Source organism: Streptopelia decaocto, assembly GCF_964273445.1.
Source record: "Streptopelia decaocto genome assembly, chromosome: 20".
NCBI classification, from domain to species: Eukaryota; Metazoa; Chordata; class Aves; order Columbiformes; family Columbidae; genus Streptopelia; species Streptopelia decaocto.
Window position 1 is genome coordinate 6,165,085 of NC_138675.1, and position 112,548 is coordinate 6,277,632.

Consider the following 112,548-nt stretch of genomic DNA (forward strand, 5'->3'; position numbering starts at 1 on the left):
TCTTCTCTAGATTCCCCTGTTCTAAAAGGATGTAAAATATCTTTGGAAGTGTGTGTTCTTTTCTACAGCCCTTTTTTTTCCCCAGTAAGATAAAAAGAGCTCTGGCATTTTATATTCTAAATTCTGACTGACCAGAGCAAAGTGTTTTCCCAGTGATGTGGTTGTGCACCTAAGCTTTTTTTTGTGCATTTGATTTAACCTTAGGATGTAATATTTCATAAAACATTTATTGTCTTCTCCATTTTTATAGAGCACAATTCCCCTATGATACTTTGTTTTCACAGGCTGCTCTGAATATGATTCAGTCTTCTCTCTCGGTTTGAATTTTAGTTGTGGGTAAAGGAAAGAACCTCTGCTATTTGCAGCAAAATTAGTAAATGTCTCCCTAAGCAAAAATAGTTCCAACAGGTAAAGAAGATTAAAATTGGAGCCAGAAGACAGCTAAGAGCAAGAATCTGGGAAGTAGTTTTGCGAGAGCTATTTTATTTCATAAGCGAGCAGGTTTTGCACATCCACAGTACTGGCAACAGCAGAGATTCTTTTCCCTCAAAAGCTGCATCTGATAAAGGTGAAATGCAATTAGAAATCAAAGAAACCAAACCTTCTAAGCTGTTTAGGGGCAGCAAGGCAGACAAAGGCAACTGCAAGGCAAAATAAGAAATGTTTTTTCTCTGACTTACTGTATCTGGACCCTACTGATGCTTCACTCTGGATGCTGCAGGTTTACCACTTAATACTCTCTAACGATTAGAATGCATCTGTTATAAAAGCCATTATAGATGTACCACTTTACTTATATTGTTAACGAGCTTGGCTATAAAGGGATTTGCAACCTGAATTTCATGACAGAGGCAAGGTATAATTTGCTCCGGGCTATAAAGCCTATGAATTATTGAGGCAATTTACTTCCAAGTCTGCATTTTCTTTCTGAGCACAAGTGCTCATGATGAGTGTGTGTGTGTGAGAGGAGAGAGACAGGACTGCAGGCTGCTGACAGTGATGTAAGCACCAGCTTCTCAGCAGCACAGCTCCCCATCATAGGCTCTTCCACACAGCCAGCAACTAACAGAAAATAACTGGCAAAACAATCATTTTGGAAAAAAGAGGGAAGAAAAATTGCATGCTGAACAGTGCCAAATGAGCACCGAATTCAAATCACAATTAAAAATGCACTGTGGGTAATTAGAGAGAAGGGCTTTTCCCTTAGAGATGTCACAAAGCTTGTGTGGCTTTAATCAGACTTGAGTGGATCCAGCGATGGTGAAAAACACCAGTCTGACAAAACAGAATTCTTAGACCCTCTATCCAGCTGATTCTACAACCTGCTGTGGGACCAAGCCTCCTAATTGGTGTTCTTTTTAAACCTGGTTTCTTATGAAAGTGAGGCTTTGTAGTTACAGTCAAACCTGTGTCCTGTCTCTCTCCTTCCACTCTCCACACCCAGCTAACAATTTCTGAATCTGCACCAGATTATGCCCTTCTTCTTACCAAGTCAGGGAAAAAACTAAGCGCTTTATTCACTATGCTTTCTACGTACACAAATGGAAATTCAGTTCCAGCTCAGAAGTTCCCTCGCCTCTTTGCAACACAGGCTTGTCTCTTACAAAGCTGTTCCCAGTGGTGATTTAATGCAATACGCTGCAAAGTGAAGGGCTGCCCTCTTGTGTCAGTCACCATTTCATTTGCCTTGGTTTATATTCCTGTTTCTATTAGTGAGTGAGTGCTCAGCCATTTCCCTCCAACAGATATTTCTTGTTTGGAAAGGCATAGGGTTTGTTTCTGAGGACTATTCTAAGGGAAAAGGTCAATAAATAAAAAAATATCTGCTATATTTGTGACTTGGAGACACCCAGGACTGGGCGTATCTTGCTTTTCCAGCTAGCAACATCCAAATAGCCACCCTGGGTTATGCCTAGTCTCCATCTTGACACAGAAAAAGAAAACAGAGGAGAGAATAAAACAGGAGAAATATAATTAAGGAGGACAGAGAAGAGATAGAAGAGAAGCAGAGTTATTAAACCAATCTTTCCGTGCAACCCTCACAGTAAGCTATATGCAAGTTAAATATAGAACCAACACCTCTCTAGGGAGCCGGACTCATGAACAGCTCACACACTATGAATGTGTAGCAGAAATTCTAGTCTCAGTCCTGTTGGCTGGCAGAGAGATCTTCGTTTTTAAATCATTAGCGCTCATTTCTAGGGTAGCTCTTGCAGTAATGGTTCTTGGAGAATAGTCTTTTAAAAGCTGTGCAAGATTTTGTGCCCACCACTACTGCTTATTAATGACAGACAGCTCAATATTTCCAGAAGTTAACCCTTTTTCACAGTTACCAAAGCAGCTTCAGCAAAAATGAACACCATCGGTCATATTCTTGTTAGCAGAAGGTCCATCAACATTCACTCTGACCTAACACGCCCCACTTCACGTTACATTTGTTAGCAGCACCTAGTGCTCATGCTTTCATTCCTGCTTTTACCCCGTAGATAATCCCATAGTGATGAGCAATCTGATTGCCCATGTTCTTAAAGGGACAAATTAGCACCTTGAAGTGGATCCAGAGAAAATACCTACTCAGCAGTGGACAAAATTAACACTATTCGGAATATGGAAGGGGCAAGAAAGGGAAAGAACTGTCATTTAAAAAAAGGCCTCTCAGAGCCCATATTTTTGTTTGGGCTGAGAACGCTGTAATTGACTCCCAGTTTTAAAATGATGCATAGCAGTTACCCTTGCTATCAGTGCTTCATGAAGAATCACCCCTAAAGAGATGAACAAGCATTCATGTCCCACTTTTACAGACATTTTTAAACTGCTGCCCTTTTACTTCATTTCGTATCCTTGAAGAAGCTTTACCGGGAGATTACAGCAGTCACAGAAAACATTTTTTCTAACTGACAGATCATTACAAGGGCATGAAAGGAAACATCTTTCCATCATAATCTGCCTATAAAAACCAAACTCTTCATGTCTTCTTTAACTCTCACAGTCCTCCCCTTCCTTTATTCCTCATCTGAAATGACTCAGAGCTGCGGCTGTCCTTGTGTTTCATGTTCGGAATTTTCTGAATTTTCCTGTGTCGCTGGGTCTCCGTTGATTCTATCAGGTGAATACTGGCTGGGATTCAGCTCACCTGGTGGCACCTGTCCAGGGATGTCATTGAGTTTCTGGTTTATCCGTGCTACTTCAATGTGTTGTTTATCCATTTGGACAGCTTCATCATAAGAAGGTGGCAACTCCATTGCATAGAGACTGTAAGCTGGAGGGGACACGATAATCTTATCCATATCCACAAATATCGAATGAAGAGGAGCACTTAGAGGATACTGCAATGAGCTGTATGCTGGGAAGAAAAGGAATTTTAAAAAAAATTAAACACTTGCATGGAACACTGATATATAAAGGGCTAATCCTGCCTTTCTCCAAGAAATTATGGACTCATTTTTGTGGTCTCAGAACATCTGCACTATGTATTAAAAACTGTCAGTATAGAATTACCTGTGATGGAATCTATACATTCTCCAAGAGAGAGCAGTCAGAAGAGAAAATGTCTCTGCATATCATCATCCAGTAATTATTACAAAATAGCTGACCTAGTACATGTATGGTGTAACAGAGGTAGTTTCAGTTGGGTTCATACATGAACAACTGTCAACAACTCATGTTAGAGAGAACTTTGGATGGAATAGCTGGACAGCGAGGTGGGCAGGAAAGTTTAGAAAATAAGGTAATGGCAATAAGAACAGATGTGGGAGATGACATAAGAGGTTAACCCACTGCAGACTTCATTTTAACCTCTCTGGTGTTAAATCCTGCTTACCTTCTGCACTCCCTGTGTTGCCCTGATGACCTCCCTTTATCTCTCTTGCCCTCGCTATGGGGCTGGAAGTTGTTCTGGGAGGACATCAGAAAGTCCCTGTCATTGCAAGAGCTTAACACAGAATACCAGGCACACGTTCAGTAACATATCCCCGTTGAATAGCTGACTCCCAGATACTCACAGGTGACTGTGCTGTGGGCAGTGCTTTCACTGTCGGTCGCTGTCAGATCGTGGGGGTGCCTAGAGAAGCTCTCAACTGGAGGCCTCTTCCTCCGGCAGCAGCATCTGATGCAGCTTGCTGTGATCCCACAGAGCAGGAGCAGGAACACCGTCAGCAAGATTAACCTTAGAGGAGGGAGAATGCCATCAATTCATTGCTTATGTTTTACTTCTTCCGGAACTGAACATAATTTCCCTCTAAATGGGTGAAGACAGGCCAAACTTCCTAGGTTTAGTTGTGAATTGGTGCTGGATTCTAAATTAGAAAGTTGGATTGTAAACACTTAATCACAAGTTGAAGTACTACTGGCCATCAGTACAATCCCTTCTGGCTCTTAGCTCCCATAAAGTTAATTGTCTTTGGCTGTATTTTCAGCTTTTACGCAATAAAATGGCTTCACATTCAACAGCAAGAGTGGGTATGGACTTGAAGAGAAACACCAACTTTCACAAGTCTAGGACTTATATTCATAAATGAGAACAGAAGCCTTCTTAAAATATTTTATGTAACTATGTATTTTTAAACTGTTCTGTGTATCAGCACGTTCTAAGAAAGCAAAGAATATCAACCAAAATGAGTCCAGACTGAATGACAGCTAAAAGTAACCAACTCATTCTGCGTACTACCATCAACATCTATATATTGACAGAATGCAAACTATAAAAATAACGTTAGGATGCCTATAATGCATGTGTTGGGCAAAAATACAAATCCGCTTGTGACAAAGAGCTTACCCTTTTACTTATCACTATTCTCCCCCTTTCAGTCATTTGAACAGCCAGTAAACAGGTTCATAATCTGTAGCTCAGAGTGAAAATGCAGCGCTGTAAGCTGACAATCTCTTGTCCCGTGAAAGGGAGAGAGCGGAGGACCGTGCATTAGGCACCGCAGAGCGGAACTCCAGCAAGTCCGTGCTGTGCAGCTGCCGCCGCGTCCAGCTAGCTTGTCTATTTAGGATGAACGAACAAGCCCTACAGTCACACTGCCGTGTACTTGGAAAGGAAAGATGACATATCCCTGGGCGAATGCTGCGCCTGGCTCGACACCTTATCCCCCTGCGGTCTCACGGGGAATATGTCCCACTAGTAGCACTCGTAAAACTGAGGAGAAACCCTTTCCTCCATCCTGAGAAGAGTGTTTCCATTACCTTACTGCAATTACTGTTCATAATAACATTCAAATTATTCTGGGTTAGTAAGATTAATAATAAACTTACCAGATATACCACAGACTTGTCCAATTAGACATGTTCTGAGGGCATCTGTGAAGGAAGATGATTCACCGATTTAAATATCTACAGTCAAACAGCGAGTGTATGACACGGAATAAATCCACACGATTTCTGAGGTGAAAAAGGGAAAGCAATCAGCAAGATTACAGAGCAAAACCCCTTTAGATTTAGTTTCGGAGGACTGTTCTCATAGTTGTAAAATTACTCCAGCTGAGAACACGCAAATAATGCCACTGAAAAGTTGGCTTCTGAGTCGGTAAATGTTTTTACAAAGTGGTAGTTTACTGTTGCTTAGGAGAGAGAACTACACATGGTGGATTCTCAGAAAATGTGTCAGAGTTATTTAAAGTTAACTGAGATAAAGTACCTAATGCCACAGGCCTGTCTGAAATGCCAGCCTAACACAACTGCCTGCTTCCCCCAGTTATTTTTAAATTACTTTTTCATAGCTCCAATGCAACCAGAAATGTTTTTTCAGATCTCCTTACGGTACAAAAAAAGGAGGGCAGCTTCTATTACATTGCAGGAGTGCAGCTGTTGCAGCAGTATCGTACGTAGTGCGTTGCATGCAGTGGATTTCACGTAATAGAACAACACTTTTGGCCACAGAAGAGAATCTGCAAACTGAATTTTCAGAAGATGACACTCCAGAGTCTTTTTGAAATAGTCTACAGAGCACAGCCAGCCAAGTCAAATTTGTGAGTTGGTAATGATCTTAGAGATAAAAAAGTAGCAGTCATGGATGGCTGTCAGAAGTCATCATTCTGATTTGATAATGTCACTCAATCACGATGGGAACAGCTTTGGTAACAGACATTTGAAAATTTGTGATACTTACTGATCAGAGTTTTTGCAGTTACTCTGAGAAGCACAGAGCGATCCCAAGGAAAGGGAAAAAAAGAAGAATCAGCTAAGCAGGCGGCCGAAAGAGAAGCACCAGGTCGATGTGACACATCTGCTCAGCGCTGCGAGGTCCTGGCGGCCGCAGGTGCGCTCACAGCGGGTCCCGGACGCCGCGGAGCCGCGGGGCGAGCGCGACAACTGGAGCTTCTTCAAGGACGAGCGGCCGGAGCGCCCCAGGCTCTGAAAGGGGACACCGAGCGGCCGGGGAGGCCCCGAGCTGTGTCCCCGTGCACAGGCTGCTCAATAAATAACCCGCACTCATCACGCGGGGCCGTGACCAAGCGAGCGGTACCGGAGGGAGCGGCGCACCCGGCGGGGGCGAGCGCCGGGCAGGGCCACGCCGCACACCGGCCGTCCCGCACACCCGCCGCCCACACGGCCACTCGGGCAGCAAAGCCGCCATGGGAGCGGCGCACGGCCGGACCCGCCGAGGGACGGGCTGACTCGCCTGTCCCAGCGGCCGCTCCGGGGGGAGGGAGCCGGGGCGAGGCGGGGCAGAGCCGCTGCGTTTACCCGCCTTGGCCCCGCATGGGAGCCCCTCGGGCCAGCCGCTCTCCCATCCGGCCGTGAAGTTCAGAGGATGATACAAACGGAACCAGAATGGAGAGAATCCAGCTGTCGGAGAGGTGCCTGAAGCGGTTTGGGACTGCCAGCCAATGCTGTTCTTAAGCTAAGCTAGCGGGTATGCTAGCAGTGGAACACAGAGCCTGTGCCCATGCACTGTCAGAGATTGTGAAGGAGAAATAAAAAAGAAATGAGAAACTCGGTATGAAAAATATTAGAAAGAAGCAAAAGTTTGGAAAAGCAGATAACTTCCCTTTGTAAAAACAGTCTTGTTAAAACATATGGAACACAAATGGCTGCCCTCCGAAGATTGATTTGCTCCAGAATAATTTAATGATGTCCAACATTTCAAATGCAGAAATCCAGTTATAATACCTGTGTGTTGTTTTGTGGTTATCTTGCACATAATTATCCTGACACCCCACTGTTGATACTCTTCAGTAGAAATTTCATGGAGAAAGTTTCCATTGCTGTGATTATAGTGATCGTTATAGCAATTTGGCCCACCTCTAAGGCGCAGCTTTCTTGCAATTCTCTTTGGGCTGGAGTTTAGCTATTTTAAATGGATTGTATGTAGCCTATAGTGTTAAAAAGCTCCCCAACCTCTTTCAGAGTTAGGACTTGCTAGAAGTTACAGATTACAACTGGAGAAGAAACAGGAAAGTTGACTAAAAAAAAAATAGCTTTTTGACATATCTGTCAAGGTCCCTTATAACCTCAGAGTTGTGTACGTGGCTGCATGTACATGGCTCCTTCAATAATGAGAATGGGACAAAATACAAGGATTTACTTTAAGGCAACAGAAGAACATATTTGGACTTGGGTTGCCAGAGGTTTCTTCTGTAAGAAGTATGGAGAAGCTCCAATACACCGGGGGTGGTTATGCCATTGGGAGCAACAATGGACACAACAGCTTGGAAGTACCAGGTTTGACAGACCATTCTCCAGATGACATTCGCAACACTTGCTCCATGAAGCTCAAAAATGGTGTTTCAAGGGTCAGTAATGGCACGTGGCACAGTGACTAAAGTACTATCCCACAGGACTGCTCAGGGTCGCAAGACCATTGCTCATTGAGGAAAAGCTGCAATTGTAAATGTGAAGCAATCCCTGAAGTCACTGGATAAGCAGAACATGTATTAATAAGTACGAGTGCCACATACATCTTATTATCTCATTTCCTTTCTGTTTCAGAAGTGACCTCAGCATAGCTTTTAAGGATTATAAAGATCATACATGGATATGAATTGCTTTCCTATTAAAGTAGAACTGCATTAGAGCTAAGTGTATGGTTGCGTTTAGATCCAAATTTGAAAGTTTTTAGTTCCTAATAGTTAAAAACCAAAGGATCCTCGCATAATGGATGCCCGCAAATTAACTGCCTGAAATAAACCTTCCACTCCACCATGCGGTGCCCTTCCTTGCATTCTGAAAACTTCTTTATCATTAGATAACTGTTAACTGGTTTTAATGATATTTAATCTCCCTTTTAGGGCTACAAGGACTATAAGAGAATCAGCACACAAATGTAATTGTCAACTTCAACCCAGCTGCCGCAGCTGTGCCGGCAGGAATACTCAGCGCCTCTCATGAGCACAGAGCTGTCCCTGGCTGGCACTGCCACCCCTCCAGCCCTGCCTCCCCCCGCCGCGGCTGGCTCCTGCTTCAGCAGCCGGACTGCTTTAGACTCAAGAGTTAAGTAACTTCACAGCCACTCGATCCATTATTAAATGAGAACAGATCTGAATAGATCAAACACGCTGTCCTTGGAAAAACAAGGAGCCCCACTTCATCAGCTATACAAGCTTCCTCTGTAAAAGGAAAGTTAAAATACTGTTTCTTGTGACAGTTGCTGTACTGCTTTTCCCTGCAGTCCAACTAGCTTGACTGCTTCCTGATAGAAGTTATACCTGCAGGAAACTCCAGCTTCCCCTGTAACATGCAGAAATCTACTCTTTGTCAGGATTGAGAGGAAAGCAAATGTAGAAACACAAAGTTCCTGGACAGCCATGATCTAGGGCACGTGTGTAATCATACCCAGTGACTCAGTGAACAGCATGGTCACTATTTTCTCCTTGATCATGTGTCATCAGGAAGATTTCAGAGTGCATTGTAAAAATGACAGCCCAAATGATTTGAAGGAGATTTGAATAAGCAGCTTTATTCAGTCTTAAGAGGGAAAACCCAAGGATTTTCCAAATCTATTAAAATCCATCTGAAACTGGAAACAGATACATTGTTTGAAACTAACCTACATAGGTGTGAAAAAGCCACTCGTCCTCCTGAGGGAATATGCACCTTTGGAAGACAGTGAGATTGACAGCAGATCTATCTACTTGGGCCCTCATTAATTCTTTCTTCTACCACAAGATTGTCACAGGGTCCGCTTGAAAATAAAACTAGTGGAACCAGAGTTTACATAGGATTTTGTGGGGAAAGAACAGAAATATTACACGTCACCTTCATTCCCGCTTCCGTCACGTATTTGCAACGATCTCAAAATCTTCCCATGTTTCAACTGAGATCAAATGATTTCACAGTGATATCAGCCTCCATCTTCCTTTCCATTTAGCTTGGGTCCCTCACTCAGTGGGAGTATATGCAGACACAACTCTTGCCATGAAGAGGACTTGGTAGGATTCATTAATGTCACCTTTTAGGGTCAGGAGAGCTGTCACAAGCAGAGGGTCATCATCCTACAAAAAAATCCACACATAAAAGCAACCTATGTTTTTTGTACATAGAACAGAATAGTTGGCGAAGTTCTAAACTATGTATTTTACATCTCCTTGTAAGCTCTAGCTGTGGATTACCTCTCTTCCCACTGTGTTGGCTTTTATATTAATATTTTCACGCACTGCTCATACTGCAGTAAGTAAAGTAGCAATGACTAAGCATTCTATCTCCAGAGTGCTACAGATATCGTCACCACATTACAACCATGACAACTGGGCACAGCAACAGAGTACGCTGCAGGAAGGGTTGGGAAAGAAACGGATCCCGTTAGCCATCAGCTGCGTTAAATCTTGTGTAACAACCAGCAGTTACCAAGAGGCACGATGTCAACTTGGTACATCATGCCAGGAACTCTACTGCCTTCTTTCTGCATGTGATGGCAGCGATCTTGTAATCTTGGAACAAGCCACTCATTCTGCCATCCCACACAGAGCTCACAACAAAAAGCAGGGGAGTAAGTTCTTTTATTCTCCATGAATGCCCAGGAAGATGAATCAGGAAGGGCAATCACAGCCCTGTAGAGATGCCTGGACCTCACACCTAGACTCTGTAATACACCTGCTTCTGTGTCAGCAGGACTGCAGGTTTTCTTGCACAGGGGGCATTAAAAAGCTCACTTTGGTGTGAGCAAAGCTGTGTTTTTTACTGAACACCAGCAGCGTTTCGGCCTTTTTGTGCTCTATAGTGCAGCGACCTGTAAGCAGTTATTCCAAGTTCCGTAAGATGCAAGTGACTAACACTTGTTTTCATCACACAGATGAATGAAGTTTGTGGTGAGGTAGCAAGCCTCCAAACCACACACATTGTTCCTGGCTTTTTTTCTCATATCCGTGTTTATACCAGCCTATACCCCTTTGGTAACTACGTGTGTTCTGTCATGCTAATATGTCAAAGCAGCCTTGTACTGCTGACATCTTCAATTGCTCCTACAAGCCAGTGCCAACAGCTGCCACACACACTGCCAGTCTGAGCAGCAAGACGGTCCGCAACTGTGACTTACACAAAAATCAGCAGGTGGCACCCAAGAAACACCGATGCGCTTTACTTGCCCACACTCAACGGTTCCTTTCACAGAGTCGATGGTGAATCCCTTCTGCCGCAGGAGTGGCAGGTTGTCAAAACTGAACTCCACGTTCTGCGAGAGACACACAACACAACACACCCTCGTTACAGCCGCTGCTGCTCCCAACAGTGACGGCGTGAACGGCTGCGTGGCTCACATGCTGTATGTGGGCCTGTCGCTTGCCAAATTGCTTCTGCCCTTTGAAACTGCAAGTATCCATCTTGCTCATTGCGTCAAGTTCTCACAAAAATACTAAAATAACAGGACCAGACCTGTAATTCAGTTCTGTGCTCAAACTTGTGTATTTCAGAATTAGTGAAGCAAACTGCTAGATTAATTTTGCTGCTGACTTAATATGATAATGATAAATCCTCATATTAACCCCTGAAAAAATAGTACTTTCAAACAGTGATGCTTTTATCATGTGAAGTTTATCAGAAACCCTGAAAGCTGTATTTTTTAGTTTAGAGACTGACTTTTTGACAGAAAGAACTAGTAAGCAGTGGTACTCTGTCAGTACGCCTTGCGGTGTCTGACATAAAGCTGCACTTCTTATTTTCTTCACCTTCTTTGAAGCAAACTGAGCTGTCTGGATGGCTCCAACTTTGAGTTCTGTCGTTGCTGGCTCTGCAGAACCCTCTCCATCCATGTACTCCAGAACAAGGAGAATGGACTTCACTGGTCCTTGTAGCTCTAAACAAATATGAATCAAGTAAACTTGGAGACAGTCAAAACTGAGTGATGATCAGTTTGGAACAGGCACAGATTACACCAGGATAGTTCAAAACAAAGTGATGTTGCGGCAGATTCATGAGTTAGCTTAAAGAAGGAGATCCTTCTCACAGAGTTAGTGAAGAGTCCAGCAAAAGGACGTTTTGCATCATTTACAACTGCAAACTGTAATTGTTTATCAAGTTTCATGCTCATTTTCTAAGCCCATGGCACATACATTGTGTGTACCATATTCCTCCTTGTGTATGTGCTTGTATTTATTTATAGCTCAGGCACTAGAAGATGCTTATGTACCTTCTCTGGACAGGATCTGTGTTCAGAGACATTAAGGAAGGATAAATCAAACCCCTGAAAGTGCGTCTGTTTCATAACAGTGCAATCAGGAGAGTCCAGGATATGCTATTATATAGGAAATAATTTTATAAACATTTAATGCAAGTCAGAGAAGTGGCAGAAAGCAAATACATCTGAATACTTCATAGTAATATTAAATTACAATAACTTTTTGCAAGATAAGTTGCAAAGATGAAGATCATCATTTAGCTATAACTGCATTAAAATTAAGATAAAGTCTTAAGAGAAAGTTTCCTGCTTTTTTTCTGTGTGTGCATTACAAATACAGGCTGTACCATGATACTTATTTGTTCTGATTCTGGGAAAGTTACTTTTTCCTAAAGGATGAGGAACATGCCCATGTCTTATCACTTGCTGGTTTGCAGTGAACTGTAAGTGGTAGCACTTTACCTTCTTTTAGTGTGTCCTGCGACGACGTGGGTGATATTACAGCCAGGGACTCGACAGGCACATCGAGAGGAACTCCCCCTTCCACGAACATTGGCCGCTCTCTCGCTGCACCCTTCAGGCGAAGCACACGGGCTGTTTGCTGTGCGGGACAAGAACGTTTCAAAGGCAGGTTACAGCTTAAGAACTGAGTACTGACACAACAGCATCAGTGACATAGAAATTATTACATCATCTGCCTATATAAATGCCAAGAGGCCCTGTCCTCTAATTGCCAGAATCCTGCATCTTCCCCTTGTCCTGGTTTAAACCACCTTTCACTCTTGGACAATGTGCCTTAGGAGGGGATTAGACAAACCGTTTATACTGAAGCCACTACAAAAGGCAAAACTTATCTGCCAACAAACTTGGCTAAAGTTTGTGATCTAGGACCAGTCTCCATCTTCAGCTTACTCTGATTTGCATTCTTAACCACAATTCCCAAGGCAGGAGATACAAAACCTGCAAGGAGACAAAGAGCACCTCTGCTCACTCCCGGTTTCTGGGGGTGTCTGCAGTGCCCGCTGACGGTCATTAGCTGGCACTCTTCATTAACTTTTGGTCAGGCTCTTTTGGAACACGCACAAGGCCATCTGCTGTGCTGCCAGCCCGTGTCCTGACTTGGACTCCCTCTGAGCTCAACGGCTGCTCTACAGATGGAAACCTCCTTCCTCACGCTGTTCTGAATTAATAAGTGAATATTTAAAACCTGAAAAGCCAGTGGGCCCCAAACCTGCCATCTCCTACCTACATCAGTCTCAAAGATAGTATTTCTGCCTACAAACACTGTGCACTAGATATAATTATTTGAAACTCCGACTAAACCCCACGCTGTTAAAAATCACTGTAGGTCATATTTAGACTTTGATTTCATAATCCAGGTATCTTGATTGTCTCACCTTGCCAAAGAGCACAAACCGGAGACGGTCAGAATAGTACAGACTTTCATGATCAGGACTGAAAGTAACAGTGAAATCCTGACTCTTCCCAGCAACAATTTCTCCTTCTGTTGGAAAGACGCTGAACACACTTAAGCCGTTATAGTTCTGCGTTCCTGGTAAAAATGAGGATACAAATAAGACAGGAGGACAGGTCCTGTTTACTTCTTCATATATTTTAAACCCATTTAATTTTTATTGGAACAGCAAATAAATAAGACCTGATACATATTTTTTCAGCAAAACAGGGTGTTAGATGGATTTATCTGGTATTTCTATCTATTTAACACATTCATCTCTAGAGGAACTGAAGCAGCATCACCAAACCCTTCCTACATTCTAAAGTGTTTTTACAGAGATGGACATCCCTAAGTATCATTTTTAATATGCGATTACTGTGTGGTTTATTTAGATTCAAACACTAGTATCTCCTCACTTGTGGATATATGCTAAGGCCGCATAAATTTACAGCTACTCTTACTGAAAGAACTAGTACAGCTCCTACCGGGGAAACAAAATGACGTCTTTAATTTCAGTGATGTGATGCCCCAGGTTTTGACAGTTGCGTAGATCTTACAAAATAAAGTAATGCTGTTTTACACTTCATGAGTCTTTAACAAAAGACAAAGATAAAAGAAAATAAACCCCACAACAAATTTACCAACAAACTCTGTTCTTTGCGAAGAAGACATAATAAAGGATGGAATCCTCTGCTGATCTTTGTCCCTTGTTGGTGAAAGCGAATCTAGTTGTATGGAGTACCGCAGGGTCAGCGTGGAAGTGTTCTGTATCTGATGGCATTAATTTACACAACAGCATTTTCATTAAGAAAATTGATTCTCAATATTTTGTGAACTGGCTGAATTTATTTCGCTGCATTACTGCACTGCTGTGCACCCAGATGCCACCGAAAGCAACACGTTATTGCCACCCATAACGTGTGATGTCAAACCCACCCTCCAACACCAGGGACCAGGATCCTTTTGAGTCTTGCAGCAAGGACTATGCTTTGGTTATTAACAAAATCATGGCCTGTTTCTGAGTCTGTGGGAATTCGCAGTATATGAACCAGTGACGCTACCTTGAACGTGGAGGTCACCTTCTCTCTGGCCATGACATATCCCATATCGAGGACATCTCCCACAGAGCAAACAGTTGATGGCATCACCCCGTGGCCAGTGATGCGCAGGGTGAGGTTGGTTTTTGCCGTCCGGATGTCCAGCATTTCACAAGACTGCCAAGAGGCTGCTGCGTTAGCCAGTCTGCCGAAGAAAACATCCCCCGCCCCTCCCACAAACGGGCCGTGACTACCCAACCTCTGGATTTAGTGCACAAAGATCCGAGCGCTGGGAAGGGCTATGCACAGGAAACCAAGTTTTTAATGTTATACAGCCTCATCCTGGTCAGTAATATGTGTAACTACACAGCCCGTTACATCTCGATTCTGTGATTCTGTGATCTCACCCTCCCTCCTCTTTCCCTCATTACTGTTGTATCTCTTACTCACCCATTTATCATCATTTGGACAAAAAGAGATGATGAGGGTTTTATTTTCACCTGGCTCAAGCATTCTGACTGGTCTGACCAACAGGAAGGGACCCCTGGGATTTAGAACTGAGAATCCCAGCTGAAATAGCAACTCAAGGAAAAAAGTTTATAAACAAAGATGGGGGGGGGAAGAATAGATTCTAAGCGTTCAGACCAAAGACACATAAACCAACAATCTATAAGATTTTTCAGAGATTAATAACTGAGAGAGGGGCTAATCCAATTAATTTTTTTCCACAGAATTCAAATAGCTGCAAGATCCTTTTTCCAGTTAATAAGATCTCTATGTAACTCCACTTTCACATTTGCCTGGAATGCGTCATTAATGCCCTAAGATCCAGGACGTGCCTTCTCTATTATCCTACACAGCTCAACGCAGCCAAGCCAGTGTAGTCGCCTCTTCTTACAAGGTGCTCAGAAATCCAGAGCAGCACTGTGCAGAAATGGAGCTGTTGGCTGTTTCACACGTATGTCATACTGTACAGAAACTGCCTTTGTCATCGGTACCTTATGCTCTTTAGAAGGCGGTTAAGTGCTTCTCAAGTTTGGCTCTATGCAGATTTTTTTCCAGTTAAAAGGGTAGAACAGAGTTAGTTCTGCAGTAGTTCACCTTGGCTCGTGCGATATATTTTTCACATCACCTCCTGCCTTGCTCTGAAAGATGTGAAAGCCTGAAATCTGCTGCCTCCTCCTTGCTTTAGTGTCCAACAGTTCCTACAGGTTAAGGCTCAAATTAAACAGAAACTGAACAGCCGATTAACTTACATATTCCAAACAAGGATACTTGCAGCTTCTCTGGGGAGATATTTTGTATTGTAACTCGCTTCCTCATGCTGTGGCCTGACAGGAATGCAAACACTTCAATAAGTCACGGTGCTCACTCATGCACTGCCTTTCCTGATTTACTCATCCCCTACCTGGGCCAAACATTCATTCAATTTCTGTGGCTGGTACATTAGTCAAAGCTCACCAAACCACTTTCAGATTTGGCCAGTCACCTGCAGAGCTCCCGATTCCGTGGTTTGGGATCAAGTCTGCATTTTACAGCTCCCTAATTTTCCACCTAAGTACCTATTACAGGGCTAATTTCTACATTGACTTTTGAAAATCAGCCAAACAATGTACAGGAAAATGGAAAACTATGCTCAAAGAAACTGACGTCAGACAGAAAAAATTCAAAACTTGATTTCAAATTTCATACCTACTGTAACATCACCAAAATTGACTGTGTTTTTTCCATTATCTGAAGTGACCACAACACATGGTGCTACAGCCGGACAGTGTAACTCCAAATACAAGGTGTTGTAAGGGCTAGAGAGACAGTAAACAGATATTTGCTCTTGGATCACACAGGAGTAAAAACCACTGTCAGAAATCTGTTCATATCACAGGCTATCAGTAAACTGGTATTACAAAACAGTACATCATTTTTGGTGGCTGACTCCTGTGCATGCCTAAGCGGAAACACGAACCACCTCAGGCTTAAGTTTTTCATACAATTATTTAAGCTGCTTTGATATTCATGTGTTTTATTCTTAACCAACTAGTGGGTTGTAAGTATGAGTTTCTACCACTGGCCTATGAAGTAATTAAAATCAGAAAACAAATTTCCTCCCCAAATGAATAAATGAACAGGCCCACCATTCCCCTCTCAGGAATTGCACACGACTAACTGCAAATACCTGCAGCTGAGCTTTTCAGAGCCTTTCTTTTCATCAGCGTGTCCACTTGCCACAAAGCATGGGATGATGAATTTGTCAAACCTCCCACTGAAATTCCTCATCAGGAAAGCCTGGGCTGCCATATAAGCATCAGAACTAGAAAATCCACAAATAAGAACCATCTTGGTGAGAGAACAAGAAAAATAAAAATATCAAATAGATATCTACTGCGCTATTTGTGTTGGCTGCTTCTTAGTCATACATTAAAAACTGAACATAACAGTGAAACCAAGCAACTGCCTTGATGTGCGGTAATGGACCCACCCTACTAAGTGCTTTGCTGTTCTTGCCAAAAGAGAAGAAAAATTCTTAAGCCAGATAATAGGTGTCACACTGAAGACTGCAAAATCCTCACTATGATTTCCCTATGTTGAATACATTAATTTAATAAAAAATATTTTAGTAAAAAATACCTAACATCCAGTACAGCCAAGTGTCTGGTGTTTAAGCACATATTTGCTTTCAAACACTTCTAAATTCCTCAGATTAGGCAGAAGTGAGGTTCTAAAAAGTTGAACTATATGCTAAAGGAGGGACCTCACCTGCCAGATTTTGCATCTAACTATCCAAATCTCTAGACAGCACAGGCTATAAATGTTATTTCTCCCAGAGGTATTTACATATTGTGAAATGACTATCTATGCATTTCACATTTCCAGGACTGAAGATGACCACGATTAATATGACGGATATGGGCCAGCAGAGGGTTTCCATCTGGGTTCAAGGTGCGCAGCTCTGTCAACCCCATTTAGAAAAGGTATATTAGTAGCAGCTTCTTTTGGTAACTGAGCTCAGCTTTCTAGTTGCTCTTTAAAATAATGCCCTTGTTGGCTCAGCCGAATTTACCCACACAGCCACGTCTCACGCTTTCTGATGTATTCTTTGAAGTCCTCAATCCCTCTGATGCATAAAGGGATTCTTTGCCTTACATGAGAGGGTACAGCTGCGTGGCTCAAAAGCAGGACTAATTTTGGAAACAGCCTTTGCGACATATTTTGCTATTTCTTCTCTACAGTTTGCTTTCTTGGCTACATACAGGTTTTAGTAGATTTATTAAACTGCTTATAAAGAATGTTGTCTATGTCGCTCAACGTGCTTTTGCTGACTTACTCAGGCTTTAGCTCTTGGGATTTGGGTTGTTCAGAACTGTCTCCATCCCTTACAAGCTGTTTGGAAGACTGCAGTCTGCTAACGGAATTGTTCGATTTCTTTCTCTCTCTTTTTTCATCTTTCTTGCTTTTCTGCAAATACACAGAGATATTACGCACCAAGGATGATCACCAGTAATCCAATCAAGACACCAGTTTACAAATACACAGTCCCTGGCCCAAGGATACAGAAGCAAGGAGGTGCATTTGCAAGGAGATCCTCTAGGAGTGCATTTGAAATTGGTAGCAAGAAATTCAATTATTGCTCAGTGAACAGACTCCACATTAAGTGCAACAGTACAGTCATACTCTTGTCCTTTACAGGCAGGTCTTGCATGGACTGTGAGTTTGGGCTCCATTATTACACACATAATTTTATGATAAAAATACCATCCAGAGCAACAAATATCTGGAAGTACCAGTCCAACAGCATGTGCTAGTTCTTAGCATTCCTTACTTGTATTTCTGCCTCTGTCGCAGCTGCTCTGCAAAGCCTCCGAATTGCCTCTTCTCTGATTAGCTGATCTGACAATGTTGGTCTGAAGGACACTTGAATCAAGCTTTTCTGGGAGCGGGAGAGCATACACAAGAAGGAGAAGCAAAATTCAGCTCTCATACATGTGTTATACCTACAAAGCTCAATAGGAGCATATACATGACAGCAAAAAATCAATAAACAATTTCTTTTCTCCAAGTGAATAAGATGTTCCCGAGGAGAAGGTCACCTGCTGCTTTCTTGGAAGTCCACTATGTTACAGTGGACTGGTTTTACGTGGCAAATATTTTTTATATTTAGACATTCTTCAAATAAATCACAATGACAACTCTGGGGAAAGAACATTCAGGGTGAAAACTCCCATAAAGCATAAGCCAGATTTGATGGTTAACTTCCCACATCCGATTTAAAACATTATTTCAAACAACACAAAACATTCTAGCTATTCTAACAATAATTTACGTTTTGAGCTTCATCTACAAGTGACGGCATTTGTAGGGATGTAGATGATCGAAAGATCTGGCAGAACACTTGACATTGACAGTGAATTGTTGTAGCGACCATGAGATGGTGGAGTTCAGGATCTCATGTGGCAGGAGCAGGATAGCAAGCGGAATTGCAACGAAGATGCTGCAGGGAGTGGAGCATCTCCCGTGTGAGGAAAGGCTGAGGGAGCTGGGGCTCTGGAGCTGGACAAGAGGAGACTGAGGGGGGACTCATGAATGTTTGCAGATATCTAAAGGGTGAGCGTCAGGAGGATGGAGCCAGGCTCTTCTCAGTGACAACCAATGATAGGACAAGGGGCAATGGGTTCAAACTGGAACACAAGAGGTTCCACTTAAATTTAAGAAGAAACTTCTTCTCAGTGAGGGTGGCAGAGCCTGGCCCAGGCTGCCCAGGGGGTTGTGGAGTCTCCTTCTGTGCAGACATTCCAACCCGCCTGGACACCTTCCTGTGTAACCTCAGCTGGGTGTTCCTGCTCCATGGGGGGATTGCACTGGATGAGCTTTCCAGGGCCCTTCCAACCCCTGACATTCTGGGATTCTGCGATTCTGTGAATTTACCTCCCCAGGCAACACGGTTCCAACAGAAGGCGCAATTGTCACTGGACAGTCTTCTGGCACGTGGAATTCAAATGAAGCGGGTCCAACGGGGGCAGCGTCCCCACTGCCAATCCTGGGGACCGCACGAGTGAAGGGGTTGACGCTCACGTGGGAATTCAGCACATAGAGCGTTGCTGTAGACACAGCGTTTAAAGCTGTTGCAGCAAACTGAACCAAGGAATGAGACAATTCAAGAGGTGGGTGGACTCCAACTGCTTTGCACGACAGCTTGAATTGTCTAAAAATAAACACATGATAAATTGTCTCAGCATAAAATAGTCTCTTAATCAGCCTGGAAAATAGGGAACTAATCCTGTAGTCCCTATTTAAGCAAAATTTCAAGCTTGCAATGGGAATTTTGCCTAAAGATGAACAATAATACTATCTATTTTTAATGCACAATTGGCTAAAGTCCCTACTTGAATTCTTCCTCTGTGAACTTCTGGAAATACATCCAGTCAAATCAAAGTTTATGCCATCATTATTTTAGTAGCATTAGCTTAACGTATGAAGCATTTTTAAAAAGCCTTCAGTAATTCTGCTGAAAAAGCAAGCGGAACATCGCAGGTTAAGACAACCTGGGGCAAACTTGCAGCTTGGATATGTGACAAGGACACAGTTCAGGTGGGACAGGAAAAGTCATCTCAGCACAGACAGACGTGGAAGCGAAGTGTGATACTAACAGGCATTGAGCAACACCTGTCAGCTGGAGGATCCCTACCTGCCCCATGTTTTTGTCCCAGCTTTACTACAGCAGGCAGGGATTTAATTTCTGAATGAGCTCAGTGTTTTAACATACCTGTTAATCTCGGACTTGCAGGTCAGGTCGAAGCTGTACTCTTTTGCCTTGTTAGCTTTGAAGATTATGTCCAGCGTCAGGCTCTCAAGGGGAAGCAGAATTCCAAATCCATCATTGGGCTGAATTTCAACAAACTTCAAAATGGCAGGAGAATAAATAATTGTTATTAAATTAAGAAGTTCTTAGTCATCAAATTATTAAATAAATTAAAATAAGACTTTGCTGGTAAGATAAGAAAATTTGTTACTAAATGTACAAATGTCAGGAAACCAGAAATGTAGTGAGCAGCTTCCATGTGACTCAGTGACTGGTGTCTGACTGACACGCATTTTTCTCATCTCAGAGTAACTTGAAGGGCTTGAAATCCATTAACTCAGACTTCAGCAGAATCTCTTCCCCATTGAAACATGTTTCCATAATGAAGTATATTTTGATAGAAGGAGAGGTGTGTGTGGGGATAAGCACATACCTCTGGAAGTCCCACAAATCCAAACTCCTGTGGCAAGATGGATTTGTTTGTGAGCATCACATTTGCCTGCACAGCTTCATAGATCGTGCAGTATCCAAAATTGATTTGTGCTGGACTGATTTCCAAATCAGAAGTAGTAACAATTGCATGGACAGTAAGATTAACTTTTTTAGCCTGAAACAAATGCAAGAGTACAGGATAAAAACCTGTAAACATGCTGACAAGAAGAAACTATCTGTATTATCACTTTAAGCACCTTTTACCATTATCATAGGCCTTCAACTAGTAAAGAACTATCTAAGATTAGGTATCAAGAAGTGAATGTTCGCTAAGTTAATTTACAGCTCTTGTGAGTCTGACAACCAGCATAAGAAAGTCACCCACCTTATCCACAAGCAGTATTGTCACTGGAGCTTCCAGAACTCGTGTCTCTCCATTGAAGTAGCTCCCGGCATCTTCAGGAAGAGAGTGCCTAAAATATAAAAAATACAGAAGTGTCTGCATCCATTTATTCATTTTTAAAATGCCATCTAGTCATTTAAATTCCGACACATTTAAAGCTTACTTTAGAATATACGCATGCAGAATAGATGCATCTTTGCTGCAACCACGGCACATAACCAACCCAACGCAGGCAATAACCGACCCAACGCAGGCAATCGTTTCCTTTTGACACTGATGTCAGTTAATTACCAGCCAGTCTGAGGCAGAGCCAATTGTATCACAAAGCACCAAGTGAAACAAACTTGGAGACCAACAGTGTCTGATTATTTACCAGATTAGTAACCTATAAGAAATATGTGGGTTTTCTGTACCTGAAACATCTTGCTATCACAAGCTGAATTTCAGAGCTTCAAGCCAAGGCAATACAAAAGCTCCGGCCCTTTTAGCTCTGCTTGTATATTTATCGGGTCTCACAGCATCAGGTCTCCACAGTGATAATGTTCCTACTACTACTGGAATTATGTGCAATTTTTTGTTAAAGAATAGTTAATGAATAAATAGCACCCGCTTGGTCACCGTTGTGATCTGAAATCCTGGTGTGGTTATTTTGCAAGCCTGAACTGTGACTTCCAGAGGTGATCTTCAAAGGTACTGCTGACTTGTTTAAAGATAGGAACCAGAGTTAAATACAAGGCAGGAATTGAGTATCAGTTTTCACTTTGTCACAGGACATTAGAACAGCAGAAGAAACCAATGGACTACAAAACAATCCAGAGGGGAAAAATTGTAACCGTACATACACAGTGAGGGACTCTAAATTAGCTGTTATGCCTGGGGGAAAAGATACTGAAATCCTTCAACTAGTGCTCTGAAAACAGCGTCTTCATGCTTAAAAGCAATTAAAGAGAAGCATAAAAGACAAATCAGATTTAGACTGCCAGCATCTGCAGGACTAGTTCCAAATGCAGAAAAATTAAAAGACGTGGTATTTGGGAATTCTGACAGTCAGCAGATTAGAGAACTTGCCCTCAAATAAACAGAAAATGTCTGCTTCAAACACCCAGAAAGTTGTGAGGATTGTAACATCTGACCAAGGCTTTCAGCGCGCACAGGATCCTCAGGAGAGCTTCCCAAGCCTTCAGGCATCTCTCTGTTTGCTTTGTATTGCTGAACACATTGGTTTTTACTTTCATGTTTCTTGTAATATAGCTGTTAATATAGCTTGCACTACTAAGTCAATGAGGAGGCATTTACAGCAATGTGTCACCAGCTCAGTGCTTCACATCAGCTGGCAGCAAGCTCATCTTTCTCTGTCCCCCACATGTCAGGCCTTTTAAAACTGATCCATATACTGAAATGGCCAGATACTTATTTTGTGTGTCAGAAATGCCATAATCTCATCAAATCTCCTTTCTGAAGCTTCCCCATTTTTCAAAGGAAGATTAAGGTCCTAAATCCAAGCTATGCTTCTATCCACTCAGTAACAGTGCTTTACAGCGGCTGAAGTTTAGGAACTGAAAGACATCATAATAATGGTCACTGTTGTTGTAATCTGATAGGATTTGAGATGTTGGGAGAACTGTAAATACTTCCAGTTCTTTGAACATCAACCTGGTGAAAATTTCAAAATCAGTGATTAGACTCTCAGTCTGGAATCCAGAAGTGCCGAGCTCGTCAGTGAAAACCCAAATGTACTTGCATCAAGAGGACTAGATACCCTGTATGGAAAAAGCAGCAGGTTTACAGCAGCAATCAGTGCAAAAGCTGCTGGAGTATGTGGCTGCACACCAGAATTAAGATGTATGTAATTTTATTTATATTTGAAAAGAAACATCCTGCTAAATTCTTTAGGATGGCAATGAAAAGGTAAATAAAACTAACACTGGTCAAAAAGAGCTCTTGAATTTCAATTTTTAAAAACTGGAATTCTTTGTTTCCAACAACTGAGTTACGTTTGTATAGGTAGATGTGTCACGAAATGAAGAAGACAAACTTGCTGGGGTAAGGCTTTTAGCATCTTAGAAGATATTATATAAAATGCCACATGAAATTTCAGATCAATACATTCATATTTTGGAGAAAAATGTACATGGGAAGGAAAGAGATGAACAGGAAGCCCAGCCGTTCTTACTTTAATTAGCAAGCACAGGAGCTCCCGTCCAGAAATTATTTAAGCAGTGATCCGTGAAGCAGCCACCTGGCCTAGATACCCTCTGGTGTATGAGAACGGCTCCCCCGCAGCAGCGGGAGCAGCCTACCGGGACGCAGCCGCTCGCACTGTCACTGCTGCTGCCACCACGGGGGGACATTTCCTCCCAGGTACCTGATCCAAGTTCATTTCCTCCTGGAGCATCTGGCAACTTGTAAGGGGCAGAGAAGGGGGAGACTAGAGCTGCAGTGATACCAGCAGCATGAGGTCCAGCCTGCTGCAGGGCGAAGGATGAAAAAACTGGGACCTGCTCAGGTTTTCCACCGACAGCCTCCTGCAGATATCATCACAAACACCGAAAAGGTTCATGTTGGTAGGTTACCTGGGCAGAAACTTCAATTGCACGCTGAAGGATGACTGAGCTTGAACATAACCTGTTTTCGGAAGCAGCTCCATGTGCTTACTCAATTCTTTGCATACTTCAAATTTCAAACGCAACATGACTTTTGCTCTGCAAACAGACCGGAGATACTTGAGTGAATTTGAGGCTACCCCGTCATCTCAGCTACATTTGCTCTTGGAGTTTGGCCCCCACAGCCCCCACCTCTGCTCCTCTACTTTAGGATTATAACAATTTCAAGCTTCCTTTGAAAATGATGGACATGTAAAACTGCTACAGCAAAATCACACAGTTGTATTCTCTTTGAAGTATAGAAAACAAGATTTTGGAAGTACTGCAAGTAAACCCAGCTGTATTTCAAGCAATATAGACAGCTGATCAGAACATAATTATCAAAGCACAGCATGGTGGTAAGTCAGGTCAGGGGAAAGTCAAAGCCAAATTATTGTGAAATATCAGCTAATTATTTGTTCCTAACATACATTCCCACTATCTGAATCAATAGGAATGACTCACATAATGTTTGAGACACCTAATTAGTCCTGGCTGCAGCACAGAACCCACTCAAGATGGAAAAGGAGTAGCAGTCTTGTAATGCTGGGTCTGGGTTATGTAATAATTGGAGGTGGGATGCAAATAGGAACCTGTTATTCTGTCTGAGAAACAAAACTGAAGACCCCTCAGTGGGGCCAAGGAGACCCAGATGCTGCTTGACAAGCACTTAATGCCCCACTCAGAAGAATCAAAAGAACGAACCTGAAAGAGCATAATGCACCTAAAACATCAACACGTACCCAGTCTGTGAATCCCATTCATCCTCATTATCATCATAATTCTCAAAACCTTCAATATAAAACTAAGCCTGTATAGGCAGGAAAAAATCCTCAAACGGGGCAAGGAGGATGCTGTCTACACCAGAAACACACAGAGTGCTGCTGCTTTTGCATTTTCTCCCCAAAACTACGGTGACTTCTTTGAAACAATTGTGAATTCACAGATCTCTTGTAACTTCTTCAAGAATAGAGGTTCCACAGGGTGAGAAGTCACAGTGCGGCTGAGCTGGCTCCACCAGTTCCTCTGCTAGAACTGCCGATCAGTTTGCCCTGTGGACGGCATATGGGAAGCAAGGGAACATCTCCATGTTTATTGTATTCTGGCCGTGTTACAACACAGCGATAGCCACAGACCATACCCTGCTTTGGAATTTCATGCCTAAGTGCAAAATCGCCAAGCAATTTACAAATATTTCAGCTTGTCATTTTCCCTCTCTTGGACTGGTTTCCAAGCTGTCAGTCCAGATGGTCTGCTCTAAATCAACAGCCATGGCATGTGCTGCTGGGAGCCGGCAATGATTTCTGACTGTTGACAATCTCAGAGAGCTATGTACTACTTCATTAAATCACTGCAGATTATAACCTGCCAAAGAAATTACTTTTCAAAGTGATTTATATTGGACAGGATTCTGAGAAGACACTTTCACCCTTTATGCTGCTTATTTATGCCTCCTGGTAACTGTGTTCTATGTGACCAGAAGACAACAAAACCAAACCAGTATTAACTAACATTTTGCAATTCTAGAGAGCTTGCTGGGCACTTAATGCCAGAGTTATCTAACTAACTGGAAGATTTGATCTTATGCTATAGCCTACCTTTCCCTGGTTTGTCACTATCGCAATTAAAATTCAGCTACTTGCTAGTCTAACCTAAGAAATTGTTCTTGTCTCAGAGTAACTTATAGCTATTTTCAGCAGCTTAAATTCATTCTGTTTGAGAAGTGGTTTGACACGCACTGTGTAACAATGGGGAATCCTCTTTCTGATACACGCTACAGAAAAATTTCAGTAGCTACTAGAGGAAGAAACTTCTCAGGCACCGCAGCCGAATGATGAAATCCGACTAGTTTTGCAGGATAAAAGGTTGTGACGTCGTATTCCTGCACATGCAAGAGTTTGAATTTCAGCAGAAATGACTGTAAGATAAACACCATTTTTCCTAACTATGTAGAACTGGGTGATGAATCAAAGACTCGATTTGCCAGGTTACTAAGGACAGTATACTAGATATTAAGTGCTCTTAGTTTAGTGAAACATGGCAAAGGATCAGCAGGATTTTTCCCTCAGTTAAGAAGTTTTGCCCTCAGCAATTTGACAGCTTCTATCTTTGGGATCCCCTTGAAATCTTAAGTTTGCATTAGGAGAGTTATTCTGTTTCTATACTTATAAGTTTTATCCCTGGGTTATCTAGACCAAGTGAAATCACTTACATAACAACTTGTGCTTGTCATATCGGTAAGCTGAATTTCTGAGATAACAGCTTTACTCATTTCTTTCCAACTGTGAAGAATCTCTGCAGTCTGTAATTCTGGTAAGAGGTTTAGGATGGATGCCTGCTACAGAACCAATCTCTCCCCCACCCTCCCACAAACCCACCCCAATCCTATTTAAATAGAAACTAAGAAATGCAAATCGTTAAAATAAGCATTCAGTAGTGACTGCATTAGGTGGAGGGATGACACCCAGCACCTGAAGACAATTACAAGTTCATGTAACCACTCTCTAATTGCATGAAATCTCAGGGAGACAATGAGCTGAAATATTATCTTTATGTTACAGTGCAAACAGAACCGGTCTTCAGACATTACTGACTTGACTACAGAAACACCCAGACGTCGTTTCTCCTGTAAACTGCTGTTTGGTGACTATCTGTGTACTTACAAGGCATCTGTCCCAGGGCAGTGCTTAAGGCTTTATGGGTTAGGAAAAGTTGTACCCTTCCCATTTTATGACAAATTCAGAAGAACTGACATGACTCATCCAACACCATATCCCAAGTCTGGACAGACTGGTGAGTGACATTCTCTATAAAGAACAGTTGGCGTGAGGCTGGTATCCACATCATGGACTTCAATCAAAGATACAATAGCTGAGAATCTTGCGGGAGCGGAAAGGCGAGAATTAACCCAGACACTTCAGAGTTACGGCTGCTCTGGGGAAGCTGGGATAGCAGGACACCCGAGTCCAGCTGCCACAGCGGTGTGGAACTCGGAGGGCTTGTAACCAGGATGTTCTCCTGAGGTGCCAAGGAAGAAACCAACCTGTTCTCCAGCTTCCTGTGACGAGGTGGGTCTGGCACAACAGAACCTCCGGACACCACCCAGTGACTTAAGATCTCATTCTGCGCTGCAGAAGAAAGGGGAGCTCACCTGCTGTGAACGACAATGCAGTCCTGATAAAGTCGGTCATACATACAGATCTTCAAATCAATGTTGGGATCGGGCACCCAAACCGGCACATCAACAGAAACTCCGATGGCGCTGAAGCACAGCTGTTAATACATGCATCAAGACTAATTATTTTTGTTAGTCTCAAATTCTTACTGATCCACACAGCAAGAATATCTGCTATCAGCCACAGCTGTGTAAAGTATTTTAATGTTCATATTGTGACAGGTTCTTTAATTAGGCAAAGCTATAAAAATCATTTGTAAAATTAAACCCAGATGTTATAGGAACGATGTCGAGAATCGAGAAGAACACTTTCATGTTTGTTTCCAGGACATGAGATTTTTTCCAGCACAACATCTGATAAAATGGAACTATCAGAATTGTTTGCATAGAAATTTAAGAGAAACAACAGGTTTAATAACCCCGCTGCATCAGAAAGAAGGGCCATGATTTACAGTTACCTCCCATCAAACCACAGAATACATAATTACATAGTACTTTATCATTATTTCTTATAATGCTCATAAACAGATCTTCCTCTGTCACCTTCTCCTGTCTCTCATAGAGGATTCTGAGCGATTTTAACTCTTGGGAAAAGCAGAAGCAGGAGGATTTTAAACTCTTTCTCGACAGTGTTTTGAAGCAAGCCTTACACCAAAGCACTCACTGGTTCGCAGTCCGAGTTGTCAAACACGACCACAAACTCTGCTCGCGCCGCCCCAGGGATGGCTGGGACAAACACGACCTCCAGCTGGACTGAGCTGAGGGGTCCAATTTCACCTTCAGTAACCTAAACAAGAAAGTCACATGTTCTTAATGAAAATCTGACTGTATTCCTGCCTTTTGTGTGCATAGGTAGAAACTATTAACGCTGGTAGGAACTAGGATCTGGACTCTCATACCCAGATCTAATATGGCTCAGGTTTGAGATGTCCCAGACATTTTTCCTGTCCCACCTTTGTGTTGTCACTAAACTCTGTATAACCACAGAACATCACAGCAGAAAAAAAAAAAAAGAGTTTGATCAAAAAACAAAAGGGAAAATGCGTTGTGTGATTTAATTTTAAGCATTAACTGTGATACAGTGAAATCAAGTGGGCTTGAAATTGGTCACATACTTCAGCACTTCCATCCAAAGCCATTTGTTTAATGTAGGCTTAGCTAGTGAAAATCTTTTCTGTATCCCAGGATATTCGTTACCTTTCCAAGCATAATTTCAACTGATGTTTCTTCAGGAGAAAGTTCCACTAAATTTTGGGCATTCTCTGTGTCTAGAGCCGACATGGATTTTAGTACATTTTGATCAAGTTGTTCTGGGGAGAAAAAGAAAACTTCTATTTTCCTGCAATTGGAATGATCAATATCCAGAAGTATTAAAGAATACAGATAAGAAATACAGTCTTTCTTCTACAAGGCTGTATTTTATTAAGCACATAGTAAATATTAGAAATGAGATGGAAAACGTCTGAGGAGGTTCATCTCTGCTTCCTTGTTCCTACATTTACAGACTATAAAAATAAACCTGTCATGTGGATTTCTATTCTGAGAAGTGGGTATTCAGTTGCTGAGGCAAGAACGATACCAATTTTGCAGTTTCTGTAAGCTAGTTGGTTTCTATATTCTTCTGAGACTGAATTGTTGATCGCTAATGAGAAGTGAGATTCTCTGCTGCTTTTGATGTAATGGTGTCAGTACAATATTTTTAGGCACTTTTTGCGAGGCAGCACACAAAGAAATATAACATTACTACTAGAATGATGAACTACTTCATTTACTGAGTAACTCCACAGACTGAATTCTATGGGTCTTTAGAGGGAACTCTACAAACAGATAATGCGTAACCTGGGATGCTGCGCTGGCAGTTTCCCAAACTGTCGCCCCACCTGTGTCCGTCCCGCTGGGGCCCGTTTCGGGTCCCCCCGGCTCCCCCCGGCCGGCACAGCCGGTCGCTGCTTCACTGCGCTCAGGACAAATCTGCTCCTCCTCCTCCAGCCCAGGTGCCACCGGCCTGGTACTGACTTTCTTTTCGGGGACACAGGCACTGAAACTTTGAGTAACCTAGTAGAACACACAGAAAAAGCATTTTCTCCTGTGGCTGCTCATCCAGCTTGCAGCAGCTCTGATTTTATCACGCAGCTGCAAATCAGACCTTTGTGAAATGCGTTGCACTTTGAACGCTGCACATTCCACTAGACCTTCATCAATGAGCAGATTAATTTTTGTTGTCTGCCCAAAACACGTCAATAATATAACGGGAGCAATACATTATAGTGTTAGTTATTTTACAATTAACAGAACACACACTCTTTTCTAGTGGAAACACAGGAAATTCTCTGTCAAAGCTGAGTCTGCTAAAACCAGACTTCTGTTTGTTACACTCCTACAAGAGATAGAATACAGCAGGAAAACGATGGATACAGACCATGTTATTGCACAGATTCTTTGTTTGAACTGTGCTTTTAATGTAAGGACAATACGAGAGCTGAAAGCCGAGGCAAACAGCCCCGCAGATTCTCTGTACACACCATTTAATGCAGCGTTTCCAAAGAGAGGTCAACCCTTTTCTTAGAACTTAAAACTGGGTTAGATTATCAAGTAGAGAATTTTGAAAACCATCTGAGCCAATTGCACTTCAGCAATCAAAGAAATTAAAGACTGCACCGCCAGGACAAAAACAAAGTATCTTCTGTGCTGTGTTTACAAGAACACATAGGCACTTCAAAACAAAGACGTGCAGCCTCCAAGTGATGTTCTCTCTGGTCAAGGACTTGTGAAGTCTGTCTATTTACGGGTACTACCTAGGCAAGACTTGAGGAAAAAGGAACTTTGATGATGATATTTATCACCGCAGAGATTTCAAAGCATGAGTTCCTACACAGTGGGTGGGGGGGTGGTTTCCCCTCCCCGCTCAAAATAATTGTTTTTAAATTTGTCTTCTGATATTTGGGGGTCTAACAGATTACATAGAGATATGTCAATCCAAACAAACTACTAAAGATTGGACCAGATGATGTTCCCGAGTCCCTGCCAGCCTGAGCTGTGGCTCCGTGTGGCTCCACTGCACCTGGCCCAGCAGAACGGTTCCGGTAATTTAGGGAAACGCGTTTGAACCCACCAGTGTCTCAGGGGAAGACTTTGCTGTTGCTCTGCCTGTGCCACTGTCACCTGCTGATGGCTGAACTCTGAATCTTGTTCCCAAAGCTCCGCTGTTTGTCAGGGTGATGGTCCGTGAAATTGTCTCTCCCACCACATGGTTGCCAAAGTCAATGAGCTCTTTATCTAGTGCCAGCTGTGAGAAGATAAACCATTAATTACTACTGTCCTAGATAGCCAGTAATGTCAATTCAATGAGCATCCACCTTTTCAAGAATAAGACTTTAAATTCTTATTATCTTTTCAAAGACTGTATCAAATAACACATGAACCATGGGCATCCTTCTGCCTTTTTGTAGAAGCCAACTCATTACAGAATCACAGAACGTCAGGGGTTGGAAGGGACCTCAAAAGCTGGAAAAGAGACTCTCCATTTCAAAAGAAAAAAGGAAAGAAACGTAAATACTTCTTATTAGATATTTTCAATAATGTTTATGGTCTCATATTTTCTATTACTGTTGTTATGCTGACTGTGAACATACTTAAGCGTCACTTACAATGCATCTCTTGGCTGTACATTTCAATGGAACCGAAAAGGAACCTGTCTGTGCCATGAACATGACTTCTCCTTCCAGAGTTTCATTTATCTAAAAAGCAACAACAAAAAAGCCCCAACCAAGTAATTTACAAAGATTTAGCCTATGTAGTACTCATACTTTGAGTAACATAGTAAAATGTATCTCTACAGAGTCTACGTTTCTGCTTTATAAGTCTTTGGTAACTGCCTGGCTAATTTTAACTAAGTGCTATTATCAATGGTTTTGGTTAGAGCAAGTTTCAAAACATACTCCAAGAATCAAGAATACTCAGTGACAGGCACTTTTCTAGCACTGCCCTTAGAATATGCTTTATCACAATCTAACAGAGCTCGAAGATGCAAACAGTTGTCCCACAGTACCTCTTCTACAAATGTAGTTTGTTTCCTTGTTAACAGTTAGGAAATTCAGTTACTGATGTTTTTAACTGAACTGGTGGATTATCCAAGGATTCCCATCGCTGTGTAACCGAGCGCTCAGCACCACTTACCATGGGCTTAAACGTCACCAGCACCTCGCAGGACATTCCAGCACACACTTTGCCAGGGGGGTCAAAGCTATGGAGACAGTTAACATAGAACTCCAGATTAAAGTTCTGTGTGAAACATCCAGCTCCTGGGCTGGTAGCAATGGCAGATTTTTGTTTTTTCCCCACTTGGATTAATTACTTAGAAAAGTCAGGATGAGTGACAGATTAATGAAAAGCTACAGATCCCTGCTGCAATTGTAAAACTACAAAGGCTGATTCTTTATTGAGGTTTTACTCAGATAGTCTGAAAGTGCTTTTAAAAGGCAAGAATTATTGCCTTTGTGCTGCAAACAGAGGGGGTGGCTTTCTGGCAAGAAGCTTCCTGCTTGTTCAGAGCTGGCACAGACACCACAGGTCAGGGACTGGTCCCTTGCGGCCACTTCTTCAGAAACCAGGGACGTGTGGCTCAGGAAGCCTCTTCGCAGCTCTGAGACACAGTCCCTTTCCTCATCACACAGGGATGGAATATGGTAATTTAGTTGTATTTAGTGAAATCTATTTAATTTGCTACAGGATTTGGTTACACCTCCTGATGTGGTACCAAGGTCAAACAAGCAATGTGTCTACAGGTGATTTTACTCACCAAATACTGATGAAGTCCTTGAGCCATTCACTGATTCCCACTAGTCTGCAGGAATTAACACTGTAGGATGCATTTATCAAAACTATCTTCTTTTTGTAGATTTGACCGACGTCAAAATCCTTGGCACAAACATATCAGGTGGGGTGAATGACAGGAAATAGCATTTACACGTGTAATGACAAAACCAACTACTTTCCCCATGGCTGTGCCCACAGTTCCTACTGGCATCACAGCCTGTGTGCAAAGTGTTGAATAAACCCATAAAGCAGCACTTTGCTCCAAACAAACAGCCTATAGAGCAGCAGCTCAGGAGTGGTTTATTTAACCTGACTGTAACTTTCCCCAGAGACTGGCAGAGAAAAGGCGAGTCCTGGTTCAGCTTTGACTAAAGACAACAAGAATTCTTTTGTTCTCCCCAGCGCAACAGAATTTTGATCAAGGCATTGCTATATACATGTAGCAAACACATACATCGCCTTTATGGATCCTATGCAAAATGGCCACTAACCTTGAAATGAATGCAGCTTGGCTTACTATAGAAAGTACGTTCCTTATATTCATGACCAGACACTATTTGCTTGTGGAAAATTTCTTTTTTCTCTATTCTTGTAGACAACTTCTTTAGATCCGTTTCTTCTTTGGATATCTAATAAAGAACATGAGTAAAACACACCATGATTGTAAGTAAGTGTGAACAGAGAACTCGTAGCTCGAAGTAGAAAGCTCTGCGAATGGAATCCTTTAGTATCTGGCCAGCCTTTGGCTGTTCTCTCCAGATCAAACTCGCCCTCCCAGCTTCTATGTGAAGAATTTAATTTATCCTCAGCTGTACTTGTATGGATCCTGCCAGAACTTGGTGAAGGCTCAATTCACAATGAGTCAATTACAAAAGCATTTCATCCAAATTTATTTTTCTTTTCTATTTCCAATAAGAGATATCCCAACATTCACCTTGCGCAAGTCATGCTCCTGACTCCAAAGTCCTGGGAACTCTGGTTCTGCAAGGGTCTTGTCCTTCTCCTCCTTGTCTTCACCTCTTTCCCAGAGCACATCACGGGGTGTTGGTTTAGAAACCTCTGCTACAGAAGGACTTCTCTCACCGGCTGAGGAACAAGCTGATGGAGAGCGCCACGACTTCTGGGAAAGAACGTAAGTTTTAAAGATATAGGTAAAAATCACTAGGAGACAGTTACTTCAACAGTTAACTGCTTCAGAGGAGATCTTTTAATACAAAAATGACAGCTCTATAAAGCCAAAGACAACTTAGGGAGATACCTTCTTAAGACACCAAACACAGACAAAATCTTATATTAAAAGCATCTATATGGCATTAACTGTGCACTATAGGAGGCTAGAAACTACTCCTCAGGCACAGGAACACTGACTGCAGTTTTTGAACGTTTTGTGTGTCCTTTCTAATCCAGTGGAAACACTTCTCTTGTGCTGACAAACTGATCTGAATCCTCACTCAGGGATGAAGGTAATTGAAGAGGAAGGGAGGGTACTTTGTGTGGGGTTTAGATGCCTGTTGTGATTTGTGTGTTTGAAAATTCACCTCCTCTGACAAATTCCCTTAAAGAAAACCATCCCACACCCGACGGGACGATGTCTTTGTTCACACAAGCATCAACAATCAAGAAAAGAGAGACTCTCAGTCATTAAGAGATCTAATGGAGAACTCACAGGTGTTCTGTACCGTCTGGTGATCGTGGCAGCCTGGGTGGTTCCCAGCAGCAGAACTGCTGCCCTGCAGCTTGGACACCCCACAACCCCACAGACTCCGGATTCTGAGGCCTCTTTACCTGCGGGGTTGCTGCAGCTGAATGGCTGCAGGTCTGCTCAATATATTGCCATGCTCTCCTTCTCCACACTCCAGGATCCTCAAGCTTACGAGCACTCTTAATTGCCTTAGTACGGGACTGACTTTTTTTCTGCTTGTGAATAGAAGCTTTTTCTTGCAAAATTCGAGATACAATCTCCATTTTTCTGGATTTTTGCCGTTCTCTACAAGCTCTGTAATCCAATAGCATAAGAAATATGAAACCAATGGTTGTTTACTAACGATGTTAACTGCAGTCCAGGTTTTTTTGAGCCTTTAAGCTAAATAGCAAGTCTTCAAATAACATTTAAACTAGAAGTTCAAGTCGCTTCAAACCGACTGCAAATACCATACAGAGTAACGAATGAGTTCACTCCCTTGGGAGAGCACCACAGATGTTACGTTTCCCGAATCTGATTAGGACTCTAACATATTCCTGCACGAGCACCAGCGAGCAGCTGAGAGTTTGACATAGACATGAATACTTACTGTTGCTGCTTTTCATGCTCTAGCAATTGTTTATGGAGAAGGATTTCCTTGGCAACATTGCCGCCTCCTGCCAGGACAGCTTCCCCCATCCTCACCTCCTGCTCCCTGGCCGCCAGGGCCTTCGCTCTCTTCCACGCCTGGAGGGTTCGGAGTTTCTCCTATGAAGCCATACAAACCATGGTTATGTATTTGATTCCCCTATTAAAGAATATAAAGCAAAGAATTTGGTCCTCTTATCCAAGTATAAATTGGCAGTAGGTTTCTCTGAAGTAGAACCAACCGGGTTTAATACCCGCAGCAGTCCCCGTGCGCTGAGACGCAGAAAGCTCTGGCTGGGGGGGGTGACACTTTACCCTCTTAGCCTGCCCGTGAAATGCTGCTCAACAACACAATGGGAAAAGACACAGTTCTAATCAAACCAATACTAAAATAAGATAATTCCTTCAGATTCTACAGAACATAAGTAGAAGAGCAAAGTAACATAGCTCAGAAATTCTTCATTTGCAGTATTTAAATCCTTAGGTAACTGGTTTTCTTCCATATGAAGTATTTCTGCACTAAGATCCAAATAACTGGAAATACTTCTGAGCAACTTCTGGGATAACTTGTTTGTAGTATGTGTTATTTTTCAAGAGAGTCACCAACCGTTACCCTACTAGAACAACTAGATTGCTGACCCAACAAACTCCATAAGCAGACGTGTCAAAATTTGCCCATAGGAATCTACCACCATTACTCCTAGATAAACTCTCCCCAGCTTCAAAAGAGATTTGGTCAGTGATCTGACAGCATCACACAACAACTCTGCAATGAAAACTGATTTACTTTCCTTAAAACCCAGCAGCCTAAGCAGCCCGCTTGTGGCTGCCCACAGGAGCCCAGCACAGTACCCTGCTGGAAGCGATGCTGGTTTTCAGGGACAGCACAGCTTGTATCCTCCTCTCCATATGCTCCCGAGCTCTCTCTTCTTCTTTTGCATTTTCTTCATGAATTCTGTAAGCAAAGTAAAATGTTTCAGGCTCATATCCTGGAAAGCTTTTAGTATTAGAGTGTTTAACCTCACAAGTAGTAATTGTCAATGTCACCATTCTTCCTGTGAGCCTCTGTGTTTACTATGATGCTGGGTGTGGGGAAAGCGGAACAGTTGGAAGGCTCTTCTATATACGGCACCGCTCAAGTTAAAGTGCCAACAGGCTTTCAACTAGTTTGCTCAACAATTTTTTAATTTTGAATATGAAGAATGTGTTCCACATGATGGCATATGTCTACTTGCTAAAATAAAGCAAGAATTCAGGTGCTGCTCATATAATCAATATCTAAACAATTACGCAGTGATGTTTATATGAGCCAACCAACCACTTGTACCCACGCTACAGATAAGCCCTAGAATCTCTAAAAGCTAGAAACATGTGGGCATGAATTAAGGCCAGGAGTATTCCAGCTAATATAATGATCAACTCTAAAAAAATCAGTAAGAGCCCCTCAGCTACAGGGAACCTGAGAACCGCACTCAGGCAGTGAATGGATTTTCTTCAGTCCAAGTCCTTTTGCGCCATGTGAAAAGCGAATAGTTCACAGCACTGGTGCTGTGGCAGAAGATTTCCAGGTGTAACAGAAGATACACCTGGCACAAAAATGACTGGTTTTCAAAGATTAGAGTATTTTACACCAGAGAACATACAACAAGAGAAAAGGAGTGAGCAGTAACCTTGCCATGCTTTTTCTCAGGAAACACACTGCTTTTTCGTGGTTCCTTTTGGCATCTTCCAGCATTTTTTTCTGTCTTTCTTCATGTTCTTTCTGGGCTTCCTCTTCTTTTCTACAAAACACAGGCAAACCAACAATAGCAGCGGAACTAAGGAAACCTTGATTCCAACACAGCGACATCGAAGGGTACAGCCGAGAAGTTGATTAATATGTGCGGAATGGAGGATATTAGTCTTTCCCCCTCACACGTGCAGTTAGTCCATCTAAGAAACTTCATTTCCTTAGACAAAAAGCACTCACATTTTTTGTCTTTAGCAAGTTGATTTTCATATATTAGAAATCTTTACCCATATAACTGCAAGACCGTGGGCGATTCTTATTTTAATTCTATTTCCTCACAAAATATTCCTGAAGCAATGCCCAGCTAAGAAACACAATAGCACCGTATTTAAAATATCTAATCTTCTCAACACCTGAAATAGTGAGTTGGCTAAAAATACCACGCAGAAAGGCAGCAGTCTGAATTATAGGCGCTTACTTCTCTCTAGACCGCTGATTTTCTTCTGCTTGCAGTGCTACTATTTTTTCCTTCTGAATCCGCGCTTTGGCTTGTTCTTGGTATTGCGTCTCTAGCTCCTCCTCATCTGTTTCAAGTTGTTCACGGAGGGTTTCGTATTTTCCCTGCTCAGTTTCTATCTTCCACATCTCAAGCCTTTAAAAGAAAGTGTGAGCTGTTTTCACTGAAATATTGACATCCTTCCACTTACTTCAGGCTCTTGAGTAGGTACAGCTCTATGGTGGAAATGAAAATCTCTTGCTAATAACACAATAAACAAGTCAAACATTTTAAAGCTCTTATACAACACTGCAGCAGAACGTTCTGGTTAATCACATCTATAGCTCGTGTTCCTCCTTTGATGTGGTGGTATTCATAGTTGTACCTCCGATGCCAAAATACCAAGACACTTGCCTGTTGCCAGCAACCAGTTTCCAGAACAATGACTGTTTGGGATCCTCTGCCTTGCACTCAGCTTCGCGTGACCTCAAATCAGGTACTTCAGTGTCTACAAGCAACTTCTGTAGTGATGAACTTTTGAATCGGAGACACGGCACTTGAGGATGATAATAAAGATTGGCTCCCATCACACCAGTTCCCTCACTTACATGTCTTGTTTTAGTGCCAGAGCAATTTCCAGCTCAGAATCCTTCTCCTTCTCCAGCTCGGCACACACTCGCCTGCGCGCTGCCTGAAGGCGGGACGAGGCTGCGCTGGTAACGCCGAAAACAAACCATTAGAAAGAGATTGGAACTAACAAAGGTTAAAAAAAATGCGTCCTCCTTCCACCTTCTCAAGTCTTACTCCACTATTCTCTCACTAAATATAATAGATGGTGAGAATTGCTGGTTTTCTCCATATCTAGACCTCACAATTCCACCCGTCATAAGCAGAAGAACTTGCACAAAGCTTTTCTGTCTTTGCTGGGTGTCGTTACTGCCTCTGAGACCCTGAACCCCGGACTGGCACCCGTCACAGGAGCCTCATTAGCACCAGCTCGTCGTTTTTGTTGAAGCAGTGATTCCATTTTGGCAGTTCACCCACCTTTACCATTCTACCATCCACCGATATACTAACTTGAAGATTAATAAGGTTATAAAATGCAGCTGCGAAATTTGTTCACAATCCACTGGTTCCTGGTACACAAGCCGCCCACTTCTTTCTATTTAAACCAAATGTGAAGAGCACAGTAAATTGCCTCCCACTTTATAGCAAAAGCGTTTCAAAACAGCTCCTGTGTGCAGGGCTACTCCTGAAAGGCATTCGTGCATTTCACAACATAAAACAAAAAGAAATGGCGCATACATATATATATAAATCATTATTGCAATAGTTACCAGAAACAAAACCCACAGCACATTGGTGTAGCTTCATCACACTGAAGAGAAGTGATTGAGACTCAAACATAATTGACACTAACAGGCTAGGCTGATTTAATAACATGTTGTTATATTTTAAAATATAGGCCTCTTTCCTGTCCATTCCAAAGTTTCCACCTCTTTCTGCACTGATTTATCTAACAGAACATTACCTCTAGACCAGAAAGCACGGAAAGCAATGATTCCCAAGCCAATGCACCGTTATTCTGTATTTCAAAAGGAGGAATTATTGCTGCAAATACATGAACTGGAGAGTGATGACAAGGTCAGTGTTGACCAGCACAGCAGTGCCCGCGCTGCTCTGCTAACAGGGAACAGCCTTCCAGGCTAATGCAGCGGCATCTGAACTCAAGAACGGGCCTGGGTTTCATCACTGATCTATTAACACATTGAATATATGTGTTTAAAAATCTATCAACTCCTCAACAACACGGAGACACAAAACCAGGAAAGGTTTTTTCACTAATTGCACAGATAAACAGAGTGGATGCCAGTAACCTTTGGTGTGCAGAGCACTCTGTACCTACACATTGCCAGCCGCCTCCTCTTTCTCTATTTCAGTGTCCACGCACTGCAGCTGCTTTGCCAGCATCTCAATCTGCAGCCGACAGGTACTCAGCTTGTCTCTGTGAGAAATGAACAAGTTATTTCTATTTTGAAAGGTTTGTGCTCTTTCCCATGAAACTCTCCCTTTCTGGGGCAGAATTCACAGCTAGGATTCCTTCAACCCTCCCAACTACCCACCACCATCCCACTTTTTCTTGTAAGATATTATTCTAGTGTTCTTCAGAAGCCCTCGCTAATGCCAAGCATTTTCTCCAAAAATTCAGAAAAATTACTTCATCCAAAGTCCAGATACTATAAAAAATGCCAACAGCGTAAGGAGCATCCTTTTCCATTAGCCTTCTTCAGATTCATTTGATGCTAAGGAATGTCTTTGTGACCCTTTGTGACCTCTATAAACTCCAATATTTATAACAGATATCCCAGTATTATGTTCCCTTAAACACAAACCTGGTTTTTTGGACCACAAGTTGCTTTTCTTTGGCTATGTCGTTGAGTTCTTTTAGGTTCTTCTGCAAGACTGATGAGTAAATTCTGTCATTATGCTTCATAGTCTGCATATTATTAATGTTGTCCAAACAGTGTTCCAATCTTTCCCTTCAAATTGAAACATACAATTTATAATGAGTTTGAAACTTTAAAGGGAACATTGTAATCTAGTTTAGAACGTACTAAATACAGCTGACCAGTTTGTGGGGTGAGCTAATCTCTTCTAGTTTGGGTCTGCTCAACTGTATAGCAAGAAGAGGACTGAGGGTTTGGTTGTTTGGGGTTTTTCTAATCATTTTGGTGTATTTTGAGTTTCTCTGTTGATGATGGTAACACTGCCAGCGTTTACAGGCAGTAGGCATATGTGCTGTGCAACTTCCCGCATGCATATATTAATAAACATTATTTGAGCTTTTCATCATGTTAGAACTGGCAATGAAACAAGTTATTTACATGCTGAAATAAGATTTGTCTTGAATTCCTCCAGAAGCATCCTTGTTTCCCTTCCTGCCACCACCAGCCAACTCTTCTTCAAGCTTGTATTCTAGGTCTGAAAACAACAGTTTCATGGAGACTTTGAACTTCACAATGCAAAGCTCTCGTATTCTTGCTGTCAAGTCAAACCATGGAGAATCAGCGATGACATTCTACAGCATTACCACAGCATATATAGCTCTTTTAAACTACACTGTTCCTATCAACTACAGCAGAAGACACATCAGCGTTAGTTTTTTCTGAGTTATCAAAGCAATTCATCATTTTCACCTTCCCAGTGTTCTTCCACATCAGAGAACCAGCCAGCCTGGTCTTCTTTTTCTTCCTCTTCCAGAAATGGCACAAGAAATTTTTGCTCTTCTTCCTCGCTGTAACTGATCCCATTATCCTCCATAGTGACAGCTCTCTCAGAACCACCCAGCTAAGAAAGAGAACATCACGCGCTTTATCTGTATCATCCCCAAGAACTTGCAGCAGTGGTGACTATATCTTGTCATTAATTAATAGCATTCTGTAAATAGTTAATGCATGTACAATAATTCCATACACCTGAGCATTTCATCAAGATCTCATCCATACAGAGACCTGTACATGCGATTACTTTCAATGAAGCTTTGGGTGCATGTCTTTAAATCCTTTTGCAGAACTCGAAACCATGAGCTGTAAGAGAGGATCTCTCTTCTCTAGTCAAGGTACAAAGAAACCGCACCATGGAATCTGATGTATGGAATAAACTGATATGAAGCACCTTCAACCAAGACAATTCTTGCTCTGGGCTGCGGTTGATTCAAGGATGCTGGTGGCACCGAGAAATACCACAGACACAAATCGAGCTGCCGGTGCACCAGTAGAGCCCAAATACACCCTGCTAAGCAGCTGCATTGTCTGGTAGTGCAACTCAACGCCAACACAACAGAGTTTTGGGTAAATTAGGCCAAACTCTACAATACAGCAGAAAGCCCAAAGGCTTTCTACAAGGAAATCACAAGCCAGGCAGCAAAGGCCACATGGCTTCCCCACGTTCCAGAGCGCCCCGGGGCACCGAACCTCGCGTCCTCAGAACGCCAGCTCGAGTTTGGACTCACTCCGTGTCCAGGAGTACCGGGGGCAAGGGCACCCGAGTCCCGCGGAGGAGCAGCGGACAGAGCCGGTTCCGACACCCGGGTCGGGCAGGGCCGGCCCCGGCGCCGACACCGCGGCTGCGCCCGGCGGCCGTTTGAGCCGCTGCCACGGCAACGGAGCGAACCAAAGCGCGGGAGGGGACGCCGGGGGAGGCGTGTCCCCCCGCCGCGGGTGGTACGTGCCGGGAGGGCAGGGCCCGCATGGCAATTACCGGCGAGATTGGGTTAACGAGGTTAATTAGGCAGGCGGGAGTACCCGCCGCACCTGCTCAGCCTGTCCTGGGCGTGTAGCTCAGGTGATTTCAGGCACCTGGAATCGGAGACATTTTCAGTGACACTTCAGCTGACTATTTGTTCTACACACGTTGATGAATTTTAAGCAAGTTGGTGGCATCATGATGTAAAAACCTTTTCAGCGAGTTCACGTGGCTTTTGGTAATGCAGAAGTTGTGTAGATGTGAGGTTGGAGCACACACATTTCCGAGTTCCAACCCAGAATGAAACTGCCTTAATATCTTTTCAGAAATCAGCCTGCACCGTTCTGACAATCAGATTTCACTGTTAGTTACTAATTGAATGTTATTACAGCAAAAATCATGTGTGCTATTCAGCATGTCCCATTCGGAATGCTCCCTCCAGCTTCAGCAGCAACTGAGGTTCCTTGGAACACTGAAATAATGGTTACAAGTGTGCACAAAATCTCTAAATGAAAAGGTATTCAGTAATTTACATAGTAAAGCTAAATGTCTGTACTCATAAAATGTGTCTCAGCTGGAATTCTCTGTTCTTCAAAGGAACCTTCTGAACCTGCCTGTTTGCCACCATGGGTTCGCTTACCACATTTTAGCTCCTAATTGATAATTAACTAGGTTTTCTTTCTATTCTATTCCATCTATCAATATTATCTTGACATAGTTAAGGAACAGTGCAGTTAGATTCACAGAAATGCAGATTTTTGTCCCCTTATTCCTGGCACTGGGCCTAAGTTACACGCGAGAGAAATTCAGCTATTCTAAGTGATTCAGTTATTAAACTATTGGGACATCATTCTCTGAGCTCAGCTTTAGACCAAAATAAACACTGATCTGTGCACAGAGACAAAAGGCATCCTCAGTTTTAGTTGACTGAAAATGTTCCTCAATTTTAAGCAATATTTCTGTAATTTTTTCTAGTTGCTATGAGAAGTCGGGTCTGGCTTTTGATGCCATGCATGGAAGTACATGCTGCTGATTCTTGGATTTTTTGCCTCTCTGTACAGTACCTATTACAGTGACCAACCCATTGTCCTACACTTATGCTATAGGTCCTCCTTCTTCAGAAATACATGGACAGTCTTAGCTCTATAGATGGTGGAATCTTGATTTTATGGCATCTATTCATATTACATAAAACAAATCACATACAGACATTTGCAGGATTAAAGCTACAAGATGTAGGCTAAAAATATGCAGTGATTAACTGTATGGCTCTCTCTGCAGATCTGGAATAGATGGAACTGCCGTTAACTCCAAACCCGCCGGTTCTCACGCTCCTCTAGTCGGGATGAAAAGGATCCAAGGACACTTTTTTCCCTCAAGAAAAAACTTGTAAGAACACCTGGTAATGTCACTGATTTTTGGTTTCTTGTGATATTTTTATTCAGGGTATTTATTTAGTTCCACTTTACCACTGTTTGGATGATTTTCATAAAAACAACCAAAACTGGTAACTGTAGTTTATGAGTTTAACCTCTACATTATCTAAAAACCAGCACTGACTGGAAGTCAGTGATTCTGTTCCAGCTTTACGCTCCAGGAGATTTACAAAAAGGCTCCGGTTGATGCTGTTCCTCCAAGTTTTGTAGGCACTGACCACCTGTGATATGTCTCTGAGAACCTGGATAACAGAGCAAGCATGTAGAAGTTAAAATCCTGCTGTTTTCTTACAGTAAAGTTAAATTTAGAGGCATTTCAGTGAAGTTACTGCAGTAGCACCTCATGAGTGGTTTGAAACTGAGTAGATCCAGACAGTTCCACTTGCTATATGGTTACAGACGGCGCTTCTACAGGCACTTGGTATTTCTTTTCCGAACGTTTCCAAGGTGACAGGAGCTCATATATGGAGCTTTCTGGCTGTTAGGCAGGAAGACGTGCCAATAATGGAATCTTAATTTTTGCAGTGTGGTTCACGTCAGATTACATAAACCAACCTCTGTTCTGTGATCCGGATCAAGGTTTGTGAACAACAGCAAAACGTTGATCGACGTCTTACCAATGAGTCCTCCTGCCGTTGTGGTGGAGGAACCCGGAGCAGCCCGAGGGGTGGCACAGCTGGGCTCAGACCATCATCTCCAGCCCTGGAACTGGCCCAGCCTGGGGCCAAACTGGGCAATTTCAGCCCAAATCTCTTGCACAGAGAAAAGAAAAAGAGGGCAAAGTGTCTGGCCACGCTGGTCTTCGTGGTGATCAGAAACATCTCTGCAGAATGAGGGAGGAACACTTAGAAACAGCTAAAAACTAGATTGCTCATCCAGTACTTCAGGTGCAAGGAAAAGGAATGTTGCGGTTATCCTGATATTCACTAAACGGACACGTTTGCTTCGGGGCCGCAGGACATTCGTACAGCACAAGTACAGCACAACCTCTGAAATGAGCTGTTTATTCCCATCATGTGATTGCCACTGATATTCCCAAATCTCATTTATAAAAATAGGCATCCGTGTGTAATTTATACATCTAGAGACATTTGGCGACGTTGCCACAACAGCCTTTCATGAGCTGTTTGTGTGGAATTGTGGGAGAGCGAAACTAATTATCCATGTGGTACATTTTTTGCCTCGAAAAATTCTATGTGACAATATGACATCTCAGCATCGCTGGTCGTGAAACCACCTGCCCTGGCCCAAAACGGATCTATTGAGAGCATCAGGTAACGCAGTGAGAGGAGAGGCCGTCATTTAGGAGAGTGACAAACAGGCTTAAGAAAAATCTGGTATCACGGGCCATCTTTTTAAGAATATTTGACAGCTCCCAGCTAGTAGCTAAAGGAAAGCTTTAGTTATTTTCAAGAGGATTAAATGAGAAAGATTTGATGAGCTTATTTATTCTGTTTTGTTTGGTTGTTTTAATAGCAATTTTAATTGTTTTTTTAATCTAGCTCTTGAGCAGTTTTAATCTGTCATTGACTGTAAAGAGTTTGGGGTATTCTGCTAGAATTGTAGGAAATTAAATATGTTGTTGATTGTTATTATTTTATCCCCCCTCTTCCCTTCAGCTGGTAGGAATTGTGAACCTTGAGTGGGGGTGTACATTTCTGTGTGCATATATATGTAACAGCCTATTCTGCTTAAATATGTGTTTGTATGTGGAATCAACTAAAAGCAAGGTTGAATGACCTGGCGTTTGTCCTTCTGTACAATACAGGGTATATAATTAAGGCCCATATACATCAAATGTGATTTATTTATCTGAGACAAGTTACACATTTGTTTTAGCATTTTGTGGGCATGGATCATAGAACATCTCTTTTCTGAAGCACAGGGGGAGAAGGAGAAGTGAGAGAACCAGCTTAATGAACATAGAGGAAAGTGCAGGGGATTCTCTTCCCCTTTTTCTGTTTTCCGGTATCAGAACCACAGAGCAGCAAAGAACTTTTCAATAGGATCAGAGTGAGTAAGTGCTGAAAGTGCAGCTTTTGTGGAAACACGATTCTTGCAGGAATGATCCTTGCAGAGCATTGCCATTGTATTATTGTTTTAACGGTCAAATTTCATTCTGTCCTGTATGTCGTCCTGTAAATTCCATTAAAAATATTTTGTTTTCTCTCCCTCCCCAAAAATAGATTTCATGCAGCATCCGACCACTTGAGTTTAAATGTAGGTCTTTTCCCCCTTGGGATGCATTGACTGCAGGCACGACCCTTGAAATCTGGAGTAGAAGGAAAAGATCAGAAAGAAAATAACCCCCCGTCATTCTTACATGTTTACGCCATGACCTTGCATGTGTGTGTATGTATCATGTATATCTGTGCACAATCTGTAGATAAACTCTACATTTATCCTCCTGGACCCCACAAGGCTGTTATTCCCTCGCCCACCATCCCTTATTTGCCATTTGAAATATTAGTATTCAATAATAGTACAAAATTAAGCATACAAAAAGATAAATCAGACACTTTACCCCAGGTAAGGTATCTACACATCCATGTTTGCCTTATGATACAATTTCTTTGAAAAGTCTTCTTCACAATGTTTCTTTTGTGGGTTGGTTTTAAAAATTATCTTTCTGGATTGAACGGCACCGAGAAGCAGAGGAGGTGGAGTTGAAGAGTAAAGGAGAAACCCGAGTTTGAGCTGCAAGTAGAGACGAAAGCGAACTCCGCGGAGCCTCGGGCCGCGCTGCCCGAGCGAGCGGAGCCTGCGGGGCACCGGGGCTGGGAACGCGGCGGGAGCGCTGCTGAGCGCGGCCGCTGGCACCGCGGGACGAGCATCCAGAGGCGCTTCCAGCTCCCCGAAGGAACCTGGAGCGTTTCGCTTCACAGAAACCCCTTCGGAATCTGAGAGCGACGAGGCAGAAGTTTGTCAAACGGTGGCTCTGCCCCCTGTGGTTCGCTCCGCCAGCCTGGGACAGCTTTTCAGAGGCGCAGAGGCGGCAGTTTCCCCTCCCCAGAACCCCCGTTGCTGCTCCCTCCTCCCCCGCAGGCTGAGCAGCCGGGCTGCAGCTGCGCTCCCCGGGCTGTGCAGCGGGATTCGGGGCGGGCCGGGGGGCGGTGGCAGCGGGAGGTGACAACGTGCTCCCCGCACACAAGGGCTCTCGGTTCCTGCCGTTCCCGTGCCCTTTTCTTTGCCGGCTCAACCTGCTCTTCATGTCACTCTGCGCTCGCTCCGGACCGCCGCGCTCCATGGCCAAACCGCCTCTGCCCTTCGCTCGGGCTGCATCTCTCTCCTCCTCCCTCTCCTCCTCCTCCCTGTGATTATCTGCACAGGACATGACTAGTATCTCCGGAACACTTTTAGTTTGCTCCCCCCCGCGCTCGGTGGGATTAATCTCTCGTTTCGGAGGTTATTTTCGGCACGGAGCGATGCCCGAGCCGGGCAGCGGGGCCGGGGGCGAGTGAGGCGGCGGAGCGGGCAGAGCAGGAGCCGCTCCCGCCGAGGAGCAGCCCCTGCCCGCTCCCGCACGGCGCCGGGAGAGCCCGTGGGGGCTGCTGCTGCCGAGCAACCAGCCCTGGCTTCAAACTAAGCCTCAACTTCACACAGCAAGGGAGGATGGCAACACTACTGGAGCTCTGGAGCTGCCAAGAGAGCCGGGAGACCTGGGTTGTGTTTGCCACTTGCTACTAAATGGGATTAAAATGGAATTTCTTACCTGGGTTTTTCCTGCCTTGGTTCTGCTGTGCACCCAACAGCACAGGTGTATCAGGTAAGAAACACCTTATCGTTCTTTCTTGACATCCCTCCTTCCCGTGTGCCTGGAGCCCGTATTTCCCGCTCCCACCCTGGGATGTTCTCCATTTACGGCTGTGACTGCTCGAGTGAGTGTTCAATAGATAAATGGGGCTTGACTGAAGAGTTTCCTCAATGTGCCCCATTTTCCTCTCTTCCTTCTTTTTTTCTAGCTGAGGATGCACTTTTGCCAACCGAGCAGCAGTCTCTTGGGTTAATCAAGGTGTGTGTTTTTACCAGGGTGCCTGTGGAAGCTTTTCCCGAGGGCATTTGCTCCAAATCGGGGACAATCACTTTGTGTAACGCAGTGCGCATCACAGGCCCCCTAAGAGCTCTCTAGAGGGCCTGCTTAACGTGAAACTCTTCCATAAACCCAGCCCAAGCAGTGGGGCACTAAGTGAACAGCTTTGCTTAGGGCCTCCACAGGCACAATTAAAAGCCCCAAATACAGACATTCCTTTCTAATGGGTTCATTAAGTCTCCTGAACTTGAGATAAGAGGAAAAGACTGGCAGAGGTCTTAGAAAAAAACATTTGAAGAACACCAACCATTTCTTAAAATAATAAATGGTAAAGATCTGTGTTTGCAGTTCTCAGTCACATCTATTCTGAAGGTGTTAGCTAGGCAACCAGCTATATTCTCTGTATATTCTCTCCAGATCTGGAGGCTGGATGTGGAGAAAGCTTGCCATGATTACGCAATGAAAATAGAAGGGGGAGTAAAAAAGAACTTGCTGCCTGTAAAAACATGCCTGCATCGCCCAGAGCACAAACGGCTGTGGGATCGAAGGGGTCTTCCTTCCTCTACTGCAGAGACATCATTAATAGCTTCAGAGGGGCGTAAGCAGCAAAGTGGTAATGGTAGTAAGACATAACATTGCTGTTATAGTATTTGGAATCAATTAGTGAGATCTGATCTTTTCTGTGGGAAGGAAAAGGATCTTGCATTAGAGCAAGTGTCAACTGCTGTCATTCAGGGCTGACACGATGATTTATCCCATGACCTTGAATCTGTTGTGCAGGGTCAGATCCTGACACCCTCTGCTCTGAATCAATCTGGTACTACAGAGAAGGCAGAGAAAATGCTGCTCGTGACCTAAGGGCATCAGGGTCTTGCCCATAGTTTCAATGATCCTGTTTCCCTAGCTGAGCTTGGGCGAGCATTAAGTATTGTGGTTGAAAAGTGGTGTTTGAGTATAAAAGAAGGGAAAAAAGGATTTTAAGGAAGAGTCAGCCTGATTCCCCTTGTAAGGGCCCAGGAAGCACATTAACTCCCTTCCTTGGAGTTCTGTAATACAGTATTAGATATCATTCTTTGCTATGGGGTGCTTTTATGAAGAGCACTATCTTATTAATACTGTGGTTTTATAATAATGGGCCAGACTTCCACTAGCTACGTTTTGTTGCTCTGATTTTCTTTTCCAAATGTGATGTGATCCCGGTTAGGATGACAGAGGTCGATCAACAGCACTCCGTGCTCATGAGTTCTGTGGGGCGTCCGTTGACAGGTGTGAGCAAACACGTAGTTACTAACGGAAGAACATTCCAGTGAGTAGAATTGTCTGGTCCGCTTGAGGCCGTGATCAGTGGCAAGAAATTGGGCATTTCTGTGACTGGTGGCTCTTTGGGGCAAAGACTGCAGCTTCCACTATTTTATCAGAGTTTGATACGCTCTGGATGCTGCAATAATAAATGTGTCCTAGTGAATGAGATTGTCTGCTGAAATACACTTTGGGAAATATTTCTTCGTTTGCAAAGAGAAAGAGTATTATTGATAGGAGTTTGGGGATGTGTGTCTGTACTTTGTAACTCTTTACTGAAAGAGATTTTAATCATCTAACTAAAAACAGATGTATCTTTTGTATTTAAGATTCTACTATGTTAAATGATGCTTATATGTTTGCATAGAATTGTCCTTCTGTTGTGTCTCTCTCTCAGCCCTTTACTTCTATTCATGGAAACAGAGCAGCTTTAACACGTGAATATATGCGAAGAGTGGTCTGTTTTCTGTAGCTTAAAACTCACAGAGAGGAAATAAGGGCTTTTATATTCAAAAGGTTACCATGACTTAAGCCTAATGCTTTTTCAATTACATTTAAAAATACGAAACATATTCACAGTGAGCTTCACTTAGAGTCAGGAATGGCAGATGGGAAGGACACACACAGTGCTCTGGATAATCCTGGAGTTTGACAGAGGCCAGACTGTTCCCTGACCTTGCAGGAGATCCTTTGTCTTTTTCTCAAGAAAAGGTTTTCTTTAGTGGCAATGACATCTGGCACATCTGCCCCCAGAAGATTATCTCGAAGGAGATGAAATGTACTCCAGCCCAGGCCTCAGTATCAGGCAAACTGGTATTTCCATCCACCACGTTAGCAGATTTTCATCTGCCATCAGGTGAGCAGATTTAAAGAAGAAACAGGAGATGCAAAAAAGTGCTTTTCCACATCTTACTGCTATACATATTTATCAAAAGGTCAGCACACCCTCCCTACAAATGTGACCCAAAATCAAGATCCCATGTCAAATACATTTAGAAGTGAACCAGTAGTATAAACACCAACAAAGTAAACCCAGCCATAAATTATCTCAGCTGTAATACTTCGGTAGCTCCCACTGGTATCAAGTGCATACAGCTCTGCTAACTTCAACACATTTGTTACACTGATGATCTGACCCTAGGGCTTTATTAATAATAGAAACAAGATTCATTTTAATTGTGTCATGGATATTTAAGTAAAACTCCCTCTAGATGGTAATCTGCTTAAAACACATGGCAAGCTACAGCCCACAGTTTTTAACCCAGCTCTCATCATTTTAACTTCCTTTTAGCAATATGGCTCTCCTTAATGCCCTTAAAATAGAGCCCTGACAGAGGAAAACTGCTGCCTGCTGGAAACGCTGCTTCAGAAAGATGAGGCTCCTGGCAGTTCTTACAGTGACATGAGTTCTCTTATGGCAACTCGCTTGTCTGGGGACGAGTTCTTGATACACACAAGGAGCAACATCCATTGTGAAAGGGGAGAAGCAGAATTTGTTTAAATATTTTTCTTGGGTTGAGGACTCATAAATATCCATGGAATTCTTCCATTTTCTGTTATTTTTCTGTTTGTAAGCATGGCCAGGTTTTAAAAGATACTTATTCTCTTTACCTAGAGCTATGAATGACATCGGAGATTACATAGGTTCCAACATCGAAATATCCTGGTTACCCAACCTGGATGATTTAATGAAAGGGTATGCACGTAATTTCAGGCCTGGGATTGGAGGTGAGACTTTGGGAGCAATGTCTCCTTGTTTCTTACAATCCTTCTGCCCTCTGATGTTTATGTGAACTTCATCCTCTACAGCATTAAAATGTTGTGGTTGTCTATTGCTTGCATACTGGAAATAATAACAATCAACAATTCACTTGATCTCGAAAAAAGAAAATGTGATCTGTAAAAGATTTAAATCTCTTTCCCCGAGGTAGATTTTACTTGGAAAGTGAACTTCATCACAGAAAATACTTTTATGAATTCACTCTGCATGAAAGAATGAACAGTCTTGAGTCATCTGTATTTTTAGAGGTACTATCATGATGTACATCACGCCATTCAACCATTTTTTCTCAGGTCCTCCTGTGAACGTTGCTCTTGCCATTGAAGTAGCCAGCATCGACCACATCTCCGAGGTGAACATGGTACGTTAGCGCTCAAACGACCAGGTTGTGACCGTGTGTCCTGCAGTGACCGGGGGTGTGCAACACCCGCCAGAGGGGCAGCTGAGCCCCAGCGTGTTTGGAGCGGAGAAATGCCAGGAGAAGATACTGCAAAGAACAAATAATGTGTCTTAAGACACAGGCAGAGTCTCTCCTGGCAGACACAGGCAGTTACAAGAATCCAGCCATGTATGTCACTGCGATTTCTTTCTGCAGTTTGCAAGGTTGGGTCAGTGCGGCATTTACTAACAGAAAGTCTAATTTTAAGCACTAACTCCAACTTCTGTTCAAATTCCTCTCCACCACAGACACTTCCAAAGGGAAGCTGAGGGCACCACTTGTTGTGAGATGCTCCTTTTTTGTGTGTGAAGACCCCTCAGTAAAGCAGTGGAGTACAGCAACTTACGAGTCACATAAACGAGCGTAGCCACAAATAAACTGCATCTCTGAAACACAAAAGATTTACTTTTAAAACCAAAATTTTGACTTTTTGCCCATGCTTTCCCTTCCTTACAGGTGCATAACTTCACCTGGTTCTTTAGTCTTGGTTTAAAAACCCTTCAAAACCAGCATTTGTGCTTGTGGAGATAAACTGATTTTCTTCATTAAGACATACGCAACTCTCGCAACGTGTTGTATTTAACACCGACACCGAATCACTTCTTGATATCTTGGGTTTATCTGTGGTAGAAGTACATGGCAGAAGTAAAAATGCTTGGGCAGCTCTCTCTGGTTGACTGAGTATAAAAAGAACACATTTCTAGGCTAATGCAGTGATTTTTTTACCAAGACTCAAGGCAGTATCATTGTATTTGGTTAGCACCACTTTCTAATTGGGATTCCTCTTCTCACAGGAATATACCATGACGGTATTTTTGCACCAGAGCTGGCGAGACGACCGTCTGTCCTACAACCACACCAACGAGACTCTGGGCTTGGACAGCCGCTTTGTGGACAAGCTCTGGTTGCCAGATACTTTCATAGTAAACGCCAAGTCCGCCTGGTTCCACGACGTGACCGTGGAGAACAAACTCATCAGGCTCCAGCCAGATGGAGTCATTTTATACAGCATCAGGTGGGGGAGAAAGATGACAAGGGTAACCCACCATGGATTAACTTTTTGAACAGACTGTAATCGCTCAGTTTTCCTAGGATGATTTCCTAAAATTAATTTAAAATGGAAGAAAGTACTGGTGACTGCTACCAGAGATCCCTTTGCTTTACAAGGATGACACTGCCAGGGAGGTATCTTGGGCACATCTTCCACTGCCTAATCACTGATCACATTCAGAATGTCCTTAATAGGAGATAAGCACCTCATAACTACCTGGTCACAAGCAAGGAGGTGCTGAATACAGAGCAAAGATCCTGTTCTCCGCTCTCACCATTTTCCAAGGGAAGTTTGAGCCTGATTTCAGAGAACGTAGCATTCCCTCACTTTGGAAGATTGCTCTGCCTAGAACTCAGTAACTATATTTGAAGTTAATTGCGTAATGTTCTAAAAAATAATGAATGCGCACCTTTGACATTGTAAGTCCAAAGTCACCTTGAAGGTATTGGTAGTGATCTTGGGGAGAGTGGGGGTAGATTTGACTCAGAAATTCCTTTTTCTTAGCAGAACTATTATAGCTGAAGTGTCCTCTGACATTAGACACATCATTTCACCTTTCTTAAATGTTTCCCTACCTTTGGGTTCCCCACAGACTTAGGAAAACCAATAGCCATAAGGATTTTGTAAACAGTTCCCTGTATCAGCACTAAGGTTTCCAAGTTTTCCATTTAGTCTTTGAATTGCTCGGAAAGGCTCTGAATGCACCTAACGGGTGTTCCTGTTGCTCGGAACAGGATCACCTCAACAGTGGCCTGTGACATGGACCTCTCCAAGTACCCCATGGATGAGCAGGAGTGCATGTTGGATTTGGAGAGCTGTAAGGGCTGAGTATAGTCTTTTATTTCATTTGCATTTTGTTTAAAGCCTGCATTGCTGGTACTGAGTTTGCTGGAATGATTCTGCCTTAGTCAATCATCTAAGGGCTGCCTTAGGATTAGAAATAAATGGTACAAACATGAATCCCTTTATTCTCTGTGCTGGGCATTAGACAATGGACTTTTCAGTACCAGTTCAGCTCTGATCCAATTGAAAACTGTAAGATTTGACCTAGTGAAGGTGAACAACCCATAGTCCTGCTGACAAATGTCTGGGACTTTGTGCTTCATGTAAAACCCCGTGCAGTTGTGTCAGTCACTGGCATTACTGAGGTTTCCATCAAATCCAGTGAGAACAAGCCGAGAGGCCCACAGGCAAAATTTGATGTGCTATTTTTTCTTTATGAGAAAAGAGGAAAAATAAAGAATTCCCTCCTTTTAATGAATGCAACTGTGACTAACCCTTACATTGCTGTTTGACCTGCCTGGGCATTCCTGTGTACGTTACACAGAAATCAGAATACTGCATGGGGTGGCTTAAATTCCTTTGTACTCACAAAGGAGGGCGAAGAGTGAATTTATATTTTGTCCAAGCTGTGTTTTAGCCATGATCAGCATATAATTCCCATAAGCATCACTGCCTGACTGGTACAGAGAACTTACAAAGTCAGTTTGTGAGCCTGGAGATAGACTTGCAGTACAGAACTACACTCTGATCTGTCTGCAGTAGGAAAGACGTAGATAAATTAGATTTAGTAGTGATTTTCTGTGACTCTGAGATCCAAGCACAGGGCCGGGGAAAGTAGGCTCCTCCGAGTGCTACAGTAACAGTTTCTTTAAGTGAGTATGCAAATGAGCTTTTTGAGAGATAAATTGAATACTTCTCATGGCACTGATGCGCATTGTTCCGTACCACATATTGCAAGTCAGTGTGAATCAACTTGGACGATTGTCCCTGCAGGAAGCCCGTCCCGGTGTGACGCTGGCAGCACTGGTGCTGCCAGGCCAGTGAGTTATCCAGACTGAATCTCAGCATGTTGGCAATGGGATGGGGGAAAATCAGCGTAGCAGAGGAATTAGAAGACTTCCATGATGAGTCCTAGAAGTTCTTAATTTCTTCTTCAAACGTCATGTTTATTCGGCTTTCTTTTGGCAGATGGCTACTCTTCAGAGGACATTGTCTACCACTGGTCAGAAAACCAGGAGGAGATCCACGGGCTGGATAAGCTGCAGCTTGCTCAGTTCACAATTACCAATTATCAGTTCACAACAGAAATGATGAACTTCAAATCTGGTAACAGGATCTGTCTTCAGTTCAGGGGCAGTATCTGACTTTTTCCTGCATAGGGAAACTTCCTATAATAGAAAATCCTTCTTCTTAAGTAACTAATTTAAGAATCGGTCAGGTTTCTGGTAAGGGTTTTCTCTAGCTTACACTTGCAAAAAATGCCAACCTTCGCTGAGCCTTCAGGTAGCCACTGCAGCACATTGTGCCCTTTAGCTCTGTGTGTTTGACAAAATACTGCATGGAGTAGCCAGACAGCGCTTGATGAAAAGCACTTGAGGTGGAGCTCACATTTTCTTGACCTAATTTGCAACTTCACATAAAGAAAAATTTCCATTAACCCTGATGTTATGAGGCTTATGACGTACAGTCAGATCATTCTAATTCTATCCAGCAGCAGTCAGTGGTGTGTATGTGTATCCCTGGATTTATTGCAATGTTTGTAAAAGATTGGAGTCATTTCTTTCCTGCTGATTTTTCATCCCCTTTCAGATTCTCATTTATGCTGCACATCTCCTCTAAGCTCTTTTTTGAGTTTGAAATTAACTTGGCCTTTTAAAAAATCTAAATTTAGTATCTGGAGGACTTTCTACAGCAGATGATAAGACAGTACACATTTTGAAGCAATACTGTTATTTGAGAAGACTCATGATTTTATTTTCAGATCTGGCATTGATATGACCTGAGGCAAATCATTTGACCTATTCTTAGCTAACAGTGCTGATGAGAACTGCAGAGCCTGGTGCCGGCTTTATGAAGACTGATTGAGCAACAGCCAAAAAAGATTTTTGTGATTCTTGTCCAAAAGATGTAAATCTGTGTCATCATAAGAAATGTTCTTTTGAATATCAGTTTAACTGTAATTCACAGAGTCAGGATCTTTGTCTGCCCTTCCCTCCAGCAGGTCAGTTCCCCAGGCTCAGCCTTCACTTCCACCTTCGGCGAAATCGGGGAGTTTACATCATTCAGTCTTACGTTCCCTCTATCTTACTGGTGGCCATGTCGTGGGTGTCGTTCTGGATCAGCCAGTCGGCTGTGCCCGCCAGAGTGTCACTAGGTAAGGACACGCTGAACTTGAACTATGGTCTCTAATAATCGTTATCCATGAAGATGCATTTATGAATACTATGTTTATAGAAGGTCCTTTAAAAGATTTCCTTCATGTTTTGATTTGTGTCATGCTATCAGAGCAGCTGCCTCAGTAAGGAACAGAAACCAACCAGCTAAGGATGGTTAAAAGCAATCGGGAATGTGAAGCTGATATATGAAAGAATTAATTTGAAGGAACTGGGACAGTGACAAAAAAATGTTTCTAGAGATTGTGGATCTGCTTGCCTGAGTGAGGGTTGCAAGTCCAGATGCAAATGTTTTTGAGAGTTAAATCCAATTTTCTGGTTTTGTTTGTCCTGGCCTAGAACAAAACCAAGGATAACGTGTTTGAAGCTGCCAGAGCTGTACAAATGTGCAGTTTTTTACAAGCTCCCATTTTGCAAATCAGAAGCTGCACTTGTTAAGGGGCTTCTACTGTGAAAATCTTCCTCAGCTTCAAATTAGTAAATACACTTATTATTGTGTACACTGTGAAATCTAAAGTACATTTTCTCACGCTACACTGCAGGTATAACCACGGTTCTTACTATGACAACACTGATGGTCAGTGCACGATCTTCACTTCCACGAGCATCCGCCATCAAAGCACTTGACGTTTACTTCTGGATTTGCTACGTGTTTGTCTTCGCGGCGCTGGTAGAATACGCATTTGCACATTTCAATGCTGACTACATGAAAAAGCAAAAGAACAAGATAAAGGCGCGAAGGCAGAGTGCAGAGGTCAGTAAGAGGAATACTGAGAATAACTTTGCAAAAGCAGTCACCCTGCATTATGAGCTTTCTCTACTATAGAAGCGAATTCTTCTATCCAGATTTGTACATCTTATACCTTGAGAATATATTTAGGCCCTTTGATATTTGTTCAGTCCTCAGTGTAAGTTACATGGAGTTGCTCCTCTAGGGACACGTCCATGTCATGGCTGGCTGGATGAAGTACGCTGACTTTGCCCTATAAATCGCTATTATAGGTTCTCTTCTTTCTTTTGCAGATAAACGTGAAGAATGCTATTGTTCTGTTTTCCCTTTCCATAGCCGGTGTGAACCAGGAACTGGCCATTTCTAATCGGCAGCACCGAATTCCCAGAAGCCTTCCTGGATCATACGGCACCATAGAAATAGAAACTGGAGAGACAAAACATCAGCAAGTAATGAAACTGGATAAAAAGAGTGGTCTGAAGTCGCTCTTTAAGCCCATCGATGCTGATACCATTGACATATATGCCCGAGCCGTGTTCCCAGCAGCCTTTGCAGCAGTCAATGTTATATACTGGGTTGCATACACAATGTGAAAAAAAATACCATGTGAAGAAGAGCTATGAATTGAACAATACCTACAGACTAAAACGCTCTTGCTGAAACTGTATCGATCCATCTCTTCTCAAAATATTTTCCAATGAGCTCGAGACATTTATGAAGTCAAGAAAGTCCTACAATAGATTCCTACTAAAAGCAGCAATTCACGACTGATCTGATTTGGTGCAGTAGCAGCTGTACTCTGCCAAACAATCCCAGCTCCTTATTTCCTGTATTACCATGAGACAATTTTTCATGTGTACATACTTGCAGCAGAAGTTTAAGTCTGAAATGACCATGGTTTTCCTTCACTTTAAGAGTTGATCTGTAATGAAGGTTTGGCTTTTCACACTCAGATAATTTCCTTTTTCATAACGGAAGAGCTAAGTCCTCACTTCTACACACGGGTCATTTTCTGCTTCTGGCCTTCTGTGGGATGGTCTAAGTTAACGCTGGTGGTAAAGCTGGATTTTTTTAATCATAAACATTTCAGGAATGAAGTAAAAGGGAATAGAGGGGAGCGGAGGCTTTTTTTAAAATTATAATTTGTCTTGGATAAAGTATTGAAAATATTTCAATGCTCTTAGTCACAGCATGAAATAAAATACACTAAATAAAATTCTACTGAATTGTTAATAATGCCTGTATTACACTTCAGATCTATGCTAATGAAAGTCTAAGCACAGAAACACAGTAATGTTTATTACTTTAATAGGCATCAAACCAAGCAGAAGTGATCTAGAAACACAGGGAAAGCACAGCCTTTCTGTCTTGTATTGGGAAAAATTGTAAAGGTGCTCTATGACGAAGGAACTCACCATAAGTCAGGCCCAGGTTCACCTCAGTCTTTAGTTTCTGTTATAATGGAAAAACTACCTGCCCACAGTGTGCTGGAGAGAGCAAACTGAGATCAAGCTGTAACCGTTCCACAAGTTCTCACCAGTCCAGCCCTGGACTGAGACACCTGGATTCTGCCCCAGGATCTTGCCACTGCCTGCTTGGGGAGTGTTAGTTGAGTCATTTCTCTGCATCATCTGCAAAACTGACATAATGATACTGATTTCTTTCCTATATCTTTGAGTTTTACAGAAGAAAAACCCTTCAGGAGAGACAGAAAGTCTTATCCTTCAACTAGGTAAGTGCGTCCAACTAGTATTTGTGAAAGCTGACTTTAGATGGGATGTCCTGGGGTCAAGGAGAGGGAAAAATACAAAACCAAACCAACCAAACAGTATGAGACAGGTCAGAAGGCACTTTTCTGTGTGGTACCTGAAAGCATTTGTATTCCTTTCAGCCATTTAGAGTACTGCTCTATGGACTGGCATATCTGTGAGAAAAAGAGTGGGATATGTGTTAATATAATCATTCTAAATGTGAAGTGTTAATAAAACCTAGATATACAGAAACTGGAGCTTCTATAACCATCAAAATAGACATTCAAACCATTGAACTGGAAGATAAAACACATTAGAAGGAAAATCAAAATAACCTCAGGGATTTCATCCCATAATGAAATCCTGCCTATTCGGCGCCCAAGGGCTTGTAAAACTCCGCTCTGGCCTCGCCAACAGAAGGGAAAGTGCCGCTGTGTGTCCCTGAGCGCTGGCTGGGGGGCACTTATGCAAACTGCTGTGCTTAGGTTAAAAAATAGCGGTTTCTGCCTCAAGAGGTGGTAAAGAATCAGAAAGCACAAGATGAAGAAGAGCAAGATACTGCGTGATTTGTTTGAAAGCGATGCGGGCAGTGACAGCACCACAAAGAGCTTAATACACAGAAATGACTGTCCTGTTTCTGGGTAGAAATGAAAGCAATTCTCCAAGTTAAAGCTCTCACATCAGTTCTTCACTGGTTTGCTAATCCAATAGATAACGTAGCGAAACCAATTTAACTCGATGAGGCTTCTACTGTTGGTACAACAAAACACTTAGAACGATTGCTCTGATTTTAAATACTCAGAGTCATTAACCTAAGAAAGCACTTCACGTTGGCAGGAAAACAGCACCCCTGCATATTTGTCTGTCAAGCCGAATAGATAATGAAAATCCTATTGAAAGTTACTGAGAGTATTTTCATTTAAAAATATCTGAAGCAACTCCCTCTTTCCCTCTTTATCATAGCAGCTTAAAACACTTGCAGCGTTTGAAAGCCTGTTTGACATTATTACAATACCACATGCAATACATACTACAAACATATATAGCTAATACTTCTTAATGAAAACTGAATAAAAAATTGGCAATGAACATGTCTGTTTGGATAGACTTGGTAGCTAAAATGAGAAAGGCACTGTCTTTTTCTGCCTTTATAGCTTGTGTTTAAAATGGAATGAATTTGAGGATCTAAGCCTATGGTTACATAATGCATTAGGGAGGGACGTGTTCTCTCCTATAGCAGCTTTATGTCACAGCTATTCCTTTTACTAAGTCCTGCACAGTAAAAACTAATCTGAAAAGACAGTCAAACCGAGGCTGTCAGAAAATGTAGCACCAGGAGAACTAATCAGATATTATTGGGAGTTCACTGTTCCGCAAAAAGATTGGTCCAAAAAAAGGAATCCAAATATCCCCCATTTCTGAGGTATCTGAAACCTCTGGATTCACTCTAAATCACTGTAGGTTTTGGACCAACCAATACACAGGCCTAATTCCACTGAACGGAACATCCCTCTAGCCCAGTGCCCAATCTCCACCTTTTGCTATGAATTCTGTCACAGAGTTGCTGACCGGGTGCGTTTTCACTCAAAACCATTGTTCTTTGTGCTCTCAAGCAGGGCAAAGACAGGCAAGATTACAAACCCCCGAAAAGTGCTGTCATTTCAGCTCACGCGGGAAAGAGCACCCAAGCTAAAGGCAGAACTATCTTACGTAGATAAAGCCTCCGACATTTCCATGAGGGGGTTTACCAACGATATTTTAACTTACCTTTCTAGAACCATTTAAATGCTTAATTGGAACACTTTAGGATAGTAAGGAGAAAGGTGCTCAGAAAGGTAAAGAATATTTGAAAGAGGTAGCAAATATTTTTTGGACCTCCAAACAAAGTTGTTCAGCAATAATTAGTCCTGCAACATAGTCACTGGGTAACTAAGTTCCTACAAACACAGGTTTGTGTCAGTTGCTTATGGGTAAGTAATCTGAACAGGAAGAGCACTGGGAATTACCTTTGCTAGCACAAATACCACAAACCTCTCCGTTTTCATGCAATGCATTACCAGATGGGGTAGGGAGGACGTTCTTCTTGCCATAGTAGTAAATAATTGGCCAGCTTCGAGGAGCAGACACGTGGAACAGGCGTAGCTGGAAGCAGCAAAACAGTATATAGGCCATTGAGCTATTCCAGTATTACAATTACTACAGTCTTAAGATTAAATAAAGATTGAGTGATGAAATACAGAGTAATCTGTAAAACATCTGGTGTAATAATCCATCCAGACTGTTCTTCCTCTATTACTACATTACTTTCAGAGTTAGACAAACACAAAAGATCTATTTCTGTACATCTTAAACTTGCCACGTTTTTGTAGATCTATTTCAGCTTATCCTACCCTCCCCTTTCCAGGCTGTGTGTGCAACTTTTCCATATACAAGATCATATGTGTCTATATATAAAAGACAGGAAGATTCTAGAGATGTTTATCAACTACGGTGCACATAGTATTTTAAAATTGAACCTGTACTTTATGAAGAAGAAACCTTTAATATGTCAGCCATGGTTCTTTCCAGATTGCCTGCAGCGGTGTTTCTGTGCGTGCTCACTGAAGGAACACTGGGAACTCGGGATGCCTGTCTCCCATCAGCTGAGCGCTGCTGGACCCATAACGAGAACCTGGGACAGCGCCGTTGAGTCCGGGCCAGGGACAGCAATAAGAAGAAGCCTCTTGAGGAATGAAGGTGCAAACATGATCCTCAGGGTTAAGTCTTTTTTTGTTTGTCTAAAACTTGCACCATTTCCTTCTATCCTCTGAAACAGCAACTGTGTGTCTTCAGCAGAAGCACCGATTTTCTTTCGTCCCTATTTTCTTTCACTGTTATCTTTCAGCGGAAGGATCATTGATTGCTGAAGGATTAGGACCAGGTTATGCAGCAAGAAGAAAAGAGCCCCCATAATTTACAGCGTATTGTGTGATGGTGGATGGCACTTTAAATTTTAAATATTAACAAATACAGAAGCATAGAGGTTTGGTTTCATTTGCTTTTAAACACACATAGCTTGGACTACCCATGGAATTCTTTATTCTCCTGCCTAATGCAGTGTCAACAAAAGCAAGTGAGCTTCTGGGTGCTTCTGTCTTATATAAGAAAGACAAGCAAGGGAGGTGTTGACTTAAAATAGTCTTGAGACATTATTCATTTTTTCTATTTTAACATGGGCTAGAAAAAAAACCCTAATATTCAATCTAGCGAGAAAATTTGCAAAGAATTACCATGGTGATTTCTGATGCTATGTAGGGTATATGCTTTACTCCAGTTTATGTTAAAATGTATTGATGCTTTGCCTTATAATTTTATGCGACTTAACTTGTTTTAACCAAAAGTACTATATATTTTTTTACTAACCCATCTGCATGAACTTCATATGCTGAAATACAAACCCTGGCTTACCGCATTCTACTAAGCAAAACCATTCTTTTGAATGACTATACATTGGCTAAGCTTTCTCTTATGGAACCAAAACCCCCAGGACCATCTTTAAATCTCCCTCCTATTGTTTGTAGCCTGGATTCACAAATTCACTCTTTTTTGGGTCTGTACTTCTCTTTACAACATCAACTTGCACAAGTGGAAGCACATAGGATGAATAAGCATTAGGATACTCCTTTTCTTTGCTTTATTTCCATAGCAGCTGTCGCTGGCACAGTAACAATAGGTTAACATAAAGCACAAGCACTCAAACAGATCTGTACATCAAAACGTGGAAAAAGAACTGCTGAGATTGTTTGTAAGGGAGGTCAGAGTTACTTGGAAAAGTTAAAATGCTTTTCTACTAGACAAACCTCGATCAGCAGATCAGAAACACGCAAATGCACAGTGGGAACAATAGGCACAAGAGTTAAAATATGGTAAAACGCAATCCACGCCATCCGTTTCAGATGCAGTAGGTACGTTCCAAAAACATGCGTTACTTACAGATTTTGAGCAGGATGAGCGAAGATGACAAGATAAAATTTGTTTCTGTCTCTTGGTTGTGTTTCAGAGAAAATGGTTCCCTTCAACCTAAAAACCAACAGAAAAACAGGTACATTGTTAGTTTTTTCTCCTGGTTTTGTAGATACTTGTGCCAAAATACTAGTTACAAGTGCTACATCTGCGAGCTCAAATTATTTTTACAGTATTCGCCAAACTAGCTGAGTTTTCAATCATGAAATATTCTCATTTCCTCCTGGCTGTAGTGTATAAATGATAAATGATATATGATAAATGATATGTGACAATTAGTTGTTTGAGTGGTGCACGTAGAGAAAATGGGCTGAGAGATTTCGGAATATTATTCCTTTCACTGAGAAGTTTAAGAGACACCACTCCCTTCATGTGAACCTGGAATCACTTCCTTTGGTTCCATGCTGTGGATTTGGTGAGGTATTTAGGTGCGTCATTTTTTTAAGCACGCAGGACCATTTGTTCTCTGAATGGCGGCCTGAGGCCGCAGGAACGTGTATCCCTGCACCAGGTTTCCTACATAACCACAGCAGTACTTTGGATGGCTGTTATCATTAACACCAAATCATTTATTCCCTTTAAACTCATTTTTAACGAGCAGTTCTCAACAGCCGGTACCATTGAAATAAAGAACACTCGCAAGCCTTGTACCTACAACTGTGTTTCCCAGACTAGGAGTATCTTGCCATCTGCTGGAAATGTGCAGATATACATGTTTAAATAAATACAGGCTTCAAAGTCACTGCCACAGGCAACAGTACAAGGAAACAATGAGGGAGACATTGCTGGGAAACCAACGCTCTGGGTGTTCATAACAATAATTCAATAGCGAGGTAATATCAGACTGATAGCAATCTGTGGCACAACTGGACGCTGAGACCGAATGCAGCGTTACACGTGTGGAGCCGCATAAACCAGGAGTAACTCCATTGTAGATGAGGCGACGGGTTAATAACACAAACACTGAGTCTATGGTCCTGGCAGATTTCACTAAAAACTCTCTGCAAATTAAGTATGTCCACCTCAAGATACCTTGCACTCGAGTGGTTATGTTGGCAGCTATTGGTCCTGGTTGCTAATAAGTCACACTGACTTAAATAAAATAATAAAAAAGAAAGTCAAATCTGCGTGGCTGTTTCCACAGGAGGGAACTCTTCCTTCTTTCTTATCAAACTTAACAAAACTTCCAATCACAGGTCGGAAGAACTGCGCCACCTTCTATCGCTCTATTCGACAACTCAAGGAGGTGAAGTCATCTAATTGACGTGACAGGGAGATCAAAGTCTAGTTTGCCCTGAAATCATTATGTTTGTAGACATATCTTACGTAATGTTTTCCACTTTAAGCAGAGGAAATGTGAAACACACAAAGATTTAAGGGCGCATTTTGAAACTATATTGATAGTTCCCACTAAGATAAAATTAACAGTGGGTACAAGTGCTAAACGGTGTGTAAAAACAATTAGATGTAGGTGCACACAAGATAACAGCAGGAGACCGAGGACTGATATTTTCTTCCATTTTCAAACCACATTATGACTCCTCAATGTCAGGTACTAAAAAAAATAATCTAATAGATGCGGCACCTTGGTTTGGTTTAGTTTTTGATTTTGGTGGGTTATGGTTGCCCAGTGGCAGATATTAGCAGATCAACAAAAGCCCCGAGGGAAACATTTTGCTTGAATTGCTGATTTGCTTGGAAATTTGTTTAGGACACAGGGGACAAGAGCAGCTTGGGCATCCCCGGCAGCATCTCCACCAGAGGACTCCAGAGCTCACCGTCCCACTCGCACCGGGAACAGGCAGAGCCCGGCCGCTCCTCCAGCCACGGCTCGGTCACCATTTGAGTTCAAAAAATCAGAGTATCGTTAGGAAACACTTTGTAAAGCTAAGAGCATTAACCGTTCCGCAGGCTATCTCTCGGGAAATTGTGGTTAATCCAACAACATTGCTACAACACATCCCATTGCTTCTCTCTCCCCGCCTGTCTGGTCACTCCGAAGTCTATTATTGCTAATCTTTGTTACTTTATTTCCTCTTTATTATCTTGGACGCGCTTTTCCTGCTTTAACGGTTTCGAGTGAAACGTTTTAAGGTCGGACGCTGTTACCTCACGGGAGGTTGCACAGTGGGTCTCCCAGGAGGCGATCCCGACAGCGCAGGGAGCGGCGGCCGGGCCGTGCGCTACGGGGTGTGTGTGCTGGCAGGGGGGCTGCTCACCTGCTGTGAGAGAATTTGGGATGGGGAGAAGGGGGAAGCGAGCGAGAGCTGCCCCCGGGGCAGACCCCCGCCCCGCCGGCGGCCCCGCCCCGCCGGCGGCCCCGCCCCGCCGGCGGCCCCGCCCCGCCGGCGGCCCCGCCCCGCCGGCGGCCCCGCCCCGCCGGCGGCCCCGCCCCGCCGGCGGCCCCGCCCCGCCGGCGGCCCCGCCCCGCCGGCGGCCCCGCCCCGCCGGCGGCCCCGCCCCGCCGGCGGCCCCGCCCCGCCGGCGGCCCCGCCCCGGGACCCCATCCCCGCCACCCCGGGAAGCCACAGGCCCGCGGCCCCGGGACGAGTCACTACCTCTCCAGAGGGCTCCCGGGAGGGCAGAGGCGCCGGGAACGGCCGCAGCCGCCTCTCCTCTCAGGCCTGGGGCCTCCTTCCGTCCCAGCAACGCCGCGTCCCGGAGCGCGGAGGCGCTGCACGGGCACGACGGGGCATCGAAACTCCCCGGCTGGGCCAGGGCGGGTCGCGACACCGGAGCGGGGCCGGGGGCAGCGCTGGGGCGAGGAAGAAGAGGAGGAGGAGGAAGAGGAGAACGGGGGCGCCCGCCGGCCGCTGCCCCCGCACCGCTCACCTCGGCCGGCACCCTCGCGGAACCGGCGCGCTTGGCGCTTGCTTCTCCGATTGGCTACAGGTGTTTTCCAACCGCTTTTGATTGGCTGAGACGCTCCTACACCCCAGGTAACGGATCCCGGCATATGATTGGTCGTGGGTGGGAGGGCTCCTTTGGGGGATTGGCTCCAGGTGAGTCGCAGCTTGCTATTGGCTGACAGGTAGTGTAGGAGGTGTTCCATTGGCTGCGGACGCTAACCTTCTTAGTCCGCCATGTTCGGCGCGGTGGCGCCGTTGCCGCTAGAGCTGCGGCGAGGGGGGCGCTGAGGGGACCCGGCTGAGGGGAAGCGAAGCGGCGGCTCGTCCTGCCGCGTCCTGCCCGCGCTCCGCCGTCCTGCTCCGGGAACGCGCCGGCAGGGGGGCGGCGGGGAGTCCGGGTCCGCCCCGAAGTTCCTCGCGGGACTTTGAGCAACTTGAGGCCGCCGCGCTGAGAGCGTCCCCTCAGGTGCGGGGCGCCCCCCGCGCTCGGCGGGAAGCGGGGCTGGGCCGGAGCGGGTGGGACGAGGCGACGGGACCGAAGGCGCCCGCGTCCCGGGCCGCAGCGCCGCCCCGCCGCTCCCAGCCCGTGCCGGAGCGGGGCTGGCGGGCGGGGCTGGGCGGGCTGGCCCTGGCCCCTCCGGCCCCGCGTCCCTGGACGGGGAGTAGGGAGCTGCCTGGTAAAATATATATGGATAAGGGAATGTGGTGTTAATTTTGAATAAACGGGGTGTTTGTCAGTCTCCAGTCGCAAAGGCAACTTGAATTGCCCCTTGGAGTTAATCTTCAGCTTTTCCTGGGTAAATTTGTAACCAACGTTAATTGATAGCACTCTCCTGCCTATATAGAAACTGTTTTGAACGAAAATACTCTTTAGAAGAAAAGAACCAGAAGCTGAGTTGATGAATAAGTGACGATCTATTTGGAGTATTTTTGGCTGAGAGGGAACTGTTGGATGTTTTATTAAAAGCGTCCTTAAATGTTTGGGTTGTTTCTGTAAGGCAAAGGTGTACAGGGGATCTTTAACTGTCTCAGTTTCTGTGCAGGTCAATGGTCTTGTGTGTTCTCCTTTTCACTTCTTGCTGTTCCGTGTAAAGCTGTTTGTGTTTGTCAAATTTGGCACAACTTGTTTGCTCAGCAGAGTGTGTGTATATTCATCTGTACTCTGGTTTTCTTTCTGTACAGCTGGATTTAAAATCATCTGGAGGAGAGGCATTTCACGTGTGAAGCTGCTCGCTTCGGAATTAAATTGAGTTATCTGTCTTGAGTGAACTGATTTCTATGTGTTTATAATTATAAACTACTAAATACAGACCATGCCTAGCAGAATGGGCTCAAAAATTGACTTGAACAAAGACTTCATCAGAGTAAAAACACACTATAGCGGGTAAGTCAGCATGTTCCTCCCCTCTGCATTGTGTCCTGTCTAGTTTGGAGTAAATCAAACACACAATCTTTGTTTTCCTGGTGTGAATAAATATTAAAAGTAAACTCTTGTATAGCTTACCCTTTAATTTTTGATATCCGATTCCCCTGCTTCCCCTCCCGGTTGTTGGATTAATGCAGCTTGATGGGCAATGAGATTTTAACGCAGCTGCTCCTCTTACCTTCGTGATGCTCATTTTTGCAGATCTGATTTAAGATAAGTCGTGGTCCTTTATGACTTCAATCAGTTGTCAGTTTTTAGTGGTGAAAATGACAAAACCTATGTCTTAACAAAATATAGAGACTTGCTATACTTGAAGTAAAATTTACAAGAAATCCACATATGAATAATAGATACATGTAAACTGCTTTGTATGAATAATAGATGCATGTAAACTGCGTTATGAACTCTGTGTGAAAGATTTGTGCTGTATATTTGCCGTTACTAATAGTTTCTGCTTCATAGTTTTATCCTACACCTCTGAATCATGTCATACATAGGCTTAGGTTGAAAAGAACTTCTGAACGTGAAGTACTTGTGTGATGTGTGTCTGAGGTGCTTCTCTGGAGCAGCAACAGGAGAGCTGCCTTCGTTCTGTAAACATAAAGAGTTTAGTGTAAATACTTTGTAATAGTGTTGGTATGAAGTAAAAGGAGCGTGTCTGTAAAACCTGACTGCATGGAAATGGAGGAGGTGCTAATGTTTGTGGCACTGTCAGAATCAACATGTAGTTAGTACAATGTTTTACAATAAACTGCTGCTGGAGGTTCTCTTGGGACACTGTAATCTCATGGTGATGTTTGCTTGGTTAATTCTATTCTCACTTGAGGTGGGCCAAGGAAACTGTCACTTTGCAAAAGAAGTTCCAAACTCAATTTTGTTTCTGTTCTACTGTGAATTCTGTAAGAGCTGCCTATTTTGGGCAATATAGACTGTATAACTGATTATCTCAGTATATCCATTTAAATACTATACTTGTCTTTTGAACAAATTTGACAAACTGCAGGAAACCATTGATGCTGGGCATCTTTGGAATTAAAGACAAGCTCACTCAGGTTGCTACTTAAAAATTAAAATAAAACCATGGTACAATATATCATTTTGAAGTCCCAGTTAAAAATCTAAGCATGAGGAAGTTCTAAAACATGCGACTGTTGAGTCTGTGTCTGTGCAGTCCCAGTATCTCAGGTATTCCTGTTTCTGGGTGTGACGGAGTTCCTGACATAGCATAGTATAAATAACTGCCTAAGTAGATTGCGAAAGAAAGTTGAACTTGTGTCATTCTCACTTCATTATTACAGTTACTTGAAATCACTGCTTTTAAAATCACTTCATTTGACAGACCAAGGGGTAATGGCTTTAAACTGAAAGCGGGTAGATTTAGATTAAATATGAGGAAGAAATTCTTCGCGGTGAGGCCCTGGCACAGGTGCCCGGAGGAGCTGGGGGTGAGAGGTGTCCCTGCCACGGCGGGGGGTGCAGCCAGATGGACCCTGAGGTCCTTTCCAACCCAAACTGTTCTGTGATAAACAGATCAGTGATACAATATCATTTGCGTTGTGTTACCTTGGTTCTAAGTGGTGGCACACTTCATCCGTCAGCGTGGATGATTCTCTTGGTGTAAATGCTCATACATAACTTACTGGTCATTAGTTCTTTGTATTACTTTTTAGTGTCCAGTTTGGGATACTTGACCAAAAAAAGTGTCCCGTGGTATTCTTTAGTGTTAAACAATGAGTGATTGTCATTTATCTGTCCGTAGATGGAACTGTTGGAATATGCAGGGTAATGTGATTGTTTTCTGACACAAGCTGCTTATTTCATCTCGTGCAGGGACATCCTGATAACAAACTTGGATGCATCGATGAGCTACGATGAACTTTGTGATGAAGTGCATGAGATGTGTAATTTGCAACAGGAGCAGCCGATTACTCTCAAGTGGATTGATGATGAAGGTATTGTGCCGAAATGCTGCTTGGGGATTCCCGTGTCACATACGCTGGGCAGGTGTGCTGGGGGGTGGGTGATCCACAGAGCTGCAGGAACTGGCAGCGACACTCACTCGCTTTGTGTACTGTGATGTACTGTCATGTACTGCACTTTGCGTGTGCCTGCTTAAGTGGATTTATGGATTAATTATCTAGTTTTAGCTAAAATAACCCTCACAAGGTAGTGCTAATAACATGAGCACAAGCAGAGAAGAAAACAGTGGAGAGTAAAAAACAATGACTGTCTAATCAGGTCTGACAAGAAGTCTGTGAAAAAGATTCAGAATTATCAAGAACAGTACTTGAAATGTGTGTTTACATCCACTATTTTTAACAACGAGTTTGAATAAGTGTATGTTGTATCTTTTTTCTCCACTGATGTTTCAAGCCCAGCTTAACATCAAATGATTGAAAGAGAAGCAATACTGTAGGCTGGTGTATTTCTTACTAACTAATTGAAATTCTCCACTCTTCAGTCATAAATTTCCCTCTCGCTTTTTTTGTTAGGTGACCCATGTACCATCTCATCTCAGATGGAACTGGAGGAAGCTTTCCGCCTGTATTGTCAAAACAGAGACGAGGGACTGATTATTCATGGTAAGTATTAAACAATTTGAGAACCTGTATGCATTTGGTAATCCAAACAGCTTCTTAAATAATTGGAACAACTCCTTTGGCTGTCAGATAACATTGTTGTGTAGCTGAAACCCTACAGTAGGCTCTGAGAGGGCTTCAGGTTCTAAACTGCACACATTTGTTAATGCTATAGCCAAGTATCTTGCCAGTATGGACCCAAATTTTGATTGTTTTCTCATGCGGAATTACTTAAAGGCTTCCAGAAACTGTGTAAATACACTGAAGCATCAAGGCAAAAGTACTACTGAGAGTATTTTCACTTAAAAATCTAATGTTTTTGTTTTAGTTTTCCCAAGTATTCCAGAGAAGCCCGGCATGCCTTGTCCAGGAGAAGACAGTGAGTACTAAAATGTTACCAAATCTCAGTTCATGTCTTTGTAAATGTTAAGGAAAGGAATGCGAATCATCGGGTGTCGGGTTTGCATCGGCAGGCACAAGTTGAACCTCTGTATCTACAGAAAATGTTGTTAGCAACGCTAAAAGTTAGGGTTTTCCGTGTATCTCGTTGCTTTTTTCTAATCTTATTTGGTAATGATGCTTTAGGATGTTTGGGTAGTTCAGTGTCTTGCGTGCCTTTGTCTTTTGTGAGAATTACAGTAGAAGTGATGGCTTTGGGGATTAAACAGCCTTAGAACGCTTGGCATGTTCTACCAATGGTGAATTTGTGTTAATACATCATTGTAAGTGAAACCGCTGTCTTTCAATGAAGACAGAAGGGTTGATTTTATTTAAATCTTCAAGTTTGGGGTGCTTCCCCCCTTAATTCTGCAGCTATGAATGGAACAACCAAGTCTGGCATCACAATTTGGGGCTATTTCACAGCACGCGGAGTTTTGCTTTCTATTCTGCTTCCCATGGTAGGGAATGGACTCACAGCAGCTGAGCCACTTTGCTTTCCCAGCACAAGGACCGAAAGCACCAGCAAACTCCAGCTCTGCTTCGTGAGGAAATACCCCTGTTGTACTGACCCAGACTGGTGCTGGTCCCAAACAGAGTTATTTGCCCTCCTTTGTGCAAACAGAAAGCAAACCAATGTGAAATACTGTTGAGAAAAGCTGACTGGAGGAGAGAGAAAGCGGTTGCTTAAAGGGGTATTTGTGTGAATAATGTGGCATACCTAATAAAGTCACTGCAATTTAATGATCTCATTAAAAGTGTAGATATTTTAGTACCGCAGTTTTTTGCGTTAATTTGTTAGATGTCTTGGTTATCTTAAGCCGTGAGATCAGTGTGGCTCAGATGACCTGGTTATTGTCTGCACAGTATTTCTCCTTACAGGGTTTTAGAGGTCGTGTTGAATCATACTTGGATTGTTTAAAAAGCCTGTTCAGTAGGATGCGCTCAAGTTTCTTGTAGTTTATTGAATTAATTCAGGGCATTTTGCCTCTTTGCATCTGTGAGGCCTGCATGGAAGGCTGGTATTGTGTCCTAGTTGTAATGATTTTCAAATTGTTTTAAACAGATGTATTAAATTGTATCGGTGCTAATTTAGCCTAAATGAATGCATTCGGCATTGTTGCTCATTAGCCAAAGGCATAAAGCAAACACCTGCATTGCACTTCGACTATGTGGAAATGGCTTTGGTAGTGGTGGTAGAGTTTATTTAAAGGACTTTATTTTGACAGGACTACAATATTGTCCTTTGTTCAGAAAATATTCAGTATGTTTCCAAATCTTGTTTTATTTTATATGGCTTTATCACTTTAATAGGAATTCCTTTTAAAAAAAGGAGAATATTACATAGGCACTTTTCTAGAGCATCGTGCTTACACTATAAAGGACCTTATAAGTTTGCCTCAAGTTATTTCCAGAGACAAATAACCAGTTAACTGTTTGCTCTGTGCAGAATGGGCCTCCCCCTCAATGAGCAGCTCCCGGTGTAAATGTCCGGCTGCTGTTGCCGAACCGGTAAGATTTCCCTTCGGGCCGGTTGTCCCGTCCCCACAGCCGCAGTGGCGCTGCCGCGATGGGGGGATTTGGGCGAGATTCCCAAAACATCCTGTGTGTGTTCCCTCTGAGGTGACTCCAGCACCCGCTGGCCAGGAGCCTCGATCCCTTATCCCATGTTTCCTGATAACGATGGCAGACTTTTAGGCCAGTCTTTTCTATTTAAAAATAATTGGATTTTTTTAGCAGATCAGCTATTTTGGAATTGATATGAAACGAGGTTGTTTCTGTGATGTTTAGGTGTGTGTTTATACTGGGTGCCGATAAGCGACAGCCTTCCCGCTCCCCCGACACGCAGCGTGGTGTCTGATTGGCAGCTCTATAACTTAGTATTGTCGTCTCAGCTTATTTACACTGACAGATCTCGGTCTGATTTATCGCCCTTGATGCTGCAGTGCGTTGTATAACAAAGCACGTTCGGCTGAACAATTTAGATCGATTTGTCGGACTTCCCTAATGGAATTGCCGGCTTTATCAGAGAAATACTTGTTTTTGTGACATCAGCTCCTTGCCATCCATGCCATGTTTTAGTTTGTGCTCGGCTGCTGGCTCCAGCCTCTCAAGGGAGCCAGTACCACCCGTGCCTGGATACACGAGCAGAGATGTGAAAGGGAGAGACGGGGGGAACCAGTCTTCCATTAAATATTTGCTCTTAATGTTCGAGCTGATCCTGCCTATTGTCCTTGGTATCTAATGGTATTCAAACAGCGGCATCACTGGAATAAAGGGAAAATGTTTCGTTTCATACCTACCACGTTGTAAAGAATTCCATGCTGCAGAAGCTAAAGCATAAAGCCTAGTGAGTAATGCATGCTTTTTCTGTAGATTTTGTCTCATCGTTGTGCTTGCTGCTGTGGGCTGAGGCCGGTGATGCGGTATGGGTGTACGTGTGCTGCAGCGGATAATAGAACTCAGCGTTTTGGTTCTGATACGGTCGCTTTGCCTGCCACCCTCCTTTGCAGCCATAGATTGTTACAAATGCAGAGATTGCCGCTGCCTCTTGTGCGTGGGGATGTGGCTGAGAGACCTCTCGGAAATGCTGATAAAATTGCCTTGAAAGGACTCTTGGGGAATGTGTTTTAGGAGGAAAAGAACAGAAGAGTGAGTAGTGCTGCTGCTGCTAATAAGGGAGATTAATGAAAGAAATGTATCCCAAAAACCCTGACGGTATGTGCTCAGGGCCTGCTTATTGTACGATTGCTGATGTGAAGATTAATGATTTAGAAGCATCATTTTTAAGGCCTTTTTGTTGAATTGTGTTTAGTGGATCATCTCGGATGTTTTTTAATTGCAAAATATTTGTTTTGAATTAAGGTTTGCTTAGTTTCTAATATTGTCGGAATGAACTGTGCTAGAGCACTTCTGAACAAATAGATATGTGTATTTAATGTTAAAATTGATCTCGGATTTGGGTAGCTGCTGCTAACAAATTTTCGGGTTGTTTTGCTGTGAGCCTCGTTAAATAGAAGAATGCAGACTAGGAAACCTGTGATTTCATGAAACAGAATGAATACCTTTTACTGTGTAAGTACTTCTGACATTAGCATGACAGACTGTTTTTATTGTCTAATATTTCTGGCCGATCGTGCTGTCTTTTTTGGTGGTGATTACGCTGCGTTGTGATGTCTCTTATGCTCTTTGTTTATCTGCTCAGTATTTTAGCATTAGGTGTTTGGACTTCATTTTTCCCCAAGCTGTATTTCGTGCAATTGTCATCATAGGGTTCAGTGAAGGCACCTTATTAACCTAATTAATGTTGTGAGCTGTTTTATTTTAGATATAGATATTTGGATTTGCTTTATGTTTTACCTGATACTACAAAATAGCTCCAGAAGGCTTCTTGCTACAGTGGTGTGGCCTGTAAATATTTTTCTAGCTCGCGAGGCAGGTTTTTCCCTTCATTTGTTACTGTATTGGCAGCAGTGATTAGGTTATTCAGAGCACGTGAACCAATTTCATCCCCCAATGAAGAAAGGAACTATTGCGACCATAGAGACTATTCTGAAGACATAGATTGGATTGCACTAGATAATTAGGCAATTTTGAAACTGCTAGTAACCCTCTCCTGGTTTCTGGTAATTGAACTGGCAGAGGGGGAGATCATACTGGTTTTAATGTAAGATATTCTTGCTTGGGCATTGAAAATAGCTGTGTCATAGTTTCTCAAGAATACCTGAAATCTCTTCCTCTGTCGTCTTAACTGTGTACTGTGATTTTTTTAAAGATGTGTTATATTTGAGAAATACGCATACAGATCGAGACAGCTTAACTTACTGAGAACAGAGTTGTAGTTAGAGGTCTGTTTGCCTTATTTAATGGTTTTAATTCTAAAATGATTTCAATGTTTTTCTTAGCTATGAACCATCCAATGAAAAATAGAGATAGGCCTCCCATTTGATAACAGAGGTGTGAAATTATAAAGCACACATCTGGCGGTGGGGTTTGATAGTTTCAAGATACTGGATGTCTTAGCAGGTGTTTTTATACCAGTTTGTAAACTATAAACTAAAAATACAGTGGAACAAGGAGCACTCGAGCTAGTTTATAAGGTGTCATAACAAATAGCCTGTGTTCTTTTCATGTATTCCACACACCTCCCCCCTTAGCTATTGCTCAGAATGTAGTATAGTCATGAAGGAAAGAGGTCACCTGGTTTTAGGAAACTTCTCTTGAACATAACACAGGGGGATGGAGCTGGGTGTTCTCTCTCATGCTTCCAATCTATATACTTGCCATAAGTAGCTAAATCCACTTTTGATATGAAGGCATTAGGAATAACTAAATGGACAAGGAGGTAATGGGGCTTTTTGTGTTATTTGTTGGAATTAGTGGACGTTTGCAAGCCTGTTAAACCTTTTTGGGCCTGTCTGTTTCAGTAGCTTGAAAGAGCTATTGAATGTGTGACCCCTTAAATGGTATGGTGAAGGTTAATGACAGATCATTATGCTTGGGATTCTGTGCAATACTTTTTAAAATCAGTTGTTGTGTGCAAGTGATGGTTTTGAATGTTTAGCTCAGCCTCAGAAACAGCAGCAGGGCCTGCAGGGCAGAGGAGTGAGCTCTTCGACATCTTTCTCTTGGATTTCTGAGTTGCTGTGTGAGAAGACAGGACTTTGTGGGACATGTCAGGCGCTGCGAGTTTGAAATGGAGACCAAGTGAGACCAAGTCCTGCAAGCACTGGGCTCAGCACAGAAGACTTGAGCCAGTCCTAATCTGGGTGGTAAATCAACACACACCTTTGGGAAAGCTGGAAGGGCGCTTTGTGGCCGAGGTGCGCGGGTCCTCAGCATCCCCATCCGTGCAAGGGGGAGAGACGAGCAGCCCGTGCAGTTCTGCCCGTAAACCACAGGGGGAAGGCAGTGACTTGGGTAGGGAAAAAATGAACAACTGAGGTTCTCACTATTGACTAGAGAGTGCCTTGTTTGTGTTTCTGAAGTTCCATTACTAGTTCTTCTGCATCTGTAAGAGCTTATCCTTGAATTATTAGCAGTTCCCTGTCCTGCTGGAACTGAGGGGCCACAACTGGACACCATATTCCAGGTGTGGTCTCCCCAGGGCAGAGCAGAGGGGCAGGAGAACCTCTCTGACCTACTGACCACCCCCTTCTAACCCACCCCAGGTCCCATTGGCTTCCTGGCCACAAGGGCCCAGTGCTGGCTCATGGTCACCCTGCTGTCCCCAGGACCCCCAGGTCCCTTTCCCCTACGCTGCTCTCTAATAGGTCATTCCCCAACTTACACGGGAACCTGGGGCTGTTCCTGCCCAGATTCAAGACTCTACACTTGCCCTTGTTCTATTTCATTACATTTTTCCTGCCCAACTCTCCAGCCTGTCCAGGTCTCTGATGGCAGCACAGCTTCCAGTGTCACCACTCCTCCCAGCTTGGTGTCACCAGCAAACTTGCTGACAGTCACTCTGTTCCCTCATCCAAATCATTGATGAATATATTGAATAATACAGCCCCAGCACTGCCCCCTGAGGCTCTGCACTGGATCCAGGCCTCAACTGGACTCCGCCCCATTGACTCTGTGGTTTCTTCCCTTCAGCCAGTTCACAGTCCATTTGTTAGCGTTTGCTCAAAAGATTATAAAAACTTCTATAAAAATCACCACTTTTCAGCAGGTGACTGTCCTGATGCATGAACACCAAATGTGTTTTCATTTAATTGCAAACATTTTTGCTTTGACTAGATAATGTATGAGTAAACTCTAGGCTGTTAGTCACTGAATCACGCTCTGGTTTCTTAGTGATTAGTTAATAGATGGTTGGTCTCACAAGTAAAAAGAATTGAGGTTCTGTGAGTGACCTCACAGTCCGTGTTCCAGAACCCGAGTGGAAGTGCGAGGGTCACCCAGGCTGGCTCCAACTTCCCTACCAGGTGAGTGGGGAAATCCTGCTCTTATGCTCACTTAATCCCAGGTTTATCCATCCTGGTAACCTTGCACTTGGATTCAACTGTGCAGCTCCTCCCTGCACAGGCTTGAATGAAAGGAAACAAATGATGGTGTGCGGTGTAGACGTGTTGGGTTGTTGGGCCTTGCTGTGCGGTTTTGCCTGAGGTTCAGTTTATAACGGTGTCCCTGAGCAAACGGGCCAGGTGGCCCCGGTAGCCGGGGACGCGCCGCGCTCGGCAGCCGCACCGAACAGCCGCGCTTCTGGGACGTCAGTTAAGGCAATCTGGATCCATTAAAAATGTGAGGTTTGCTAGATCTTATGAGATTTTTTTGAAGTCAGGGAGGTTTTTTTTGTTTGCCAGAAACTTGCTGAGTTTTTCTCATGTATTTGTTTGCTATTATTGTTGGAGGGTTACATTTCCATTAAAATATTCAAGAAATAATTCTGTAAGTTGCGTTTACTACTAAATGCTTACCTATCTCTTCTGAAGTATCTGTGGATTTTCTTTTGCTCAAGACAGTCCAGATTTCCAGCTGCCATTCGTGTGAGCTGTTAACTTTGAGGCCAAGACGAGCCATAAGGCATGAAGGGCTGTGAGTGATCTGAAGGGGCAGCAGAGACCGTTTCAAACGAGATCTTAGCTCTGCTTTAGTGGGTGTCATTGTCTTCGTAAAGGTGACTTAGCACTTTGCAATGATGTGGAGCTGTTTTAACGAGGAGGTGAACAGGAGCGACTGAGAGGTGATTCACGGGCAGTCGGTGCGTGCACAGGGTGAGTTTTCCACCCACCAGCCCTGACCCGCTTCTAAGTCAGTGGGGAGCAGGATATTCAAACCGTATTCTTGCTGGGTTGCAGTAAGTGCCAGGTAAATATTACTGCTGTGTGAAATACAGCTTGATCCCCTCGTTGCTCCTCTGGTGCATGCAGCACATTTCCTTTGTCATTATTGCTATCTAAATTGTGCTGGATCTTTTTTTTCCATAGAGGTTGATCTGACTTTGTGGTTAATTTTAGTCCCTATTGGAAAAGGAAAGGAGGATGGGGATACAGTTCCCTAACTGCTAATCAGTTTTAAATTAAATTAAATATCAAATGCTGTCGTCTGACCATTTTAATAATAGCAAGAGATTAAAGCACTTAATGCCTGCACATTGTTAAGGATACTCTTCCTTTTCTAACTTCTGAAAAGGAATAGCAATTGTACATAGCAGCTTATTCATAATAAAAAGGACCAATTCATATACCTTACAATGTATGTGTGTTACAAGCTTCAGAAGGTGATTTTACTGTTCCAGTTTAACTGTTTGGGACATATTAAGTAACAGATACATGAAACAACCTACTACCAGAGTTGTTGAGAATTGACTTTCCTAAAATCAGTTCTATCTTTATACATAATTATTCTGATATGTTATCTTTTCATCTAATTCAGAGTCTATCTGAAATACTAATATCCATTTCCTACTTGTAATCGGTGAGTTGGTTTTGAAAGAATGCTCGCTTGTCTGCTCAGCAAAACATGAAACGAACAAAGCAAAACTGGCCGCTCTCCCTGGGCAGCTGGCAGCGCAACTGGCCTGTAAACAACTTGTATTAATCTGAGAAGTGATTTGCAGCAATAGCAAATTATCTCTGTGCTTAGTATAGTAAAAGATTTCATTACAGTTTGATCATGCGGAGTCTTGTATCTGGGCAGGAACAACCCCCGGTTCCAGTGTAAGTTGGGGAATGACCTATTAGAGAGCAGCGTAGGGGAAAGGGACCTGGGGGTCCTGGGGACAGCAGGGTGACCATGAGCCAGCACGGGGCCCTTGTGGCCAGGAAGCCAATGGGACCTGGGGTGGGTTAGAAGGGGGGGTCAGTAGGTCAGAGAGGTTCTCCTGGACACCTTCCTGTGTAACCTCAGCTGGGTGTTCCTGCTCCATGGGGGGATTGCACTGGATGAGCTTTCCAGGGCCCTTCAACCCCTGACATTCTGGGATTCTGTGATTTCTGAAGAAACAATATTACACGGTTTTTAAGGTTCATTGTGAATGAGCGTTAGTGATGTAGTTGCGCAGCTTGACATCAGAGGAAAGAATTGCCCAGCAGCAGCGCTCGGGTGTTCCACACGGATTTGGAGTCAGAAGCACCTGCTTCATTGCGTCGTTTGACTATTTTTATTTCCCTTGTAATCTTGAAAAACACATTTTCTTTATACTCCAGTTTTCCAACCTTCGAAGCAGATAAAGTTCAGTACATTCATTGTAATTGGAATATAGCTTTATGCTCCCCAATAAAAACTTGTTATCCCTGTTAGTAACTTAAAATATCTCTTGAATTTTCCCTAATGTTGTCCACGTATAAAATGAATATTCAGAATTATTTTTTTTTTGTTAAGCAAAGGCTTGTCTTTAATATCCTTTGAAGAAGAAATACTATGTTAAATTAGGGGTATAATATCTCGTTCAGCCTCCAAGCAGCTAACTTGAGGTCCTTAATGAGTTAACTGAGGTGTACTGGGAAATAAATGCCAAAGTAGCTGTTTTGGTTGAACACAGTAATGAACTGAACTTGGTTTAGTTCTTGGTTATTGAAAATGATGGGATCCCTTATTTGTTTTATTCCAAAGTGTTCTAGAAACACATACCAAAATATTTGGGTTCAGAAGTATCTTTCTCATCTGAGTTTTAGGGGTGAAATCCTTGCTTAGAGCTTTGTTCCCACGTTAGAATACTGAGAGTAATTTTGTTTTTATAGGAACTGATTTGTCATAGACTGTGTGCTGAATCAGTGCTGGCCATAGCGCTAAATTGAAGGGGTTCCTGCTTTTTAAAAAGCTTTGCTATGTTAAGTTCAGGTGTTGTCAGACTGTTGCCTCACAAGTATAGGATGTAAGCCCCTGACTTTGATTTCATATTTATCATTAATTAGGGAAGTGACTTGCTCCTGTATTTACAGACTTCATCAGCACAAGCTGCTCGTTAACTTATCATTCACTTAATATTTCTCATGTCAGTGGTAAGATCATCTTCGGAACACAGATGTATTGGGTTCCTTCCATATGGTGCTTTGTCTAACGAACCAATTTGCAGTTTTGGAGAAGACGGTTGCGAAGGTTTCGTGGGTTTTCCTGGCGGTGAGAAGGCGTCCTGCGAGCGCTGGGACAGGTCCTCAGTGACGCTGGAGCATGTTTTTAGGCAAAAACTTTGCAGCAGCTCCTTGTGTCAAGCCGCATTATAACGAGTATAAGTAATTTGTTTTTAGGAAGGCATACATAAAACTTGCTATCGGAAAATCTTCAATATCGCGCATCTAAGGCTTTATTAGTGTCAAACATCCTTTCCATGTGAAGCGACGTGGGGAGCTCGGCACCGGGATGTTCCCGAGGAGGCTGTTTCTTTAACAGTTGTCTGTCCCTCTCACCTGAGCTCCAGCAGAGCCACCGAGAAACGGTAACGAGATTACGATCATGTGAGGAAAAAGAGACAGGGCCGGAGAAAAGGGAGAGGCAGCGTGGAACATCCTGCAGAGCTGTCACTTACGCTGCCTTAAAGAAACCAGCAGGGATTTTAGCTGTGCGTTCCTGTTCAGGAAAGCAAGATTGTTTGAAGCCAGACGTTGCTTCCCGTGGCGCGTGGGGTGTTGCTGCGCTGCCATGCTGCTGCTTTACACCTTCTAAACCTTTTTTCTTAGAATCGATCTACCGACGTGGAGCCAGAAGATGGAGGAAGCTGTACCGAGTGAATGGGCATTTGTTTCAAGCCAAACGTTTTAACAGAGTGAGTACTGTTGCATGAAACGTGGGGTTTGGTAATGGTTTGTGGTAATTGTTTTCTCGGTCTGTGCTTTTTCTGTGTTTGAGTGTTGAAAAGAAAGGAAATGCAAGATGCTTATTCATGTGACTTCTCGGTCTGTGCGGTGTTATTCGGGTCACAACAATAACAGCAACTTGAAAGTCTTTGAGTCTGGGGTGGAGTTAATAATTTATGATTGGTAGAAATTATTTGAAGTGTCTAAAATCCCCCTCGTTTTGTGACTATTTAAACTGATAGATACTCGGAGCAGCTTTTCTCCTCTGTTCTGTATGTGATTTTGATTGCTTGTTAGCATAATCTTTTACCTTCAGTCATTCTTAGAGATGAGAGCTCTTGATGGTAGCTTGAACTGCTTCGAATCGGAGCTATTACATAATCTAATTCAGGAAAAAAAATCTGGTTTACTGAACTAAAATACAACTGCATTAAGAATCTGACTTAATCCACATAAGCAAGTGAATGTGGCTTTAAGACTGAGACTCCTCCTTCCCTTATCCCATTATGCCCAAGTATTGCAGCATATATACAAATGTAGTACACGCTTTTGGGAATTCCCAAGAAGAGAAGAGCAATACAGAAAATTTTCTTTAAAAACGATCTTTGATTTCTTTTTAATTTCTTTTTCTAACAGTACTAGTAAGGGTTTCTAGCAGCCGAAGGCTTTTGGGCAGGACAGCGTGTGTGATTCATTAGCCTGCGGATCTGAATAACCGCACTCTAAGGCGCAGTTTGGGTGGAACAGACTCTCACTGTTCGGCGGCTCCGGGACAGTTGCGGAATTCTGCGAAGCCTGGGGCGGGGGGGCGAGCGCAGCACTCGGGGCAGTTTGCACAACGGGCAGCGGCTCAGCCTGTTCCAGTCGTTACCGGAGAAAACTTGCGGATAGGGAATGATGCGTAAGTCTGCTGCTGGCAGCCTGCGCCGTGCGAGCGAGCGCTGCCGCGGGCGACTCGCTGCTCTGGAAGAACCTCAGGTCGCCGTTTGGCACTTGGGGTGAAGTGGATAAAATGACCACAGCGCACACACTGGAAAAGTTATGTCAAGACCCGCCCTGGTAAAGTCAGCAGCACAAAGTCTGGCTTCTCCAGCTGTCCTCCTTTGGATTTAATTTATTCAGATGCCATTTTGTTGCACATGTATAAAAGGCCACGTATTTTTTTATATTAAATAGTACAACCAATAGAGGTTTTACTTTAGTCTCGATAAGTTTTAATTATGGAACATTTCTACTGATGTTCTACCACTGTTAAAGTATGTAGATGCAGATATAGAACATTCTTCATGCTTTAACTTGTCTTCTGTAACACGTTATGCCAGTGTTCTCCCAAGCAGTCAGTTTGGGTGCTTTTTATGCATCACTGTGTAGTACAAATTTGTCAGTTTTATTTGGGTAACCTACATCAGAACCTGAAATTCAAAATATACTTACTGTCTAAGAATGATTTACTGATGTTAGGCTGTAATGTGTTCTATATTTTTGAGATATTAGCGTTCTTAACATTGATTTTTAGAGTTCAGCTCAATGTAGTCCTCTAAGTATGAAGCATAATATTTAGTTATTTGGGAAACCCTGGATATTTGAAGAGAATTATTATCTAATATCTCCTGGGGGTGATGGGGATGGGTTCTTGTAGGGTGGATTCTTACTGCTGGATAACTGCTCGCCCACGGCAAGGAACTGATAATTGATAATATTCACTCTGGCTTTTAGAGAGCGTATTGTGGCCAGTGCAGCGAAAGGATATGGGGGCTCGGAAGGCAAGGCTACAAGTGCATCAACTGCAAGTTGCTGGTCCATAAACGTTGTCATATCCTTGTTCCACTGACCTGCAAAAGGCATATGGTAAGTTTGCATTCTGTAGAAAACAAAAATGTTTCATTATGTTCTATGTTGCCATTTCTAGATGACAGAATCACACAGAATCCCAGAATGTGAGGGGTTGGAAGGGCCCTGGAAAGCTTATCCAGTGCAATCCCCCCATGAAGCAGGAACACCCAGCTGAGGTTACACAGGAAGGTGTCCAGGCGGGTTGGAATGTCTGCAGAGAAGGAGACTCCACAACCCCCTGGGCAGCCTGGGCCAGGCTCTGTCACCCTTTCTTTATGGGTATTGCATAGGACTTGCCTTGGTGTAATTAGATTTTGTGCACATTGCTACACCTATTGGAGCGCTACACGTCTCATCATGGGTTGTGAATGAGACCAGGGTTTTGTGTACCATGAAGCTATTTGGTATTGTGCTCTTTAGCAATTTATGGGATCATCTTGCATAATTCCTGGTTTGTAAGCAGAAAACCAAAGGGTTTTTGTGATTTGTCTTTGCAGGATTCGGTCATGCCTTCCCAGGAACCTCGGTTAGATGATAAAAACGATGAAGCTGACCTCCCTTCAGAAGAAACCGATGGAAGTGAGTATTTCCTGTGAAGTCGGAATTCACGTGTTTCCCCATTGGGCGGCCCGGTTTCCATTCTACCTGTTCGGGTGTTTTTAAAGTTTACTTTGGATTAGCTCTAGTTTAGTCCCACAGGTGAAATAAATGCTCATTAGGGACTTGATTACAGTAAATGACCTTCTGAAGCATATCATCTAGTTTGGGTTCATCCTAAGTTCCTATACTCTGAGAGCATTCCAGAATGTGAAGTTAAGCACGGAGCAGTTCCCAATGATATACTTACTACTTTGTACTTTTTTGGTTTCTGTTCCAGTTCCCTACATTCCTTCAAACCGGAAACATGACATTAAAGATGATTCTGAGGTATGTTTTACAAGTATTTTTGTAATTCACGTTTACACACTTAATCATACAGCTTTTTATAAAATAGCTAATTATCCTAATTTTTTCTGCTACCTTTTAAACCAAGAAGTCTGGGTTTTCTTTCTGAAAATTGGTATTTTTTCTCCTAAGCGTTTTGGTTGGGTTTTTCGTATCCCAGTTATGATGTGAGAAATTCTTCTTTTTGTCTCCGCCGTTCATGTTGCAACAAGAGCGATTCAGCACTTGGCCCTTGCAAGCAGTGGTGGTTTTGACATCTTGGTTCTGCAGCGGCCGCGCGCCTGTGCCGCCGGCTCAGCCTGATCGTACATTCACTATCAGCTTTGAGATGCTTCATATAGATAATACCTCATAATCTATAGACAGCTCCTGTGGAAATTCAAGTAGAATAGCATCCACTTAAACTCTTTTTCAGCTCTTTTGTGGGCAGTCTGACACAATCTCTGCATACCAAGAATGTCATTCCCTCAAAGCGGTTTGAAAAATCCCAATGACCTCTAATTCTAAAGGGCTTAAAGCCATTTCTTTTAAAAATGCTTTTGGCGTGTTTTAAATGAATAGGATGCACTGTGCAGAACACTGGCAGCCAGTTTGATACCCCAATTTCAACCGGCTTGCACCTTTTAGTCCTCTCTATCTGCTACAATACTTGTCACTACCATTACTGCACACTTGGCTGGTTCCTGCTGTTGGGTGAGTGACTGCCTTGTTTGCAGGCACATGCCTTCAGGTTCTTATCTCAGATTCGGAGATGGAAGGGTATGAATTTAAAACACATCAGAGAATTTTAATTGCTGTGTAGAATTGCTCCCTTCTGCTGTGTTTAGTGCTTAGGTAGATATTGTTCATGGTTAAATTTTGACAGGTGCTATTTGCTCAACTGTCCTGATTTATGCCGCTCTGATTTTCCCACCTGAATGTTGAGCTTTACTACAATAATTGAAGGTATCCTATGGAGGGGAACTGGCGTTCTGGGAGCTTTGTTGACTAGAATCTTTAAGCTCAGAGCAATCTCTGCTAATAGCAGTCAATCCTAGATCAAGATTCTTTATATAAATACTTTCCATAGTTCAGCAGAATGCTGATCTGTCTACAAGTACAGTAGTACGAGGTCAGATAAAAATAGGCCACAGAAGTATGTCAAAGCATTGTATATATTGATAAAACATAATGTCAAATACATGCTGCACGTGTCTAGTTCAACTGCTGCAGTCTGACATGTTCCCATCTCATTCCAGCAAATTCAGTGCGGTGGTGAAAACCTCTTTGCTTTAATAATTACTTGTTACAAAAATGTTGTGTTTCTAGCCTCTCTTTCTTTTTGTACAGGATATTAAACCAGTCATTGATGGAATGGATGGAATTAAGATTTCTCAGGGGCTTGGACTGCAGGACTTTGATTTGATCAGAGTTATTGGACGTGGAAGTTATGCCAAAGTTCTTTTAGTTCGGTTAAAAAAGAATGATCAAATTTATGCTATGAAAGTAGTGAAGAAAGAATTGGTCCATGATGATGAGGTAACAGTCTGTGTTAACTGCATTCTCTTACATATTGTAAAAAATTTGCATGCACAACTGAGCAGTGTATCAAATACTGCAGATGTATGATATTTTGAAATGTCTTTTGTGCAGATGTTTCTAAATGGTTAAAAAAACTTCTGAATATATAATTGAATTTAAAACGTTTTATGACCTATTAGAGAGCAGCGTAGGGGAAAGGGACCTGGGGGTCCTGGGGACAGCAGGGTGACCATGAGCCAGCACTGGGCCCTTGTGGCCAGGAAGCCAATGGGACCTGGGGTGGGTTAGAAGGGGGGGGTCAGTAGGTCAGAGAGGTTCTCCTGCCCCTCTGCTCTGCCCTGGGGAGACCACACCTGGAATATTGTGTCCAGTTGTGGCCCCTCAGTTCCAGCAGGACAGGGAACTGCTGGAGAGAGTCCAGCGCAGCCACCAAGATGCTGGAGGGAGTGGAGCATCTCCCGTGTGAGGAAAGGCTGAGGGAGCTGGGGCTCTGGAGCTGGACAAGATGGAGCATAGATGTTCACAGTTTCTATTCTGGGAATACCCCAGTGGTTTTCCAGCAGGAGTTCTGACTGTTCCATTACTCTATTTCAGGATATTGATTGGGTACAGACAGAGAAACATGTGTTTGAACAGGCATCCAGTAACCCATTCCTAGTTGGTTTACATTCATGCTTTCAAACAACAAGTCGGTAAGAAAGATCTGAAATTGTTTTGGGTTGAAAAAATTGATTGTTTCTGTAGCTGTAAGAAATCAGAAGCCCAATTCAAGAGTGGAAGTGAAGATGGCTCAAACTGGAGGGATAAGAAGAGTTTTACTTGAAGGTTTCCTTGGAATCCATTAACTGTATTATATATTTTCAGATTGTTTCTCGTCATTGAGTATGTAAATGGGGGAGATCTTATGTTTCATATGCAACGGCAAAGAAAGCTTCCTGAAGAACACGCAAGGTATTTTACATACACAGTTATAGTGGTGCCTTGTGTTGTGGTTGTTTTAAAAACAGGGGTTTTTAAATGCACCAGCTTTTCTACAATCTTAATGCTAATATCAGTTTTCTCCTCTTTAATTTCAGGTTTTATGCTGCTGAAATTTGTATTGCTCTAAACTTCCTACATGAAAGAGGCATAATCTACAGAGACCTAAAACTGGACAATGTTCTTTTAGATGCAGAGGGTCATATCAAATTAACAGATTATGGCATGTGCAAGGTAGGAGGTTTCGTGCCTTTTCTTGCTTCGTCATTCAGCGTGTATCTCTGGTTATACTTTTAAGTCAAATACTGCACCCGGTGACATTAAGAGAAAGCTGACAGTAGTTGTCCTTACCTCAACACTCATGTTTATGAGCCCCGAGTTTTGTTGTGGAATAGGAATGTGCTCCTATTCTTCAGTCACTTTTCAGAATAACATTTGTAATTCCTTTCTTTGTGTATTTCAAGTTATGTGGGTGATTTTTGCAGATGAAAGAAGTTGGGTCTGTTGGCCAAGTTCACTTCTTTCATCTATTTAAGTTTCTTACATGGCCCAAAGTTAGAAAATATGTATGTGAAATGAGATTAGAGTCCAGTCTGTTTGTTGGTGAGAATAAGTTTCTGAAGCCAAAACTGCACCTGAGGAATTCACGCAATGTTTTCTGCATGTAGGAGGGTTTGGGCCCTGGCGACACTACAAGCACTTTCTGTGGGACACCAAATTACATTGCACCAGAGATCCTCCGAGGAGAAGAATATGGTAAGCTGGGACTAAACTCTTTGTAGTTCTAATAGATCACAAAGCAAAGTTCTAGTTGTGGGTTGAGTTTTCATTGGAGCGGTGCTGTCTGGCTGACGCCTCCAAGCTCCCAGACAGATCACCCTGGGAATCCCAAAGCGGGAAAGTCTCCGCAATCTCCCCCGGTGACAGTGTCAGTCACGGGGTTTGTGGCTTCAGTGAAAGCAGAGACTTTCAGTGCTTTGTGGAACCAGGCCGTAAATCTTAACGCCTAAATGGAAGGAGTTCCTGCTGCAAATCTGCTCTGCAAACATTGCCAGGGTTCAGCGTGGACTGGTGGGCTCTCGGTGTGCTGATGTTTGAGATGATGGCAGGAAGGTCTCCGTTTGACATTATTACCGACAATCCCGACATGAACACTGAAGATTACCTCTTCCAAGGTACAGTCACTGTGCTGTGGTTGGTTTTGGTTTTCCTGGGGAAGATCCAATGGAAATGAGCAGTTCCAATAGGACAGTTGGGTTTTCCGTTGTTATCCCATAGCTGCCTGTAGATCTGCTAGAGATAAAGAGCCCCAATATTTCCAGTTTCATCCTGGGAATTTATTGTCTTGAACTTGGATAAAATGGTCTAAAATTAGGAAGCTTTCCTCAGACGAGAGCGTGTTTTTCAAATGTCCACAGTTGAATTCAGACAGCAACGTATGGCACGGTGTGTGTTGGACGGCAGTCCACAGGCCAACAGCTGCTTTTACAGTTCAGTGCTAGGAGGATCTTCCCTGACAGAAATATAGCAACCTGGAGCTTTGCTCCATATATATATATATATATTTTTTTTTTTTTAATTCCAATGAAATTAATGTAACTATTTTAAGTTTTACCTTTCAGAAATAGCGCTGTATGAATTTTTCTAAACCGAAGTAGCGATACTTGCCGTATTTCTTACAACAGGAGCTGTGTAACAGTTTGGGGAGTTGCGATGCTGTCTACTCTCTAATACACAGAACCACCCTTTAAACTAATTACTGCAATTACGTAACAGTCTGCCACAGTCTTCTTGATGAGCTTAATGTTAAATCAATTACTGTTTAAGATGATGCTTTCCCATATACTGAGGACACTTAAGAAGTTTTATTCCCTGATTATACTACAAACAATAGAAAAAGAAAACGAAGCTAACGTTCCTTTTAGGAAGTCTTGTCAGTGTAACAGTGCCTTGAATTACTGGAGTTCCTTTTGTTTGCATTATTTTAAATAATTACCATATCTTCCCATTTTCCAAATGGTAAAATATTTAAATAATAGAGTGTTTGTATTGAGGTAATGGTCAGTGTCACAAACCAAAACGCAATATTGCTGTTTTTCAACCTGTAACAGTTATTCTTGAGAAGCCAATCCGGATTCCGAGGTTTCTTTCTGTCAAGGCTTCCCATGTGTTAAAAGGATTTTTAAACAAGGTAAATAACATTCTTTTATTTTTAGCATCTAAGATCTGGAAGTCAGAGCTTCCTGTTGAAAGCAATACAGTTAAGAAGTTAATCTGCTTACTATTAAAAAAAACCTATAAAACCTTGGTATCCTGTATGTTAAAAAAAAAACAGTTGTTGCTTATTTATTGAGGGGGTTCCACAGAACAGACTTGATTTAAAAACCTGCACCTAGCTGAAAAAAAATAACTATAGGCTTATTAATAAACTCTTGTGGCCAGGAAGCCAATGGGACCTGGGGTGGGTTAGAAGGGGGTGGTCAGTAGGTCAGAGAGGTTCTCCTGCCCCTCTGCTCTGCCCTGGGGAGACCACACCTGGAATATGGTGTCCAGTTGTGGCCCCTCAGTTCCAGCAGGACAGGGAACTGCTGGAGAGAGTCCAGCGCAGCCACCAAGATGTCCAACCCCTGACACTCTGGGGTTCTGTGTGATAAGGTGTGTGTGTGTTCCAGCGGTTTGCGCAGTCTCGGGGATGCTGTGGGCGTGTGGGTTGGTGCTGAACACGCCGGTGGCGGGTTGGGGTGTAACTGGGTGTCTGTTCTGCAGGACCCCAAGGAGCGGCTGGGCTGTCAGCCCCAAACGGGATTTGCTGATATCAAGTCTCACACGTTTTTCCGCAGCATAGACTGGGATCTGGTAACTATCGTTGCTTCTGTTTGTGTGTGTTCAAAATCAATCGATTCTTTTAGTTTATTAATTGTGTGTAATGTAACAACCCTATTAAAACCAGAAAAATCCAATTTCATAAATGTAGTAGCTATTTTTCTTTTTCCGGGTGACCTAACATAATGGAAATGAGCTTTATTTCATCACCAAAAATCTGGCTGTCTTCTGAAATCTAAGAATGGTTCCAACTGTGGGCATCAGTTTTTCGGCTGAAAGCTTTGACACTAGATACCTATTTAAAAAAAGCACAATGGAAAGATTTAGGTGGTTGTGCTCTTGTGTGATACGATTAGGACAGTGCTGCTCAGGAGGAGCTAAAATGTTAATAAAATTTAAGCTAACTTTCTAAAAAGAGCGTTGGCAAATATACTCAGGAGAAAATGAAAAATATTTGGAAAGCCTTTTTAGTTATTCGAATTTTCTTTGAAATGCAGGTGATGAATAAAAAAATTTGACTTAAAAGCTTTTACAAATGTTTTGAAGTTGAAACGCAAGGAGCGACTCTAATGCTCACCGAATTTTTTCTGTGGAAACTTGAGTTAAATGGAAAATAACTAATGGCAAAGCGAACACACACCGTAACCAGTTTTCCCCGTGTCAGTCGTCCGAGTTGTGTGGCACAGCTCAGAACACGGGAGATTTCCCACCCGTGGGTAGGACGGCTGAACAGCCTGCAGGGAACACCAAGACAACCTTTCTGTTGATTGTTTCAGTACGTGAAGTCGATTGTTACCCTAGTGTAACTATTCAATATTTTAATTTTTCCTTTCCCCCATTATTTTTTTCTCGTAGCTGGAAAAGAAGCAAACAACCCCTCCATTTCAGCCTCAGATCACAGACGATTATGGTTTGGACAACTTTGATACGCAGTTCACCAGCGAACCAGTGCAGCTAACCCCAGACGATGAGTATGTGGGGTTTTTATTCACCCAAATACAATTGCATATTAATAAACTAATTTGTAAATTACTGGAAAGTTACTAAGAAGAGAATAAGCTCAAGTGGAAGAGGAGAGTTTACAGATCATGGCAGGAGGGGCTGGCCCCTTGGGGAGAACATAAGGCTGTTGTAGGGGGTAGGGAGGCAACTAGGAAAGCTGAGGCCTCCTTAGAATTAAACCTGGCGAGAGGGGTCAAGGACAACAGGAAGAGCTCTTCTCGGTGAAAACCAGTGATAGGACAAGGGGTAATGGGTTCAAACCGGAACACAAGAGGTTCCATTTCCAAACCCGCCTGGACACCTTCCTGTGTAACCTCATCTGGGTGTTCCTGCTCCATGGGGGGATTGCACTGGATGAGCTTTCCAGGGCCCTTCCAACCCCTGACATTCTGGGATTCTGTGAGGTACTTTGTTATTATTTCAAGAAAAAACAGTACAGCAACAAAAATAGTATTTGCAATTGATAAAACTAAAACAATACATCCTTTTTTTCAGAGATATAATAAAGCGGATAGATCAGTCAGAATTTGAAGGCTTTGAATATATTAATCCATTGTTGCTGTCAACAGAAGAAACAGTATGAAGGAACAACATCTTTGGTGCGGACAATGTGATTGCCCTTTAAATTTATCCTTACCTACAGTATATGCATGCAAGGCGGGGGAACTGCAAGATTTTGGATGGAGACCAATGATTTAAAAAATAAATTGCTGCTGAAAATCAAAGAAATGAGGATTTTGGTGGGTGTCTTCTGCACTTAGTGATCCGGAAGCTCTGGGCACTGACACTACTGGCTTCGTTTATGAAGGAATCTGCATTTTGTGCCTGTTTCATGAAGGATTGAAATGTTCATTGCATCCCTGGACAAGGAGATTCTGAACAACCTGGAGATCTACGAACTTTCTACAAACATTTGATGCGATGAGCTACCAATTGAAGAATATTTCAGTGTAACATCCTGAAGAATAAAACGTATTACGGTGGTGTTGAAGCTTATTTTTGATGCCTTTTTTCACAAGTGGTACCTGTCTAAACATCTCAGATCTATTTAAAAGGAGTTGTGTTTTATTAGCAATCAAAACATAAATTTGGGTACAAGATTTAAGTGCCTAAATGGATAAACTGCATTGAAGAATTATTACGTATTTGGAACGTTCTTAAACCTGGTAAGTTCTGCTTGTTAATATTAAGTGACCATTTACATATGAAACATACAGTTCACAGCTGCAGCCTGATGTTCATTTGTATCTTTATAGAATTTGAAATGCAGAGTGACTCAGCAATATTAATTTCAAATTAGAATTTACAGTATCAATTTCAAAATCTGTTGTTCTGAAGCCCAAATTTACTGAAATGTCTAGATTGAAGGAAACTAAATTTGCACACAGAGTTCCGAACAGAATACCTGAGCAGTGCCTATACCTACTATGATGTTGTGTTGTATATTACATTTTTGAAAAGTATTTTTATCAACTATCCAAATACTCAGAAATAGAGCAAAACCATAATAAAGCATAGCCTTAAAGTTGAAGTAGTAAATCTAGAATAACCGTAATAAGAAATACACTTTCCTGATAAAGCACACCTCCTACTTACGGTCAACTGTCTGCTTACAGTTACTCAGTGTAGATTAATAACTAATTCTATGTAAGAGAATGGGATATTTTGGTAAAATGATTTGCATCAAAGTAGAATCTTTAATGAATACCTAAGAAATTGGATAAAGCAAAAGAATAACGATCAAATCCCTTCTCATGCAAAGTGGGGCGGGGGTACCGGGGGCAGGGAAAGGGCAACATCACAACCGTTCGTTTAGCAGCTTGGGAAAGCTCGCGTCGCCACCTTTGCGGATTAGTACGTGTGCGGTGCCACCTGAACTTGAGACGCTTGTGAAGATTTCCCTGCCTCTGTAAGTAAGATCTGCTGAGGCAGAGTCGCCGTTGGCTCTGTTTTGGGTTAACTCTGTTGTGTGGGTTGCAGAGATTTGGGAAAAACACCAACAAAAGCACTCGCAGAGGCAGAGAAAATGAGAATCCCTGTGCCAGGCCACCCCGGTGACCCGTGTCCAGTGCAGGATCAGTCGCAAGGCTTTCGCTTCCTCTCCATGACCACGCGGTTTTCTCAGGGTACAGCATTGCGTTAGGTGCTGAACATCTTGCGGATTCACATCCACGTCATGAGGTGCTAGGACCAGACTGCCAAAACGTTGTGTAACCTTTTCCGTTCTCATTGATTAACAATCCACGTTTTGTATCCCCTCATTAGCCGCAATTACGCAGACCTGTGGTTCGGTCATATTAATCCCATCCAGATTTAAGTTGGGGGTTTCTCTCTGGCCTGTAAGCTTTTCATATTAAGCAAAATGTGTTTTAATCAGCACTAAATAACTTAACCGGTAAGAAGTATTTGCCTCAAATGCCTGGACTTTAGATACTTTATCTACTGAAGGACACATTTACCTCTTAAATGCAATCTGACATTTTTAAATTACTCCTTTTTCCCTTCTTGGCAATTACTTTATTTGCCCTGAATACGTTTTCTTTCAGTGTTCTGAGCTCCCCGGTAATACAGGAACGGACAGTTGAGCGGGCGCCGGCAGCTCCCGCCCGGCAGGGACAGGTCGGTCCGTCCGTCCCAGCCCAGGGCACACGACTTGAACACGCAAATCTCAAAAATGTGGCTTTGGGGGGTTTTTAACCTTTTATTTTCTAGGTTTCAGAACATTTGGGAGGGAGGGAGGAATGGAAAGACATTTGCTAAACAAACATTGTAAAGACTACTTGATTTTATTTAAAAAAATACGGGAATTTACAATGTTGCTGTGTTGCCAAATAGTTTGCTGGATACAAGTTTGGTTGCTCATGTGCAAGTGTTTGAATAATGTTCTGTTCATGATGAAGGGGACATTTTTTTATATAAAGTACTTGTTTTATAAATAAAAGAAAATGAAGGATGTAATTAAATGTGTGGTTTGGAAAAAAATCCTAATATATTACAAATGGATCTGGTAATGATATATAGTTGTCTTATTTGAAATAGTAAATGAAAATTCTAGCTAATTTAATGATTGTAAAACAGTAAATATGTTCTTGTAGTTTTGTATAATTAATTAGTTGGGATCTTTGCTGACTGGTTTTAATTGTGCAGAAGATGGTATACTAATCCATAACAGCTAAGATCATTTATATTCTTGCACATCTATTAAAAGACTTTAATGAAAAAGTTAATAAGACTGTTATTATTTATCAAACTGAGCTATGCCCAATGTGCACTTTTTAATGAGAACCCATTGCAAATTAAATCTATAGGATTCTTCCTGGATTTTAAGACTATTCTGTGGTTATTCTGTATCCTTGGATCGCACCTGAACTGCAGGGCAAGGTTTGCTGAGATACATGAACAGCAAACTTTTGGATTAGACGAAATAATGGTTATTTTGTTCAGCCTTTCTTCTACATGTAAAGATTCAGAACTACGGTGCGTCAGACAAAACAGGCTCTTCAGTGATTTACAACAGTACATTTTCTCAGAAGTATCCAGATTCCAGGAGCGCTGAGTGATTTCCACGGGGGTCTCTGGTACATCCTACAGCACCATTTTCAGCACTACAGCCATTTCACACGCGCTTCAGCAGATTTAAGGCTGCAGACAGGCAGGTGCCACTTCAGTTTCTATTGAGCTCCTGGTTTGTGATCCTGAAGGAAGTCTGAGACAAGGATATGCTTCCTTGACACCTTTTCCTTTGAGAGAGGTTCATCCTTGGCCTTGTTCCTTCGCTCTTCATTCTGCATTCACCACATCACATCATCTGCACTTTCAGACAAGCACCGGGCAAGGTGGCCATCGATGTCCAGCTGGGACAGCCTGCAAATAGAGAAACCGAGTCAAATCCATATTGCCGCTGTTCTTCACTCGTGTCCTGAGCAATCGCTCAAGTGTTCTAGTAGCTGGATGGGTCAGTCATTCCTCTGCTCAGAAGCAAGTTTGCTTTTAAGGAGCAAGAATGCTTCACTGGAGTGCTTTCTGGAATATGATACAAATCTCACAGAAAAGCTTTTCATACTCATGTATTTAAAAATACTAATTCTGCATATTCTGGTAAGGTTCACCAGAGAGCTCAGACTTAGCTTTCTTCAGAAGTTCATGATTATTAGATTACATTACTTCAAAACTGAATTAGAAATAATTCTGACATTTTAAAAGTACTTTACAGTAGAAGTTTTGTTTGTTTTCATTATTTTGTATATAGATAATACATCACAACCATTCTGGGTTTTGTATACTGTGAAGTTATTAAAAAAAGGAAACTTACGTTCCACTGAAGCGCATCAGACACATGGGACAACTGTCAAGAGTTGAAGATCCCTCACTCTGCTCGGTCTCCTTGCAGCCGTCGGTCCCCGGTCCGTTCACAAGCGGCCGTTTCTGTTCTGCAGAACAGGCGGCCTCACCCAGCGACACCTTCCCTGGATTTGTTCGTGTCGGAAGCTCTTCCCCACCCCTTCCCTGTCTGTTTTCCCTGCTGGCCTGTGCAGTCCCTCTGCACTGCTGCTGAGAACTAAAAGCCTCTGCAGAGCTTTGCGACCAGGCCAAGTCACAGGTAAAACTTCCTTTTGTGTCTCCCCCAGCCACATTTTTGGCTTGATCTGCAATAGTTACACAGCACATTTTCTCAGCTGTAGCAGGTGAACTGTTCAGTTTATCTGCTTGGCCCCATCCTTCGTGCGAGCGGTGGGTCTGGCTCCGCGTTAGCTGGGGGGAGCCAAGATCCTGCGGTTCGGGATGTTTCTCTCTGCAAAAAGGTGGCAATGATACCCATTGAAAGTCTCTCATTCTGACCGTAAAGACTTCTCGTTTTTGTAGACGTTCTTCCTCAGAACTCTGTAAAACACACACACATATAACGCAGTTCAATCAATACATAAAACCCAGGCTGAATGTAGACTGAGAAGGTTAAACTACATTGCAAAAAAGAACATTTTATTTACAACTGTCTCCAGTGCTTGTACAGCAATTGAGAACTTCCTGGAGTTTATGCAATATATGTCTTACTAAATTGATACAACAGGATGCTCTTTTAATGTGTTCCATAGAGACTAAGGATGAAAACAATCACCTGCTGCTGTACAGGATAAAAACAGCTTTAGAAGGAGTGCTTTTCTGTGTTATAAGTCACATTGCTATCAGGAGCTGAAAACCAATATATTTAAAAGCTATTTCAGGTTGTTTCTCCTGCTTGTGACACGACTCAGATTGTCACGAAGCGCAGACACCAAGGATCCAGCACGCTACCTTTCCAAGGAACTCTGGAAAACCGGGCACTGTTTGCCCATTTGTGCATTGTAGATCTTTCAGTAACAAAATCCAGGGTTTTTCACATTCGTTTGTGTCGTCTTTTTCGAACCAGGAGCATCTGTCAGCCAGTGCCCTGTAAAGAGAAAGACTGTCAAAGCATTGGAGGGTGTGAGGGGGGGGGAAGAAGATACTCAGCATTGCTACTAATTTATCTCTTAACTTGAATTACCCCTCCTCTAACACTGATGTTTCAAAAATTGTAGCTATCCTTATACCTGCTGAGCACAGAAATCCTTGAGGATGGCGGTTCTGCTGGTTCACGTGTATGCTTGGCCATTGAAACTACTTATCTTTCTGTACAACTTCACCTAATGCATCAGGCAGGTAAAGTAAGCATTCAAATGTTTTAATACTAGTAATGCTGTATAAAGACAATGTCACAAGAAGGACGGATTGTGAGTGTCAGAGTGCCGTTCCCAGCATTCCAACGTCTTCCTGATGCGTCTCCTCAGGTCGCTGTCCGGATTGATGCAGCACCGAGCAGGAACTGGAGCCAAGCGCAGCGAGGGGCTGTGGAGCCCTGTTTTTGGCAGGGGCGCAGCTGGGGATGAAAACAGGTGAACCAAGAACCCGCCCCCCCCTGCGCCTCCGCTCGGCCTCTCCCTCCTCCCGCTCTCAAGGGCCTCTCCTGTGAGCCTTGTTCTGAGGAAAGCAAACTTCGTTTTCCCGGGTTAACATTTCTCAGGGGCTCCGTCCTCGCTGGCGCTGCTGTGCGCCAAACATCCTGCAGAAAGCTCTGTACTTTGCACTTGGCTTCTCAATCTTTCAAACGCACCACAGGTGCTGTTGTATGCAGTTGCCTTTCACACCGTCCCAAGGAGCTGCAGGAAACGCTCCAAGGGGCAGGTGCGTTTGAAGGCCCAGACGCACCCCCCCGGCCCCACCCCGCGGGCTCGGGCGGCTGCGCGGCCGCTGCTCCGGCCCCTCCGAGGCGCCATCTCCCCCGGCCCGGACTCACCGGCGCCGCGGGGGGGGCTCCCGGCCAGGGCTGGGCTCCCGGCCGCAGGCTGCCGGCGCCTTCCTGGGCTTGAGGCGCAGCTTGGCGGCTCCTTCCTCACACATGGCGGAGGCGCGGGGCCCGGCCCCTCCGACCGCCCGCGCCGGGCGGGGCCGCCTCAGCGCTCCCCCTCGCCGGGAACGGCGCTGGCGCGGGCGGAGCGGGCACCGGAGGTTCCTCCTCCTCCTTCCGGCGGTTCCGCTGCCCGGGCGGGGCCTCCGGGCGGGGCCTCCGGGCGGGGCCTCCGGGCGGGGCCTCCGGGCGGGGCCTCCGGGCGGGGCCTCCGGGCGGGGCCTCCGCCGGCTCCCGCTCCGCCCTCCGAGCCTCCCTGACTGACCGGCGCGGGGAGCCCAGCCTGAGGGGAAACCCGCCCTTTCCTTGAGGAGAAACCCGCCCTTTCCTTGAGGGAAACCCGCTCTTTCCCTGAGGAGAAACCAGCCCTTTTTTTGAGGAGAAACCCGCCTTTTCCTTGAGGAGAAACCCGCCCTTTCCGTGAGGGAAACCCGCCTTTCTCCGGTGCCCTGCTGAGCTCGATGTGGCCTGTATCCACTCAGCTTGTCTGCCTAGAAACCCATCCTTTTATTATTAATTATAATATCATAGAATGTCCCGAGTTGCAAGGCATCCACCAGGGTCATCGAGCCCAGCGCCTGCCCCTGCAGAGACAACCGTGAGACACCACGTGTCCTTGAACAAGTAACAGTTGACTTGGGTTTCTACGTGTCTTGGACAGATCTGAACCAGGACAATGGCGTTCGGAGTTCAGAGTTCATAAATTCACATTTGAAAGACATTGGTAGGATTAACAACAGGGGTGAGAGGCCGAGCCAGCCCCCCGCTGAGGGGCAGCCGAGCTCTGGGCGCCCGGTCCAGCTCGCAGCGTCCTGCGCTCGCTCAGGCGTATGTGGTGACGTAATGGCTTATACTCTATGTAATAACTAATTTTATAACGTTGAAAGAGCATCAATGGGTTTCCTTTTTGTGTAAGAGTGAGGATAAAAATCTTAGAGGTGTAAAGTGTTTGGTTACTGATGGGAACTGTGTAAGTTTCCACAATAGATATCCCAGCTGAAAAATAACACCAATAAAAAACAAAGTGCTGGCATTTCTTCTGTGTGATGGGCAGACTAAAATGCTAACGAAAGAAATAACAATGGAAAAGCCAATCGTTGTCACGCAGGCTGACGTTGTCCTGTATTAACAGTGGTTACGGCTCCTTTTCCTCGCCGGCGGCAAAGGATTCTCCCAAAATCCCGGGCGGAACACGGGGAGCTGAGCGGGGCAAGGGCCGAATTTGAATGTGAAGGCTTTAGGCCTGCTGTGGAGAGAAGGCCGGCGACGGCGCAGACACAACGAGCAGCGAGAGGAAGCGTATGGTGCGTGTGGGCTGAAGGAGGGATCGGCCGGGTAAGTGGTTGGAAAACGAGATGACAGAGGAGGGGCAGAAATTTGATTTCACAACTGCTGATTCTAATTGAAGAAGACAAACCAAAAAGTATCTCATTTCTGGCTTTTTTTTTATTTGCCAGCGTTAATGACTGCTATGATATAGAAGGCACAGCACTGATTATCGCCACTTGGCGGCAGCAAACAATATAAAAATCTTGCTTTAAAAAAAATTTGGTGGCCAGTGAAAGCCATCATGAGATTGAGCTAATGTCTGCAGGCCTCTACATATTTGTAGGTATCTCTGCGTTAACAACTGTGTATGCCACAGGGTTTCTTCTTTTGTTCGTGTGCTGTTTGTGTTAGAGTTTTGTATGTCTCACGACCCCTTGGACACTCCCTTGCCAACCCTCTGCTCCTACATCGTGCATTGTACCAGTGGTCTGTTTGGTTAGATGGGACTTCTCCCGAAACAGCGACCAGACGTGCAGGCTGGTGTTGGTGCTGGAGGTGTTGCTGTGTGGTGCTCTTAGTACTGTGAGTCACGCATTAGAGCATTTGCAAAAGCTTTGTTATGGGCGAGCATAAAAATGGTTATTGTGCAATAAGGGCCACGAATGAAAGAATATCATAAAAAGAATAGTGAGAATTATTACTGCAGGTGCTGATTGTAAAAAGCAAAAAGGAAAAACCTTGCTTCTGTAGCAACTGTAGCTTGTAGGTGGTTTTGTATTTTGTGGATTTAACTAAAAACTTGATGCTGTAAGGTTATTTATTTCATTGTTATCTGTTTAACGCGTACCCATTACAATCCGTGAGCGCAGGTGTGTCAGTGGATGTTTTCATACTTTCTCTGTTTCTGTAACTAGATTTGAAAGTAGCGTTCTAGAAATCTTTGACAGTTATGTACATTCAGTATTCTTCATCTGCATCTTTCCAGAACTAATAACACACTTACAGCATGAAGGTGAAGTACAGAATAGGACCTGTTCCTGGTTCTGCCACATTGCACAAGATCATCTGTCCTGTTTCCTCCACTGATACGGAAATGCTATTACTTCTTGCTTGACTTTGGGTCTTGCATATTTTAATAATTAGAATGTTTTTTGATCTTAGAAGAAAGTTCTCATAGAAATGCAGAGAGCAGCCTTTATCATCAGCAGCCTTGACTGGATTTGAGCCAGTGGTCAAGGCACTGGAGCTTTTGGAAGCCCGAGTGCTGCTACAGATTATCTTCAGGGATTTCCTTGTAAATGGAGTGCCAGCACGTGTAGTTATCTGTTCCCTGTAGAGTCCCATCAAGCTGCACATACTTAATCTTTACTTACATGGTCCCTGACTCTCGCTGTAAAGTGGGCCTCAGTTTTAACTTTTGCTCTCAGGAAGAAGGGGCTATTATAACAAATTCTAATCCTTTTGCAGTTCCACAGTCACTAAAGCCCATAAACTGCCTGCCAAACAAACCAAGTGATCTTTTCCTGAGCCGAGGGAAAGAGGAGAGTGCAAAACGCAGGTGCCAGCATTTGCTGGAGAAGAACTGGTACATTATCAACTAATCCGCCTTCTGCTATTTCTGATTTCCTACCCAACAGCTGCAACATTGAATGAGAGCTTCTGCATTTTGGAAGAATTAGAAAGCCTGGTAATGCAGGGTCTCTATTACAGATACAACAGCTCACAGACAGGGAGGAGATTTTTGCTGCCGGTGTAGAATTTGGAGTGCTAGGCATTTTATAGCCTGGAAAAATTGTAATTTTCAGCTGTTGTAATGGAGTAATCAATGAAGAAGAGGTGGCATAGTTTCTGCTAGGTTTCTCTCGGAGCCTGATGCAATTGCGTGCGTGAGCTATTATTTTTTGTAATGTGCAATGCAGTTTTTATTAGCGCTGCTCACTGTCTGTACTGAAATGGGAAAACCTGACTATTTTCATCAGTGTGATGTATTACAATGCAAGTCACAAAGTTCCAAAAGCTGTGTAAGGCCTCCTTCAGAGCAGCCAGGAGAATGAAGATGACGAGCAGTTTCAAGCTGAAAGGCGCAGGCTCTTTGCTGTTTCCAGGGAAAGGCCGTTGAGTGGAGACAGTTTTGTAGGCTCTCCCTAATTTTTGTTGTAGATGACATTGTTTTTCAATGAAAAGTCTCTGCCTTTGAAACCTTTTTCCTCCGGTAGCTTACCAGAACACCAGTCCGTTGATGTGCGGAGTCCGGCGCACAGCTCAGCTTTTCAGTTCAGCCTCCTCTGTCCAGGGGTAAGGGCAGCTCAGTACACGTGGGGCTGCGTGGAGAAAATGGAGCCTTGTGACATTTATGTGCCAAGATGCAAAGACCTAAAAAGAGGACTAGGGAGACTGGCGTGGCATTTGTGGGTACCAGGTTGCCAAGGAGGCATATTGTATTGAAACAGTTTCCTGGGAAACATTTAAAAATACACTGAATGGAAAAGCACATGTGATGTGCCCACAAGCGTTCTGTGTGAATGAAATGCCATGGCTGACGATGGCATCAAGAGGCTGTTACTATTGCATGTAAAGATGCTGCAAGTGATTTTTTTTTCCTTTCCCATACCCTATTTGTAGGAGGTGTGCCAAGGAATATTGTTTTGCTCTTGGGTAATGAAACACCTACAGTACAAAGATAATGATAGTGTTGGAAAACTGTGAATCAGATGAAGTCTTGTGTGTGTCAGTCCAGTCCTAGTATCGCTCATCATTCTTCTGGCCAAGTACATGTTTGGTTAAATCAAGTCCTGATGTTCCGAGGCCCTGGGGTGAGTGTAAGAGGGGCGGGAGAATCTGCCTTTCATCTTCGTCTCACAGTTTTGCAATGTGGCTGAAAACTGTTGGAGAGAATGTTTCAGATCTCAAACAGAGATTAGGCTTGATGGCATGAAGCCGTGGGTTCTGTGGCCCGGTCTAGAATTCTGCTGAGGGAGTTGTATAATCTCCCCATATTTTAAAGGATTGCAGCTCAGGATTTAAGATCAAATATGGCTTGAGGTTTTCATATTTCTTGCTTGCTTACTCTCTTGGTGGTTTTTTGTTGCCTTTTTTTGTGTGTGTGTGTCTCAGTCTTACAGCCTCTAGCAGTCTGAGTTCCTCCTGTTGGCTGGGTATCATTCCTTCACTTGACATCAACATGTTAAAGGGCTCCACCGCCACCACCAACAAAAAATCCATAAATAATAGCTGTAGTAATTATAGAAAATCACGTCTTGTTTACGGGCATGAAACCACGAAGCAGTGGGGCAAAATTACCAGTACTCGTTCATGTGGTATGATGGTATCCCTGACTAGAATGGTGAATAAAATCAACTTAAAACAGAATGCAATTCAACAGATGAGTATTTGTTTATTGCTTCAACAGATGTGGATGGTAGGTTTAGTTAGTTTTGCAATTTTTTTAAGGGACTACCTAGTGTTTTAGAAAGTCTTTGCCTAATAGCTCGTGTCTTCCAGAGCACTGATAAACTCAAGTGCAAATATTCCGTCTCCTTTGCCCCAAAGGTTTTAGTACCGCACCGTTCACGACAAACATTCACCTAGTTTACCATATGCATTCTTTCATCTTACTCGTAATGTATTTCATGTGTGTTAGTTGTAAATATTGTGCTCATAAATCAGCCCGGACCATGCAGCCCAAGGATGGAGGCAGCTGACAGTGGGTCTGTCTGCTTCGCATTGTGGGATGTGCTAGTTCTCTGTTTTTTCCATTGCTTGGCTCTTAGTGGCATGTTGCCAGTCTCCTGTCTCACATTAACAGGAATATTGTATATTACTGAATTTAAAGTGTTTTTCCTTCAGGACTAGAAGAACGTCCTGGTCCGTGCATCTGGCAGCGTGACATTATTCCTGTGGAGCACGGAGAAGCGCCGCTGGGATTTCTGCTGCCGTCCTCCGGGCCTGAGAGTTTCACCGTCTGCACTGAGGTAGGTCTGAGACCAGGTTGTTTATTCTGTTTATTCTGTTTATTGCTTTGTACACAGGACATCCCAATACTATCACCCTAAAAAAAAACCCCAAACCTTCCGCGGAACAGTGAGTGACCCAGAGCACGTGATGCATTTCAGGAGAGCCGGAAAGGAGAATGGTGTCATCACCTGAAAGGAAATGAAAATCAGAAAGAAACGAGGAGGGGAAATTTTGCTGCTTATTTTTAGACTCCGTGGGTGAGTATTATTTTCAGCTTTGTCTCTATTAATTTCTGCAGAACACAGTGTTAAGACGTGATTAGGCTCTCTACGAATACAGTGTCATAATTTCTAGCTAAGTAATCACTCACTAGCGATCCTTGAAGACTCTGTATACCCGTTTGTACCAGGACAAGGTAGCACAGACTGAACAGACATGTCTGAGACAGCTATAAGCTAGCTGCTCGAGAACTAAACCTTACACGTGTATTTACACTTAATGAGTTCAGAAAAATATGTCCATGACACTGGGTCAGTTTACAGAGAGAGAGAACCTGGGTTTGAAACATTCTGGTAACAATTTTCACCAGATCCATATTGGATGTGTTACAGAAGTCTCTCTGCTGTTACAAGAAACAAGAGAATTAATGGGTAATAGTCTGGTCTTGAGTGCTAGAGAGGTCCCATTCAGAGCCTTGGATTGCTGTATGGGACGGGGAATGCAAAGCTAAAATTCCCCTGTTGCACAGTGGATACATTGAGAGGCAGGAAAGAAGACAGGATCTTATCAAATGATCTTGCTTTATAAAGAGATAAGAAGCAGCTTTACCACTTCCCTCACCTTTGAGGGGACAATAGATACTTAGGCCTACCAAAATGCTCTTTGACTGTCTTAGGATGTGTCTGTAGTCTAAGGAGCAATCAAAGCTAATACTGGGTTAAAGCCAGATACTTCTAGTTAGTCTGCAATGTTGTCTTTTCATCTGATGTGGAGGCAGAAAGGTGCAATGGAGTCTGATCTTTGCTTTGGGAACCTGAAGCTGGCCTTTCCACCAGCTGGGGTGAGTCATTTCATCTCCACATCGCTCCCGTACTTTGCAAACTTATCAGCAGAAGCTCTGCTTGTGGGCAGTGTTGTACCTTACACAATAAAGACCAGCGCTTGTTTGGCGTGATTAGATATCACTGACATTAAATTTAATAATTTACAGAAATTTACAATCACAATGTCTTAAATATGGGTCAAGTGCTACAGATGCTAAAGCAATTTTGCTAGCTTTTGTTACATTCTGACTTTAAAGCAACAGTGCTTCTGGAGAATTTACACGTGCAGAATGGACTATATCTCCTTCAAAATGATGAAAAAAAGAACAAGTTTAAGGACTTGATCTAGGGGCTTTTTCCCAGTGTACGCCTGCTATTCTTTTAGCATGTTTTTCCATGTGGATGGTAAAAGTAGATGGGACAGTTTCACAACCGCTTCCATTAGATTTCTTTTTCTGCCTCCTGTGTACTTGTGGAATTGCTGCTAGTGGAAAAGTAATAACAAAATCACTCCAGGGAACAGAGTGCCCAGCAGATTTTGTTGCCATTTGCACATGTATGTGGGTAACCCTTCTCTGCCCCAGCTGTTTGGTAAGGACCAGTGTGCTTTGCTAACAGACTGCTCTGCTAATGAAATGAGAAACTGTAATTGCTGTTTCAAATCCAGTGTGTGCTTGTAGCAACTTAATGGTTGTTTTCTATAGGGTTATTTTTAAGTGACCCATAAATAAGCAGTTCCATGGTCTCAGATGTGTTCCAGCCTAAATGACAAATGCAATTGGTCCTAATTGGTTTCCTTGGTAGTTCTCGGAGAGAACCTTGACCAGTTAGTCTTAATATTGCTCATTCCTTTGACTTTTGCTGGTGGTTCTTGGAAGTTTCTCAAGGCATTGTTGATCAAAACTGTTGAAATAGTGTAAAAGTGAAGTCCCACCCTCTCGCTGACAGAACCGGACCTTTTGTGCAGCCAAAGGACTCCAGTCTCCAGGGCTGTCACGTCTGATATTCTTCATTGGTAATAAAGGCACAGAAAAAGAGAAGGAGAGTGCAGCAGTGGACCCTTCCTGTGGAAGCACAGGCTTGAGCTGCCAGTGTGTCCCATGGAGCACAAATACATATATATATGTATATATTTCACTGTATTGGCAGATATACAGAGAGCATGGAAGGATTCAGAAATGATGGGATATTTCTATGGCCAGCAAGAACACCCAGATTTGTTATAGTGATGATCTTTAAAACAAAATATAGCAACGTCAGAGAGGAAACAAGGGAAGCATTTTAACTCTTGGTGGTGAAGGAGGGCTGTGTTTTTTGGATTGGTGCCTCCCGAAGTGTCTTACACTGTTCTGTGAAGCAGCCATTCGTGGCCAGTGTCCGCAAAAGGAGAGTGGGTGCTTTATGTGATACATTCCAGCAATTCCTGGGCTGAAAATATCACCAACAATGTTTGATGTCAGCTCACAAAGGCTTTGTCCCAAAGTTACTGAGGAACAGAGAAGTAGGATTTTGAAAGAGGGGAAAAAAGGAAAATAAGGCCTGGTTTAAGATATTTAAAAATGTTTGTTCCTGTGGGGTTTTCAACAGCATTATTTTATCAGCATAAATTGATTTTAATCCAGTAGGGCCTGTTCTCCTCCTCGCCTTTTTTTGTTGTTGTTGCTTTAAACTCACTGTACAAATTACTCAGTTTTCCTGTGCGAAGATTCAAACAGAGAGAAAATAACCCAATCCCTGGATTTCTAAATTCAAGTAGCTTTTAAATCAGAAATAGTTTTGAAAGAAGAACAATGATCTTGCTGGTAGTGGGTGGCATAAAGAGGCTGTTTTTTCCATTCAAGGCTTTTTCTTTTAAATGTATTTGATTTAGATTGATCTAACTTGGTGTGGGAATTGAAAGTCTGACTGTGAAACTTCCTGTTCTGAGTTGTGGCTTAAGTGAGTTGCTGGATGAATGTGTTTTACCATTCTTATGTCCTCTTGCTTGCATAACGATCCTTGATTCTGATGCGTTTCCATCCCATGCGTGGGCTTGATGCAAGAGCGCACTCACGACTGGTTAAAAGCACAGGAAACCTGCGCTTCTATCCAGACCTCCTATGCTTTTTGAGATAATTACTTCATTTCTTTCTCTCGCCTCAGTTTGTCAGTGCAGTGTAACTTCCGTAAGTGCTTTGAAGCCCCGCTGGAGGACTTTGCCAGATGAAGCAGGTAACCCGCGACTACTTACTGTAGAGCATCAGCTCCGCAGCCTCCTCTGCTGAGGTGCAGAGCTCTTTGTGCTCAGCCGCTGACACACAAATATTAAGCATAACTGTGTGACTTATCTTTTGTTGACTGATTTACGCTCAGTGTAGCAATCCCTTGGAGCGAGTTGACCACCAGCCCCGTGCCAGTGTTATGTTTCTAGGACTGTACACTCCCTGCAAATGGGCTGTATTGAGCCAGTCAATAGTTTTGCTCCTTAGCTCCCCTTCCATTACTCAGTGAAATATTTGCAGAACCCATGTTTCATGATTGGCCCTGTTACTGATTTATCTCCTGTACTGTTTATCCCGCTGGGATCATGTTATTTTTCCAGAGATGACCTCCCTTGCTCACAAACCAGAGCTACTTTGGTCTTATTTCCCTCCCCACCCCTCCTCCTGGCATGCTAATAGTGATCCAAACTGGCTGTTAACTTCTACTCTGCAGTTGTCACCCAACCTTGCCAAGTTAAATATTGCAAATGAAAATTAGAATATGCTTGGCACTGTCTCCGGTTGGAGGTGCAGCCCGCACTTTAGGAGGTGATGGTCATTACCAAATGTCAGCTTTGGAGAGATTCAACAGGCGGGAATGCTCTGGTTTAGATTATCTGCCTGTGTATTTGTTTAGACAGATTCAGGGGCACTTCAAATGCCTTTGGAAGCCAGTGCTCCAGTGCACCGGGAAGGGTGGGAAACACGGAGGTATAAGGAAGTGTTTATAGTGGACACGAAGTGCTTTCAAATAAGAATGTACATATTCGTATTTGTCTAAGCCATGTAGCAATGAAATCCATTTAAAAAAATCTGCATGGCTGTTGACTCAGGTGACTGAGACCAGGGCAAACAAACTCAACTCATCGCGCACCTCTGGAAACAAATCCACCAGACCTCTAGTTACTCAGTTATCCATAGATGTCTGTGGGAACAAAGTGTCAGGAATAGTAGCTGAAACTTTTTAGAAGCGATTTTTTTTCTTGCTTGCTTTTCTTAGAACTAAAATAAAATGAGAACAGGATCTGTGGCCTGGCACATCTCCAGGGGAATTTCAGGGACTTTATTAATCAATTATATAAGGAAAAGCATTGGGCAATGGACAAAAATGGCAAAGCATCTATGTGAACTTGTTGTTGTTTTTTTTTTCTAGCCAGCCCTTCTAAGGACCTCATTGTTTTTGCTGCTGAGTGAAAAGGGTCAGAGGCAATTTAAATGGGTAACTCCTTTTGAGGTTGGGTTTGAGAAGGAATAAACGCATGACACAAGAACTTGCTTTAAGATAGGCAACACAGTAGGTCAGGGCAAAGTTGTCCTCTTATTTCTAGTGCTGAGCACGGTCCAGTAGCCTGTTTCTTCTTGTAATAAACAGCTCTTTAGCTGGCCCCAGGTAAAGCTCTAATAAAGGAAGGATCTCCGTTCTGCATGCTTTCTTTAACCTGGATGTGCTCCCCGTGAAGGTTCTCTAGGCCAGCACAAAATAATCTGCGTTGGTCCAAACAGACTGTTAACTTTCCATGTGTAAGAAGACTAAACTTGGCACTTCTGTATCATACTAAGCTTTTCTTTTTAAGCTTAAACACAGGAAAGACTTCAAACCTCATTTCTCAGCTTATCGTGCAAACAATGTTCTGAATCTTGCAGGATCATAACTTTTTGTATAAAGCTTTCCAACTGTTTTCTGTTGATAAAAGACTTAGCTGGGCACCAAGAGATAAGACTGTAGGACTGAGGAATTGCTGACTTAGTCTTGTAATCTTCCTGCACTGTATTCCCATAGGGAAGTTATGGATAGGTGTAACTCTGTACAAGTTCACGTTCTAATGCTTGAATCGCATTCAATGGCTCAGACATTGGATCTGGTGAAAATCTGGGGCACCTGACACATTACAGGATTCAGTTTTATATACAGGCTTTTGATTCCTGGCAGATTGACAGAGTAGAGTTCAAACTGATTAACTTAGTGCTGTTACTCTGAATCGGAGGATGTCGTGTGCTGACAGCAAACCTGACTCGAAACTTCAGTGATGCCTTTTGGAAGGACTCTGAATTTTCAGGATCAAACATGAGGTAAAGCATCCAGAACTTTCTTTGGTATTGCCAGCTGAGAATGGCAATGGAGCTTGTGACAGCCTAGACCTTGTATTCCTTGCTATCCATACTCCTGCTGAGATAAAGGCTTGTCTTGATGTTCCAGATAACTCTAATTATATAGACAAACAGATAAGACAAATTAATCAAAAATGGAAAATTAGTTGGACAAGGGGAAAAAATACATATGGATGCTTAGAAGCACCTAAAGTCCCATTTGGTGCAATGACTGCTAAGTCAGCTAGCGGGTTTTTATGAATGAGAAATCTCATAAGGACGGGAAACGAGTTAAAATTTGCCCTGGAGCAACTGTAACTTCTACACCTCTTTTTTTTTGGTTCATAAACACCTCTGTCTCCTGCAAAAATACTTGTGAGGATACTTTTTAATATGGTTTGCTAAGTTTTGTTGCTTGACTTCATTGTTCCTGCAAATCAGCAAATTAATACCATTTGCCGTTCGGTTTTTTTTCGAAGGGGAGGAATGTTCCTGCCAGATTGCTGCTCCTGCCCTGACCTCGGGGCTCCCGCACCACAGGAGCTCTGTCTTGCAGAAACGTACAGTGTTAGCAAAGTGTGATATGCACGTGGAAAGATCTCGTAGGGCCGGACTGTGGTGTGTACTTTGCTAGTGCTAATTCATTAAGCAACTTCAGACATACATCGAATAGCAGTTTTATCTCGTGTTTCATTGTTAAATGCAGTGGAGTTGTTGGATAAACATTACAGTCCCTTTGTCTGAATTCCACATGACGGTCAGTCTGTTCATTTCACTATAGCTGTCCTGTAGCTGATTTACACCGAACGTGGCAGATAAGACTCTCATAGGGCGATTATAGTGAAATCATAGCAGTTTGGTGCGATGTAGGACAAAACTGGGTGTTTGAAGCCAGACTTTTCCCTGGGGCAGGGCAGGAGAGGTGGTGTTCTCCCCAGCTCAGGCAGGTGGGGGGCGTGTTTGCCCATTCATGCAGAAATTTGTGACTTCTTAATATTCCCGACTGTAAAGAGGCCAATGCTGCTGCAAAGTACATAAAGAAAATAGGGAGCCTAGAGCAGAAAAAGTCTAAAAATCAGTGAAGGCTATGGAGCCAGTGAGAAAATGGGAGGTGACATAAGAGCAGGAAGGAAAGGGGAAGGTTATGTCATTAGAGACTGGAATTCAATGTTTTGATGAAGCTCCATGGATACAGGAAGGAGCAGGGCGGGTAAAAATAGCTAAATGAAAATGGTACGAGTTCCAAGAACCCAGCTCTCTGAAAAGAAAGAAATGTATGTTCTTGCTTAAAAACAGGCAGCAAAGGTTGTGTGTTTTTGTGAAGCATTCGAAAGAATGAAGGAGAAAAGAAAGGGGCAACATTTGCTGACTGCAATTTCTTTTTTTTTCCCTCCAACTGAAACTTGGAATTTTGTGTTATCATACACGTTTCATCCAAACCCTCAGTGCCTTGTTTCCCCAGAGAGAGAACACTTCACCGGAGTTGTCCCATCAGAACACCTTGGAGGCTGTTGAAACGAGAAGGGTTTTTGGGCTGAGCACATGCTGATGCTCACAGACACACGGTTCTCCCACTCCCTGACTGATACAAACCACCCCTGATCCTTGTGTGAGAAGATGGCCATAATGTATAGAACAGTTTACTTTTCAGGACTTAAATTTGCCCAAAGCCAGCAAGCAATTAGATTGAAGTCTCTATTTTTCTTTGGTACTGAATTGTATGTGCTCACATTCCCCCCACAGAGATTCACTTCTCATCTATAAAGAGAAAGCTCTTACTACAGGAAAAAGAAAGAAAGAAAGAAAATCAACCAGTTTACTTACTTAGGTTTTGTTGTTGGTAATTTCTGAACAGATGGTAACGTACCACAATGGAAGTTTTATAAAAATTTCCATCTTTTAACTGAGTGCAGGCCTGAAATGTTTCCCTGGTGAAAATGCGGAGCGTGAGTCATTAAACATGCTCCGTGCTATCTGCATGGGATTTTCACTTGGTGGATTCAGAAAAGTCAGAAAGCAGTTCCATTACAGTAACTGCCTTTTTTTTCCCCCTCCACCTGGGCAAATGGCCAATTCCATCATCTTGGGCTCAGCAGCAAGAACAAGGACGGTCCAGTGTGAGGAGGGGCTGGAACGCGCAGACGAGGGAGAGGCGTTGCTGCGCCGCCGAGAGCAGGAGGCGACTTCTGACGCTTAAACCATTGTCAGAAGAACTGGCTTGAGTTATGATTTCTCCAGTCCAGTCCGAATCCACTAATTGAAAAGTTATGTTCTAGTTTTACAAGTGAGAGGTTCTATTGCCTGCAGAGTGCTCAGCATCTACTGTATCTTGGCCCTAAATTATCATTATGGCGATAGAGAGCCCAAACTTAATCTTTGTTTGGACTCCATTTGAAATTTGGCACTGGTTGCTGTGGGACCAGTAAGGCCCAGAGATGCTGAGTGTGATTTTCTGCAGGTTGACTGATGTGACCTTGGAGAACTAGAGGAGTCCAAGCTCTCCAGTCTATAGGACTGTTCATCTTAGTGAAGTTATAGAACTTTGCTGGGGGTGGAATATAAAGGGATTTTTACATTGAGCCTTCAAGGCATTTGTAAAATCCTCTGGTTCCCCCCAGGGCCCCGAGTGGAGTGTTTGATGCCCAGTCCTTGAAGAAATCAAATTGGGGTGTGAGATTTCCAGTGTGGCATTTCCTTTCTATCATCTCAAGGTGGTATCTACACCCATTTTGGAGAGGAAATGTGAAAAGGTTGTGAGCTGTATTGCCCCTTAGTTACTGACAGTAACTGGGTGTGTTAGAAGTGCAGAAGGATGGATGGATGGATGGATGGATGGATGGATGGATGGATGGATGGATCTTCTTCCAAGGTCTCTGGCATTCAGGGAAAGATTAGTCAATTATTCTCAGTCTGCGCGATACTTAATGACATCTACAAGAGAGGTGAATGGCATCTTATTGGATGGCAAGAATAATATAGAACACAATTTCCCCTGAAGAAATAGCTCACATACCTTATATAATGAATGAGCTCATTTTGCCTGTGTTTGCCAGAAACAATAAAAGTTAGAAAATGTCCCAGTAATTAAAATAAAGTGTTACCCAGATTTATGGTGAGAAATGTGAAATGTCAGGCGATTGAGTGCAGCTCCACACTCACAAATAAGCTTCACATTGGTTAGAACAGGTTGCATTCATTACTAGAGCAGTGTGGGTCCAGCGCTGGCCCCAGAAGGCAGGGAATGGGGAGGGAACGGTGCCAGCTGGCGTGGGAGCCCATGGACCGGCGGCCACGCTGCCCCACGCGCTGTACGGACACCAGCATTGCTTCGGGATGGGCTGGGGATTCCACGAGGGACAGCGGGAAGAAGGGAGAGAGCAGCACGGGCCGGCTGCCCACGCCAGAGAGAAACCCAGCAGAGGTTTTGGAAAGGGTGCAGATGAAAACGGGGAGTCTGAGCAAGGCCGGCCTGTCCTGCAATCCTTCCTCTCACAGCTGCCGTTACTTTCTCAAATACAAATGCTATGCCTAGGAATAGTATAGAAGTGTATGAATAGGAGTTCACCATTTGTTTAAAATGATCTTAAACCCTTGCTATTCTGGAGACCATTTTTGTGTCCGCGGGTCTACTCTTTATACATAGTGTGCATATAGACTTAGGGCGTATTGGAAGGGTAGGACTGTTGGGAACAGAAGTGATTCTCACGGCAGTTCTGTAGCATAAGCTGGTTTGAGCGGCACCTGCGAGTCCTGCCCAACCGTCCCAACGGCCTTTTGCTCCGTGCGGCTCAGCGGCGCGGCTGCGGACACCGAGAACCTGCTGCCTTCACAGCTCAGCCTGCGCTCTGCCTTTCCGTGCTGGATTCTCTTCTCACATACATTTACCTACGAGTATCGGTGGAGTTTTGTTAGGAAAAAAACAGTCAGTAAGTTAAAGCCATTGATTTTAACTTGGTAAAAGATTTGGATTCTGATAAAGATCTGCAGGGTGGCCCTAACCCAGTTGTGTGTCTGTTCCCCGGTTCCACAGCTGTAAAATGACAGTATGGATTTATGTCTTTTTCATGACATGCTAGTAAGAAAAATCTCATTATGCTAATGAGGTGTGCATATGCTTTAATCACAGGTTCATTCAGAAAGCTCATAAATAAAATAAATATGAGATCAACCCATAAGAATTTGTGAGAGAGGAGTAGAAATTCCAGATTTTTAGGACAGCACATTCTGAATTAGCGAAGTGATGATGCAAGCACTTATCTTCACGGAGTGCCTGGTGCTCTGCGTGTTATTTATAGGAGACACAGGCCTTTAAAATAAATGGCAGGTTCATATGTCAGACAGCAGATAGAGGATCGCCTTACAACAAGGGGCAGATATCATGAATTTCAAGCAGCTCATGGGGCTCATTCCTCACCATGATTTTGGATCTTAATCCGTTGTAAGGTATGTACCAAAGACCAAGAGAAAAGAGACAAGAATCTTACTGATAACCCAACTAGCAGATAATAAGGTCTTGCAGAGTATTTCCAGCAAAGGTGCACTTAAGCGTATCAATGTTATTTGCAAAATATAGATACCGTGATAAATTATCCTAAAGATGGAAGAGATGACAAAGAAGATATGTGAATTCCCTGGAGTCTGAGAGAGGCTGTTGGGGAAGGGAATGTTTGGCCTTAGAGCTGCAGGTGGGTTTCGGGTGGGATGGAAACGAGGCGGTTTGCGCGGCAGCGCGTGCAGGTCGCGGCACGCCGGGTGTGCGCCCAGCGCTGCTGCCGTGGACTCGCTGCGGCAGATCCCAGCAGATCCCACAGCCCCTGCAGCGCGGAGCCTGCGTGGGAGCGAACCCACTTGGGTCGGTGAAGCTCAGAGCTGAGTTTTGCTCATCAGGAACTCCTGTAGTGCAAGGTTGGCACGATTGTTTCCTTTGATACTGATTGCTTTGGGATACACTAGATGGCTGTAAGCCCTGAACGAGGGGAGGTACTTCCCTTAAGTCTTAAGTTTAACTTTGTCTTAAACATGTTGATTTTTCTTCCCTAGGATGGTGATAGCGACTGTTCGGTAACAGCCTGTGTAAGAACCACGCCGGGGAAAAGCTGAGGGTGGACAGCAACACTTCAGTTGCTCATTTCACAGGACGAGGCTTTGGCTTGGTATTCGTATCCCTTCCTCTGTCGGATGCTATGCCTGCTGTTGCTGGATATGCTGAGAAATGAAAGATTCTGTGTTAATATAAATGGCAAAAAGTCTGCGCAGCCCTGATTCATCTAACAGGACCATCCTGTAAGCTCCTTTGGGAATCCCAAGGGTTCCATCTTGTATTCGTCTCTGTGGCTCTGACTTTTTCCAGTGAATTAACTTTTTTATTGGAAGTAGCGAGCTTTTAATTTTGATTTCTTGTGATGAGGTGTTTGGCAGCGTCCGCTGGGGCATGTAGGTGCAGAGTGGGTGGGTGGGAGGGGCAGCCCTGAGCAACATACCAGACAACCTGGGACTGAAACAATCCAAAAGGTGGAGAGCTCTTCATGAGCTTTTAACGGCCCCTCCGCCTCCTGCAGTTCCCAGGATGCCCGATGATTTCCTGCTCTTTCAATGTGAATTTTAGATGTGAGAGCAAGTGGTGTGTTATGCAGGTCATATGTTCATTACATATATCAATGATGGATGTGTGTCCGATGACCCGAGGCGGTTCTGCAGTTTGCTCCAGTCAGTTGTGCTCGAAGAGCCTGCTGAACGGCGCTGGCAGGAAAGCTGCTCCCTGGCACGTCGGGAGCAAAGAGCATCTGTTGCTGTAACCTGAGCTTAACAGCCAAATCTTATCCTAGATGATTATCCCTGAGGATCAGGAATAGAGAGGAACACGAGATGTGTATCGATGTGGATCGATCAAGAGGTTCTGTACTTTGGAAAGAAGCGTCTCAAAGCTGACCTGGAAAGTGATATAGGACTGGACAGGTGGTAAATACCGCACAAGTCCCAACCACCTCGCTGATCTCTTTGGCCTGCAAGGCATTGTGTAAATAGGATAGTTTTCCGTTAATTAAAAAAGAGGACATTTCTGTTGAGGTGAGTGCGTTGCTGACTTTCTCAGACAGGGAATTTTTGTGTTTGGTTCATCTTAAATATGACTGATTCATTTTTTTTTCTTGTGACTTTTTAGATGTTATACAATTCACTTATTTCAGTACATTTCTAAGAGAAAGACATGCAAAAATTGCCGTCTCTTTAAAAATGTTTCCATTTCTTTTTTAGCCAAAAGGCTAAGGAGATGGTACATTTGGGAGATCATTTGTTGTAAGCTAAATCCGTGCGTTGATGAAAAATTGAAATATTTGATTGAAAAAGCCGGGCTGGCTGGCAGATACGTCTTTTTTAACAGAGAGTTTGGAACCTTATTCTGCAGGTTCTGGATAGTTTGGCCGTTCCTCGGTTTCACGGTGATCAGCGAACATGCTGACACAAAGGTCTCCAAAGGACGGGAGGGAAGGAAATATCCCGGTCATGCAGAAATTGTTCTATCAAAATGTCACAATTAGAAATGAATGTGTATGATACAAACATGGAGAAATTAGATGTTCGTTGCTATAAAGAATTTACCGTCTAACGTGAGCTACGGTAGGAATTCTGATGTGTCACATTTGCAGCCTTGCTTTCATTTTTCATTTACTTCTTCACAACGGGCCCTTCCCAACCGTTTTGTCAAATCGCTGCAATATGCAGCACAGCTCTTGATAATCCCAGTTCTTCCTGACTAAGCAAGAATCTGAAACCAGATGGGGACTGGGGTGAATTCGCTTAGAATATACTTTTCATATGCCTATATAAAAATATGCATAAACATGATACCCTCCTCTTGGGGGTAAAAGGTGGGACATGATACTTGTGAGAGGCACCGAGTTCTGCAAATTAAGACAATGGGGAGGGAAACAAATGGCCTGTTAAATATAAAAAACGGCGTCTGCTTTTTGTTCTGGGCCTTTGGAATCTGTGGGTGGATTGGAACTGGCAGGCAGGGAGCAAACACCCACCCACCACAGGGCTGTGTGGTTCAGGAGTTTACAAGAGTATTTGTGTTCCAGGAGCTGTTGGCCTTGAAGCCAACGGAGAGGGGGAGGAGAAGAGGCAGAGAATGAGAAAAACACTGTGGTGTGAGGGCCCTTCCTCGGAGATATTTTTCCCCTCTGCTTTCTCCAGCTAGAGGCCTTTGGAGCTGGAGCAAGACAAACAGTTATGGGGGACGGATGAGTGTGATTTTAAGATGCGCAGCGCTCAGTCTGTCGTAGGGGAAGCCACTGCCACCTTAATCCCAAATGCCAGCTCCCATCGCCCCCTCGGCTCCTGCCCCGCTGCTGGTTAATGCTGCAGTCAGTGGGCTATAAAGGAAGGCAAGTTTTACTCTATTATTACTGTATTATTATAGGATTTGAGAATGTTTTTTTCTGTCCCATCGCCAATTTAGGTTCAGAATGTGCCACTCTGGTCACGCTCTGGATGCTGCAGATACAGAAACTGAGGCACGGAGAGACCAAACAACGTGCCCAAGGCAACGGGAAGTCTGTGGGGGATCTGGGAATAGACCCCAGATGTCCCGAGTTTTCCATCTTAACCACGAGACCATCCTTCCTGTCGTTCGGGTAGACCCCTCTGCTTCAGGAATTCCGGTTTATGAATTCCACCCTTAAACAATCTGTTGCACGATGCAGTGATTTATTTGCTTAAACGCCGTTTGGAAGGGAAATGGCACCTCTCTGACAATGAACTGCAGTTACTACTGTTCTTTCTTTGGGAGGGGTAGAGGGGAAGGATGAAAAACCCCCCAAAACCAAAACAGCTTCTAGAGCGAAGCAGCTTTTCCATTGCTATCGAAACTTCTCACAAGCATTAATTTTGTTCTTTAAAAGAATCAGGAACTCCATACAGTATGTTTCAGTGTATCTAGACATTTATATTTTAGTGAGTTTAAAAAGAATGACTGAAATGGGACTAAATCCAGCCAAGGAGTGATTCTGGTGCTGTTGGCCCTGAGTGCCTTTGATGGTTTGGTGGCTTCCCTGGGTGTCGGGTACTTGTCCCTTGTCACAGCCAGAACTTCTCTGAGAAATGAATGGTGGGAAGGGTTTTCTTTCTAAAAAAGCCGTTGCTTTGGAAATGAGGGAATAAGTGGAACGTCAGAGATGTCCTTCATTTTATCAAAGCGTGGCGTATTGAAAATAATTCTTAACTAAAACCTTGTAGTTGCTCCTGTTACTCAGTGAAGAATGTTCCCAGCTGTGCTTCCTCTGACCGTGGCAACCTCTGTAGCGTCAGGAATCAACAAGGACTGTGTGGCCCACAGTGTTGGATTGCGGCTTCAGACCTCGCTGTTGTCGTAATGTCTAAAAATTCCGCTTGTGCATCAGTGAATCTGCGTGCGGCGCACTGTAGAAACCAACTCAGAGGGCACTTCTTGCCAGCAGTGGCTTTCTGTAACAAAGCCATGTGGTGAAGGCTCTCTGAAGTGTCTTCTCTCGGCACATGAAGACAAAAAGTGATGACTCAGACCAATGTTCTTGTGTTTTCTGAGCTCCCCTGCAGTACTTTAAAGCGCTGTCTAAGCTGGGTGTGTGAGAGTGGGTTCCTCTCTGGAGAAAGGCTGATTTAGTTGCAAGACCAAAGCTCTTTTGCCATGCTGTGGCACCTCTTTCCTCTGTAAGGAATTTCAGAATATAAAAATACAAATAAAATCTGAGAGCTTGCTGCGTTCCCTGCTCCGTCACACTGATCCTGAGTACCTTGCAAACTTGTTCTTTTCTGCTTGCTCTTTTAATTAGCGTTTGGGTATGTGTGTATTTGTTCCTCCTCTTGTCCTGATCTACCTGCTTGTTCTGCTCTTTAGTGTAATGGGAAAAGCTCTTTCAGAGGAGGCCACCCGGATGCTCCATTGCTGGGTCACTCATCCTTCTATACCATGAGTGATGCTTAAAGCCACTGTTGCATTACATTTTTTTAACGATTGTACTGGTGTGAAACTGCTGTCCAGCATTTTTTTGGCACTCACAACCGACAGAATTGGGAGAGAACAGGCCTTTTAAGATTGTTTCTTATGTTTGTACTTAGAATTCTAGAAAAAAAAGGGAGAAGCCAGGTTTGGTTTTGAATTTTTTTTTGCTTTGCAATTCCATGTTCTGGAGACAATCAGAACGATAAACCCGCGACAAACCCGGCGGGGCCGATGGGCGGGGCCGATGGGCGGGGCCGATGGGCGGGGCCGATGGGCGGGGCCGATGGGCGGGGCCGATGGGCGGGGCCGATGGGCGGGGCCGATGGGCGGGGCCGATGGGCGGGGCCGATGGGCGGGGGCCGATGGGCGGGGCCGATGGGCGGGCGCCGTTTCCCTGCCGCCCGGTAGAGGGCGCTCGTCCCTGGCGCTGCGCCGGCAGCGCAGGCACCGACCCGCCCGCGTTTGCGGCGACTCTGGGGGTTTTTTGCTTGATTCCCGTTGCCGCTTCAGCTCGGCCCCGCGCGGCTCGGTCCCGCGCACACCTGCGCTGCCGCGGCGCCTCCCGCTCCCGCCAGGTGTTCAACGCGCGCAGGCGTCGCACGTGAGCTCGGCGAGCGA

At 43.4% G+C, this 112,548-nt stretch overlaps 6 protein-coding genes and 1 long non-coding RNA gene across 14 annotated transcripts; 3 read left to right on the top strand and 4 right to left on the bottom strand.

Annotated features, from left to right (window-relative positions):
* Positions 1 to 463: 463 nt before the first annotated feature.
* On the bottom strand, positions 464 to 6,613 carry TMEM52 (transmembrane protein 52). Of its 2 annotated transcripts, none has more exons than XM_082070088.1 (4): positions 6,110 to 6,613; positions 5,257 to 5,301; positions 4,002 to 4,165; positions 464 to 3,343 (listed from the first exon to the last, which is right to left on the bottom strand). In XM_082070088.1, the coding sequence occupies exons 2-4, from the start codon at positions 5,286 to 5,288 to the stop codon at positions 3,024 to 3,026; spliced, it is 516 nt and encodes a 171-aa protein (XP_081926214.1). In that variant the 5' UTR covers positions 5,289 to 5,301; positions 6,110 to 6,613; the 3' UTR covers positions 464 to 3,023. The 2 variants fall into 2 exon arrangements, with proteins under 2 accessions (XP_081926214.1, XP_081926215.1); XM_082070089.1 differs by having other exon boundaries at positions 5,257 to 5,382.
* Positions 6,614 to 9,055: 2,442 nt separating this feature from the next.
* On the bottom strand, positions 9,056 to 38,353 carry CFAP74 (cilia and flagella associated protein 74; the record flags this gene model as incomplete). Its single annotated transcript, XM_082069868.1, has 36 exons — positions 9,056 to 9,434; positions 10,475 to 10,609; positions 11,103 to 11,230; positions 12,014 to 12,152; positions 12,949 to 13,103; positions 13,649 to 13,778; positions 14,069 to 14,221; positions 14,495 to 14,614; positions 15,320 to 15,375; positions 15,737 to 15,846; positions 16,218 to 16,352; positions 17,367 to 17,497; positions 17,862 to 17,969; positions 18,965 to 19,241; positions 19,803 to 19,936; positions 20,272 to 20,445; positions 20,656 to 20,743; positions 23,247 to 23,375; positions 26,467 to 26,588; positions 27,155 to 27,277; positions 27,688 to 27,800; positions 28,371 to 28,545; positions 29,603 to 29,776; positions 30,138 to 30,227; positions 30,667 to 30,733; positions 31,289 to 31,407; positions 31,797 to 31,934; positions 32,240 to 32,425; positions 33,091 to 33,301; positions 33,597 to 33,754; positions 34,487 to 34,589; positions 35,305 to 35,415; positions 35,842 to 36,015; positions 36,468 to 36,572; positions 37,766 to 37,864; positions 38,253 to 38,353. 36 exons carry the CDS (start codon positions 38,351 to 38,353, stop codon positions 9,321 to 9,323), a joined length of 4,785 nt encoding a protein of 1,594 aa, XP_081925994.1. The 3' UTR covers positions 9,056 to 9,320.
* Positions 38,354 to 44,756: 6,403 nt separating this feature from the next.
* On the top strand, positions 44,757 to 55,812 carry GABRD (gamma-aminobutyric acid type A receptor subunit delta). Of its 2 annotated transcripts, none has more exons than XM_082069565.1 (9): positions 44,757 to 45,306; positions 48,485 to 48,597; positions 48,943 to 49,010; positions 49,883 to 50,103; positions 50,874 to 50,956; positions 52,111 to 52,248; positions 53,141 to 53,296; positions 53,858 to 54,069; positions 54,339 to 55,812. In XM_082069565.1, exons 1-9 carry the CDS (start codon positions 45,239 to 45,241, stop codon positions 54,636 to 54,638), a joined length of 1,359 nt encoding a protein of 452 aa, XP_081925691.1. In that variant the 5' UTR covers positions 44,757 to 45,238; the 3' UTR covers positions 54,639 to 55,812. The 2 variants fall into 2 exon arrangements, with proteins under 2 accessions (XP_081925691.1, XP_081925692.1); XM_082069566.1 differs by having other exon boundaries at positions 53,144 to 53,296.
* On the bottom strand, positions 48,867 to 62,850 carry LOC309448220 (uncharacterized protein; the record flags this gene model as incomplete). Of its 3 annotated transcripts, none has more annotated exons than XR_014185754.1 (5): positions 48,867 to 49,474; positions 55,912 to 55,969; positions 57,803 to 57,938; positions 59,769 to 59,855; positions 62,631 to 62,756. XR_014185754.1 is itself a non-coding variant. In XM_082069570.1 (5 exons), 5 exons carry the CDS (start codon positions 62,848 to 62,850, stop codon positions 49,431 to 49,433), a joined length of 819 nt encoding a protein of 272 aa, XP_081925696.1. In that variant the 3' UTR covers positions 48,867 to 49,430. The 3 variants fall into 3 exon arrangements, 2 of the variants coding, with proteins under 2 accessions (XP_081925696.1, XP_081925697.1); XM_082069570.1 differs by having other exon boundaries at positions 62,357 to 62,850; XM_082069571.1 differs by lacking the exon at positions 48,867 to 49,474 and adding an exon at positions 54,360 to 54,471 and having other exon boundaries at positions 55,868 to 55,969; positions 57,854 to 57,938; positions 62,357 to 62,850.
* Positions 62,610 to 88,475, top strand: PRKCZ (protein kinase C zeta). 2 transcript variants are annotated; one of them, XM_082069564.1, is made up of 19 exons: positions 62,610 to 62,737; positions 63,830 to 64,031; positions 65,904 to 66,025; positions 66,566 to 66,655; positions 66,981 to 67,031; positions 76,714 to 76,799; positions 78,547 to 78,678; positions 79,161 to 79,242; positions 79,541 to 79,590; positions 80,938 to 81,126; positions 81,724 to 81,821; positions 81,994 to 82,080; positions 82,206 to 82,341; positions 82,776 to 82,863; positions 83,163 to 83,282; positions 84,219 to 84,298; positions 84,874 to 84,963; positions 85,786 to 85,901; positions 86,428 to 88,475. In XM_082069564.1, the coding sequence occupies exons 2-19, from the start codon at positions 63,961 to 63,963 to the stop codon at positions 86,513 to 86,515; spliced, it is 1,776 nt and encodes a 591-aa protein (XP_081925690.1). In that variant the 5' UTR covers positions 62,610 to 62,737; positions 63,830 to 63,960; the 3' UTR covers positions 86,516 to 88,475. The 2 variants fall into 2 exon arrangements, with proteins under 2 accessions (XP_081925690.1, XP_081925689.1); XM_082069563.1 differs by lacking the exon at positions 62,610 to 62,737 and adding an exon at positions 62,882 to 63,113.
* A 145-nt stretch (positions 88,476 to 88,620) lies between these two features.
* FAAP20 (FA core complex associated protein 20) lies at positions 88,621 to 92,441 on the bottom strand. Of its 3 annotated transcripts, XM_082069569.1 has the most exons (5): positions 92,246 to 92,441; positions 91,503 to 91,828; positions 91,225 to 91,360; positions 90,245 to 90,813; positions 88,621 to 89,796 (listed from the first exon to the last, which is right to left on the bottom strand). In XM_082069569.1, the coding sequence occupies exons 2-5, from the start codon at positions 91,562 to 91,564 to the stop codon at positions 89,724 to 89,726; spliced, it is 840 nt and encodes a 279-aa protein (XP_081925695.1). In that variant the 5' UTR covers positions 91,565 to 91,828; positions 92,246 to 92,441; the 3' UTR covers positions 88,621 to 89,723. The 3 variants fall into 3 exon arrangements, with proteins under 3 accessions (XP_081925695.1, XP_081925693.1, XP_081925694.1); XM_082069567.1 differs by lacking the exon at positions 91,503 to 91,828; XM_082069568.1 differs by lacking the exon at positions 92,246 to 92,441 and having other exon boundaries at positions 91,503 to 92,224.
* A 14,730-nt stretch (positions 92,442 to 107,171) lies between these two features.
* LOC309448290 lies at positions 107,172 to 108,990 on the top strand. The gene is made up of 3 exons (XR_014185774.1): positions 107,172 to 107,393; positions 107,991 to 108,233; positions 108,776 to 108,990. It is a non-coding gene; the product is annotated as an uncharacterized lncRNA (long non-coding RNA).
* The last annotated feature ends 3,558 nt before the right edge of the window (positions 108,991 to 112,548 follow it).

What these genes read in the sequence shown, in the direction of transcription:
- TMEM52 (XM_082070088.1), bottom strand. Translation starts at nt 5,288, where the DNA reads ATGTCTAATTGGACAAGTCTGTGGTATATCTG. An exon ending in ACAAGTCTGTGGTATATCTG is followed by an intron (nt 4,166 to 5,256) that starts GTAAGTTTATTA and finishes CCCTCCTCTAAG; the next exon opens with GTTAATCTTGCTGACGGTGT. An exon ending in TGCCCACAGCACAGTCACCT is followed by an intron (nt 3,344 to 4,001) that starts GTGAGTATCTGG and finishes TTTTCTTCCCAG; the next exon opens with CATACAGCTCATTGCAGTAT.
- GABRD (XM_082069565.1), top strand. Translation starts at nt 45,239, where the DNA reads ATGGAATTTCTTACCTGGGTTTTTCCTGCCTTGGTTCTGCTGTGCACC. An exon ending in TTTCAGGCCTGGGATTGGAG is followed by an intron (nt 48,598 to 48,942) that starts GTGAGACTTTGG and finishes ATTTTTTCTCAG; the next exon opens with GTCCTCCTGTGAACGTTGCT. An exon ending in CGCGAAGGCAGAGTGCAGAG is followed by an intron (nt 54,070 to 54,338) that starts GTCAGTAAGAGG and finishes TTTCTTTTGCAG; the next exon opens with ATAAACGTGAAGAATGCTAT.
- PRKCZ (XM_082069564.1), top strand. Translation starts at nt 63,961, where the DNA reads ATGCCTAGCAGAATGGGCTCAAAAATTGACTTGAACAAAGACTTCATC. An exon ending in CTTCCTGAAGAACACGCAAG is followed by an intron (nt 82,081 to 82,205) that starts GTATTTTACATA and finishes CTTTAATTTCAG; the next exon opens with GTTTTATGCTGCTGAAATTT. An exon ending in GCAGCATAGACTGGGATCTG is followed by an intron (nt 84,964 to 85,785) that starts GTAACTATCGTT and finishes TTTTTCTCGTAG; the next exon opens with CTGGAAAAGAAGCAAACAAC.
- FAAP20 (XM_082069567.1), bottom strand. Translation starts at nt 92,349, where the DNA reads ATGTGTGAGGAAGGAGCCGCCAAGCTGCGCCTCAAGCCCAGGAAGGCG. An exon ending in TTCCAGAGTTCCTTGGAAAG is followed by an intron (nt 90,814 to 91,224) that starts GTAGCGTGCTGG and finishes TGTGTTTTACAG; the next exon opens with AGTTCTGAGGAAGAACGTCT. An exon ending in CTGATGCGCTTCAGTGGAAC is followed by an intron (nt 89,797 to 90,244) that starts GTAAGTTTCCTT and finishes CTCTATTTGCAG; the next exon opens with GCTGTCCCAGCTGGACATCG.